A 144179-nucleotide genomic window follows, 5' to 3' on the forward strand; every position below is an offset into this window, starting at 1 on the left:
TTGACTGGTTAAATAGTGTTTTTCTTTTTTCCTTTTCAATTTAACCCCTTTTGTTGCTGCTTACGAGGCTCCTCCCAATCTCTCTGCACTTTTTTTTTTTAACACCCTGTACTTTACCTTCAGAGCCCTCACCACAGTCTGAAATGATACATTTGTGGGAATATTTCAATGATCTCTTTTCTCTTCTAGACACTAAGCTCTATGATGCATAAAACGACATTCGTCTGTCTTGCGCTCCACTCTGCTTCTAACTCCAAATACAGTTCCTAGCATGAGAAATATTTGTTGAGTGTCTATGGCTTCTTCCCTCCAGGCCTCATGTTCTCCTTTGACCCACGATGAGGCAGTACAGAGGAACACTGGGCCTGCCGGTAGGTCTTCAATGATATGATTAGATTACAGTTCATTTGTAGTTATGGTGAATTTACCTTGATATGCTCCTCTCTGGGAAGTATTTGCCCTTTAAGTTTGATCCTGGGGTGTTTGGGGGCCAGATCAAAAACAACATAGAGGTAACATGGGTACATCTCCTTTCTCTGCCTTAGATGGAAGGACGTGATTGTGACGAGCATGTCTGACCCAGGATATCATATGCTCTTTAGGGATGGGGTGTGTGTGTGTGTGTGTAGGAACCAAACTCACAAATTCTTATAAATTCAATTCAAAATAGGAATCTTCATGTTGGGGAATTGGACAATACCCAAGGTATTGGAGTCTCTAAGAGAAGAAAGATAATGGTGATAACACCTTTTATTTGGATTCCAAAGACATTCACAGGGTGGTTGGGTTGCTTGGTCCCTCCTTGCAGCACCACTGTGTTGTAGGTGAGTCAGCAATTATTATCCTTGTGCTATAGCTAAATGGGGGCAAGGAAGAAGAAGGGACTTGCCAAAGTCTCACAACTCGAAGTGCTGGAACTGGACTAGGGGTGGGCAAGACTCATCCCCAGACATGCGCTCTTCCTGTTGCATTGTCATATGGCGCTGAGACCCAAGATTTCCGTGCAGAAATGGTAACCCTGGAGCCATGAAGTGGCTCGAGGCTCTGTGCCTTCCAACAGTTTGCCAAAGCTTCCAGCAAATTCTTCCAACACTGGCTGCTACTCCAGTTCAGAACACCCATCCTACGAGACTTCCTAGTAGGGCCAGGTCATCTCGTTGGCAGCTAGAAGCTTAACAGCCAGCACATATCTGAAACATAGTAGGTGACTTAAAATTTTATTTTTGCTTAAAAATTGTGTTTTATTACAGAGTTTTGTTTGCTAGTGTAGACGGTGCCCATAGTTCAGAACATTGGGACTGGTTTCCAGTACTTGGGTGTAAAATAGGCTACAAGGATGTATTGTACAACACGAGGAATAGAGTCAATATTTTGTAATAACTGTAAGTGGAGTGTAACCTTTAAAAATTGTATAAAAAATTTAAAAAACTTTTAAAAAGACTTAAAATATTTTTGAATATATATGAATACTACTATTCTGTTTCTGTATACTCCTTTTACCTCCTTACTTAGGAGACCTTGTGTATGTAGACTGTCTCCACACAGATGATTAAATACTTAGAGGTACAATAATAACAACAGTAATAATAATAATAAGAAGAAGAAATCATATTTATTAGCACTGGCTATACCCCAAATCTCCGCTAGACATTTTATGCTTTTTAATTGGCTTCTGTACTCCTCCCAGTTTCCTAGTAAGGTAAATAAGTGACAGTGATTTCTCAAGGTCATAGTTTTGTTTTGTTTTTTTAGTAAATTTATTTATTTATTTTTAGCTGAGTTGGGTCTTCATTACTGCAAGCGGGGGGCTACTCTTCGTTGCAGTGCTCGGGCTTCTCATTGCGGTGGCTTCTCTTGTTGCGGAGCTCGGGCTCTAGGCGCACAGGCTTCAGTAGTCGTGGCTCGCGGGCTCTAGAGCGCAGGCTCAGTAGTTGCAGTGCACGAGCTTAGTTGCTCTGTGGCATGTGGGATCTTCCCAGACCAGGGCTCGAACCCATGTCCCCTGCATTGGCAAGTGGATTCTTAACCACTGTGCCACCAGGGAAGCCCAAGGTCATAGTTAATAAGTGGCAGAGCTGGGATTTGAGCCCGCTCAGTTTGACCCCCATGCCTGTTCTACTACTTTTTACTCCATGCTGCTACCTCCATTTGAGCCCCTGAATTATCCAACAGCACCACAAGCCATCACGCATGCCAGGGAGTCAAGTGGAATGGTCAAGAAGGGTTGTCGCCAGCCTTCCTGTGTCTGGCGGGTGCCCTGCTTTCTCACAGGGCTGTGCTAACTTTCCTTCTCTGTATAGATCAGGATGCATGATAGGCCTCCATCCTCCCTCCCCTCCGAATCAGCCTGTTCCTCCTGGGGCCACTCAGCTGACAGCTGCAGAAAGGACAGTGCGCCTGCTGAAAAAGGGTCCATAATTTCCCTCTGGCAAGAGACTACAGTCCAACTTTGGAGAGGACAATTAGCGTGCTCTCAGCTGGAACAATGGGAGCAGCAACAGATGCTTCCCATCCCGGGGATGCTCCGAGCTGCAGCACTTGCTAATGGGAGGCGTTCTTTCTCCCTGCGGAGGAGACCTGGCAGCCATGCCAGCAGCCCGGGTGGGCTTGGCTGCTGAAGCTGTTATGAGAGAAGTATTATCAGAGGAAACCAGGGGATCAAGGGCCCACAGAAGTCCAGTCACCAGCCTCCTCAGATGGCTGGGGTGTCACCCCCTCTTCCTCCTGGACCAGAAGTGGCCAGGACCAGTTCTGCTCTGAATCAAAGGTTTAAAGAACTAGAAAAATGTTACCAAATGGTTAAGAGCAAGACATCCAGAGTGGACAGATGTGGGTTTGAGTCCCAGTACTGACACTTACTAACTATTGTCCTTGGGAAAATTGTTAACTTCTCTAAGCCTCAGTTTCCGTGTCTATAAAAAAAGGAGATAATAGTATGTGCATTACAGGTTTGGGGGGAGGGGACAAAATAAAATAATATATGAAAACACCTTACAGTGAAAGATCTGAAAAATGTTCTGGGTCATAATCACCTCTGTCGCTGGGGACTAGCACATGGTATAGTATGTGCTCAACAAATACATATTCAGACTTAGAGCCTTTTAGAGACAGAGGGACCTGTAGAAATCCTCCAGCCTAATGCTGTTCAGATTGTTCACTTGGAGGTGTTTCAAAGGATCTGAAACCATTCTTTTGGATATCTGTTAACCATCCTGTGGAAATTTTTAAAATTCAGCTGCTTATGAGTTAATAAAACGTATCTTAGCCTGTTGGTAACCCCAAGGATGTTAAATTGTGTTGCCAGGCTAACTCACTTTTCTGAAGACCTTGGAATAAAGCTTAACTTGCCATTTCGATAAAACAAGATTCTGAGATTGAAAAATGAGCATTTACCATTTGCAAGTGGTTGTCTGTGAGAATCTCCTTGTTTTGCCATGAAAACAAAAATTAAAAATAAATCAGATGATTAGAGTAGATATAAAGCTGCCTCTTTCTTTCATTACCCCCAATTTTAATAGTTGGCTTATACCAACGCATCTTATTGTTCATATCTGTATAAGTAAATGTCATACATTTGAATATATAATATGCATATACCAATTAAGTTCTACTGCTCTGTTTTTATATTTTGGGACTCCTTGTAAGATTCCACTGCTTCAAAATAAAGTTTGAGGGCCACTGATTTCCTCCATCCCCTTAATTTTGAAGATGTGACTCCAGGCACGGAGAGAAAGAGGTTTGCCCAAGAATCATTGGTGCAGAACTGGGACCAGTAACCAGGACACCCCACTTCCATATCGGTCTCTGTGCACCCCTCCTCTTGCCTCATCACAATCAGTGTCACCGGGTTATCTCTGACCCCTGTGATGAAAACCCAAAAGACTACAGCATCCAGATTCACTGTAAACTCATCAATCTAGCTTAATGCTTAGTTAGCTTTTGATGATTCTGGTCATGTTGTCGCCCCACAGCAACATTTTGACTCAGTAATAGAGGAAAAAATTCCTGGATGTGGGGACTGAAAGCCAGCCTGACACCTAGCCTCTCTGCCCTCCACAGAGCTCTGATTTCAGGTGCCCCTAAGCCTCTAATGCTGGTTCAGTGAATAGTAATGGATTCCTTCCTTCCTCCCTCCCTCCCGTTTCCCTTCCTTCCCTTCACTCCTTCCCTCCGTGATCACCCTTCTTCAAATGTTGACTGAGTGCCTACCATGGCCAAGCACTGTTCCAGCTATGATCGAATGTTTAAGGAAACAGTGCAATTGCTTCTTCTCAAGGTGTTTACAATCTATTGGGGAAGATGTATAACATCTAAATCAGTAATAATAATAATAGTATAAATGTATTACAGATGTTGAAGATGCTCATACCTGCCTCAGTGGGGCACAGTCCTCTCTTGATTCCCCTCCCGCTGGGGAGAGGGTCCTCAAAATGGCTCAGTGGTACCACTGCCACTGTGAAGGGCAGAGAGCTCTCTCCTCTCAGGGACCTATCATTACTCAGTGGTTTATCAGATGCCCTGGTTTGAAGCAGCTGCTCTTGGCTCCATCTAAGGAGCGCCCTAGTTGCTTTCACTCCCCACATGAACCATGAGATGTTTGGCGACCTGGCCCCAAATTTCAGTTTCTTTCGCGTTAAGGATCAGTGGGCAGCTGCTCAGGAACCCTCCAGCAGATGCCACCTTGTGGCCACCCTGAGATGTCACCTGGGTTTATCTGGACCATCTGGAGGAAAATGGCTGCCTGTCACTCACTCAATCACTTATGCAACAAGGTACTTAGGGATACAAGATAGACAAGACTTCTCTTCTCATGGAACTTACTTTCCCAAGGGGGAAGAACAATAAATAAGCCCCCAGATGTGATGGTGGAGCCCTCAGTTTCATGTGTCAACTTGGCAATTTACGGTACACGGTTATTCAATTAAACACTAATCTAGGCGTTGCTGTAAAGTATTTGGTAGATGTGGTTAATACCTATAATCAGTTAATACCTATAGTCAGTTGACATTAATTAAAGGAAATTATTCTTGACAATCTGGGTGGGCCTCACCCATTCAGTTGAGAGGCCATGATAGCAAAACTGAGGTTTCCCCAAGGAAGAAGAAAATGTGGGCTGCAGTGTTAGTTCCAGCCTAAGAGTTTCCAACCTGCTGGCCCACTCTACAGATTTTGGACTTGCCAGCCCTCACAATCACATAAGCTAATTCTTCATAAACCCCTTTGTATGTATATATATGCCAGTACATATATCCTATGGTTCTGTTTCTCTGGTAGAACCCTAATAACACACCAAACAATAACAGCAACAACAGCAAGAACAACATGTGTTCAGATGATGGTGAGAGCTGTAAAGGAAAAAAAATGTGATATGATGTGATACAGGGTGATGGGAGGAAACTACTTTGGGTAGCGCTATAGGGAAGCTTCTTTGAGAACACAATATTTGAGTTGAGATCTGGAAAGTGAGGGAGTGCCAGCCAGGTAAAAATCAGGAGAGCAAAACATCAAGGCAATAAATCAAGGCAATAAATCTGCTGGTGCTGGTGGATGCAGAGCAGAAGGGCTGCTTCTCCAGGGATAAGAGGTATGGCGAGATAGGGGAGGAATAGATAGGGACCAGATGAGAAAAAGCCAAGGAGGCCATGGACAAGTGTGTAGATGCCATTTAAATATAGATGGTGGTTATGGGAGGGTTTTAATTGGGGACCTTAGGAAAACCACTGGACCTCGGTTTCTTTATTTGTAAAAGGGAGATTCTCATTCCCTACCAGGCTCTTTTACAACCAGCTATAAGGATCACCTTCAATATGGTGTATGAAAATGTTTTCTAAAACCAGAGTCTATTCTACCTAAGGGTAAGAGAGACTTACATTGAGCAGGAGAGATGAATCAAGGTTGTGGAGGTAGGAGCTCAATTCCTCTTGGATTAAATATAAACTGACTATGACAAGTCATATACTTTGGCTCCCTGGTATCTGTCTGGGTTGAATCTCCATGGACCTTAGTTTTGCCAGATTCACTGAGAATGGCATCCCCAGCTGTGTTCAGAAAGCTCCCCTCTGAATAGCCCTGCTGACTCTGACAACTTCCCCGTCCCTAAAGAAGTCTTGTATGCTTCCAGTCCCTGGAGATCAAAAACTTGGTCCAGGCCCACCACCAACTCAAAACAAAGCATGGGAGAGTGGCCCTCACCCTCCACTCTCGCCCTCAGAGATCTATGAGCTGGTCTCAATAGGATGGAGGTTTTAGACAGGACATATCTGGGGGCAAAGGATTAAGTTTAACAGGGAAATTATTGGCTCACATAATTTAACAAGTTCATGGGTGTTTCTACATCAAGGCATGGTTGGATTCCCAAGAGCACATCAGTGCTACTGAGAATGTTTTCTTCTTTACCATGTCTCATTTTTCTGTTGTTTTTGGCTCCATTTTCAAACATCTCTTCCCTTGCAGTAACAACATGGCCACCAACAGTTTCAGCAACTCCAGGGAAAGAGAGCTCCCCTCTTCCCAATAACTCCTGATGGTCTCATATTTTCCTTGGGTCTCTTGCCAGTGCATCTGTGATCCAGAGGGCTGGAAAATTCCGAGTCCACCCCATAGACCTCTGGTCTATCCAACATTCCTTAACACTCTTTGCCAGATTGGCCTGTGTGTCATGCCTGTTCCGTCGCAATACAGTGCTGGATGCTTCAAGAATCCATTGTTGATTTAGGCGATTTGAAGCGAGTGGTGAAGGCTTATGTGATACAACATAGAGGTGGTTCAAAGCTAAGAGGTTCTGAAGAAGCAGAGATCAATGCGGCCACCCTAATTTCTGCAGAATAGTTTGATTGTGCCCCTCTGCAGGCATGAAAAGAGGGGTGGGAAGAAGCTTTCATTGTATCACTCTTGCCTCTTTCTAAGAATCTTCGATGCTCAGAATCATGACATCAACTCAAGAAAGAGAAATCTCAAAGAATTTTGAACAAATCCTACCTATATATTGGATGAGTTTAGACTTGAAGCACACAGAGTTGCATTGTTTTCCATTGGTTTATTTTAATTTTATAAGCCATATGCATAATATATATTAAAATGAAGGATATGTGTAATCACAACCTTACAAATAAAGGTACAGTGTTCCTTTAAAACACTTTCTCTTAAATTCTGGTCTCCTCTTACCTCCACAAAGGTAGTCACTGTTAACCAGTCTGGGATGTCAACTTCCAAACCTGCTTCCATAATTTGCATATAGAGAAATAATGCACTCCTGGAAAAGAAATTGTATTGTTTTATGATGGACTGATTTAACATACAGAGTGTTCAGCTGTGTACTTTACTCTGAAATCAGTTTTTATTTTTCCACTCAGCCTTGAGTCTTAGAGAAGACCCCATGTTGACAGATGCTGATTCACTTCATTATATTTACCGCTTATTTAACCATTCTTGTGTTGGTGGACACAACTCATTACCCAATTTTTTACAGTGAACTTCTTGCACATGGTTTTGTGTAAATGTATTTTTTGAGGATGGATACTGAGAAGTGAATTCTTGTAATATAGGGAGAGCCCGCTTTTAATTTTAGAAGATGTGCTCAAACGAATCACACTTTGAAGTGATGATACCAACTGCCACTCCTGCCAGATTATCAATTCTGTAAAGAATCATTTTCTCTAGATCTTGGCCTGGGTGGGTTTTCAGACTTGATTTTCCTTTTTTGCTCTCCTGTTCAGTTGCTTCCAGTCTTGGCATCCGTGCCAATAGGGCTGAAGGCACACTCCGGGTTTGCTGAACAGACAAAGGTAATTGATGAGCGAAGTAGCTGACAGCTCAGCTTCCGTGGCACAGATCTTCACAAGGATGCGTTGCCTATTGTCTGTTTTCTGATGCAGTGAAAGCTGCTGAAAATCAGGTGGCTGCTGGCTCCAGCTTGCACATCTCTTTGATATAAAGATATTTGACTTAAAATACATTTCTGCCTATATACGAGGTGGACGTTCATCCCTGTGTAGCTGCCTATATATTTAATTTTTTATTCTATTCTAGTTTTAAAATAATAAAAATTTTCTAAACAAAAAAGCATCACACTACTCTGTAAATAGTGTAGAAAAAACCTGAAAATGTAGACATTTATTTTCACAAACAACCCTAGAACGGGTCAGCTCTGCAGGTAATTCTTCTCCATACAGACAGTGGGGGGTTGGACCATATGCAGCTGTAAAGAAACCACTAATAATCCAGCTGGATAAGCAGGCCCACTGAACTGATCGAAGAGAATCTTACATTTGATTTCTGGTGCACATTTTCCCGTTAACCTTTAACATATGTAGCCTGCAGGCATGGTTCACACAAACCTCCAGCCTTGTGAGGAACCAATGATCAGTCAGAAAAATGTGTAAAGATTTGAGAACACACACCATTTTCACTTTATATGTTGTGAGTAACTATTCCAAAGGTACTTTTCTCACCACTTGGCTGTAAAAAGAATCCGTAACGCGGTGCTGCTCTGACAAAATTACACATCTAATGAACACACCACCCTAAGGAATATTTCTTCAAATTGGATAACTGCTTCACTTGCATTCCAAGACATGCTAACTAGAGACTTTGAGTTTAGCTGGAAATAATTCTGCAATTGATCTAATTACATAGAGAAATTTTTCAACAATCTGTTTTACCTTAGTTCAGCATTTACACCTTTCAAGTATGGGTCGGGGCGGGGTTCAATCTTGATCAATAGAGAATTTGGTAACCAAGCAATCAATGTAAACAAACATTCATTGACAATGTGTTCAGGACTGTGCTTGTTCTTTTTTCTGACCCCTTACATAAGTTGTTGTACATCTTCCTCATGTGTTCAGGTCATTCTACTGTATATCGTTATTATAAGTTTTGTTTCCCTAGCTGGACTCCTTAAGGGGAAAGGCCCCATCGTTACTTTCTTCAATAACCCCGTGGCTCCTGTTGTGGAGTTTGGTATTTAACAGATGCTGAATAAATAAAACGTTGGCTAGAATGGAAGATCCTTCAGAAATTCTTATTACCAATTAAAATCCATAGACTAATTAGAACATATTCTTACCAATTCATTAAGCAATTCCCCTAAAGTATTTGTGAATATTTTAAAAGCTAATTTGGAGTTATTTTGTATACTTGGAAGTATTACCATGAATAACCCTAAAAGTTACACAGTCATCATAGTGATTTAAAATTAAGATGATGTCAGGAATTCTCTGGTGGTCCAGTGGTCCAGGCAGAAAGAAAATAGAAAAAGAAGGATATGTGAAGGAAACCATTCAAAATTCTGAAAATAACTCAGATCTGAAAACACAGGAAAATCTTTGACTGGAAATAATCATAAAAAATTGATAGCATAATATTGAGGAATTCAAGCACATGGAAAAATAGCAGTTAAACGTGACACACTGAGGTGTCCCAGAGTTCCAAGAGGAAAATGTGAAGTACAGAGTGAGGAAGCAGTTTCAGAAATGAGGATGACTGAGGATTTTCTAAATTTGAAGAAAGCTCTTAGTTCTCAGAGATTAGTCTATCTAAAGTGCTGAGAGGATTGATAAAAACCAAACTACCGCACTCCTGGGCATTTATCCCAGAGAAATGAAAAATTCTTCACACCAAAACATGTACAGGAATGTTCTTGCCAGTTGCTATTATAGCCTCAAACTGGAAACAACCCAGATGTCTTTCAACAGGTGGATAGTTAAACCAACCGGGATTGCCATACCAGGGAATACTACTCAGCCATGAAAAGGAACGATTGATACACAAAATAACATGCATGAATCTCTAGAGAATTATGCTGAGTGAAAAAAGCCAATCTCAAAAGACTGCCTGCTATATGACTTTATTTCTGTAACACTCTTAAGTGATAAAAGTATAGCAATGGAAAACAGATGAGCGGTTACAAGGAATTATGAAGGGGGTGGAGCAGGAAAGATGTGGGTGTGGATATAAAGGGCAACTTGAGGGATCCTGAAGGTGATAGAAATGTTCTGCATCTTGATGTATAGTTCAGTACCCTGGGTGTGAGACTACTACAGTTTGCAAGAAGTTACCACTGGGGGAGCCTGGATAAAGGTACATGGGATCTCTCTTTCTCATTAATACTAATTGCATGTCAGTCTCACAATGATCTCAAAGTAAAATGGTTAATAAAACTAAACAAACCAAAACAGCCTACTCATAGAGAAATTATGGAATGATATCTTCAAAGTGCTGGAGAAAATCACGGTCAACCCAGATTCTTACAGCTCTCTAAATTATCTTTAAAGGGGAGCCACTAAAAAAAAAATTAAAAGTAATGGATAAATTCCAAAGTATCTGAGGAAACTAAAAATAAAAAAAGAACAAAGATGTCATTAATGCAACAGAAGATTAAAAGTAAATTAGAAGGGAGGAACAAAGAAAATGCATATATGCTTCTTTATCATTGAACATCTTTCCATATCAAATCACCTACATTATAATCATGATTATAATCACTACTGAATTGATATATCATAATTCATTTAACCAATCTCCTATCATATTAGACACTTAGACTTCAAAGTTTTCTCTATTATAAACAATGCAATGAATATCCATGTGCAGACAAATACTTTCACTTCTCCTACTATAAATACCAAAATAGGCACACATATTATAATGCTTTTGAGACGTATTACTATATCATTAATATAAACTTTTCCTAATGGTGTACAGGTGCTAATTTTATTAGCCACTCATTAATACCGGGTGTTATCTTTCTTCTTTAATGAACATTAAAATAATTTTTCCAGACTCTATTAACAAAATAATCTATTAACTCTAAAAAGAATTTACATAATTTCGGGGGATCAAAAAAGAAAGTAAAGGACACCCGTTAACTATCACCAGATATAAGAACGGTTAAAATTCTGTGTATGGATATCAGAATATTTTCTTTTTTACAAAACTGAGATTATGCTAGTTTTTCCATTTTCAAATTAAAGTATAATTTACCTGCAGAAAAATTCACCACTTTTAATGTCAAGTTTTCTAAATTCTGACAGATGTATATAGTTGGGAAATCACCATCCTCATCAGTATATAGAACATTCTCCCATATTCCTGTGTAACCACCTCCCCTTCCCAACTCTATCCCGTTTTGCGTCCCTTTGGTTTTGCTTTTTCCAGATTGTCACATAAATGAAATCATGCCATATGTAACCTTTTCAGCTTCTCATACTTAGTAACATACATTTGAGATTCATCTTCATTACTGCATGTATAAGCAGTTTTTTCCTTTTTATTGCTGTGCAATATATATTTCTCTTAAATCTTAGCGAATTTTATTGATGAAAATGATATATTATTTTAAAATTTTACACTTATTTTATTACTAATGGAATAAAATACATTTTATATGCACTGGTTATTAGAATTCTCTCTAGAGTAAAGCACACTATCTTCCTTTAAAATGTACCTTGAGAGAGACAAATACTGCATGATTTCACTTATGTGTGGAATCTAAACAAGTTGAATTCATAGAACCAGAGGACAGATCAGTGGTTGCCTGGGGTGGAGGGGTGAGGGAAACGGGCAGATGCTGGCCGAGGTACAAACTTTCAGGTAGAAGATGAAAACGTTCTGGAGATCTAATGTACAGCATGGTGATTATAGTTAATAATACTGTATTATATACTTGAAATTTGCTAAGAGAGTAGATCTTAAGTGTTCTCACCACAACAAAAAAGGTAACTACATGAGGTGATGGATGTCTTAGTCAACTTGATTGTAGTAATCATCTCACAATGTATATGTATATTAGATCATCATATTATACACCTTAAAAAGCACATTGTACCACCTAAATATGTACAATTTTTAATTTGTCAATCATATCTCAGTAAAGCTGGAAAAAATATACCAAGTCAGACTTTTCTCACCTTCCTCATTGGTGCCCATCAGTGATGTGGTTTTACTATCTAGCATTTGGAGGCTTAATTGACCAAGAAATCTCATCTCTGCTCTAGTTCGTATTGGCACCTCCATTGTCTGTGTGGTAAAGGGCGTGCCTCTAACAGACGGTCATTACGCCAGAGCATTCAGCATTATGTTGGTGGAGGAGGAAAGAAGATGGTTCTAGTTCTTTCCACGTGAGCAGCATTATGGGGGGGGGGGGGCCACTGGAAAACTGTAGACTCACTTTCTAAGGCATTCTCAGCCTTTCTGCCTTATTCTCACCATGAGAACTGTTTCTCCCTAGCCATCTCAGAACCAATACAATGAAAATTAATGAGCTTGTTTCAATAAACATTTATGAGGCTAGTTTTAGGTTAACGAACTAAGCCCTTCAGGCAAAGTCCATCCAGCTGTCTAGGCTGGAAAAAAGGGTCATTCCTCCAGAAGTTTCAGCCATCTTGCTCTACACCATACAGCTCTGTGGTTAAGGTCAAAATCTTTAAAATCAGCTGGTCCTGGGTTTAAATGCTGGCTCTGACAGTAGCCTGTGAGACCTGGTACAAGTTGCTTAACTTCCTGAAACCTTGATTTCTCAGCTGTCAAAGGAGAATAATAGCAATAGTATGTACTTCCTGAAGAAGCCAATGAGATTAGGTCTGTAAAATATCTAGCGCAGCACCTGCTACACGTTGAGGACCAACTACCCAATTAATGGTGGCCATTATTATCATCACTTTAGTAAGAGTGGCCATCCTGTTAAGTGGATCCAGGGCTCAGGATCTTTATTTATCCTCTTTCTTCTAACCATACCCAAACAGGAAGAGAGCAAGAGAAACTGAACACGCTCTCATCAGAATTAGAAAGTTCAGTGTTGTCTTTGGAATCATTTCTTGTTTCCTTATTTCCTTCCACTAGACTCTGAGCAACGGTCCATGACCACCAAACCTTGATCCCAGTTGTCCATCAACAAGTCCATACTGAAGTGTTAGTCTGAAATGGTTTAACTACTGTTGCCCTTTCCAGTAAGGAGATCTCTCTATAAACCCAGAGTACCTTTTTATCATGGGCTCCTCTGGCCCTCACTGGGAGTGGAGTTTCTACACAGAGCCAGAAAAAGAACTTTCCATAAACTCACCTAGCAGGGAGCTCAAATGCTAGAGGCACCTCTTATCCTTACCAAGATGTTGCCCTTTTTTTAGGGGAAAGCAGGCCTTGGTGGTTCCAGTCTATTTTCCCTGGGCTCTCTTGTTGACACTCCAAGCACCACCTTCAAAAAGTAGTGTGTGCTTTTGTGTGGTAGAGGAGGGGTCCAATTTTGCCATCAATCATATTTAATAGTATATTCTATTAATGTAATTTTGTTATTGAAGATTCTTAAATCTATTCAGTGGCTTGCACAAGACAATTACGGTTTTTAAAAAGTACATGCGTGCAATCGGATATCACCTTTAATTAGAGCTGTAGCAATTAAACACGGTCATTATAAATGGAATATAAAATATTCGCTCCATAACAGTTGACGGGGCATTTCTTTCATTGAAAGGAAAATGACATCAGAATCAAACAATGAGAATTCTTATTAATTAGTTGATGTCTTATTAAAGATTGTCTGCTTGGAGGACGATGTGAAAGAGTATGTGGAAGGAAGCCGTTGACATTTTGAACAGCCTACTTTTGCCTCAGAGCCAAGCTCAGCTCCGCACTCACACAGCTCGTAGTTTTAAAATCTATTCGTTGCCCAAAGACAGGCTGTTTGAGTTCAGGTTTTGGACTTGATTAACAACAAGGTCCCCCCAGGCCCCTTCTAAAGTGGAGGCTGGAGTCTGAGACACGTTTGCAGCAAATTCACATTGTGAAATCCATATCTCTTTCATAGAGTGTTTTGGTTTTGGATCATGACAAAATTAATGTGTGTTCAATGCTAAAAACGCTTCCTTGGAGGAAGTATGTGGGAGGTGAGAACGGGTAGGCGGAGAAACACCCCAGGTTCAACAGCAGCCTAATCACATTTGAGATGTCAGGAGGCAAACTTACTGAGCATTAAATCAGGATGGCTTGATTATATTGTTCTAGTAATAAAAAATTAAGACAGAAGACATAAAATAGACAAATAAAATAGTAATTCTTCTTCTTCAAATCTGCCTTCCTGCTGTTTTGTGTTTTGATATAATTAAAAAGTGGAGAGATTTTTCCTTCCTTGGAAAAACTAATGGTCTCAGTTTATGTTCCTTTATTGTATGTTCTCTGGTCATTTTGTGACTTGTCATTTAAGAGCCGGGGAAAAGAGGCTGCTTTGTATCAGGAGAAGGTTTCAACTGGTTCCCCAGCCTTGTTGCTGCAAACATATTGGCCGGGGTAGGATATAGAAAGGAACTACAGAAGGTGAATAACGACTCCTCCAACAATTTAGAATGTTTGAAGTTAATTATCCTACTCTGATGACTGGTTGTCTAGACATTTTAAGTATTTATTTTGTGGTGTCCCCTACAGTTCATAATTAAAGACCTAAACGAAGGCTCCCGGAGGTTTTTACTGGCCAGACCAGAAATTACCCACACAACATACTGTGCTCGGGCAAAACACAGGAAGAAGTTGCATTCCTTTTTTTCATGCCGTCTGATCGGAGGCAGTGGCTAGAGTATTGACTGTCTTTGAACCACAATGGCATTAATGAACCCAACCGAGATCCATTAAGCTCAGCTAAGGATCTCCACCTGGGACTCAGTGTGTCAATGGCTCCTAAGAGACAGAATGGGAGTAGGACAATCTGCTAGAATCAGGAGTTCCCTAATTTTCAGTCCCCCGACATTACCTATGCATCAGAGTCGGGAACACGACAGGAAACACTGAACTTGTGTGAAATTCACAATGCAGAATTGTTCATTCATTCGACAAGTGTTTGCTCAGTGCCCATGTCAAAAGTATTGAGTTAGGGCTTCCCTGGTGGTGCAGTGGTTGAGGGTCCGCCTGCCGATGCAGGGGACGTCGGTTCGTGCCCTGGTCTGGGAAGATCCCACATGCCGCGGAGAGGCTGGGCCCGTGAGCCATGGCCGCTGAGCCTGCGCGTCCAGAGCAAAGTATTGAGTTAATATTTTTGGAAAGAGCACAGTGATTGGGCCTGAATCTTGCTTTGTTATTAATGAGATAGCTGTTTAACCTCTCTGACACTTTGTCAAATGAGGACAATAATATTTATTCTCACATGGTTGTTAGATGGTTTAAACAAGAGAAGATACACACAATTCACTCAACATGGTGCCTAGCATGTCATCAAATGTTTAATCATGGTGGATTTTCAATGTGTGCAAATATTTGCTAATGATAAAATTGATGCAAAGGTGGTGTGGAAGTTGTGGAGTTCTACACACTTGGGATGGTGTCTTCAGTTCCATGAATTGGAGATTCCAGGGATATGCGAATAAAAAAGGTTCAGTGAGGGTCTTCTGCGTTAGACTGTCCCTTTCATCTGGAAACTAAACAAATCCCCCAAAAGAGTAAAATAACACTAAAGTGAGGGCAAGCCAGGTTCTAAGGCATTCAGGTGGGTATAGATCTCAAGGGGATGGAAGGACTCAGGCTTCAAGGCAGAGGCAGCATTTATAGACTAGGCAACCTGTTGTCACTCAGAGGCTGCACTCTCCTTTGTTTGCCCTCTGCCTGGGCCTCTTGGTTCCTCCTCCCAATCTCCCAACTTTCAGAAGAATATATAAGATAAACACAGACACATATACACTCAAACACAGGCAGAGCTTAAGTGAGCCCACAGTGTACTTAAATTCCAAAGTGCGTGTGTGTGTGTGCATGTTTGTGTGAAGCTATAGTTCTTTTAATTTGGTCTCCAGACATTTCATCCCCAACTCGTCTTCATGAACTTTCTGCCTTCACTTCATCCAGCTTCAGTGCCATATGCAACATTCCAGGGCTGCACTCTCCTCAGCTGCTTCTCTGTGCTCCAGTAAGACCCCAAAGGTCATCACGTCAGCAAACTTCACTCTTCAAACTCTTCATCCTTTCTTAGAGCCAATGCCAGTCTTCCAGGTCTTTCTTCATTTAGCTGGAAAACTAAGCCATTATAAGGAGTTTCTAGGGGAGTAAAAAACAGCTGTGTCACTCTTAACCGCATCTGTTTTGCTGCAAGGATGGGTGCTTGCAACAGCTGAGCTGGTGGTCTGTATTCTCCGAGCACCAGAAAGAAAGAACTTGGTTCAAAAGGAAGGTTGGTTGAAGGCAAAGGCTGTGTCTGGGACTCCGAAACTTAGCACATGATAGAGAGTGGCATAGAGATGGGCAGAAGGACAAGAAGACAATGGAATGGATGAGTGAACAAATGAGAGGTTAAAAGTTCCCTTCCAAGACAAAGGATTCAATTCATGGACCTTTGTTGGAGCTTTTGGAATAGAGGAGCCATATTCCACAGGTATTGCTGCTTAAAAAGAGGATGTAAACCCAGTGTTAATGGGGTACTGCACATGGGGAGAGTCTGCCTGATTTGAAAAATGAAGAGAGGGATTGAGAGTGGGAGGGAGGGAGAGAAACACAGAGACAGAGAGAAAGAAACAGTGTCTTGATGACATTATTCAACCAGCTGCTTCCAGCCCTGCCTGAGCCCATTACACTCCTGGACTTTTCTGCCACATGAACCAAAAAATTCCCTTTTTTTCCCTTAAGTCTTTGTGACCAGATCATTTGCAAACAGTAGCCCTGATTAATGCAATGATTGTGGGGGTTCGCTATTATTCTTATTTTTCTTTTGAAGATCCAGGAGAACATGACTAAGAGAAAAGGCAAGGAACCATGTGCTTTATGGTATGTTTCACAGTGACTTATATTCCAGGGTAACTTTTGAGGGGTTGGGTGGGAATCAGACAGTCAATAATCCTGCCTTACATTAGGATAAGCTTTTTTAAATGAGGTGGTTACCCCCAGCATGACCAAAAGTCATCACCCGGGGGAGGGGGACATTGTTTGGGGAGGGGCAGCGCTGGGGTGCAGGTAAGTTAGATTCTGTTTCTCTTTTATGGGGGGAGGAGGGAGGATGCGTTTTAATCTCTATTTTTGAGCAAATAGGTCACTTGGTAAATTTCTTTTTTCTGAATAGCCTCTCTGAAATTAATATTCATGTGTCCCTCTGATTTAGGTATTGGAAAAATCCTTTTCCGGCAAAAAGTTGACTGAGGTTGACTATTAAAATATCCTCCTGGAATTATGTCCAAAATATTCCTCTAGGTAGGAAAAAAGTGGGTTTTAAATAGCTCTGATATTTTCCCCTTTGTTTTATCAATACTGTCTCATTTCAGCATGGGCAGGCCAAACGGTTCTGGCTTCATCCCATGAATTAATGATTCTTCAAATCAATTTAATCTGGGGCCTAATAAATTTTCCTAATGACAAATCAATGTCAAAAATAATGAAAGAAGGAGTGATTCAATGTGTTTGCCCCCATCTCTACTTCCCTAAGCAGAGACGTATTATCTGAAGGGCAGATTTTGCATTTTCTCTTTCTACAATGCATGACACTTTTTCCTATGCAGGGTGAATTGTCAGAGGCAAGAATACAGATTTCTTTCACCTCCCACAATCAGACACTAGTGTCTACGTGTTATCCTTTCTCATGCTTTTTAAGGCTTGGCCAGAGTCAGCATCAGAGAACTAAGTTCCTTAGTGTTCCTTGCACAAAGAAATAAAAAAACAAAAAGATGGTGAGTGTGTGTGTGTGTGTGTGTGTGTGTGTGTGTGTAATACGTGTGATTCTGGAAAAATTTTAAACAATGTTGATAGGTGAAGGCATGTAATGTATTAATGTAATGGAGTATGTAATGGAGAAGATGGTCAGGAAATGAGCAAGTTTCTTCCTCCTGACTTGAATACTGTTGCTTAAAACAAAAGATGTAATGACATTGTTAAGCTAGCATTACTTCCATCTCCAGACACTTAGTTGACAGCCCCAAAGAATTAACCAATACTTGTCTACTTTGTGTCCATCATTGTCAGGTACTCTAAGTGGTTGAGGAGATTAAGTGTCAGCCCTTATGAAACTTATAACCAAGATTAAGGATGCAAATCTAACACACACAAAACAATTAGAAGAAAAGTTGGCTGCTGATAATGACGACAGGGGCTCCTTAAATTCAGAGTTGGGTGAGAGGCCAGTTATGAAGGAAAGTCGAAGAAGAAAAGTCATGTTTAAGAGGCTAAGATGCAGGGTTTAGGCAAGAGGGCAGGGACTGAGTGTCACCCGTGAGTGAGGATAAGACCCTGATAGACTAGAAGGTAATATTCTTGTTGGTTCTTCCCCATTCTAATGGGGAAGAGATTTCAACCTGTACACTGATTTGTTTTCCTAGGAGCCCTCTTCAGGGCTGACTCCTGAAGAAGTGCTAGGCTGGTGAAGGAATTCTTGACTGTGCAAGGTCACGCTTCATGATACTACATTTGTAAAGGGCAGTGGACGTGTGTTCCCTATACATTTATCTTAATTCTCTAGACTACCTTCAAGTTGGGCTGAAAGATATGGGAGTAGAAGTGACCAGACGAGATGACCCCAAGATTTCCAGAGACAGGTCTCCTAGAAGTCTTCAGGGTTATAAAACTCACACCTCGTATGTCTGCCATAATGGATGTGTTTAATACTACACATTGTCCTCCTGGGAACAAGGTTCAAAACAGCTCAACCTTTCCCCTCTCAGAACTGAACATCATCAAATATTTAAGAGCGGCACTCTCCTTTACCCTTGGCCATTGTTTAAGAGAGGGAGGAAGGAGAAATCCCAGTCTCAACTTTTGTCACCTTGAGATGCTAACTTCTCTCTTAGACATTTAAGTAGAAACCAGGTGGATTAATGGCAAATTAGAACAAGCTCCCAAGACTCGGAAGCTGGACTTGGTAGCAAAACCCTCTTTTATACAGCAAAACCTACTGGAAAAGGAAAACTGGTCTGTGTGATACCATTGATGGTTGACTTGCCCTTGGATCAAGATAGTCTGATAATGTTGTTGACAACTCTTGATTTTTCCTGGTGAGAGTGGTGGGTCTGCATAGGTTGGAGGCAAGGTTAAGATACAAATGGGAAATGAAAATCAGGAAAGATGAACTCAGAAGATTTTCCCTGCACCATCAGGTCTTAGAGTGCCATTGTTATTGCTTATCAAATAAAAACTCAAAACCATGATTTGAAAAAAGTAGTATTATGTGACTTCCTCTTTTGTAAATTAACTAAAATTTATTTTTGTTTGAGATACTTGGATGTCTCTTGAGAAAAATGTTACCAGGGTGAAACGGATTGGAGAGAGGGCGTCCTTTGCTGTTTCTCTGGGCAATGACTCTAACTTAGAAACATCCCGTTGCCCAGGATGGCAAGGGAGTAGGACCCCTTTTCATTTAAAGATTGATCAACTTTGTGAGCTCCATGAGAGAAATGAGAAACACTTTATGTCCTTTCAATACCTCCAGTGTATGTTAGCATATTACATGTTTCAAGAAACATGCAGTGAGGAATTCTGGTTATCCTGCACGTCACACATTATGTGACAATGGGACAGGTGTGTTCAGATAACATCCCTTCACCTGGTTCTCTGTAGAGTATGGCTTGGGCAATGTGTCATCAGCCATGCCTTAACTATTTGACATCACCCCCACTCACCCTGAGCACCTTCCACAGTGCTCAGCATATACTGGGTGCTCATCATATATTTAGAAATCCCTTTTCAAGGTCCTTTAACACTCATGACTTTATTTGACCCTTGAAACAAAAACTCTTCATCTTATAGACAAAGAAAATGAAAGGTAGAGAAGTCCAGTGACCTGCCCAATGAAAGCAGAAGAATCTTCACTGATGTTTGATCCCTCCAAAGCATGTGTGTTTGCTATCCCACCATTCCAGAAAACAGCTGGGTGAGAAACGCTAAGTTATCCCAAAGCCTGAAGGATGTGATGCCTCCCCACCCTGGCCCGGAACACATGAAGAATCTGGACTCGTTTCCACGTCTCCACTTGCTCTGAATGCCCAACATGAATGTCTCTGTACCAGGTTAAGTAGTCTTGTTTTCCCACCTTCAAATTTGTAATCTAAACAGTGGAATGCCAGCATGTCAGCTGAATGAGGTATCTGGATCCTGGTCTGATTTTTCTTGCTTTACATTCTTATTTTCTGCAAGTCTTGGCTAATGAACCAATTGGGGCCCTCAGAGCAGCCTTGGGCTGCGCTGAAGCTAGGTTACAGCTGGCCTAGATGCTACGATGCCAGGTTAGATACACTGCAGGGTACCCCAAACAAGGCCAGTGGGGAGTGCAGGAAATACAGGGAAATGGAACATGGTTCCAGGCTCACCAAGGAGAGAAATCCCTGACTCAAAGATTGGGCTGGAAAAGATGGACTGAGCCTTGGTGAGCCAGGAATCCCAGAAGATCAGATCCCAAGGGCATCCCAGTTTTTAGTTTATCTTCATCCTACCCCTGTGGTCAGTGCATGCGAGTTTCCTCAAGTACCCTTGAGTCATCATCCTCTTTGGCACAGTAGCCCATAGCTAGCAGTCCATTGCCCCGGGAAACACACACCTTTGCCTGACTTTCAAGACCTCCCAGAATATAGCACACTGCCCTCCATGCCCACCTGCCATCTCTCCATCTAGGCTGGTCTGCTCACTACTCCTCCACCATCTCTGGTCCAAGTTCACCCAAGTCCACTGTATTCTGGAATGCTCCACTGGGGGCCACTCTGCCTCTCTAACTCCTACCCATCCTTCAAAACCCAGACCCAGTCCCACTTCCCCTCTGAAGGGTTTCCTAGCAACGCCAGCCCTGACAGATTCTGAGACTGACTTGAGTAGCCATCATTTCGGCTTTAGTGGGTACTCAGCCCTGAATTATCATTGGACAGTTCCATGTGAGCACTTATGGTCTCACCAGACAGATTTTGAGTTGGTTGACTGTTATTAGACATCTTCATGACACTGTGTCACCACCTCTCCCCTCTTCCCCAGTGGCTAGCATAATGTGAGGCTCAAACCAGCCCTCTAATCTCTTTTCAGTCCTTGTTCATTGCACGACATTCTCTAGGTAACCCTGGAGGTGAGTCCACTCCTTTAAATGGTCACAGAATAAAGTGTGGCGTCTGGAGCAATTTGGTTTTTTTTAGACTGGCTGTTACCACCTTTTTAAAAGTGCTTACTAAGCATCAGCTATTTCTCCTAGGTTCTTCCTATAAATTATCTCATTTAATCTCCCCAAGAATCCCATGAAATCAGGGAACTGAGGCTCAGAGAACTTAACTCACCCAAGGTCATACTGGAAGTGGTAAAGACGGGGCTCGAACCCAGTGAAGGACATTCCCCAAGCCCCTTGGTAGCAGCTTCTGCTCAGGTGGTGTTTATTCTTTTTCCATTCCATCCTCCTGATGTTACTATTGAAATCTGTTTCTTCCTTGTCACTCCCGAAGTTGGAAAACGGACTCTGCCTGCCCTTTACCAGTCACTTGGGGTCAGAGGAGCCGGCCTTTGACAAAGGACCCCCCGGAAGAGCAACTTCCGTCCATGCCGCGACCCCATCCCTTGCCTGTGGTCTGGAACCTCTGTGGTTGCTGCCCCTACCTCCTGCATCTTCCATCTCCTCAGTCCCCCTCCTCTGCCCTCAACCCCCAGCCCTGCCATTAATGAGAATCAGAAGGAGGGAGAGTGGGGACTTGAAAGTGTAATTCCTTTCTCATTTATAGGTCTCCACCGGTGGACCAGGGGCAAGGAGTGTGGTCTCTACCCTGAAGCAAGGAGCAAAGCTCGCATAGGGGGCTGGGTCCTGGCTGGGCTCGGCCTGTGACCCCTAGTGCCTTAATCTCTCCAGCTGTACAATTAGGTAAAAGTTGGGCTACAATGAAAACCAGATGTTACATCAGGAGCGAAGTCTCCTGGGCAAACAAATTAAACAATAAATAAATGCTTTCGGTTTTACTAGCGACTGGCCATTCCGTACCTCCTCCCAGGCTCCAATTAGAGCACTCCTGTTGTCTTGTGGAGTTTTAAAACCCAAGTGTAAATGAGAACGAGTCCTGGAACGCCAGAAATGCTTGCTGGCTTTGATTTTTATTTTTGTCGATTGTTTGGCTTTGCTTTGGTTTTCTGCCATGTCGCCGGCCTGTTCTTGCAAATCATCATGAGTTTGATTTTACATTCTGGTTTAAGTTGGGGGGAGGGGCAGAAATTAACCAGGTTGTACCCTTTTTTGGTCATTTAGGGAACATGGATCCTGGGATGTTCGCATGTGTGAAGGACTCTGGGGAATCACAGAGACCTAGCGTGCATTTCTCTCATCTGCCAAAAACCCCAAACAAACCCAAATCAGAGGAACTCCAGCTCTAGGAAAAGCAACACTGAACTTGGCATTTTAACTACGGCCATTCACTTGAGAATCTCTCTACAATGTCTGTATCTGCTTTCCTGCCTGGCGTTTAAAGATAATCATACTTGGCTGAGTCAAGAATTCAAGAGGCCTCAAACCCATCACTTTCATTCATTCTTTTACTTGTGAATTCATTCATTCATTCAGGAAATACTTATTGAGCACCTGTTATGCACTCAACACTTTTCCTGGAGCTGAGCATGCAGCTGCAAAGCAGCGCACAGAGTTCCTGCCGACAGAAGGACTGAAAGAACAAAATTCTGATTGTACAACCAGTTTAGGCATTAGGGTTCTGGTCATTCCTATGGAAGCCTTGGGAGAATTTTAGGAAAATGTGTACTGATGGACAAAAAGGTGATGCAGTTAAGTCCTGGCTATCACACGTGACTCTTCCACAGCCACGTTTGGCCAAAAGTGATCTGAGCTTTCCACTGACACAGTTACAACCAGGGCTATCGTTAGGTGAGTACCTACTATGTGCTGGGCATGGGGGTAAGCATTCCACACACATCATCTCATTTTATCCTCACTGCTTTAGATTCAAGGAAACAGAGCCTCCAAGAACCCCACCCTACGTTAAGCAAGTTTTCCCATTCCTGTTGGCTGCTGGGAAGCCCAGGGAAATGTCCAGAAGAAGTTACAACAATATTTAGATATTTATTCAGCACCTACTCGGTGCCAGACACTGAGCTGTAACTTTCTGCATGTTACCTTATTCCATCCTCACAGTCTTTCTGGAAGGTTTGCGATCCCCATTTTACAGCACAGGAAATGGAGACTCATCAGGATGAAGTTCCTTGCCCACTGTCACACAGCTTACAAGTGTCAGAGCCAGGATTCACATTCAGGTCTTTCTGATGCCTAAGTCTGCATTCAGTCACCTCTCTTTAAGCTTTGTGTTTTATAAGTGAACAAGCAAAAGTTGGAACTAAGAAAACCAGCCTCAACGGCTTTGCTTAGCTCCCCTTAACGCTGTGAGGGTCTGAACTCTCAAGACATGTTCTGGGGAGTCCCACATTTACCCTAGAGGGTGATGGCTTTCTCAATGGTCAAATGAGGATTCTGAAGCCAGGAGTGGTTGTACCCCTTTCCCAAGGCCTCAGGGCAAAGTCAAAGACAGAGGAATTCCTCTGTTCTGCCCTTGCTTGAGTTCAGTCAGAGACACTGAGTAGAAACACCCTCTGGCACAGCATTCTCCTGAGTGAAATATGGGTGGGAAGGACACAGAGGGAAGCTACGTTAGGGACCCACCCTTCCCTCTTTCCCTCTCGTGTCCCTCAATCCAGCTCCAAACTCAGAGACAAGTCTGGGTCCAAGAAGGATTTGCCTGATCAGGATTTGGGTTTTTTGTCCCTTATATCTTGCCTTGTTTATGGTTTTGTATCAGAAGGAACACCTTCTAATGAACAGCAATGATTTGTCAAATGGATACACTCATATAGCCACCATCTCAATCAAGATAGAAGATATTTCCATCTCCCCAGAAAGTTCCCTTGTGCCCCTATGCAGTCAAACTTCACCTCCACCCAGGCCAGGTAAACACCAATATAATTTCCATATTTTCTTCTCTCTCTCTTCCCCTCTCTATTTTTAATTTCCTTTTCTTTTAATAGTAATGTTTTTCCCTTGTGCAAAAGCTGGTAATTGCAATTTGCACATATTCTTGGGTTATTGTCTTGTCAGCTTGTTTTTCTCCAGTGTCCTTATTTGGCAAAATAAAAAGTTTGCAACCCTACGACTGTAAATTTTACTGGTCTATGAAATCTAAAAATCTATTTTTTTTTTTTTTGCGGTATGCGGGCCTCTCACTGTTGTGGCCTCTCCCGTTGCGGAGCACATACTCCGGACGCGCAGGCTCAGCGGCCATGGCTCACGGGCCCAGCCGCTCCGCGGCATGTGGGATCTTCCCGGACCGGGGCACGAACCCATGTGCCCTGCATCGGCAGGCGGACTCTCAACCACTGCGCCACCAGGGAAGCCCTAAAAATCTATTTTTATAAGAGCAGAACTAATTTGCTTGATTGGGGGCGTAAGAGAAAGGATTATGAAAAGCTGTTGGGAATAAGGATGCAACATTCTATTTACAAGATGGCAGACTCTGAACTAACCAAGTTAGTCAGTAAGCTGTGCCCACGGTGGACATTGGCAGCTGGTTCTGGAATTCATTCCCAGGTCCACCTCTGAGTTCCCAGGTGACCTGAGACAGTGGTTGCTCTTTTCTGCACTCATTCTGCTGCTCTGTAAAGTAGATCGGGTTGGTTAGATTATTTCTGTGGTCTGATTTCTTCTCAGGCTATGTTTGGATTCATTGGCACTGATTTCCCCAGAGATGCTCGAGGTCTGAACTCCAGGCTAGCATTTTCAGCCCAAAGGAAACACGGTTCTAAACATCAGGCTTCGAACGAGTTCTATCTAAAGTTTCCTTCCACCTCTTTCTGGGAAGCAATCACGGGGTCCCTTTTCTAGGAGACTAATTTGTTGAAAAGCATTTGACTGTTGTATTGAAAGGTGCACTGTATGTATAAAAAGGTGTTTATGAGGCTTCGTACAGTATAGTTAATAACCAACCAAGACCAGGGCCTTTATAACAGAGGCCCTGGCTGCGAGCATCTACACTGTGCCTTTCTGAGGCCCACTAATATATAATTACAGTGGCTGCTGTTCTGGAATATAAACCCAGGGTGCTTGCTGCAGGCCTGAGGGTCAGCCTTCTCTTCTACCCGTGGTAGCACTATGTACGTGTCTCAGACTCAGCAGAAATATGCCTCCTGACCTTCTCAATCCAACTTATTGGACACCTGCAGGTTCTAAGGTAGGCTGAGCAAGGTGCATTTTGAGATGCATTGAAAGCAAAGAGCTGGGCAGCAACCAGTAATAAAATGAGTTCTGGTGTTTGTTTTCCCGTGAAGGGGAAATTCATTGCTGACAGACCAACTAGCTCAAGCTATGGCCGTTTCTTGCCGTGAACAGGACAACTTCTTAGGAGGCCTCCCATTCCCACTTTGGCCCCATCCCTGAGCCATGCCCCATAGGGCAGGTAGCACACACTCCTAAATATACAAATCTGACCAGGTTTTCTTTCCTTAAAACCTTCTGATGGTCCCCCACTGTTCTCTAGGACCAAGCTCCACCTCTCCATCATGGACTTAGGGCCCTGCACCATCTGCCCTGTTGATTCCCTGGTCTCTGTGTGCGTCAGATCACCTTTGCTCCCTGACTCGCTTTCTCACTGACCTCCTTTTGGGTCCCTTCTGCCTCTGACTCCCCATGTGACTTTGGGCCTATCACCTAGAGTGATCCCTCCCCCCGCCCTTCCTTTCCTCAGTGCCACTGTCCACTGTGCCCAAGGAGGATGTGAGCAGCCAGTTCTGAAATTCTTTCCAATTCCACCTCTGAGTTCCTGGGTCAACAGTTCACAGTATGGATGAACCATACTTTATTTAACCTGTTTCTCATTGACGGTAAATTGCTGCTCAGCCTTCAGATCCCAGAGTCAAATGCCACTTCTTCTGGGAAGCCTTCCCTGATCTCCTGGACCAGGCCAGGTTCCCCTACTTGGTTCATTTATTCTTTCGTCCAGAATTACTCCTTCTACAGTACATGTTCTCTGTCTGAAATTGAGATGCACAGTTTCCAGGAAATAATTCACTTAGGGAGCATGTACTAAGAATATCCTCGTGGGCTTCCCTGGTGGCGCAGTGGTTGAGAGTCCGCCTGCCGATGCGGGGGACGTGGGTTCGTGCCCCGGTCCGGGAAGATCCCACATGCCGCGGGCGGCTGGGCCCGTGAGCCATGGCCGCTGAGCCTGCGCGTCCGGAGCCTGTGCTCCGCAACGGGAGAGGCCACAACAGTGAGAGGCCCGCGTACCGCAAAAAAAAAAAAAAAAAAGAAAGAAAAAAAAATCCTCGTGTTACAAATGCAGAACCTGAAGCTCAGATGGAGTATTTTGCCCAGCATGTGGGAGAGCTGGTAAGTGACTGAACCAGAATTCAGTGACCCTGAAACACAAGCCCTTCACCAAAAACACAGGCTCATCAACATTTTATCGTGACGTGGTGGGGAATGGCACATAGAATACTCAAACACATAAAATATCTGTCCCCAAAATATAAGAAAAAGTGTAGCAAGACTTCAATGAAAGACACAACCTATTCTTAACGATTATCATTTGGTGATGGTTCTGGGAGTGAATTTATCTTCCCCTTTCAGCTTTTCTCAAATACCCTAATTTTCTCCAATGAGTACCTATTTTTTTTTTCTAAATCCATTTAAGTAAGTAAAGTGTGGATTGCCTGAAACATTACAACACTCCTAGAATTAAAAAATATATATTACCCACAATATCACTGCACTAAACAAACCGTTTTCAATTTTGAGTTTGCCTCCCAGGACTGATCTCTAGAATACTTCCTTTCCTCATAGTTGTCATGGTGTACCTTCTATGTTGGCATTCTGTTCTTGTACTTAATATTTCACCCTGACGATCATGTAAATAACAGGGTAACACTCCATCAAGGTGAACCTCATCTATGGTTCTGGAGTCATTTGTGTGATTCTGGCATTGACAATGCCTCCAAGACCAGCGCCATCTTTTGCTTTTATCCAGTTCACTCTGGCTTTCATTCTTCCATTCAGTGACTTAGTCATTCCCTCCACGACTACTTTTTAAACGCTCACTACGCACCAGGCACTTTACTAGGTACGCTTCAATCTGCCTATGCTGTGTGACAGCTACTGCAGAAATCCAAATAATTTATTTCTTAAGCTATCTTTAATAGACTATAAGTGACTTCAGGAATTAGAGAGATATCCCATAGGAAGCCGAGGATTCGTGCCCTAGCGCGATTTCTCCCTCTTTGTGGATGAATTTTAAACAGTGTATTATATAGAACTTTAACTTTACGTCCATTGTCCCTTCTAATTTGCCAGCACTTGAGAAGAGGGAGGAGTTTTCTCCAAATGAGGAGACTGAGTCCCCAAGAGATTATTTGATTTGTTCAAAGTTTTTCAATCCATGAGAAATGGGCCCATAACCACGTGCATGTGCTTTGACTTGATTTTCTCACATTTTAATATATCTTGGGGATATTTCTATGTCAGAACAGCCATTTTTTAAAAAAAACAGTTGCAAGCTCTTTCACAGTGTGGATGAACCATAATTTATTTAACCTGTTTCCCACTGATGGACATTTATATTGCCTCAACTTTTTCATAATTCTGATGTTGCAATTAAATCCTTGTAATACATCTATCTACACACTACTATATATGAAATAGATAAACTACAAGAACCTACTGTGTAGGGAACTAAAAAAAGAAAAAAAAAAGAATCCCTGTAACACATCTTTGAGCAAATGAGTATATTTCTGTAAAATAAGCTCTTTGAAACATGCATAGGTTCACGGGCAGGCACATTATAAATTTTGACAGATAGCCCACAGAAGCCTCTCTAACTATGTTGTGTACTGATGCCTATTTGCCAGCAACTATGCCAGCTGTTGAAACTATAGATCTTTTTAAATTTGCCAATATTATGAGAACAAGACAATATCTCTCTGTGATTTTCAATCTGCATTTTCCTGATTAGCGGTGAGTTTGAATATATTCTCTTATGCATATGAGCCTTTAGCGTCTCATCTAGAAAGAACTTCCTACAGTCACTGGGAAAGAGCTTTACAGGGAGGGCCCCTGGGGCTGGGGCAAGCTGGGGCAGGTTTTCTCCAGGAAGCCCATGGTTTATGCAGTCAAATCGGGAGGGCAAGTGGAAGCCAAAAGGGAGAATAAATTACAAGGTCAGTGGTTAGATGTGGAGAGAGAGACACAGAGACAGAGAGACAGAGAGAAGATGGGGCCAGGGTACGTCAGATATAGCCCATAAAGGCAAAGACGACTGTGGATCCTCCCTTTTCATAGTTCCCAGGACATATCACAGGAGTAGTGACTCACCATGAAGCTTGATTCTTAGGGCCCCTCACTTGCGCAGACCCCTTCCGTGGCCCAGAGAGGGGCTTAACAGTGGGTTCACGTGATCACATGTGCTGTAGGTCGAATGCTTGTGTCCCCTCCAAATTCATATATGGAAATCCTAACCCCCAAGGGATGGTATTAGTAGATGAAGCCTTTGGGAGGTGATTAGGTCATGAACGGGATTAATGCCCTTATAATGGAGGCGTGAGAAAGCTCTATCAAGTTAGGTTACTCTGTAAGATGGCTAGGAAGTAGGCTTTCCAGACATCAAATCTACCAGCACCTTGATCTTGGACTTCCCAGCCTCTAGAACCGTGAGAAATAAATATTTGCTGTTTACAAGCTACCCAGTTTATAGTATTTTGTTATAGTAGCCTGAATAGATTGAGAGAACATGTTTCTGTGAAATTTTCAACATTAGATATTTTAATTGCATTTGGGTAAGACTGCTGTCTCCTTCTGTTCCGACTTTCCTCCCATTACATTAGTCCATGTGTTGGGTGGCAACATTTTCAGGAGCTGGTCAAGAGGACACTGAGTTAGGGATACTTTTAGCCTGTATTTAGTGAGATATATGTGTGTGGTCCACAGGGTCCATGAATAGTAAGCCATTGATGGCTGCCCCAGTGTAAGTGTGGGTTCAGGAGTACAGCTCCTGCCTCTGGGCCAACTCACTGCACTGTGACATGACAGTGCAAAGACAGACACTGTATTGAGATAGGAACGTGTCCTGTGGTCCCTAGTCACAGAATTAGGAGGATTGAAGAGGAGAGAAGAAACACATTTGAAAGGCAGTGAGCCAGAAGCTAGGCTATGAAAAATTCTACACCCGTCAAATGTGCACAATTATAAGCAGAAATTTCTGTTCACATTAATTCCTAGTCAAAATAGAAGCTCTTTCCTGTCAGAATATACTAAATAAAGCAGCATTTTGTTGACAATATAATTATAAACCCACCACAATTTATATGAACAACTCATGAAATATAATTTATCAGAAATATTGTATTTGAAGAGTGCAAACCTGTATCTTTTAGTGAGGACACCTATTGGTGAGGTTGCATGCTTCAGGAAGCCCAAATATCATGTTTTATTTTTTTGATCAACCACAGAGAGGAAAGACTGAATTATTTTTCTATTCTCTCCATAGAAAACATTACAAAGCCATCATCATAAGAAGAGGCAATCAAAGAGTGTGCAGCCAAAACTGCAGGGAAAAAAGTATTACAGAGGTGTTCCAGGCAGCTAATGAATTAAAATATTCTTGTTTTTTCTGGAAGTTTTTATTAAAAGGTTGGTCGGCTTTTTAAAATTAGTATTTTGTCACGAGTTCTTTTCTCATTTTAAATAAACATTACTTGCGTGCCTAAGTTTGCGTTCACGCCTTTGCATTCTTTTACTTGATGAGGGCTCCAAAACTGAATATGCTTCAGGTCCCACCGTTTGTAGGAGATTTCCCACCATTTGTAGGAGGCCGCTTGGGGTTGGCCTCCGTGACCTGTTTAGTCTAGACTGTAAGCACAGGAAAGGTGAGTTTATGTCATCTTTTCTTTAAACTCTTAGATCCCTGTTACACCTGCAGTGACCAGTGTCAAGTAGTCACTCAATAAGTCTTTACTTGACTTACGATTTGGTATGAATGAACAACTTTCCAGCTCTGTCTTTTTGGTACCTATGGGAGATCAGATTATTGTTAAAAAATATTCACTCTCTTCCCACCCTCACTACCAAAGGAGGAATATACTTCCCCATCCACTGCTATTGAGTTTGGCCACATGACTCGCTTTGGCCTCACGGTGGGAGGACTACATTTGCCATCCCTTGGTTTTGGATGCTGGAAGACGTGATGCGGACAGAGGCTAGATATCAGCTGCGTGGTTAACCCTGCCCTCTTGTACTTCTACTCTCACCGTGAGAAGGACAGGCCGTGGCTAATCTGCTGATCCAAAGAGGATGAGAGACACGTGGTGTGAACCCAACACAACCTGCAGTCTTTGGGCTCTCTGGGTGCAACTGGACCCTGACGTCTGGCATGTTTCCTGGTTTTTGCCTTCTTTCTAAAAACTAACCAAGAAGCCATACCTCCATGCAGACAGATACATGGGCAGGGGTAAGATGAAACAGCCAAAGTGAGAGGCAAGAAAATCAGCCTTGCAATGCAACCATTTAGACAAAGTCAAATATAGATTTAACAACTAATTATAGGAGGAAGCTGCAAAGTGCGTTATAAAATCAAGTGTTTGCACAGAAACATTTTTGCTAGAAAGCAAAGTGGTAGCTCATTTGCATGTTTGGTATTGTTAGCATACAAAGGAGCCGAACTGCTAAAATTAAGATAGTGAGTTGTTTGAAAACCTCATTTTAAAATAGAATAAATCATGCCACAGACAGATGTTTAAGAGTGTGCCTGATGTGGGGAGAGCTGGCCTCCAGTGCTAGGCCTGGTGGGGTTGAGCCTTCATTCCAGAAAGGCCAACCAAATTCCTCTCTGAACAGCAGGGACCAGGAATGTTGGAAACTCGCTATCTGTGGCTTCCTGGGAGACTGTCTTGTGGGGTCCCAGTCTAGGGCTGAGCTGACAGAGTGAGTACCAATTCTGGCAGCCATCTCTGTGCCAGGTACATGCCGAGTGCTCACGTGCAGTAGAATGAGACAAAGTAGGTCCTAGGGCGTGAAATGTCAGGGACCGACCCTGTACTTACAACCCTGAGAGCTCACCCTAGGCCCAGATCTCACATGCAGTATCAATTTTAACCCTCACCCAACTTCATGATTTAAAGCATTAATCTCATTATTGTCATCCTATTTCACAGATTGGACATGTGGAGGATGGAAGAGGTTCTAAAACATCTCCTGAATCCAATAGGAGGCAAGTGGGGGTGTCCCTGAATTGACCCAAGTCTAACCCTAGAGATTTGTGATCATCAAACTTTTTTGTTGCACACCTCATCATGGAGAAAATGTGTGAAGGGACACTTCCATCAATAGTTATTTATTAATTTATAAATGACATGCAAGCATGACTATATTATCTACTTTATATAACATGCCCCCGAATAGAAATATGAAAATAACGAGATAGACAAAAAAATGGAAATACTGTTATTCTCTTCATGCACTAAAATGGATTATCTGCGTTTTCCAGGGTGTGAGTTTTCCCCACTCTGGAGATATGTACTTAACAACTATACATTTCATTCTGACCTGTTCTAGGCTAGCAAGGTATATTAGTCTGGGTTCTTGAGAGAAACAGGATATATATATATATATATATATATATATATCTCCAAGAGAGGATATATCTCTATCTATCTATCTATCTATCTATCTATCTATCTATCTATCTAACTATCTAGTGAGAGCGAGAGACTGATTGATTATGAGGAATTGACTTATATGATAATGGAGCCTGAGAAATCCCACAATCCGCTACGTGGAAATTGGAGACTGAGAAAGAGAATGGGAGACCCAGTGAGGCTGGTCCTGTAATTCAGTTCGGGTCTTAAAGCCTGAGAACCAGGGGAGCTGATGATGGTGTATCAATAAATCCCAGTGCAAGGGCAGAAGACTGATGTCCCGGCTCAATCAGGAAGGCAGGCAGGGAATGGATGCTCTCATCCTCACAACATGGGGGAGGGCAATCTACTTTACTGAATCCACCAAATCAAACGCTAATCTCATAAGGAAACACACTCAAAGATGCTGCCAGAAACAATGTTTAATCTGGGCATCCCGTGGCCGGTCAAGTTGACACATAAAATTAACCATCGCAAGGGAGCTGTTATTATGAGTCCATCACCTTGGCCTTTCTTTTCTTGATGTACACCTATATTAGTTTCCTATTTTTGCTGTAACAAGTCACCACAGACTTAATGTCTTAGAACAACACACGTTCATTCTCTTATGGTTCTGAGATGAGAAGTCTGAAATCAGACTCACTGGGCTAAAGCCCAGGTGTCAGCAGGTTGGTTCCTTCTGGAGGCTCCAGGGGAGAATCCGTTTCCTTGCCTTTTTCAGCTTCTAGTGGTGCCTGCATTCCCTGGCTCGTGGCCCCTTCCTTCATTTTCAAAGTGCACCATTCTACTCTCTGCTTCCAATCGTCACATCCTCTCCTCCTCTGACTCTGACTTCCCTGCATCCCTATTATGAGGACCCTTGTGATGACATTGAGGCTACCCGGCTAATCCAAGATAAGACTCTTAAGTAAATCACATCTGCAAAGTTGCTTGTGCCATACAAGGTATCATTTGCAGGTTCCAGGGGTGAGGTGGAGGTACGTGGGGGCCATTGTTCAGCCTTCCACAATACCTTTCACAATTTTTGCCCAGCTGTGGCTTTTTCTAGATTCAAAGCTCCACAAGGAAGAGGTCACCACGTAGGGTGACCAACCATCCGGGTTTGCCAAGGGCTTTCCTGGTGTTTGCATGGAAAATCCCATATCCCAGGGAGCTCTCAGTCCCAGACAAACCAGGACAGTGTGTCCCTTTACTGCTATCTGTAGGTGCACGGTACTTTATTTAGAGTAGGCATATAATGAGTGTTAGATCCTTTCTGCAGGGCTAAAAAGATTTTCCCTTAAAGACTCTCTAGACTTTTCTAATCCCTTTAACTTCTCTTTATGGTCCAGGTCACCCCAAAATCCTGAACTTTTATCCAAGTCCCAGCTTCACTACACAAATCTCTTACTCCTATGTGCATATAAATTGTTTCATGAAAGTAAGTTCTGATGCTCCACTTAAGATATTAAACTCATGAACCTAGACATTAAATCACCTTATATTTTTCTCCTTCGGGTCCTAAAACAGACAAAAATCGCAACAAAATGCTGAGTAGGTACGTCCTGCCTTGCCAGCACAAGGCATCTACACAAAATTGCAGAGTAATGAAGTGATAAATGGAGATGGAGAAGAGAGGGATGTGGGTGTCTTAAATGGTGACAGGTTATCGGTAGTGATAAATACAAAGCCATTGCCTAAAGCAGTCATTCCCAAGCTTCAGTCGTCTTTATAATTTTTGAAATATGTTACCACATCTATATGTTGTCACCTGTAGTAACTCTTTTTTTTTCTTTTTTTACTTAAATACATTTTAAAAGAAGATTAAATGTTTAGTAAACCCAAGTTTTTTTCCCCAATACACATTATAATAAACATGGGATTACTGGAATTACCTATTGCTGTGTAACAAAATACCCAAAACGTAGGGACCTAAAACAACATTTACTACCTCACAGTTTCCATTGAGCAGGAATTCAGATGCAGCTCAGCTAGGTCCTTTGGCTTGAGGTCTCTCAGGAGGCTGCAGTCAAGGTGTGTGTTGGGACTGCTGTGGACTCGAGGCTGGACTGGGGAAGGATCCACTTGCAAGTTCTCTCCTTGGTTCTTGGCAGGATTCAGCTCCTCACAGGGGTGTGGACTGAGGATCTCAGCTCCTTGCTGGCTGGTGGCCAGAGGCCATCCTCAGTTCCTGGCCACATGGGCCTCTCCATGGGGAAGCTCACAACTTGGAAGCTGTCTTCATTGACTCGAACAAGTCAGAAATAAGAGAGGGCATGCTAGTAAGACAAGTCACAGACTTTTGTAACCGATCACATCTTGAAAGGGACAGCCCATCACCCTGGAAGCGAGTCACTAGATCCAGCCCAAACTCCAAGGGGAAGGGATTATCCAAGGGTGTAGGCACCAGGAGTAGAAATCATTAGAGGCCGTCTTCCATGTCTGCCTATCCTAATATACCCTGTGAAATCAACTGGCTTACTCCTTAGGGCCCATGTGTTGCACGTTGGCAATTCGTCACATTAAGGACATGGATAGGCTTACCTTGCCATAAGTGGCAGCTGATGGAGAGAATGTGGAGGTGGAGAGTGTGACCCAGCCACAGAGACCACGGTAAACATTTGGAGGTTGGGGCAGAGAAGGTGAGTGAGAAGCTGTACGTGAATTGATAAACTGGAGTGGAAAGATCACTGGAGCAAAATGAGGCTGGAGAGTTTTCTGAAGTAGGAGAAAATTCTAGAACCATTCAGCAGCCAGTCACCAAGTTCCCATCGTACACGGCAGGCCCAGCACAGTGGGAAATTAAATAATAGCTTCTTCAGTTGCAGGGAAAATTATTCTAGATAGATTTATTATTTTTTTTTTTAGCCCAGGGCTTTTTTTTTTTTTATGTTGGGGGTAGGAGTTTATTAATTAATTAATTAATTTTTGCTGTGTTGGGTCTTTGTTTCTGTGCGAGGGCTTTCTCTAGTTGTGGCAAGCGGGGGCCACTCTTCATCGCGGTGCGCGGGCCTCTCACTATCGCAGCCTCTCCTGCTGCGGAGCACAAGCTCCAGACGTGCAGGCTCAGTAGTTGTGGCACACGGGCTTAGTTGCTCCACGGCATGTGGGATCCTCCCAGACCAGGGCTCGAACCCGTGTCCCCTGCATTAGCAGGCAGATTCTCAACCACTGCACCAAAAGGGAGGCCCCTATTTTAGATAGATTGTGACAGGTAGCAGTTGATAGAGACAGACTTGATGTGAATTCATTCTTATTCGGATGCAGGTTTTCCCAATTGTTCGGTGTTGCTCTCTATATATTGAGAACTCCCCAGTCCCTTGAGAAATGAGATCTTATCCAATTCTCTAGATCAAGGGTCAGCAAACTACGGGAGCCAAATCTGGCCAGCTGCCTGTTGGTTTATGATCCAAGAGCTAAGAATTTTTTTTTTTTACATTTTGAAATAGTTACATTTTAAATGGTTGTACAAGTACCAACATAATAGCCTTGATTTTAACTCCAGACTGGCAAAGCCTAAAATATTTATTATATGGCCATTTAAGAAAAAGTGTACCAGTCCCTGCTCTAGAGTTCCCCCAAACTCCATACACAGCACAAAGAGGAGATCAAAATACGATGAGTTATGCCGTTGTTTTAGAAAGAAAGAGAGAGAGAAGTGAGGGAGCAGGGGAGGGGAGGAGGAAGGGAAGACCCCTACAGCTCACAGCATTCACAGTTCTTCATGCCACCCCAGCCGGACTCCACCTGTGCTGACTCTGTAAGTACCCAAGTTGGCGCGGAAAACACTCTTTCAAGATTAACTGTCTCTCAGCCCTCCAAATCTCTCAGATGAGAAAGAAACTGAAATATTCCCTAGCTTAAAAAATAAAGATAACTTTAGGAACTAACCAAAAAGGAAAACAGAGACATCACTTCAAAAACATTAACTCAGGGCTTCCCTGATGGCGCAGTGGTTGAGAGTCCACCTGCCGATTCAGGGGACACGGGTTCATGCCCCGGTCCGGGAAGATCCCACATGCCGCAGAGCGGCTGGGCCCGTGAGCCATGGCCGCTGAGCCTGCGCGTCCGGAGCCTGTGCTCCGCAATGGGAGAGGCCACAACAGTGAGAGGCCTGCGTACCGAAAACAAACAAACAAACAAACAAAAACACTAACTCAAAAAGATGCATGCATCTCAATGTTCATTGTAGCATTATTTACAATAGCCAAGACATGGAAGCAACCAAAGAGTCCATCAACAGATAAATGGATAAAGAAGATGTGGTGTATATATAATGGAATACTACTCAGTTATAGAAAAGAATGAAATTTTGCCATTTGCAGCAACATGGATGGACTTGGAGGACATTATGCTAAATGAAATAAGTCAGAAAAAGATAAATACTGTATGATGTTGTTTATATATGGAATCTAAAAAAATACAACAAACTAGTGAATATAACATAAAAGAAGCAGACTCACAGATATAGAGAACATCCAGTGGTTACCAGTTGTGGGGGTGACATACGGGTGAGGAGTGGCAGGTACAAACTGTTGGGTGTAAGATAGGCTCAAGGGTGTATTGCACAACATGGGGAATATAGCCAATATTTTGTAATAACTGTAAATGGAAAGTAATTTTAAAAATTGTGTTAATTTTTTTAAAAATGTGGTCCCATTATCTGGAAACTATTGTGGTAGTGGCTTAAAGAGAAAAGAAGAAGTTCTCAATAAAAACCCTTAGTCCAAGAAACAGAGAAGAGAGGGATGGACAAGAAACAGCTTCAAAAAGAAGAACAAAGGGCCCCAGAACTCTATAGAAGGAAATGTAAACAAGAAGACTGCATGTATTGTTTTTTTTTCTTTAAAGAGAACATAACTCACATCTTCAGGAAGAAAGAACAAGATTTGAACGGTTTCCCAAAAGCATTGTCTTGAGAAACACTTTAGGTAGTGTGCCACTGAAAATAGAAAAGAATGCATCTGAAAACCCTTGAGGTTTAGAACCTATGGCAAAATTATGAATCCACTGGCAAGAAGGGAGGGAACAGAACCACATAAACCAAATGTTTCTGTCCATAACACAACAGCCATAACACAATAACAAGTATCTTTAACTAAGAGTAGAGAACTCTGGGATGGAAGAAGTGTCTGACTTGGGCTGAACTTTCTCAACCTCTGAGGCCAGTGTTTCTAACTGGTGTCATACCACTTCCTTCTTCTGTGAGAGAACAGCTCGAAGACATCTATTTTTAACATCTCACATTGCTCCTTGGAATTGGGTTGTAACAAATGAATGTATTGATGAGCACAGGACGGCAGTTTCTTAAATAGGTAAAATTATGCTTATCAGATGATCTGGTCGTTCTACTTCCAGGTATTTACCCAAGACACATGGAAGCATATGTCCATACAAAGACTTGTCCACAATTGTTCATAGCTGCTATTTGGAATAGCTGAAAACTGGAAACAATCCAATGTTCATCAACAGATGAATGAATAAACAAATTGTGGTATATCTACACAACTGGACATTATTTGCCAGTTGAAAGAAATAATCTTTGGACGTGTACTACAACATTTACAAATCTCGTAATAATTATACTGAGTGAAAGAAATCAGACCAAAAAGATTACATGCTGTATTACTCCATGTATATCAAACTATAGGAAATGCAAACTGTTATATAGTCACAGAAATGATATCAGTGGTTATTTGGAGAGGGGGGCAAGAAGGAAGGGATTACAGAGAGACATGAAGAAACTTTGGGGGGTGATGAATTTGTTCGTTATATTGAGTGTGGTGGCATCGTCAGGAGTGCATATATACCTCAAAATTTATCTAGCTGTGCACATTAAATACGAGTAGCTTAATTTATGTCAATTATGCCCTAGTAAAACCGGTAAAAAAGACACCTGTTAGAAAACTCAGTATTGTTAAGATGTCAGTTTTTCCCAACTTGATCTATAGATTTAGCATAATCCAAATCAAAATCTCAGCACACTACTTTGGAGATGTAGACAAACTGATTCTAAAGTTTATATAAAAAAGCAAAAGACTCAGAATAGCCAACATAGTGCTGAAGATGAAAAACAAAGTCGGAGGACTGACACTACCGAACTTCAAGACTTAACATAAACCTACAGTAATCAAGGCAGCATGGTGTTAGAAAGAGAACAGACACATGGATCAATGGAACAGAAGAGAAAGCCCAGAAACAGACCCACACAAATATAGTCAACTGATCTTTGACAAAAGAGCAAAGGCAATACAACGGAGAGAAGATAGAGGACAGTCTTTTCAACAATAGTGCTTGGAAACATTCTGACTTCCATAAGCAAATAATGAATTTAAACACAGACTTTACACCTTTCACAAAAACTAACTCAAAATGGATCACAGACCAAAATGAAAAACTTGAAAGTATAAAACTCCTAGATGATAACACAGGACAAAATCTTAAATTTGGTGATAAGTTTTAAATACAGCACCGAAAGCACAATTCATAAAAGAAATGATTAAGTTGGTCTTTATTAAAGTTAAAACCTTCTGCTTTGCAAAAGCGACTGTTAAGAAAATGAAAAGACAAACCACAGATTAGGAGAAAATCTTTGCAAAACACATATCTGACAAAAGAACTGATACCCAAAATATACAAAGAACTCTTAAAACTCAACAATAAAAGTAACACATAGCCCAGTTAAAAATGGGGAAAAGATCCGAACAGACACTTCACTAAAAATGATATATAGATGGCTAATAAGTGTATGAAAAGATGTTCAACATCATTTGGGAACTGCAAATCACTAGGGAACTGCAAATTAAAACAAGATACCATTATACTATTAGAATGGCTAAAATTCAAAACACTGAAAACACCAGATGCGGGTGAGGTTGTGGACTAACAGGAACTCTTATTCGTTGCTGGTTGGAATGCAAAATGCACAGCTATTTTATCGATGGACATTTAGGCTGCTTCCATGTCCTGGCTATTGTAAACAGTGCTGCAAGGAACATTGGGGAGCATATATCCTTTGGAATTATGGTTTTCTCCAGGTATATGCCCAGGAGTAGAATTGCTGGGTCATATGGTAATTCTATTTTTAGTTTTTTAAGGAATCTCCATACTGTTCTCCATCGTGGCTGTATCAATTTACATTCCCACCAGCAGTGCAGAGGGGTTCCCTTTTCTCCACACCCTCTCCAGCATTTATTATTTGTAGAGTTTTTGATGACGGCCATTCTGACTGGTGTGAGGTGATACCTCATTGTAGTTTTGACTTGCATTTCTCTAATAATTAGTGATGTTGAGCATCTTTTCATGTGCCTCTTGGCCAAGGGGGAAAAAGTGGCGTGGGATGAATTGGGAGATTAGGATTGACATATATACACTACTATGTATAAAAAAGATAACTAATGAGAACCTATTGTATAACACAGGGAACTCTACTCAGTGCTCTGTTGTGATCTAAATGGGATGGAAATCCCAAAAAGAGGGGACATACGTATACATATAGCTGACTCACTTCTCTGTAAAGCAGAGAAACTAACAAAACATTGTAAAGCAACTATACCCCCATAAAAAAAAAAAATTTTTTTTAAATTTTGAAAATGCACAGCTATTTTATTTTTATTTATTTATTTATTTGTGGTACGCAGGCCTCTCACTGTTGTGGCCTCTCCCGTGGCGGAGCACAGGCTCCGGATGTGCAGGCTCAGTGGCCATGGCTCATGGGCCCAGCTGCTCCACGGCATGTGGGATCTTCCCAGACCGGGGCACGAACCCGTGTCTCCTGCGTCGGCAGGCAGACCCTCAACGACTGCGCCACCAGGGAAGCCCAACACTGCTATTTTAGAAGACAGTTTGGCATTTTCTTACAAAGCTAAGCATATCTTACCATGTGACACAGTAGCTGCAGTCCTAGGTATTTACTCAATTGAGTTGAAAACTTTTGTCCATAAAAATATGCACATGAATGTTTATAACTTTATTTTTATTGTTCACCCAAAATTGCTAGAAATTGAGATGTCCTTTCATGGGTGAATAAATAAATTGTGGTATATCCAAACAACGGAATATTTTTCAGTGATAAAAAGAAGTGAGCTAGGGCCTGGGGGCAGAGTCAAGATGGCATACTAAGAGGACCCAGAATTCATGTCTCTGCACAACTAGGGCACCTACCAGGCACCCGTGGGGGACCACAGACACCTAAGGGGACGGGAGGAAACCCCAGTGACCCTGTAAGACATGGGGCATGGGAGTGAAGGGGGAGGAGAAGTGGAGGTGGGACGGGACTGGCGCCCCTGAGGGGCCGCTGGGGGAGGGGAAGGGATCTCACACCCGAAGGGGGAAATTGGGGAACCACTGGGAGGGCAGAGGATCAAAAGGGAGCGTGGCCAGGTTTCCCCTGCCCACTTGGCCCCCCAGGAACCTGCTCAGATCCCGGGCCTGATCCTCTGCCCACTGAGGCCGCCTCCAGCTGCAGGGGTCCTGAGGGAGTGGGAGGGAGGGAAGGGGGAGCAAAAGTAAAGGCCGGACCTCTGGGACGGCACCCCTGAGGGGTAACTGGGGGAGGTGAGGAGTTCCTACACCCAGCAGGACACACCCACGGTTAGAGGTCCATCAGCGATAGGGGAGACCCTGAGGGAGATGGTGGGGGAGGGGCACAAAGGAACGGAAGGGAACGGGACCAGTGCCTTCCCTGTCCACTTAGGAATCAGGCAGCCTGTTGGGTTCCCGGGCCTAATCCTCTCTCCTCAGAGCCTCCCTCCTGCCGCACAGAGCCCAAGCTCCGCCCCTACCCCCACCCAGGGCCCCACCTCTACCCTCGGAGACCCCCTCTGAGACCCCCTCCAACGCGCTGGGCCTAAACCCCACCCCCACACCCTCATCAGGACCCCACCTCCAAACTCCGGAACTCTACACTCCAGATGCCCTGCTTTCCACGTGCTGCCTCTCCCCCTCTGTGCAGGTCCTAAGCAAAGGTCCTGCCCCCATGCTTGAACGTCCCCCAGCCTAGGCCCAGCCCCACGTTCAAACGTCAACCCCCGCACCCGCCCAGGTTCCACCCCACCCTAAACCCCACCCCTGACTAAGTTCCACACCCACCTAAACTCCACCCCTATAGCCAAGGATTTTTTTTTTTCTTTTCTTTTTTCCTCTTTTAGATTGGGGTTCTGTTACCTTGCTGGTTCATTGTTGTTGATTCTTTTATATTTTTATTTTTCCTATTAAATCTTTCATTTTTCTAATTTTATTTTATTCTTTATACTTTGTTAATGATCTCTCCTTTTGGCTTGTTGCCCCCACGCACCCCCTTTTTTTTTTCTTTTTTCTGCTGTGGTTTTATTTTACTTTGTTGCAGTTGTTTCAATTATTGTTTTATTTTTTGTATTATATTTTTTATCTTTCTAATTTTATTCTGTTTTTTATTGTTTGATATTGTACTGCTCCTTTTTTCTTTCTTTCTTCCTTTTTTTTTTTTTTTTTTTTTACCATGCCATAAAGCTTGTAGAATTTTCGTTCCCAGGCCAGAAGTTGGGCCCGAGCTCCTGTGGTGGGAGTTCTGAGTCCAAACCGCTGGACTAACAGAGAACCTCAGACACCAGGGAATATCAATCAGAGTGAGGCCTCCCGGAGGTCCTCATCTTTGAAGACCCAGCTCTACCTAACTGCCTGCAAACATCAGTGCAGGACGTCTCAGACCAAACAACCAGTAAGACAGGAATACAGCACCACCAAACAACAACAATAAAAAAATGAAATGACAAAAAAATATGATACAGACGAAGGGGCAAGGTAAAAACCTACAAGACCAAATAAATGAAGACGAAATAGGCAAACTACCTGAAAAACAATTCAAAGTAATTATAGTAAAGATAATCCAAAATCTCAGAAACAGAATGAAAAAAATACAAAAAACATTTAACAAGGATCTAGAAGAACTAAAGAGCAAGCAAACAGTGATGAACAACACAATTACTGAAATTAAAAATACTCTAGAAGGAATCAATAACAGAATAACTGAGGCAGAAGAACGGATAAGTGAGCTGAAAGATAAAATGGTGGAAGTAACTGCCAGGGAGAAGAATAAAGAAAAAAAGATGAAAAGAATTGAGGACAGTCTCAGAGACCTTGGGGACAACCTTAAATGCACAAACATTCAAATTTTAAGGGTCCCAGAAGACAAAGAGAAAAAGAATGGTTCTGAGAAAATATTTGAAGAGATTATAGTCAAAAACTTCCCTAACATGGGAAAGGAAATAGTCAATCAAGTACAGGAAGCACTGAAGAGTACCATACAAGATAAACCCAAAGAGAAACACACCAAGATGCGTATTGCTCAAACTATCAAAAAATTAAATACAAAGAAAAAATATTAAAAGCAGCAAGGGAAAATCCATAAATAACATACAAGGAAATCCCCATAAGGTTAACAGCTGATTTTTCAGCAGAAACTCTGCAAGTCAGAAGGGAGTGGTAGGACATATTTAAAGTGATGAAAGAGAAAAAAATACAACCAAGATTACTCTACCCAGCAAGGACCTCATTCAGATTCAAAAGAGAAATTAAAACCTTTACAGACAAGCAAAAGCTAAGAGAATTCAGCATCACCAAACCAGCTTTACAACAAATGCTAAAGGAACTTTTCTAGGCAGGAAACACAAGTGAAGGAAAAGACCTAAAATAACAAACCCCAAACAATTATGAAAGTGGTAATAGGAACATACATATCAATAATTACCTTAAATGTAAATGGATTAAATGCTCCAACCAAAAGACATAGACTGGCTGAATGGATACAAAAACAAGACCCATACATATGCTGTCTACAAGAGACCCACTTCAGACCTAGGGACACATACAGATTGAAAATGAGGGGACAGAATAAGATATTCCATGCAAATGGAAATCAAAAGAAAGCTGGAGTAGCAATTCTCATATCAGACAAAACAAACTTTCAAATAACGACTATTACAAGAGAAAAAGAAGGACACTACATAATGATCAAAGGATCAATCCAAGAAGACATAACAATTGTAAATATTTATGCACCCAACATAGGAGCACTTCAATACACAAGGCAAATGCTAACAACCATAAAAGGGAAAATCGACAGTAACACAAACATAGTAGGGGACTTTAACACCCAACTTTCACCAATGGACAGATCATCCATAATGAAAATAAATAAGGAAACACAAACTTTAAATGATACATCAAACAAGATGGACTTAATTGATATTTATAGGACATTCCATCCAAAAACAACAGAATACACTTTCTTCTCAAGTGCTCATGGAACATTCTCCAGGATAGATCACATCTTGGGTCACAAATCAAGCCTTGGTAAATTTAAGAAAATGGAAATCATATCAAGTATCTTTTCCGACCACAACACTTTGAGACTAGATATCAATTACAGGAAAAAATCTGTAAAAAAAATACAAACACATGGAGGCTAAACAATACACTACCTAATAACTAAGATATCACTGAAGAAATCAAAGAGGAAATCAAAAAATACCTAGAAACAAATGACAATGAAAACTCGATGACCCAAAACCTATGGGATGCAGCAAAAGTAGTTCTAAGAGGGAAGTTTATAGCAATACAATCCTACCTCAAGAAACAAGAAAAATCTCAAATAAACAACCTAACCTTACACCTAAAGCAATTAGAGAAAGAAGAACAAAAACAACCCAGAGTTAGCAGAAGGAAAGAAATCATAAAGACCAGATTAGAAATAAATGAAAAAGAAATGAGGAAACAATAGCAAACATCAATAAAACTAAAAGCAGGTTCTTAGGGAAGGTAAACAATATTGAAAAACCATTAGCCAGACTCACCAAGAAAAAAAGGGAGAAGACTGAAATCAACAGAATTAGAAATGAAAAAGGAGAAGTAACAACTGACACTGCAGAAATACAAAGGATCATGAGAGATTACTACAAGCAACTATATGCCAATAAAATGGACAACCTGGACGAAATGGACAAATTCTTAGAAAAGCACAAACTTCCGAGACAGAACGAGGAAGAAGTAGAACATATAAACAGACCAATCACAAGCACTGAAATTGAAACTGTGATTAAAAATCTTCCAACAAGCAAAAGCTCAGGACCAGATGGCTTCACAGGCAAATTCTATCAAACATTTAGAGAAGAGCTAACACCTATCCTTCTCAAGCTCTTCCAAAATATAGCAGGGGGAGGAACACTCCCAAACTCATTCTATGAGGCCACCATCACCCTGATACCCAAACCATACAAAGATGTCACAAAGAAAGAAAACCACAGGCCAATATCTCTGTTTAACATAGATGCAAAAATCCTCAACAAAATACTAGCAAACAGAATCCAACAGCACATTAAACGTATCATATGGCATGATCAAGTGGGTTTATCCCAGGAATGCAAGGAGTCTTCAATATATGCAAATCAATCAATGTGATACACCATATTAACAAACTGAAGGATTAAAAACCATATGATCATCTCAATACATGCAGAAAAAGCTTTTGACAAAATTCAACACCCATTTATGATAAAAATTCTCCAGAAAGTAGGCAGAGACGGAACCTAACTCAACATAATAAAGGCCATATATGACAAACCCACAGCCAACATCATTCTCAATGGTGAAAATGTGAAACCATTTCCTTTAAGATCAGGAACAAGAAAAGTTGCCCACTCTCACCACTATTATTCAACATAGTTTAGGAAGTTTTAGCCATAGCAATCAGAGAAAAAAAAGAAATAAAAGGAATCCAAATCAGAAAGGAAGAGTAAAGCTGTCACTGTTTGCAGATGACATGATACTATACATAGAGAATCCTAAAGATGCTACCAGAAAACTATGAGAGCTAATCAGTGAATATGGATTACGTAGCAGGATACAAAATTAATGCAATTAGAACACTTCCTAACACCATACACAAAAATAAACTCAGAATGGATGAAGGACCTAAATGTAAGGCCAGACACTATAAAATTCTTAGAGGAAAACATAGGAAGAACACTCTATGACATGAATCACAGCAAGATCCTTTTTGACCCACCTCCTAGAGAAATGGAAATAAAAACAAAAATAAACAAATGGGACCTAATGAAACTTAAAAGCTTTTGCACAGCAAAGGAAACCATAAACAAGACCAAAAGGCAACACTCAGAATGGGAGAAAATATTTGCAAACAAAGCAACTGACAAAGGATTAATCTCCAAAATATACAAGCAGCTTATGCAGCTCAATATCAAAAAACAAATAACCCAATCCAAAAATGGGCAGAAGGTCTAAATAGACATTTCTCTCAAAAAGTTATACAGATTGCCAACAAACACATGAAAAGATACTCAACATCACTAATCATCAGAGAAATGCAAATCAAAACTACAGTGAGGTATCATCTCACACCAGTCAGAATGGCCATCATAAAAAATCTACAAACAATAAATGCTGGAGAGGGTGTGGAGAAAAGGGAACCCTCTTGCACTGTTGGTGGGAATGTAAATTGATACAGCCACTATGGAGAACAGTATGGAGGTCCATTCAAAAACTAAAAATAGAACTACCATATGACCCAACAATCCCACTACTGGGCATATACCCTGAGAAAACCATAATTCAAAAAGAGTCATGTACCACATTGTTCATTGCAGCTCTATTTACAATAGCCGGGACATGGAAGCAACCTAAGTGTCCATCAACAGATGAATGGATAAAGAAGACAGGGCACATATATACAGTGGAATATTACTCAGCCATAAAAAGAAACGAAACTGAGTTACTTGTAGTGAGGTGGATGGACCTAGAGTCTGTCATACAAAGTGAAGTAAGTCAGAAAGAGAAAAACCAATACTGTATGTTACCACATATATATGGAATCTAAAACCAAAAAAAATGATTCTGATGAACATAGGGGCAGGACAGGAATAAAGACACAGATGTAGAGAACATCTGTTGAGGACACGGGGAGGGAGAAGGGTAAGCTGGGACGAAGTGAGAGAGTAGCACTGACATATATACACTACCAAATGTAAAATAGATAGTGGGAAGCAGCTGCATAGCACAGGGAGGTCAGCTCAGTGCTCTGCGACCACCTAGATGGGTGGGATAAGGAGGGTAGGAGGGAGACGCAAGAGGGTGGGGATATAGGGATATGCATATGCATATAGCTGATTCACTTTGTTATACAGCAGAAAGTAACGCAACACTGTAAAGCAATTATACACCAATAAAGATGTTAAAAAAAAAAAGAAGTGAGCTATCAAGCCACATAAAGATATGGAGAAAACTTAAAAGTATATTGTTTAGTGAAAGAAGCCATTCTGAAAAGGCTATATTCTGTATGATTCCAGTTATACGTCATTCAGGGAAAGGTGAAATAATAGAGATACTAAAAAGGTCAGTGATTGCCAAGAGTTTGGTGGGCAAGAGAGAGAAGTGAATAGATGAAGCACAGGGGATTTTTACGGTGGTAAAAATATTCTGTATGATACTGTGATGGTGTATACATGACATCACACGTTTGTAAAAACCCATGGAACTTTACAGCACAAAGTGTCAACCTTAATGTATAACAATTTGAAACAATTGTTTAGGATGTCAGAGGATCCCAGGAAAGATTGCAGAGTGTAAAAAGAGAATCTTACTGTATAACAAATGCATGAAACAACCTCATTGAAGGGAATGGGGGAAAAGGTGTTGCCCTAAGTCACTTTGGAAATGGAGTCTGTAAGACTAAAAGCAAAAGGGGCTTCACATAAGCACTGTACTCTCATTGATAAAGTTGTTTCCAATAGGGGTACAGGTTAACAATTCTGATAATGCTATACATGTATATTGGGATTGAACAATTCATTAAATGGGTGGCAGATGGAGGGAGGCAGGTATTTCATCGTCGTGGTGGGAATTTACATAATGATCCATGTGGTAATGGATGAGTTAGAGATACCAGTAAGAACTCATGTTTATCTTAAAATAGATAGACATGGTTACATAGAGAAATACTTACAGCTACATGTATATACATGGGTTAATATACACACATATATTCCTCTGCCCTGTCAGCTTAGAGGGTTCAGATGCAATGACACCCCAGTAGTGTCAAACCCATCTAATGTCCAGATCTTGGTTTCTAAAACCATCTTCCAATTAAAGTAACCAGGGGTTCTTAAAGCAATGGCTGATTCTTAGACCGGGAGAAGAAATAAACAAGATGAGCCTGGAGCATCATGTATTGCCAGAAAGTAAGGAAATGCTAAAAAACAAACAAACAACAACAACAAAAACCCCCAACACATTGATGGACATATGTCAAGGGGGCACAGGAGCCAACTGAAATAGCACCCAATGGTCAAAGCTGAAACAATTTGAGCTAAAAAATAAACTATTATTGGATTATAACCCAAAGTATAAGATAAATATCCATGAGTATAGACTGATATAAATAAATACTGAGTAAATTAATAAATGGAGAAGAGCCAAATCTGCCATGAAGAAAGATTCCAAATAAATTATGTAGACACTTCATCCTCAAGGAGGGGGACATAACTCCCCAGTCTTTAAGCGGGGGCTACACACTACCTTCCAAAGAGGGCAGTATAGAAAGAGGGGGAAATAGTAACTTTATAGTAGAGAAACCTGACAAGCACTGCCTGAGCCAGGTGACCGAGGTCAACATCAACAGCAGTAAGTCATGTTGATTGTACGTATCCTTGATGTGATGTGATTAAAATGATACTTTATCTCTGTGATCTTCTTCCCCCAAAGCCATGACCCCAATCTAATCATGAGAAAAACATCAGACAAATTCCAATCCAGGGACACCCTACAATATATCTGATCAGTCATCCTCAAAACTGTTAACGTCAAGAAAAACAAGGAAAGTCTGAAAAAACTGTCAAAGCCAAAAGGAGTCTAAGGAGACAGGACAACCAAATGTAACACGGAATCCTGAATGGGATTCTGCAACAGAAAAAGGACACCGGGTGAAAACAAGTGAAATCTGAATAAACCATGGACTTTAGTTAATAATAATAATGTATCACTATTGGTTCATTAATTGTCCAAACATACCACACTAATATGAGATGTGGTAATATAAAAGGGGAAACTCTGTGTGTGTGTATGTGTATGTGTGTGTGTGTGTGTGTGTGTGTGTGTGTGTGTTAATATGGGAACAGCCTATACTACCTGCTCATTTTTCCTGTAAATCTAAAACTATACTAAAGAATAAAGCCTGTTGATTAAAAAACAGTGACATGACTTGTGAGATGTAGGATACAGCCCAGCCCCAGGTGTCTTAGATTCCTAAGGCCAGTATCCTTCTGTCACGTGTCAGTTGCCTTACCTTTTGCCGACATGAACTGTTTCAGTCAAGGCCAGTGCTGTTTGGGATGAGCTGGAAAGCCTGTCACCTAAGTCACTTCGTAACTTTTCTTATGAGTTGGGCCAATTCTGTACATCCTGCCCATGTCTCTGAACAGTTAACACTGCTCATGGGCAGAAATGGGAGGTGGGGGGAAGAGATAGTCTTACCCCCTACAGAGTTTATGGGAAGCTCAGGAACATATACCATATACAACTTAAGCCTCATGTTTATGTCTGGGAATATATTAAATGCCATCTGCCTAACCATTTGCCATGTTATAAATTAAGGCGACATCAACAACGCTACAAAGCCAAGGAGCACTCTGCTGTCTTCCAGTTTGATATTAAATGGGTTTTGTTACCAAACTCTCCTTACAAACATGAAAAGAACAGTTGCAAGCCTTCTGGAGGAGCAGATGGTCCCGGAGGCTTCCCAATGCAGGCTCTCTGCAAGTTACAGGGTTTCCATTTTCTTTGCTGTAAAGAGTTGACTGGGTTATGGTTGCTATGGGGGAGAGCAAACATTCTGTGGATGAGTTTAAACCCTGGCCCTGTCACCTTCTTGCTGTGTGAACTTGTGTAGGTTATTTAACATCTTGGAATCTCAGTTTTCTCACCTTTAAAATGGGGGGTAACTACATCAACATCAAGATTTAAATGAGAAAATTCAGTCTTCTTCTAACTGCCCTTGAGTTACAAGAAGAAATATATTTTACCCTGTGACCTAATGTGCATACATGTGCATACACACTCACACACCATTGACACAAAGCTTTCATTGGCAAAGATAATCCTTGCAATGGACGATACACTTTGATATTTTCCACTCCACTGTAAACTATTCTAATCTATTCTGCTTTGTCCTCTTCTCTTTCACAGGTGACCCAGTAAGTCATTTTAGATCCACTACAGGCTTACAATCTGCAGATGAAAAATACAAAAGCCACAAAGATAGTGTATTTATTTATTTACTTACTCACTTTTGAAACATATAAACACATACTGTGTATGTACTGAAAATAAAGTTGGGGGAAAAAGAAGCCAGACTTTTCTGACAAAGTAAGTCTGATTTACGTGGTTGCTTTGACCAAGAGGACTGACTTTACTAATTAGATTACATGATGTACTCATAAATTCAATGTATTCATAAATTAAATGAGTAAAATCAAGATAGTGCATTTAAATACAGAAAAAAGCACTTGAGAGATGAAAGTTATGCAGTAAATGTTAGCAGATAAAATTGCGATTCGTGGTACTATTATTGGTTGTGGCAATATGATGTGAAAAGGTAGAATATAAAACCACATCAATCTGTTACCACAAGCCCAGGCAGTAGGCTAGTTCTTTCCTAACCCCCCCAACCCCAAATCGCATCCACTAACAAAAGCAGTAGCATTTCAGTAATTCAAATGTCTAGCCCAATGCAGTGATCAAAGCCCCAGCGCTCCAGGAGGAGCTTCTCCCCTCCCTCAGCTCCCACAAGGAGCTGTCTCCCACAAGGTCAGCTTCTCTCTCTTCTTCACTTTGCTGCTGTTTCAGAGTCCCCAGCAGGGCTGACCCCCAGTGCCCATGGCAATGACCTGCTCATTAATGCATCCTGTATTAGGTTTCTTCCTCTCCCATCTAACCTCCCTATTCCCCTACCAGTGCTTCTTGGGATCATCTTCAAAATAAACTACTTACTTGCACTCACATTCTTGTCTCAGGGTCTACTTTGGGGAGAATCCATCCTCAAAGAGTCCCCTGCATTCCATCTATCCATAAAGCACCTGCCAAGTCAGCCTCAGAGCAGATAGAGGGGTATGAGGACCTATAGACTTATTGAAGCTACTTTCTCTCATGCTGGCTCTGGTCCTTTCTGGGAACTAGTAAAGATGGTCCACTAATCCTCACCTTAAGCAGGGATCAAACTTGGGGGCCTAGATGCTTTTCCCCTTTGTCACTTCCTCTTTTTGTGGATGAAGCCTCTTACCCTACACAGGTCTGAGTGGTGAATGAAGGACTTCTTCCAGTAATGCATGACATCTATCTGTCCATTATTTTGGTTTCTTTGCCAACTAAATAAACAAAGTGCTCTGATCTCAAATATGGAATAAATTTATTTGCCTATCTTTCTTAAAACATATCTAATATCCTCCCGGTCTAGGAGGGCTACCCCACCCCTAGTATAACTCACTGGAGCACCCACAAAACTATATTTCCTTCAGACAGAACATATCTTTTATCGGGCTTGTGTCTGTGATAATGACGCAGGTGAATTTTATCATTCCTTTCACCCTACTAGTAATGAACAAATTCACTGTGTATTACTTTGGACTTGATCTCTGGCAAAACACTACAGGAGCAAACAATTTGATTTGTCAACACCTTTACAAGGGCTCCTCAATCAATGTCACAAATCCAAATTTAAACAGCAAAGTATATTTGACTGCAAGACCCTAGACTGATTAGAGCTCCGAGTTCAGAGAATTGCTCCAGACAGGGCAGCAATCAGATTATTAACTCTACTTGAAAATACTCTCTGCTGCCTGGGATTAGCATGCATATTTTGATATAGATCGATAAGCAATCTCCTTTCTATAAGAAATGCCTGCAACATTCATTTGGTTGATCAAAGGCAGATATCAGCTGGCTGTGACAGCTAGCTATTGTTTCCCCGCTTTCTTTACAGAAGAGCCTCTATTAAAAAAATTCTCTGGCTCTTTTTCAGCTAATAGTGGAAGCCAACAGAGAGCCACAAAATCCCATCTCCTTCTCGATACTGAAACACAATTAGTGCAGAAGGGATTCGAGTTTTTTTTGAGCTAACTTAACCCATTTCCACTGTGTTCACTGACAAGAAATGGCAAGTTTCTTCTCCCTCATTCCCCCATTCCCTTCCTCTCTGGCATATTTTTCACAGGCATAGTGGTCGCAGTCCGGGACTGTTAGAAGGATAGGTCCCATCCTCGCCACCTAGTTGCTTCCTTGGTGAGGTCAAAGTTCATATGTGAAACCTCTGATACTGTTTTGAACCAGTCAACTCAGCTTTGGATTCTGGTTGTGGGCATGGAATTGACTTATTGCTTCGACGGCTGTTATTGAGTCCCTTAACCTTTATCTCTCTCCCTGCTTCTGTTATAAAATGTCATTGTCTTGTTGAAAACCATTTTTATTCCTATTCTCTGTTTTCTCCATCTCAAACTCTTTTCCCCTCAACTAAACCTTTCCTGTACAACTAACTCAGTAATGAAAACCTAACTTACACATCAATTGTTTTCTTCTGTCCAAAGATCCCAATTAATAAAAGCAAGATACAGTCCCTCTAAAGACAAATTGCTAAGTGACAAGTGCAGGTTACAGAATAGTTTGCACAGTACGATTTAGCTTTTATTTAAAAAACAAAAATATGCTTGTGTTTATATGTGCACACACACATATAAGAGAACATCCTATAGTCACTGATTATAGAGGATAGATTAATGGGGGACTTAGATTCTGCTTACCTGTTTCTGTTCTCTTTGAATTTTGAAAGCTTTGTGTTATAATGCAGGAAAAGAATTGCTTTAAGAATGAGAATCAGAGATGTCCCACATATTCTCACTGTGCATATGTCCTGATCTGTTCTTAAACGTCAGCATGTTTGTCGTAGATCGTAAGGTCCCTGAAATCGTGTTCTGATGGCTCACTCTCTGTGAGCACATCACCAGGCTCTTGTCAACAATATGGCAGCTGCTAAGTGTGTGCTAGGTGGGTGGTGATGTACTCTTAAGGATTATTTGATTTGTTTTAAAACCTCACTAATCTGAATGGATTGTGGGGGAGTACAGCCCCAGTGAGTGAAAATCTGCGTTTTAATATGGTTGAAGATAAATTCCCTTGGAACAGAGTCCCAAGGTATGCCTGAAACCACACAAATAGAGAATATTCAGGTGGTTGCCATTGGACACTGTTGTCATAAAAGGTAAAAGTATGCAATAAGATCTAATTTTATAATACTTCGAATTTTGAAGTCCTTAAAACAGTGAGTATTTTCTTGAAATACTTATTTATTTTTTTCTGTCTGGAAAAGGGATATGATAAGCCTAAGCCTTGTCCAAGTAACTTCAAACGCTTTCTAATGGGATTTGGGGACATACTTTGAGTTCCTTATGACAGATATCATTTACAGGTTTTACACTGTCTTATTGCATCTTCACAGCAACACAGTAGGCTAATTCCCACCTTACAGATGTGTGTATGTTTATTCCCATCTTACAGATAAGGAAACTGAGGTTCAAATGGCTGAATTAATTGCCCGGGAATTTCCAGTCAGATCTGACTATAAAATTGGGGAGAAAAGAGACTTAGACTTCAATGGCATCTCGTATCATCTTATCGTGAAATGATGTAACTGACTTTTAGTGTCAAAAACTGAGTTGTGAAAGTGACATTTGTGAAAATATTTCTTTCTCAGGAAAACAACAGAACTGATACTAATGATTGATGTGGCTGGAATCTTGCTCAGAGGTCTTAATTCTGACACAGGAACTGGAACTGGAGAATTCTGCCATTACTGATAGACCATAATTATGTTGATTTAGAAGATCTAGCTCCAGTAAATAATTATATTTGATAGAAATGTATGTAAACATGACTCTTTTTTTTTAATTGGGGTATAGTTGTTTTACAATGTTGCGTTAGTTTCTACTGTACAGCAAAGTGGAGTTCCCTGTGCTATACAGCAGGAACTGTAGATAACTCATTTGTTATCTATTTTATACATATTAGTGTATATATGTCAATCCCATTCTCCCAATTCATCCTCCCCCACACCCTTCCTCCCTTGGTGTCCATACGTTTGTTCTCTACGTCTGTGTCTCTATTTCTGCCTTGCAAACAGGTTCATCTGTACCATTTTTCTAAATTCCACATATATGCGTTAATATACGATATTTGTAGAGACGTGGATGGACCTAGAGACTGTCATACAGAGTGAAGTAAAAGTCAGAAAGAGAAAAACAAATATCATAACCATGACGCTTACTTGAGACATGCTTCCATCTCTTTCTGATTAAAACATGCATCCCGGCTGGACCTCTTACTAGCTGGGTAACCTTGGTCCAATTTCTTAACCTCTCTGTGATTTCTTTGTTAAACAGAATGGTAATAATAGTGCCCACCTTATGGAGTTGCTGTAAGGTTTAAGTGAGATGAAATGTATGAAGTACTTAGAATAGCCTGGGACACAGAAGGTACTCAATAAATATTAGGTGTTACTAGTAACAGCAACCATACATTTCCTCAAGCCTTGGTTTTCCTATCTATCCAGACAATCAGGAGCTAGAAGACAAGCGGATTATTTTACTTTTTTAATAGATCTTTCTACTTCTAACACTTTCTGGTCTATTAAGGTCTTTGTTTTTCTCTTGTTCACTGTGAAGACGCAGATCTTTAGCTGCAGGCATTGAAAATGACTATATTTGTTTCCAATGTTCTTAAATTTTCCAAGTGATTTCATGTACTTTATGCTCTCATGAAACATCCTGAGACGAGGTAAATGCAGAATTATTTAAGAAATATTTATTAAGCATCTACTGTGTGCCAGGTGTTGTGTTAGGTGCTAGCAGGCCAAAATGCTGATGTTCTTGCCCTCTGGAACCTCACAGTCTTGTGAAAAATTATTAGTCTTATTTGAAATAAAGGCACGTAGAAATGAAGTAAATTTCCCTTTTAGCATCAGAACCTGGGGCTTCTTCATTCCCAGTTTTGTTCCATGAAGACAGTGGGCTTGTGGCCTACAAACCATAAAGGTCTCAGGAGGGGGGGAAAGGAATGAAGGAGGGAGGGACACCACATTTACTCAGGAGAAGTTGACAGTGTTTAACTATAACATGGAGCTGGAGTTCTAGTTGGAATTATAAATGGGAAAACAACCTAATTATCATCTAATAAACACAATTTGATTAGTAGAAAGGACCTGGCCAAATAGTCTGTCTATGGAAGGGAAACCAAGAAGGAAACTAGTAGCTTGACCTTTGTCATCCTTGACCTTGATTTGTACACATTAGGCTTATTTTCATTATGCTCCTCCTACCATGGCTTTTGGTTTGAAAATTCAGTGTTCCATGTGCCTGAACATGTTCCTGGGACCATCAGATCTAGACATCTCAATGGCCATGAATTTACAAAGGAAAGAGTTTTTCATAAGGTCTCACAAGAACCTAACTGAAGTTAGGAAATCCACTCTAAGGAGCAGGTATTAATGTTCCCTGGACTTCTATGATGCCAATTTACATGTCAGTCATTTTGCTGGCTCTCTAAGTGGGAAACCCTCAATGGTGTCATCATCAGAGAAGACATGGTAAATTTCCCTTTTCATGCCAGTTAGGTTTTGCTCTTGGTGTTGCGCGGTAACTGCCTGCCTTGGGCATTTTCCTAAGCACCTGCTCGCTACAATCTGTTCTATATAATGACTTGGCAAATGTTTTTCTTTTTCCTTGACCGAGGAAGAAAAATGGTTTTCATTTCTAGTCCAATAATATAGGATTCTGCAGCAAGAAAAGTGAATCAAACTTCTTGATCCACCCAGTCAAGCCAAAAAGGACATTAGGATAACGCTACTAACCACCCAGGCCTGCATCCTATATCAAATCACTGCTTTTTCCTTGGGAGAATGATGCTGTTGACAAGGATTCAGACAATTGAAGAGCATGCTTGACGAAACATCTGGTTTTTCTCCTTGGCTTGCCACAGATAAATCAAATGCAAAGTTTGTGAGATGCACAATGGGTGTCCCTTTGTGAGGACACTTTCTCCTTCTGAAATGAAAGATTAAGTGCAAGAGGCAATCCAGATTATTGGATAGCTGCAAGAATTGATGAATGAAAAATATTCTTCCCCGTTGAATGGGTTAATTTATTCTCATTGATGGCACAAGAAGTCAGAGAATGGTTCTGGCTTCATTAGCTCCCTCACTAAAAGACAGTTCTGGTTGGGGCCAACCAAGAAACTGTCTATACCAGGACATAGTCAACATCCCTACCCTGTAATGTTATTGGAAGTAAAAGTTGCAGAAAGACAGTAAATTGCTATAAGTTTCTTAATACTCAGATGATTTCCTTAGTGTTTGGGAACAAATGTCATCCTTACACTGCCTGGTTTGATTTGGAAAATTACAGTGATTTGTTAGTCTACAAAATAAAAGTCATTTAGCAGAGTCACATCTTCTTGGCTGTAGGACCTCCTTCCAAATGTATTTTGGAGGGCACTTTCTATATAGTATCTCAGAGTCCAACACATAACAGTTATAAATAAATGTTTCTTAACATTTCCTACATTAAAAAAATACATATTTGTGTTTGGCAAATAATCGGTATTCCACAAACAACAGCTCTTGTAATAAGTAAATTATAGCATATGCTATTAATTACAGTGATGTAATTTTTATCCTAAATCTTGTCTTTAAAATCTAGTGGGAGAAGCATTAAAACTATACACATAATTTCATATACTATGACACAAGCAAAGATAAATATATGCACAAAGTATTACAATCATGCAGAAGAGAAGGGGGTAGTTGAGGAAGCCCTTATAAAGGAGGTAATGGCTGAGCAGTTTTGAAAGATGAACAGGAGCCAGTCAGGGAGGTGAGGAAGGGTAAGCAGGAAGCGTATGTCATGCCAAAGGAACACCATGTGAAAAAACACAAAGGTAAAAATACTCAGAGTTTGTGTGCCAAATTATAAGTAAATCAGTTTTGGGAGATTATGGTTTATCTTGTTAACCATTCCATATGCACTAGAAAACAATGTGAATTCTACTTCTGTTGTATAGTTTTCTATAAAATCAGTTAGATCAAGTTGGTTAATGGTACAAGTACTGTTAATGGTACTGACCTGAAGGTGACCACTTGTGCTTTAAAGTGGAAATCCAAAGTGGAAAGAGCTCGCCAGAGAGATGAAGACTGGAGGTGTGACAAGACCCGGGGGCGTGGGGCACCGAGAGTATTCTGCCTCCTTTGCCCTCACCTTCCCAGGAGAGGCCTCCTGGCTTTTCTGACTCACCCAGTGACAAGGTCAGCAATGCCCGTCCCCATCGGCTGGACCTGCTGGAGTCAAGAGCTGGATTTAAGGAAAACGTCAGGGAGCCCTGTAAGCCCTGGATGGAGACGGCACACAGAAGGCTGCACACGAGGCAGGGTGAAGGGGAATGAGTGGAAACCCTCACTCCTCAGTGTGTGGTCCCAGAAGGGCAGCCTCAGCACTCCTGGGAGCAGGTTAGACATATTTGGGTCCCTGCCCAGAATGGCCAAAGCAGAATCTACATTTGAACGAGATCGCAAGGTGGACCAATACTAAAATTGCTCTCAGAATCTGTATAATGGACACACTTAACCCAGCCTACCCAACTGTGAAGAGGGAATGTAGAGGAGGAAGAATGAGATGTGCTGATCAGAAAATGCCTTCAAAAGGCAGATGTGTTAGACAGATGTTATAAAAAATGACAGAGATATTCCTACTGCACAGATAAAAAGAGTTTATCTTGTTTACCAAAGGAGACCCTGGACACCCGCCCCCACCCCCACCAAGCCTCCAGAAAGTAAACACCCAGGGCAGATAGATGTCCTCGTATGGAGTGACAGCCTGGGTGGAGTTTACAAGTGTAGCTCTGAGTCAGACTCCTCTGGGATTTACCAGCTTGCCACTGGCAGGTCGGTAGTCTAGCAAATTGCATCTCCTTTTTGTGCCCTACTTTCCTCATCTGCAAAATGGGGATGTTATAGGACATTGTATGAGTTAAGACAAAATGTAGAGAACAGTGCTCACTCCAAACCAAGTGCTCTGTAAATGTAACAATAACTATATTGTTATCTTACGTAGTGCCCTGGGGATTCACTGAGATAATGCACGTAAAGGAACAATAACATTACGTACCTTGTTGAGTTGCCAAGTAAGTAAGACAGGGACCTGAAATTTGGACCCACGGAAGAGTGAGGATTTAAGAGCTGTTTATGGAAGTCATTATTATTGCTGCTGCTGTTACTGTCATTGCTTGCGGACCATGTCCACAAATCCCCTGCATTCAGAACATCCTTGAGCATCCACCATGCCCAGCCGAAGCTCTGCAGATGAAATTCTCAGCAGAGCTAATTTATAAAAGCAAAGCCACGTCCTACATGCGCGCGTGCGCGCGCGCGCACACACACACACACACACACACACACACACACACACCATACAAACACAAACACACCATCTTCAGCTCCCTGGCAGCTAAGTGCCAGGTGGGAAATGACCTTCATGGGAAGGGATGAGATGATAAGGTCAAAGATAGAGCATCTGCCCACACAGTCAAGGAAAGGTAACTTGGAGCAGCAATTCTACAGCAGGTCCTACTGCCCAGGACGGCCATCCATTAAGGGGGCAAAGCTCGTGATAAGAAAAAGGAACATCCATTTCTCCCTGGGAAGGGCTCTCTGTACACCCAAGCCTGCTTGCTCTCTGAGGGGACAGCCGGTTGGAAACTCTGCTGGAAAAATATCCTACAAGAAAGGGCGACATTCAGAGGGGTCTTCTGAATCCCTTGGTTTCCCAGAGTCTCTTTCTTTCCAAAGTTCTTCCCACAAATGGAAGCTCTCATGTGATCCTGGCAACCTCCCTCAGAGCAAAGGAGGTTGAGGGTGACCTTATATAAAAGGAAGCACAGGCTCAGAGGGATGAAGCCACCTGGTGAAGGTCGCATGGCAGCATGTTGGACCTCTGGTCACGTGTCCTGATCCCTCATCTAGGACTACACTACCACGGATAACGTTTATACGGCCATCTGTCCAGTGCCTCTCCCCGCTCTGTAAGCTCTGGTGGACAGGGATTCCGTTTCCTTCCATTGCTATCTTCCCCAGCATCTAGTGCAATGCTCGCTGTAAATATGGTTCTTAACAAACATTGACTGAATAAATGTCAGACAAACCCTTAAACTGGACCCCGTCACCCATCGGGCTAGAGAATCTTGACGCTGCCCTTAGAAGAAAGCACAAGAGTAAAGAGGCACTCAGCAGACTGCTCCAGCTGTCCGTGTCTGGCAAAGGGCACTTTGGTCAGACACCTGCTAATGTGTTCCATTGTTCACATCAGCGGGATAATAATATTTACAGTAATAATAATATTAACTGCTCTTGACTGAGTACAAAGCCCTGTGCTATGAAATAGGCATATTTTATCTCATTTAAACCTCACAGCAACCATGTACTATAGATATGATCCCTATTTTACAGGTGAGAAAGCTGGGCTTCTGAGAGGTGAATAATTAGAGGTCATGGAGTACATGGCAGGGTGGCTATTCCAGAATAGGTCTACCTTATTCTAAGCTTGTTTCCTCTCCATGGCATGAGACTGTCTGGTTAAAGGGGCTACTACTGCTGGGTTTCCAGGGAATTTCCATCACATCTCCATTAACCATAGGCCAAGTCTATGTAAAAGAGCAAATTGCAGTTGGAAGAGTTTCCTTTCTGAGGGTGGCCTCTCTCAGACTCTACGTCCTGATGGATATAATTGTCGGGGCACAGGGGACAACCCACCCACCCACCATCCACCCAGCTATCTTTCCATTACACAAATATTTGTTGACACTTCCCAAGTGAGTGGTTGCATGTGGGCGTGCATGTGTGTTTGGGAATGGGAAGTGGACTAGGGTGGGCAAGAAAGGTAATAAAGACAAGATGTTTCCTGCTCCCAAGGATCCTGCAGTCTAAGGGAGAAAGAGATAAACATAACCGTGATAATACTAGGCAGAGGATGGTAAGAGTCAAATAGGTTCTTTCCAGGGGAAGGGAATTTTAATTAACTATGTTAACGCTAGCAGGAAAATTTCTGAAGGAGGAGTTCACATTTGAATTGGATGTTAGGATACCATTTAGATTTTGGTAGGTGGAAAACTGTAGAATGACAAAGAGCGTCCTAGCCAGCAAGGGCAGCACAGGCACAGGTGTAGAGGTAGAAAGTGAATGTCATGGGTGAAGACCTCTTACGGATTATGGTTCCCTCATTGGTCTGCCTCCGTCTGTGAGACTGTCCAGCTTTAGTTACTCTTTTGGGTTAAAAATGGAGAGGTCCATTTACAGTGCTAGTAGAATACTAGGAAAGGATGCCATATTCAGAACTATGAACTTCTGACTACTTGGGAAGGGAGTTGAAGAGAACTGTACACGGGGAATATGCACTATTAGAGTGGATGTTAGAGAATAGAACAGCAGTGACAGTGAAGGTACTCCCTCCTTCTGAACCCACAGCAGACATAACTAATCATTAACAGCATCGCCTCAGAATCCTTTCAACCCAGCACTTAGCCACCCACCAGCAACTGACAAGAGTGTGTATATGAAATACATCCCATTTGCCCTCCGTGTGACAGTGCATAAGGTACCCAGAAAGGAGTCTCCAGGAGTCAGACGACTTGGCTTTGAGGCCTAGTTTTACACTTCCTGGCTTTGTCATCTTGGATTATTGGGCTGATCCTCTGAGCTATGTGCTTAGCCATCTGCAGATGGGAAGAACATTTTTTGGATGCTGTAACAGAGACAGTGCTACAAGTTCGCTTAGTCCTATTTTCTTCTCTTCCTGGATACAGCAAAATAGCATCCTTAGCCTCTTCTGCAGTTAGGGGAGGCCAGGTGTCTGATGTGCCCAGTGGAATGCAGACAGAAGTGACATGTGTAACTTGAGGCTCGATCCTAACCTCCACATCTTCCGTCCTTCATCTGCAGAGGGCTCTGTGGAAGACTCCAAGGCCCTCGGATTCGAGGGAATAACTCGATGGAAGCAGCCTGAGTACCTGAGTCACCACGTGGAAGGCTGCCCGCTCCATTCTCAACTGGAGTTTATGCGAGTGAGAAATCAGCTTCCATTCAATTAAGCCACTGGGACTTCTGAGTTTGTATGGCAGTTATCATTCCCCATCCCAACTAATAAAAGTGCAAACACATGACTCCACTTGAATGCCTTAACAGCTCTCTCTGGAAGGTATAATTCTCCCTATTTCGCTGTTTCATTGGTGACAAAACCGTAGCTCAAAGAGGTCAGACAGCAGCCCTAGAGTCCCACTTTGGAAGGTGATGGAGTTGGAAAGGCTCCTCCACCTCCAAAGCCCTTAATCTTTACACAGCACCTGGAATCTTTCAATTAAGCCCCATCTATAGTATAAGAATTTGAGGAAATTTGATGAGCTCATGGAAGGGAACAGAGTTATAAACATTTAAGAAGGCAACGTGCAGAGGCTGGTTATGACAATAATGGTGAAAAGACAGAGCAGGCCAGCTTTACTCACTGGAGAAGAAGGCTGAGTTCTGATTATCTCCAAAAGCTCAGGTACACAGAGCGGGAGGTGAGGAAGCATCAGAACCAGAAACCCTGCACCCCTGAGGAGACAATGGGATTGAGAGGGGAGTGGGCTGGAAGAGGGTGCGTGGAATAATGATAATGGCACAGCAGTAAATGAGCATACTTTTACATATCAGCCTGATTTACAGGTTCCACCCACTTAATTGCTTCTTTCACAAACTCTGCACATTCCATACATCATGGGAAAACATTAAAGAAAGAATCCTCGTGTAAAATATTAAAGGCGAATGGCCTCTTCAAAAGGGACAGCCACCCACCACTTCCGAGTGTGGCCAGGTGTAGGGTCTGGACGGGGCAGAGACCTTATGTGGGAGAGACACCTCTCCCCCACCCCTCTGAAGCTAGCCGTGCCTGTGCCTTAGTCTGAAGGAATAGGGAGGGGACACCTGGCCCTCAGCTGCAGCCCCGGTTTCTGGCCTTACTCCCATTTGCCAAGATTAATAAAGCCTCGAAACCAGGCAAAGCTTTGCACAGGAACTTTGCTTCAAGCCCAGCCCTGAAATTATGAGAAGGGACCTCACCATAAATCCCCCAAGGTGATCATAGCCTGGCATAGAGGAAACCTTGTTGGGATGTTCAAAGACTTTAAAGATGCTGCTTAAAGAGGATTTTGGTTTACTTTAAAGAGTTGTAAAACTGTCCCTCACGTCTTAGGTTTGAGTATCTGGGTATTGTCGACCATAAAGAGAAAAAGAAAAGTGGATCTTCTGCTTAAAACTGAAGGATGTTATTAAACTTCTTTCTGTAATCAATCGACAATGAGTTTTTACTGACCACCTACTACGTGCACTGCTCTCTTAGGCAGTATGGAGAATGAGACATGATTTCTACTTTTAAGGTGTTTTAAACTTGGGAGGAAAGGTAAAAAAATACAGGTAGCATTCAGCAGTCATACAACTATTGAAGGCCTTCTATGGGTCACTCAGTGCAAGGCACAGGGTAGAGACACAGATGGATAGAGGGACGATGTCTTAGCTCAGGCTGCTATAATAAATTATCATAGACTGGGCGGTTTATGCACAACAGATATTTAGTTTTCACAGTTCTAGAGGCTGGAAGTCAGCATGGTTGGTTTCTGGTGAGAGGCCTCTTCTGGGATGCAGGCTGCTGACTTCTCACTGTGTCCTCACGTGGCAGAAAAGGGACTAGACAACTCTCTGGGGTCTCCTTATAAGGGCGCTAATCCTGTTCATGAAGGCCTCACTCTCATGACCTAATCACCTTTAAAGGCCCGACCTCCTAACACCATCACATTGGGGGTTGGAATTTCAGCATATGAATTTTGGGAGGGGGGACACAAACATTCAGTCCATTACAGATGGCTATGGGTAGATGTAACTACTGCTGTGCTGGTAAACGTTTAACAACCTGTTCACAGGGAAGGAAGAGGATCCCTGGTTTGTAGTATTTGCTGTGGTATAAACACTTGCCACATGGACACGGACAATTTCAAGCTACCAAGGTGATGTCTCCGAAAGAAGAGTTGAGAAGAGATTGCACAGTAGGCTCTCTTTTGAGCCAGTGTGAGCTGGCTCTACCCCACGAGTGAACATAATGGAAAGCTAGATTTATGGCATGTGCAGTAAATGACTTGCAGCTCAGGGGAGGAGGTCAGAGTAACCTCTCATTCAGGAAAGCGTTCTTTGGGAAATAGGAATGGGATCTAGGCATCCAGGATGACCAAGATTTGGAGAGGAGGAAAAAGGCATTCTCAGCCAAAGATGTCAACAAAAGCAAAGGAACAAAGACAAGAATGGATAAAGGGTTATATGTTACTGGAAGCAGATTGAATTGGGGAGCCAGAGCACCATGAGGCCAGAGGGCAGAGGGTTTTGAAATTATGGCCTAAATTCTGCGTGCCTTCTTGGTCTAGAGAAGGAGACTGGGCACCTAGGAGGCCCACGGGGGTCTCCGTTCTGGTTCAGAAAACCAAAGCACGCACTGGTACCACAGATGTGCTCCCCATGGCACAACCAGCTCCAGGGTAATGCGACAGTACATCTAATAATAATTATAATAATAGTAAACACTTATGGACAGCTGTTTCATGTCAGAAATGTACAAACTGCTTCCCAGCTATTAGCTTATTTACTCCTCACAACCTAATGAGGTGCTAGTATTAAGCCCATTTTACAGGTCAGGAATCCGAGGCACCAAAAGCTTAGGTAATTGTCTGGACTCCCTTGCCTGGGATCACATAGCTCGCAATGACGAAAAAGAAGATTTGACCCCAGGCAGTTTGGCTCTGAGCCTTTACTCTTAATCACTCTGTTTTTTCTTTTATTTTCCTTTCTTTTTTCTTTTCTTTCTTTCTAAACTTCTAAAATTTTAAACATATCTTAAACAGTGAACCCTCATACCTATTACTTAGCTTTAGCAATCATTACTTTATAGTCAATCTCATTTCACCCTACTCTTTCCCACTCCCCAATTATTTTGAAACAAATCCCACGCATATGTAATTTGATTCATAAATATTTCAGTATGTATCTATAAAATATAAGGACTCATAAAACACACACACAATTCCACTCTTGCATTCAAAATTAACAATGATTTTTTTTTTTTTTTTTTTTTTGCGGTACGCAGGCCTCTCATTGTTGTGGCCTCTCCTGTTGGAGCGCAGGCTCAGCGGCCATGGCTCACGAGCCCAGCCGCTCCGCGGCATGTGGGATCTTCCCGGACCGGGGCACGAACCTGCGTCCCCTGCATCGGCAAGTGGGCTCTCAACCACTGCGCCACCAGGGAAGCGCAACAATGATTTTTTTAAATAAATTTATCTATTTATTTATTTTTGGCTGTGTTGGGTCTTCATTGCTGCACGCGGACTTTCTCTAGTTGCGGTGAGCGGGGGCTATTCTTCGTTGTGGTGCGCGGGCTTCTCAATGCGGTGGCTTCTCTCGTTGCGGAGCACGGGCTCTAGGCACGCGGGCTTCAGTAGTGTGGCACGCGGGCTCAGTAGCTGTGGTTTGTGGGCTCTAGAGTGCAGGATCGGTAGTTGTGGTGCACGGGCTCCGCAGCATGTGGGATCTTCCCGGACGAGGGCTCAAACCCATGGCCCCTGCATTGGCAGGCGGATTCTTAAGCACTGTGCCACCAGGGAAGTCCCCAACAATGATTTTTAATTACACTCAATATCCAATCAGTAGTCACATTTCTCCAATTATCTCATAAATACTGCATAAAAGTAAATAAGTTTCTATTTAAATTTGGATCCAAGCAACATTCATACATGGTATTTGATTGCTCTTTCTGTCTCTTTTAAACTCCTTTTTTTATGATACAATTTATTTGCAGAAGAAACCATTTGTCCTGTGTGTTTCCCACAATCTGGATTTTGCTATTTATGTTCTCATGCTGTTTTTGAACATTTTCTCTGCTCCCTGCATTTCTAGTAAATTGGTAATTATTTCTAGAGGCTTGATCAGATTAAATTTTTTCAGTAAAGATTTATACACAGTAAAACCTAAATTTAGCATAAAAATTAACTTTGAGCTTCCTGGTTGCCAAGGCAAAGAAATCAAAAGAAGTTACATAGTGCATGTTACACAATTAACAGGATACATAGCAGATCACTAGGAAACAAGGTTTTTCAGAGCTTTAATCTCTAAAAGTAATTTATAATGCAGAAATTTAAAGGGACATTTTAAAATAAATGAACTATATTTTAAGAGCATTTTACTAAAATTTCAGGGACTTTTTCATTATTATTTTTTTAACTTCATCCATTTCCCACACTGCCTACCCCTGCCTCTGGAAACCACCATTTTGTTCTCTGTATCTATGAAGATTCAATTAAAAAACAAAACAAAACATTGTCAAGGTTACTTCTTAGGAAATGTATTCTTCCAACAGGAGGCACCTAAAATCAGGTGACTTTCTTTCTGTGATCTTAGCAGCCAGTGATAATTATTACCTGGGCCCATTACCTCATTAGGGACCACAGAATGGTGATCTTCTAATTCTATCATTCCTCTTTCATTTATTCCAGAAGCTGTAATACTTCTATAAAGAGACATTTCCCTTTACTATTAATTATTAACTATCTGATTACCTTAATGAACAGTTTATAGATGAAATGCAGGACAATTGCTTATTTTCTTTACTATTTTTCAAAATAATGTGTTTCCTGTCAACATCCAAAGATGAACACTGAGACCTTTGTGGTTATTGCTGTCTACGTGTTTGTTGAGTTGTTTTTATATCATTATGATCTCATGGATTTGTAAGTATGTGTAATATATTTCAATCTGTTATACTTGCTATGCATTTAATGTTCCAATTATCCCATTTTTTGGCCAGTGGGAATCTTCTGAGTTCTCTGGCTTCTGAGTCGTTTTGACATAATCTCAGTAGTCGTTTATATCTTTTTTGCTTTCTGGAACGACAAAATATTCCAGGCTTGCCTTGTACATTTCCCCCTAAGACCTGGAATCAGCCATTTCTTCAGTGGAAATGGTATTTAGAGACTATACTCTCGGAGCTAGTGATGTCTTACACTGCTTTTATCAGAAGACAAACAATGGTGTGAAAACACCAAGTTGCAGATGAGTCCAAAAAAATTTCTATTGGGCTTAGTTTCTGCTAGTTGAAGCAAAGAAGGAATGCCCAATAGATAAATTTTCAGGTTGACCAAGTTTTCATAATTTGTCCTTCCCTTATTTTATCCCTAGGCCCTCATGAAAAACAAGACAAAACAAACACACACTAACAAAAATAAAATAAAATTTCCCTGGGAAGCACTATTAATATCAAAAGTCAAATGTGTGAAATTTTGTTTTGCTATCTCTGCCCCTTAAAAAGGAAACAGAAATTAACCAACCCCTTGATTGCATTAGTAGTGACCCTAGAGCTGTCCCTCTTAATTTGGGATGTACCGAAAGGACTGAGAAAAATATTTTCAATTTTCTCTAAATATTCTTTTAAATATTTGATCTTTCAGTGTATACTGTTGTTACTAAAATGTTTTCTAAAGATACCTCTTAGCTCAATTTCTAAAATGCAGTATGCCCACAAACTTTCAAAATCTCTGAGAGAACTGACCGCATCATGTTGGTGTTTCTTAAACACATAGTCTAAGCAAATCTTCCTTACACAAATATCTTCCACTTCAGGAAGGTAAGAGATGGTGCTGAGCTGTCCACCAAGGTCTTTGTTTTCTGTTCTTCCTGGGCAGACAGCAAACCTACATTTCTCAGTCTCCCATTAAAGTTAGGCAAGGCCAAATAATAAAACTCTCCTGAATGGAACATGGCAGGATGTGATATGAGTCACTTCCAGGCTTGGCCCATAAAACCTTCCTCTATGGGCTCCTCTATGCTCTCATCTGCTTCTGGCTGGATGCAAGAGCACCACTATCACAAAATCGTACATAATGGGTTGAAAATGAAGGAGGCTCCATCAGCCTGAATCCCTGCATGTCTGCATGGAAGAGAGCTGCCCTCTTTCACCCAGAATGCCTACCCTGGTCTACACAGGGAACACTATACTTCTACTAAGTTCGAGCCTATATATATATATATATATATATATATATATAGAACTATATCTCTCTCTATGTATGTGTGTGTATATATATATATATATATATATATATATATATAACTGGGTCTATTTGTTACAGCAGCTAGCATTATCTAACTACACCAAGAGCCCCTATATCAAAAGGGAGCAACTCTCTAAAGGCCAGATGATCTGGGCTCATGTGATTCCTGTTCATGCTGTCCAATGGTTCTTTAAAAACCTCTTAAAGTTTCAAGCACATAAGTAGGTTTATATTTTCTACTCCTAAGATCAAACTGCTTGGGAGAATGAAATTAAGCTTATGGAAGTATGCCCTCCCCTACAAATATGCATAGCCAGTATACAATTGTAGTTCAAAAAATAATACCTTAATTAAAACCAAAAACGAACAAACAAAAACGAAAGCGAACTCTTTAGTGAGATTGCCGGGTGCCCGGGTTCATATGCCCAGCTCCAAATTTTACTACCTTCAGACTCAGGAAAAAAATCTTTCTGTCTTGGTTTTCTCATGTGTAAAATGGTACTGAAGTTTTGCATTAATTCATAGAAAGTACTTAGATCAGTGCCTGGCACATCATACATGCTCAATAAAAGTTAGCTACCATTTTTGAAAATCCCTCCACTCATTAATTTATCTAATAAGTATTGTATTGCATGCCTCCTGTGATCAATCCCTTTTGTTGGCACTGGGGTTTTAGAGGAATGAGTGTAGGATGGGGGGAGAGCCAGACAAGATCCAGACGAGTCTCATTCACTTACTCATTCTTTCATTCATCAGATCATAGAATACATGGAATGCATGGAACTATACCCCATGGCTGGGGCTGAGGGAAGAGAAGATGAATAAATTATTTTAAACTTATTTTCCAGGCATGCCTGGAAAAGGGAGTCCTAAGCACCTTCCAAGGAAGCATGAAACAATTGGAATTCAGATATCTATTGCTTTTTCCTATCAATCCAACAACAAACAAACCTTCTGCTACCTCGTCTCTAGAACTGGCTATTTCAGGGTGCCAAATTCAGTGCCTACCAAGGGACCGGGCAGGTACTTCAATGATTAAAATCAACTGTCCTAAACAATGAGCCTGCATTGAAACACCCTCTAATGTGCAGGATGAAGCTGGCTGCCATGTGGGAAGGTGGGCCCAGCTTGCTAGCTCTTCTAATTTTTCAAGAGGAAATCTTCACACAGTTGTTCCCATGGTCAGGGGGAAAAAATCTAGCAACTCTTCTATAAACCCAGGTTTTTTATGTGAAAACATAATGTTTAAATATTTACAAATTCTTTCTAAAATATTTTTTAACTGTGCACATCCACCAAAACCCAACTGTGGGCCGAACCTGGCACGTGGGCCCTCAGCTTCAGAACTCTGGTGTGTTCACTGGAGAGGAGTTAAGGGGGATTCTGGCAGATGGAGAGCGAGAGCCACTAGTGGCAAGTCTTTCATTGAAAAGAAAACAAAACAACAATGGGGAGGGGTCCTGGGCTCTGGGAAGGAAGCCATCCTACTCCCCCTTCGTGCAGGAAGCAGCCAGCATGCCCGGGGAGCCTAGCTACACAAGAGCACCCTTAATCATCGGCATGCCCTGTCAATCGGCAATTTTCTCAGAGGCAAGAACCCTTCCAAGCCATTTTACTGATACGAATATTGTCCAAGCGATGACTGGGGAGAATACACAAACAGACGGCAATAAAATCAAAAAGAACTTTTGAAAGAAACAGTATATTGGAAGGATTCATTACAGAAGTTCAAATAAAGGCCCATATGTTTCCCTCCTTTTTATGGTGGATTATACCGAGTGCCTGTAATAAAATGAGAGCAGTGACAGGGGTGGAGAAGGACTTGCTTGTTGAGGCAAAGGATAAGATCCAAACAGCAGATAAATAACCAAGATACCTTTATGATTATATCGGCACATGCCTCCTGAACCAGCAGAAGTTTCCTTGCTGGTACACATTTGCAATGATGTTTTAATTAACACTGGCTGGCTGTGATAAGAAATGAATAGTTTGCCTGTCTTTATTTTCTGTCCGTTTCCCCACCCCCTTCACTCCTTTTGTCTTTAAGTAAACTTATGAATTTGGACCCTCTGGATATGTCTCTCTCGAACTTTATTGTTTAGAATCAAAAGTCCCTTGTGATTTCCAGGTGGACTGAAGGTTACATGGCAATGATCTAAGAACTTACCCAGAAGTTGTGTTTCCTTATAATTTAGGAGAATTACATTTATTTTCAGAGTCTGTCCTAGGCTGTATACAATGTAAAATTTTATTTTATCTTTAAGATAACAAATTTTCCTATAAATCCCAGAACACATTGGCTGTTCTAGACAAGTTTTGGGGGGTCTGAAGGGATAAAGAGAAAAGGAGGAAATTTTTCATACACACTCATGCATAGACAATGACGCTCGGGTTTAAATTACATCGCAGCATATACACTAATGCCCTTTTAATTCATGCTTTGTCCTACAAGCCTTGGTCAACTGGAGATGATGCCAAAGGCTTAGAATGTACAGTTCAGGCTTTCTGAAGGATAAGGAAAGGCTAAAGTTGGTTGCATCTTGAAAAATTGGAGGATTAATGAATTTACTTTTGTAAAGGAGGAAAGCATCCTTCCTTCTTAATTTTATCTTCCAAGAAGCCCTGGATGAATTCAATATGAAATGCTGTTGAGCATGAAAGTTTTAAGAACTTACACGTAATAGGGTGTACACATTTATAGAGAAAGAAAGAAAGGAAAGGAGGGAGGGAGGGAGGAAGGAAGGAAGGAAGGGAGAAAGAAACAATTCACTGTTAGCTAAGGATGTATGTGATGTTGCCATGGTCTTTTGTGAACCACCTTTAAGGTTTTCGTCTCTTTCTTCCCTTCTCTTTCTGGTTAACCTTAAGTTTAAGCCCTAATAAAATACAAGTTTATGGGGATCAAGCTTGTCACCAGCTTTTCATTACTGTCAGTTTCTCTTCAGTTTCATCTAACTCAGTTTGGGGCATTTAAAAATGTTTTATCACATTCGCTAGAGACGTTTTGTGTAGTCACCACCAAGCCCAATAATGACCGTTTTGAAATAAAGCAAAACCTAAGACTAAGATTGGGGACTAGGATACAGGTAGCACTTTAGAATAAGAGTCTTTGCTGGGCCTCAGACCCTCATGTTTTAATCAGGAAAAGCGGGTGGCAGGTCACAAAGATTAGGTTTAACCTTCCTGATATACATCAGATCTCTTGCCCTTTCAACCTTCCAGCAGTGTGAGGAGGCATTCTTTCTGAAACCCATAAATTAGAGGCCACGGTTTCTTTGCAAAGTGTAATGACAAGATGACAGAATCCCCATGAAGTCTAACTCTTTTCCCTAGACATGAGATTTTTATTTATTTTCTTTGGAACGTTAAGCCATGATCGGTGGGTCAGTGGGAGTCCTGCATGCATTTTTTTTTTTTTTTTTTTGATGAAAATGTGCTCTGGTCATGAGTGCACTCAGCTAAGATTTAAGACCCCCCAAATCCCAAATGACTCTTCCTCGTTTACATGCTTGTTTCAAAACCCACTAAGTAACTTATTTAGGTTCTGAAAGTTATATACAATATAAATCCATCCAGGCTGATGTAAAAAAACCCAGGAGCTGTAAAGCTGGTTTCTATATTGTTTGGACATAATACTGTTCTCAAGTGAAATCATAAGGGAATAGGGCACTTAAAATAGGGTGTCACATTTCAAGGTAATAAATAGCAGATTGATTCTACCTCCCAATTGATCCTGCAGTTTACTTATACACAAGATGGAAAATAAAGAACCAAAGCCACTGTGATTTACTTTGTAGAAATGAGACACTCAGTATTAGCTTAAGTGAATGCAAAGGCTGGCTCTGACAATTTATTACAGGCTCGGTCCAAATGTAGTTTGGATCAAGTTGCACTACTGGCACACACATTTTGCCATGCTTTTAGCATCTCTAGAGTTAAACCCATTTTAGGTCTCTTTATTTCCTAACATACATTTCATCGTGGTCTTCAAACTAGCCTTGCCATCCAACAACAGATAAAAGGGAAATTCACTCCCTTTCTTTGCTGAACATAGACTATGTTAAATAATGGGACACCATCTTGCCCCTCTCTATGCAGGGGTGGGCTCTAGTATTTAGAAATTGGGATGTGGTCTAGCTGTTTATTTTTGCAGTCCCCTTCAAGCTTTTTCTCCTTTTCAAGCACAATGTCTTACAACGTAGTTGTCTTGTATTATGAATTGAAAACATGTTTAATTCAAGGATGTTTGGGGAATTGTCCAACATCTTTTGGGGCACCTGTAATCACTATTTTGGAATTATAAGACTTAACCCTGGCTCCTGTCCAGCTGGTGATTCATTGAAGGTATCGATAGCTTTAGTTCATCCTGGAAAAAAACTCCTGAATCATAATTATAAGGAAACTCAATTTTTTGAACTCTCACAATATGCCATAAACTATGACAAGTGCTTGTCAATTCTTGTCAAATACAGTGTTGTCAATTCTCACAACAGTCACATGACGTAGTTTCTAATATTATCCCTATTTTCAGAACAGGAAACAGAGGCTTAGAGAGGTCAAGCAACAGAGTAAGGAATTCAAACCCAAGACTGTCTGATTTCAGAGCCCATGATCTTGATCAGCATGGTATAATACCTTCAAGCAGGGCACACTGATATTGTCCCTGTTCCTAAATTACTAAAAACTACAAATTCCTTGTGGAGCCACTGTTCTTAATTCTCTACTAATATGTTTCATTGAATCAAATTACTCACTTCAAACATGAAGCTGGTGTGAGGGCTCAAGATATTGGTTTAAAATTCCTGTTCTCCTGTATTACTTCCCCTTTTGTTTACTTAGTGCCATAATAGGATATTTCAATTTTTTTTCTAATCAATACAATTTTTTACAACTTTGGGAGCTCTTTCTGCCCGCTAATGGAGAGCAAAATCTGTTTCAGAACCTAAAAGCTTCCCTATTCACAGCACAGATATGTCTTCCCCTAGGCATTAGAGAGTTAAGTTATAAAAGGCAAGCATAGCGTACTTGAAACCCTAAAGTAAAAACTAGACATATTATCCAGGAAGTCTGAGAGCTGAGTTTTTCTCCTAATTTTTTTGGCAAATGAGAATACATGAGCATGCATCAATGAAATATAAAGAAATAATTTAATCTCACACATTAAAAAGTATTTTACACTGTAGTGCAACAGACACTTTCAGAAGAGAGAAGAATCAGAGTCTGAAAGGCTGCCTGCTTCCAGAAGTATGGTGGAATCAATTATTCACTGTATATATGCACAAATGAACACATACACGCACACACACACACACCTATAAACACACACAAAAGGATGCTCACATTGAAATTTTAAAAAACTGTGCTGAAAAAAATCAGGGGGAAACTCCTCATATTTTTAAATGAATTACTGACATTCCTTCTTTTAAAAAGTAAAGATTCCCAGAGAGAAGAAAACAAAAGGGAAAGAGGGATCTAAAGAGGAAAGGTAGTACTCAATCTGGCTTTCTCCTTTTAAATGGCTACAGAAGACACAAGGCATGAAAGACAAGGGGACATCAAAATGCCATATCCTTACTGGAAGGGTAAAATAGAAGTGCTCTTTGTATACATGTGCTACATCTGGAAACATCAAGGAAACTGAACAGGATTGCTCCACTTTGAGAATGGATAAAGAGGATTTTTAATCATGAAACTTGTCTCATTGCTGTCCAAAAGTCCCTCAGGCTGAGAACTTGTTTTAAATTGATCCCGAGTTTATGGAGCCCCCAGACAACTGGCCGAGACAAATAAAATATTCTCTGGAAGGATGGAATTCCAAGAAATATAGGCTCACAGTTGAACATCACAGCAACAAGTGGAATTTGAGCTAATTAAACTAAAGCCTATAGAATAACAACAACAAAGCTTTTGGTAATAAAATCATAAAATGCAAAATATAAACAAAGCATGTTTAGTATAATTAGAAAAATATAAGAGGGAGTTAAAATCTGAGTTACGAGCAAGAGAGAATACAAAACAGTAGATTTGGAAAAGTACCAAACTGAATTTCTAAAACTGAAAAACATATACAGTATTTGAAGTTAATAGCTTAATGGGTATTTTTAATTGTAAATTCTAATTAGCCAAAGGTATATACTAGATGCTCAACCTGAAGGAATTATCCAGAATGCAGCATGGGGAGACAGGGAAATAAGAGAAAAAGGAAGCACTTAAGAGGAGAGAAAGAGAAGGTCCAACATATGTTTAATCACATTTCCAGAAGGACAAGATGAGAAACTGAGGGAGAGGTAAAACTTGAAGGTAATATTTTCCCAAAATTTATGAAAGACACAAATCTTCAATTCAAAAAGCATGAGTCCATTCAAAAACTAAACATTCAACTTGGTGTAACAATAACAAATCCAAAAATAGAAGGATGAAAATAATAAAAATAACAGCAGGTATTAATGAGATGGAAAATAAATTTACACTATAGTGTCTCAGTTTCTTTAATGATTATAAGATTATTCTAATTTTCTATTTCTTCTGAGTCAAACTGTTAGTTTACTCTTTCTAAGATTTGTCCATATTATCTATTTTCAAATGTCTTAGATGTCTTAAATCATTACTAATTTTATTATCTTTCTAATCTTGACAGCTCTGTGGTTATTCTCATTTTCATTTCTGATGTATTTACGGGCTCCTTTCCTGCCTTTATTCATAATAAGACTTGTCAAAAGTTTGTCAATTTTATTAGTCCTTTAAGAAAACCAGTATTTGGTTTTATTGAAATGCTACAGCGTAAATTTATTTTTCATCTCATTAATACCTGCTGTTATTTTTATTATTTTCATCCTTCTATTTTTGAATTTGTTATTGTCAAGCCAAGTTGAATGTTTAGCTTATTCAATACCACCTTCTGATTTTCTAATATAATCATTTTATCAAAATCTATAATTTTTCATCTAAGAAAGCTTTATCTAATCTCACAAGTTTTTTCAAATAGCATTTTTTATTATTTAGGTCTAAATATATTCTCATTTCTATTGAGGTTTCATCCTTGATTCATGATTATTCTGAGTATGGTTTCTCATGTCTAATCATATGAGATTTGTCTAGTTTCTTTCTATATAAAAGCTTCATTGAGATATAATTCATATATAGTACAACTTACCGGTTAAAGTATAAAATGATTTTTAGTATATCCGCAGAGTTGTAACCACCACCACACCAATTTTATAATATTTCCATTCCTCCAAAAGAAACCTCATACCCATTAGTAGCACTCCCCATCTCCCCACAACCCTCTACCCCTGCACGAAGCAACCAATAATCTACTTTCTGTCCCTACAGATTTGCCTATTCTGGACATTTCATACAATATGAGGTCTTTTTATCTACCAAAAAATTACAAAAATTAAAAAGAGTTTAACAAGGTTGCCTGTTACAAAATATAGAGGTGAATAGCCTTTCTAAACACCATCAACAGCTAGAAAGTATAAAAAAATAGGATTTACAGTAGCAACATAAGACATAAAACATGTAAGAATAAACCAAACAGAAGATCTGCCAGATCCTTAAGGAGGAAATTAGGAAATCATACTGCAAGACATTCTTTAACTACAAGGCAGGATAGAAAACATTAATATAATAAAAAATATAATTTGTCCCCAGATTTCTCTATAGATCAATGTAATTCCATTCAAAATTCCAATGGAGGGCTTCCCTGGTGGCTCAGTGGTTGAGAGTCCGCCTGCCGATGCAGGGGACATGGGTTCATGCCTCGGTCCAGGTGGATCCCACATGCCGCGGAGCGGCTGGGCCCGTGAGCCATGGCCGCTGAGCCTGCGCGTCCGGAGCCTGTGCTCCGCGACGGGAGAGGCCACAGCAGGGAGAGGCCTGCGTATCGCAAAAAAAAAAAAAAAAAAAAATTCCAATGGAAGTTGAGTTTGACATTCAGTTAAAAATGAATACTCAGGACTGTAAATCTTACCCTTTGGAACAGGGTAAGATTTTTTAAACAAAATTTTAAAATAAAGTATAAATCACAAAGGAAAAGATTAATAAATTATGCTTATCAAAGGACTCCAATAAGGACAGTAAAGAGAGTTCTTAAAATGGAAGATACTTGAAACATATATAACCAGTAAAAGGGTGGTACCCAAAATGTTTAAGAAACTCCTACAAACCAGTGAGAAAAAAGACAGGCAACCCAACAGGAAAATAGGCAGAATTCTTGACCAAACTTTTCAAAACAGGAATCGTGAATTGCCAATAAACATAGGAAAATATGCTGATGGTCATTAAAAACCAGAAATTTCCAATTGAAGCCAAGTGATATTTTATACCTAATGGATTGGCAAAACTTTTAAATGTCGACTGTATTAAATGTGTTGATTATATTAAGTATTACATACTTCTGGTGGAAATGTAAATTAGTTCAACCACGTTGGAAAACGATTTTGCATTTATTATTTAGTACAGTAAAAACCAAATACCTAAAAATCAAATTTTACACCTAGAAGCACAACCTAGGAAAGCTCTCACAGTAGACATTAACAAGGTGATTGATAGCAGCAAAGTTTGTTGTAGCAAAAGCAAAATAAAACAAAAACCTGAAGAAACACAAATATCTATAGATAGGAGAATGGATTACTACCACCAAAAAGTGAAAATTATACTTTCAGTAGCTTCACATCAACATTGATAAGGTTCAAGACAATGCTGAGGGAACAGAGTAACGATGAAAATCTAACGTAAGAAACCCTTTGCTGGAAAGCATACAAGACTCAATAGATTAGAGATATGCAAGAAAACAAGAGAATGATGAAACAACATTTACATTATGAGAGTGTTAAAGGCGATGCTAATCTATTTCTTCAGTTAGGTTGATGAGTGCGTGCGTGTATATTTTACTATTTTTCCTTAACCTTAAAAATTCAATGTAACTACTTTGAATTATTTAATATAAACCATTTTTAAATGTTAAAAAGACAGACTGTTAAAAATAAAAGAGAACCTCAAGGATAATCTTGCAGAGCGATTCTCAAATCATGTGATAACAGTCAGTTGAAATGACTATGATGATGATAATGATGATGGTGACAGTAATACTGGCTTACTCTATGACACACTGTGCTAAGAAGTTAATTATTCCTGATATCGATATACCAAAGTTGTGGAATGGCTTACCTTCAAAAACTATCAGAGCAGAATCAAGTTTCTTTATATTATTACATCACTTTCACAGAGCGCCTTTAACATCTGCTTTGTTCTTTGGGGAGGGAGGGAAAGAAGAGGCAGTGGGAATTACCCACGATACAGAGCCAACTTAGGCATGCCTTGCTTGATCTGCTATTGCTGGTAAAGCCTGAATAAGAGAGGTGTTGCCATGCACAATTAGATTTCTTTTCCTGAAATTCTTTTCAGACTTTTTTTTTTTTTCCAGAATCTGGTTGCATTCATGGAACTATGTCACGTATATTATCCATCTTGCCCACCATGACATAACAGTAGTCATTTAGAAAGTGGTTAGCATTTATTGAACACCGTGTGTTAGGCAGTCATATATTGCCTCATTTAATTCTTATGATAAGAATAAGGGTGGGTACTAATGTTCTCTTTATTAAATTAATGAAGAAACACAAGCCTTAAAAGGTTAAGAAACTTACCAAAGGTTTCAGTGCCCACAAGTGATTGATCTGGGTTTCAGCCAGATCTGGTTGATTCTAGAGTCTGATGGCCTGGCCCTCATCCTATTTTTTCTTTCTCAAGAGTTGAAAAGCTCTGATCAAAGACAAGCTCATTATTTTAGAGGCAAGAAAACCGAAGCCTCTAAATAGAGGTAATGATGCAATATGGGTCAAGTTAGGACACCAAAATAGATAATAGATGATAAGCGTGACATTATATTAAAAACTGGGAAAAATAAGTTCAGCTGATTTCTACCTGTTTCCATATCTGTAAAAGGAGGTTGGACCATCGATGGTTCTTAAGTTTTCTTAGGTCATAGAATCTCTCCCCAGAAGAGAGTACATGAATTCACATTCATGCAATATTTTCATATGATGTTGGGGGTCCCCATCCCCTTGAACCTCATCCCGATGTCTTGTCAATATGAGTACGTTTCAGATCAAGAGCCTCTGGACCCCAAAGATGGGAGAAGTCCCTTCCATCTGAATCATTCAGCATTTCTAAAATCTCTCTTTAAATAGCTACTAAAGGGAGCCTTCCTAGCCAGCCACAGGGAAGAGAAGCCACCTTTCCTCCTCAATCCTCCACTATCTGCAAACTGAGAAACTCAGTGGGGCCTCGCCAATATTTCAGTGTCTGCCAAGGAGGGCTTTGTGTCAGGTTTGTTGGCAGTAAACCAGGAAATGAGGGCGGGGGCATTAATAGCCTTTGTAAACAGCACCTTCAAGGTCTTCAATCACCAATTTGAGGGTGTTCACCACCAGGGTGGAAAAAAAAGAGGAAAAAGCCAAACAGGAAACGCAATGAAAGGAGATGAAAGCAGATCAATAAAGAGAGAAACATTTGGTTTGAAGTCTTGCCTTTAAAATAATGGGAACCACCCCCGAGCACCCCCTCCAGAAAGTAATCTGGGGCATTACCACAGCTCTGGCTGTTAGGTGTAATTGCCCCAGATTCCAGACACACAGAGGTTTCGAATTCCAGGGCTTTTGCAAAGAATTCAGTTTGGGGACATACATTTATTACCACCTTTTAAATAGATGTTTCTTAAAAAAAGAATTTACTTAATGTTAGAAGACAATTCTGTGGATTTTATTTTACTTTTCTTCTTCCCAAATTAAGAGGAGGCAAAAGGAGTTATCCTGAGGGCCCACGTTCCAAGGACAGTGCAATGTCACAGTATGGGACTGTGTCTCGAGCTGAATTTCTGGAGCGGACAGGCAATAGGATTTTCACTTAGAGCCTTGAGAGTGAGACACTCGTCCCCATGGTCCCCTAGGTCATTCAGAATCCAACAGCCTCTGCCTAAGGAAACAGGAAGCATTGTCCTTGGAGATGGAAGGACTCTTGAAAAATCGAGCATTGTGGAGGCTTGAAGGAAAACTGGTCCTCCCGGCAGTGCAGGAGTGAGGAAGAAATGGGAACACACTGCATCTCAAGACTTTAATTTCTTTTTTAGGCATTCATTTTGTTTCTAAGACCTTGAACCAAATGCCTATTTCACGATCACACTTTTTCCTTTCTGTTTTGCAGAGATGAGACAGGAGAATTGAAGGGGCTCTAGAAGGAAGGTGAACGGATTGGAGGTTTAGGAGAAGACAAGGAGACAGAAACACGATTCAATTACACGATGGAAGGGGCCATTATTTTGTGGCGTGAAAAGATGGACATTTCCAATCCCATCCCTAAATCGTTTTCCAACTCCCACCATCTAGAGAGCTCACCCTATCTCTGCGACTGGGAGAGTCTCCAGCAAGAGTTTGGATTTGATGAAAATCCCCAATGCCTTTCCAAATCCTATTTTGCAAATTGAATAGGGCAAAAATCACCCTTTCTGCTCATTTTATAATTCCAGCTACGTTTAAAAATAAGCACCTGTTTTTTTCTTACTACTATCATTCAGCAAAAGGAAGACCATCCATTATTTTGAGTGTAAGATTTGTTCACTCATTAAATAATTGTTTTTTAAACATTTGCTTTGATTTGGTCTTTTTATGAAGCACTCAACAAATGGACGGCACAGAATAATTTTCTCCTCCCACCCTCCTTCTTTTCCTTCTTTGTAGGCTTCAGACTTTTAGCACACAGACAGGAGAGGCGGAGGGATGGTGGCGAGTTTTCTTTTTTTTTTTTGGTTCGGGGGCATTTTACAATGGATGTTTTATGATGCCTAAATTACTTACTCATCTCTCCCTTCCAAATCCCAGTGATTTACAGGTCTTAATTTTATAGATATTCCCTGCAAGACCTCCCCTCTCCTGGAACCTCAAACTTTCTTCACATTCTTCTACTTGAGTCCAGTTTCTGTGGTCACTGGGTCACAGGGCGCTAACTGTCACCATAAACTGTCAAGCTTGCTCCTTCTCTCTTGGGTCTGCTTGAGGGAAGCCCACTTCTATCAGGGCTGTATGTTGCCCCTGGGTGCATATGGGACAGTCAGGCTGGGAAGCGCCCATAGCAAACCCACCGAGTACTGGTTCTAATTCTCAGTGACACATTGGGCTTAGCTGGAGAATTCCGAAAAATGAAGTTTCCCCGTCCCCACACCCAGAGGTTCTGAGATCAATGGCCTGCATCCCTAGGCACCAGATTGTTTAAAACCTCCTTAGTAGATTCTAATTTGCAGTCAAGTTTGAGAACTACTGCTTTAGTGTCTTTCCATTCCTTCTCAATTGTGATTTTTTTCCCACCTCCACTGACAATTGGAATCAATGATATACCCAGATATGTGAAAATTTCTGCGCACTTTCTGTCTGCAGGCTTCTGAGATTGGGACTGTTAATAGCCATCAGAGACCCTCACTTTCCCCTGTCCCCCAAGCCTGGGGAAGCTGCTCAGGATTATTTATGAAAATAGTATACACACTGAGATGAAAATGGCAACCTTACCCTGAAGATCCAAAACCAGTTCTTTTAACAAAGTGTACTCTCTTCTCAGATTCCCTGAAGTCTGTATCAAAACCCAACTCCTCAAATATTGTGACGGGATTTTGCATCAATGTAAGAATCCCTTCCCGCTGCGGTTCGATGCCTCAGCTCGGTGATGTCTGGTGGCACCTTTGTAAGAAGGCCCGGTCTTTGTCAGCCTGAAATTAAATCAGAGCCCAGGAGTCTTCACATTCAGAACCCTAGCGACGTGGTGTTTTGAGAAATGACTGTTCAAGCTTGGTGGGAGTGGGAGAATTCTGAGATTTAATCGCAGGAAATTTCACATGAAAGACATTCAACGAACTCATCAAGCCCTGCCTTCCTAAAATTCTCCTCTTTACGCCAGGTGCAAAGTGGCTTTAACACTCAGAGGCAAAGTATCTCTTACACCATAAAACACTGTTCTGGGTAAACATGACGAGGTTTACTAGAGAGAGTGTAAACTTCCCAGAAAAGATTAGATAATGGCTCCTCGGCAGGTGCAGCACAGACGTCTATGGCCATGGATGGAAATATCTGTGCATGTCTTGATTTAAACACCAACCCTGTAGCCCTCTCCTTGAATTAGGAAGATATGGAGAAAGGGGATTGGATCAGAATGTGGGATTTCATTTGATCCTAGGATTCACTGCAGATCCCGAGACCCATTTAAACACTGACAAATCTAAGAGCATGATGCCAGATGAATTTGCAAGTGGAAAGTGCAACTGATACATTTAATAACCGTGAAAGGAAACGTTCTCCATAGCACACTCTTAGGACTTGCAAGTTCTCAGATTCTTGCAAGTTGTGGAAAGTGGGGGAAATGGTTTTTCTCACTTGCGAATGGTTTGGCCCAACACCAATAAATTACTCATTGAAACTCTGGCAGACAAGGCAGGTTAAAACTGTGGCTTTGGCTTTGCCTGAATTTCCATGACCTTTGAGTAGACTTCCAGGACACATGATGTTACTCTTATCAGATTCCCTGCCCCTTCACCACATACAGAATCTCAACCAGAACCCCTGTTTAGATGGAAATGCCATCCTTTATTACAGTGAGGATTTAATCTAATAAAATAGTCCTTCATAATGGTTGAATTTGGCTTTAATTAGCTCTTTCCAATTTCCTTTGAAATTTCAGGTGGGATGAGTAGAAAGAGGGACTTCATCTGTGTGAAAGATGCTGTTAAAGTGAAGAGGAAAGGCAAAGAATACAGAGATACACGAGAGTTTTCCACTCCTAGGTTCACAGAAAAATGCCTTCTCCAACCTAGAAATGGCTGCAGTCACCATGTTTTCTTTTTATGAGCAGTGGAATAAACTGAAGGCCAGTGGGGCTAAAACTAACTAAGGATACAGCAACACTTTGAGGAAACCAAAGGTCTTTTTGGACACTGGGAAATCAAGATTCTACAAGATAATGATTTGTCCATCCAAGAATTCTGATTAGAATACTTAATCCTGTTGTCTTTTTGTTTTTTTCTTTTAAATTAAAAAAGTTCAAGAGCTAATAAATGTGCATGGAACATTCTAAATAGAACAAAAGGGCATGCAATTACAAGTAGGCTCCTTTCCACGAGTATTCCCCAGACGTATCCTTCGGAGTATCCTCTGAAGGTAGGTGCACCTTCATCTTGAAATCCAGCCTTAGGACATGGAGCTAGATGCAAAGAGCATGCCAGCTGCCTTGACGTTCTTCAAACAGCTGATGACACAAGGCAGGCAGTTTATAGGCTCATCCTACAGCCTAAAGAGATGGGGACTGCTATTTACTAAGTGCTGTGGGTCCCACATTTGTTACCACATTTAACTTCATCAGTACCATGTCAGGACCAACTATGCAATTCGTAAGGCTCAGTGCAAAGTAAAAATATAGAAGGCCCTTGTAATCGCAGGAAATTGCACATGAAATTTCCTTGTGCAAAAATTAAGAATTTCAAGACGGCGCTGGCAGAGCACTAAACCAAGTGAGGGGCCCTTCCTGACTGCGCAGGTTGCCCCCCCACGGAACGAGGCCTGTACCGCTCATTAGGGGAGTGTTATTATCCCCAGTGAACAAATGAGAGTAGGAGGCCCACAGAGGCAGTATGGCTTGTTCAAGGTTGTTGGGCCAGTGAGGGTCACAAGCCGTACTCAAGCCCAGTGTATTGGACCAAAGACTGCAGTCTGTCTGCAGACTTGAGTGTCTTAGCCCCTGAACCTTCCAAGGACATCTTCCTGGGCCAATGGGGCAAATCACTATTCAGTAACGTTCCTATGGTTCACTCAGAAAGGAGTCTGCCTGGGAAATGTTTAGGGTATCGTCACATTATGATAATTCAAGCTGAATTACAATTCTTATCTTGGATTATAAAATGCCATTCAGGGTGCAAGTTCATAGATGAATCAAGTTTATTTATAATAAGTATGTCTAGTCAAAATAGGAGAACTACTTAACATTATAATTAAAACTGATACATATCTAGTTGAAAAACTATCCAGTCCCTAAAACACTTCCACAGGAGATGGCTACATACTTTGGCACAAAATCTCCCTGCCCCTTCCAAAACATGTCATTTTTTATTCTGAATGGGAGATTGTAACTTTTCCCACAATATCATATCAAACAAAAGTGCAGCATTATGCATTCAATAAGCCTCAGCATCAGGCAGCCTGGGCATCAACTGCACTTGTGTTGTAAGCCGAGACTCAAGGAAACATTTATTTATTTAAAATATTTTTGCCCATAAGTTAAGACAAACAGCAATATTTCATTTCACTGTGTTTTAAGACAGCCCTGTAGACAGAATCCTGCAGACCAAGGCTATGATCATGCTTACATCTGTAGACAGATTTAATTATTTTTTTCTTTGATGTCAGATATCCACTGAGAATTTTACATATGAACCTAGTTCACTTGCAAGTGGGCTGTATATTGACTATGGAAAACTATACAACCCTTTTTCATTATATTCATTATTTTCTCTATAAATTTGTCCACGAGCATGGCAACTCTCTAATGGCATATGAGGAGTGAGGTTAGGGTTAGGGTTAGGCTGGTGGCAGACAAAGCCGTGTGAGTTGTTTCAAGGAGGCACAAGTAAGGGAGCTGCGGAAGGATGGACGATGATGTCATTGTGATAGGGAGAGCTTAAAGTCATCTCTTAGAGGTGGCCCCACTTGTAAAGTCTCCAAAGGTGACGTCTTTACAATGTCACTGTTGATTATTTATTTTGATACTTTAGTATCAAAAGTTCTTCTTTAGGACCAACCTAAATCTTTCAGTGTTTTTTTCTGACTTCTTTCGTTTTGTAAATAATTGACATCTCCTTTCATTGCTATTATCAGTGAGCATGAACTAGACCAGTGTTTTTCAAGGTATGACCCCTCCAAACCAGCAGCATCGACATTACCTGGGCACCCACTGAAACAGCAGTTCTGGGGCTGAGGCCCGGCCATCTGTGTTTAACAGCCTCTCCAGTTGATTCTGATGTGGGCCAAGTTTTGCAAACCACTGAGCTAGAAGTTGAGTACATGAGATGGGGTGAGTTCTCTGGAGAAGTAATGAAATTCTGGTGATTCCGTCACAAGGAGACATCCTACCTAGCCTCAAAGTGAGAGGCTTTCTCTCAGAAAATGAGGCAGGATGCAGATTCACACACATTCTGTAGGTTTTCCATGTATACTAAAAGCAGGTATATTCTGAAAGTAAGTGTGACTTCTGTTGTTTTTAAGTCAAAAGGCATTTGTTCTAAGACAGGTATGCATCAAAAGTCTTGGGTCTAGACCCTCACTGCATCAGAATCACCAGGGGAATATCTGAAAATAGCTCTACCCCCACAATATACACATTTAATTGGTCTGGGGTGGTACCATGTCTTTTAAAAGTTCTTAAGATGATTCTGATGTGCATTTAGGGTTGAGGACAATTACTACAAATGTATGGTATTCCTGCTACTACTATTAGTAAATATTTTTGGTGCTTTTTAAAGTCGATATTTGAGATTTAAGTCATCCCTTTACTGTAAAGGAAATCTGGGCTCTAATCCTATCTGAATATCCAGGGAAAAGCCTGTTTCCCCACACTGTGTCTCAGTTTCCCTGTCTGTCCACTGAGGGTCCTGGCAACGATGCCCTCTGGTTCTGTGTCCTATACCTGTCTCCCCATTGGCCCAGAGCCTTCACAAATGGGAGTCACTCTGGGAACAGGTGCTGGCCATCCCTGTGGAAGGAGAGCCAAGGAGGAGAGAAGGTTTAGCCCTTATCGGCCACTGGCTCCAGCTGAGTCCACATGATACCAAACGTGGATGAAGAGGGAATGATTTAAACATCACCAGGCACCCGCCTCCACCTAGGTGGATGTTTGGCATCAAGAATGGAGATCAGCTCCGTACTTTGTGACCATCTAGAGGGGTGGGATAGGGAGGGTGGGAGGGAGATGCAAGAGGGAGGAAATATGGGGATATATGTATACATATAGCCGATTCACTTTGTTATACAGCAGAAACTAATACAACATTGTAAAGCAACTATACTCCAATAAAGATGTAAAAAAAAAAGCTCTAATAATGATGAATTGTTTCCTGAGAACCAGGTGGTCCCAAGAACCCAGCAAAGCAGCTTGGGGGCTCTCAATCATTAGCATCTCCACTCAGGCCTCTGATGTTTAAGATGAACCACTGCCTAGACATACCCTACTGAGTCTGCTCGCCCAAGAACTAACTCTGAAGCCCCCGAGGAAGGAACCGTGCCTTACGTTTTGCTGAAGTCTTTGTTAGGCTGGGTTCAGTTCCTTGCTTGTAACAAATGTTCAGCACGTAGTTAATGAGTCAGCAACTAAATACATGGTAAGTTGTAATTTTAAGAAAAGAGTGGATGAAAATAGCTGATAAGGTTGATGATGATGATGGAGAAGACTAATGTTTGCTGAGAACTCTCAGTGACAATCAATGTGACGTAAATCTACACACCTCATTTACTCAACACAACATGCCTATGAGGTCAGCACTATAAATACCCACATTGTACAGGCGGGGAGACTGGTGCTCAGGGGATTATGGAACTTGCCCAAGGTCACCAAATGGCGGTGTCAGTGGGGATTCCAACCCAGCCTTGTCTGACTTGAGACATTTACCACTCTGCAGCAGGATTAAACCCTCTTTAACGGTTCTCAAGAAACTTCCACTTCTCTTGGTACATTCCTATATGACATTTTAATAGAATTATACGCCTATAAATATTTGTGCTCAGACTCTGTGCCAGCTCTATTTTAAGTCCTAAAGTCAAAAACATAGATGACATGCTTCTACCATCAAAGATGTCATCATCTTACGGGGGGGACAGACGTGTAAGTCATCAGTACCCAATATATTTACAGTTAGAAGTATTGCAAAGAGGAAGAAGCCTTTAATTTGCCTACATTGTGGGCTTCACAAAAAGCCAGCGAGGTAGGGTAACCAATCTTAGACAGTTATCCAGTCTTGCAGGGGAACATTAATGTTATGCAAAGAAAGATAAGACTGTATACACATATATGCACGTACAAACGTCAGCACATATATTTACATATATAATATTGTATAGGTAGGCATATTTGCAATGTCTCTTAAAATTTCCTGATTGTAACAACTTGTTAAAAATCCCCAAATGCATTTATATTTTATGAAGTATCCTAGCAGATTCTTTCAGCTCTGACAAGATTGGGTAACACGCACGTATGTATAATGATCTTCACATCTCTTCATTTTAAATGTGCTTGTAATATTCAGGATATAATTCTTAATTACAATAGAATCCTTTTACTGAATTTGGTATTACTTGGAATTCTCCATACCACAGGTCAAAATGTGCTTCTTGAAATATAACTTATGTGTAAAACACTGGTATAATAAGCTTACAACGGGACCTTTTTAACACCCCCATCCCAACACATGCACACACACACGCACATACACAAAACCACACACGTGTGCCTAAGCACAAATGGCCTAAACTTGTTTGTCAAGTGACTCAATGAATACAGTTATCCCTAAGCTGATCAACAATTCCTTAATACCAGCATTGAAAGACAACCAGACACAAACTACTATGCCTTATATAAGCTGTGCATGCAAAATTATGGGAGACACTGTCAAATATTATTTCCTCTATCTCTTTTGGCAAAAGCACCTAAGTGGGACTCATTTTTCAACACTCAACGGTCATATTTACTGGTCATAATGTATTCCTGGTAATCCAGATTTCCAAGTGTATTTTTGTCTTCCCCACGCACTCTGTCTGTTTACAATTTCCAAACATTTTTACGTGCAATTAAGGGAGGCCTGCATTAACATCAAATATTTATAATCCCGCGATTCTGATTTAGAGCTTAGCTTTGTAGTAAAATCCAGGGTAGAACTGCTTCTGTTAATCAGCTCTAAAGGGACTTCATCCATCTCCCCCTGGGGCTGACATGATAACAGGCCAAGTCGGTATGCCTCCTGTATGCCTTTGGCTAGAATGACAGCAGTGGGATCTCACAGTTTGATTCTAGAGCCTTCCTTCCATGGCTGGGACTTTGATGGAGTAAGTACGGTGGAGTGCGGGAGGGACGCTGACCGGGAAATCATTTCTGAGTGAGTTTCCAAGGCTGCAGTCTGCAGCTACACTCCACTCAACCCTCGACTGCAGCTACAAAGGTTGGCTATTTGCTATCAGCAGGCAAGTCAGAGTCAGTAGGACTCAGTTCTGGAAGTTTGGTTTGAAGGAGAAGCTTTCTTTCTGTAGTGTTTACTGAAAGAGTAATAATAATAGAGTAATAGCCTTCTCTCTACAATATCAATTTGCAAACAGGCTCCCTTTGGCTGTAAGTAGGCAAGCCTTAGATCCCATGGATTGCTTCATGAAAATGGATTCATCAGTACTCTTCCTTTTGCAAATGACAGAAACCAGTTCATCAGTTCAAACACAACTGTCAGGACTTCGTTGTTCTCCATCTCTCTCTGCCTCTCTGTCTCTGTCTCTCTTTAATCTCCATTTCTTTCCCTGGATGGCCTTACTGCAGGCAAGGCTTTCCCATGCAGTGACATGAGAGCCACAAACGTTTACAGGCTTAATAGCCTATTCTTTCAGTAAATCCAGAAGAAATAAGTTTCTCTTTTCAGCCAAAATTATAGAATTGAGTCTCACTGTCTCTGGCTCACCTGGTTTGGGTCCAATGATCAACCCTTATCCAATCGTAGTAGGCAGGGTGAATGAATGTGACACTCAGATTGGCCAGGCCTTGGTCTCATGCACACACCTACACGTGGATTTGCTCAGCCCCACGGGAAACACAAGAACTAAAACTTGGGGAGGAGTAGCTTTCCTCTCATCAGAAGATGGGAAAATGGATCCTGGCTAGACAAAGGAGACCAAAAGAGAAGGAATTTGTTCTCGCATCACCTTCATGGTAGAAATACTCATCCCAGTATAGGATTCAAACACTATGATTATAGCTTACTATTTATTGTTAAAAGATCATTTTTTTTCAAAGAAGGGAAAATCAAGATTCTCATACAGATATTCAATGAACACATGTCAAAATTTTTACTTAAGTCATTAACCAAAATGAGGGAACAATGCAGATGTCACAACCAGTTCCAAGGAGAATCCAAAGAACAGCCATGTTTTTAGGTTGGGAATATTTAAATGAACTTGACAACTGGATACAAAATTGTCTTTTCCAAGGCAAAGAAGAATTGTTTCTCCACCCACAGAATGTAGTAATTGTCGACAAAAAGAATCATTTGGGTGGCCACCAGTTCTCTATACCTTACAATTCAAAGACAACTAATGCTAGAATCAAAAAACCTGAAACCGCGGCTTCCCTGGTGGCGCAGTGGTTGGGAGTCCGCCCGCCGATGTAGGAGACATGGGTTCGTGCCCCGGTCCGGGAGGATCCCTCATGCCGCGGAGCGGCTGGGCCCGTGAGCCATGGCCGCTGAGCCTGCGCGTCCGGAGCCTGTGCTCCGCAACAGGAGAGGCCACAGCAGTGAGAGGCCCGCGTACAGCAAAAAAAAAAACCCAAAAAAAACCCTGAAACCTGAGCCCCAAATAATGCATAGTTTTCACTAGAGGTGCTCAGTCATCTTTTTTGCTGATCCCACATTTCCTGACAGTCTCCCCTCAGAGAAAGTGATTGCTGATTACAAAATAAGGCTGGTCTTCTTCACTCTGGCCTCGTTATTTACATAGCTGCGGCAAGAATGTTAACTTACCACATAGGTTTTCTTAAGTTTGCTTTGCTGGAAATTTCCCTATGAAACGTTCGATTGGGAGTTAAAAGCCTCTATCGTTTGCTATCCTGAGGCTAGGAAGCCAAGCCCAAAAACTCTACCAGATTTTACCTGCAGTACCTTTAAATTTTGGTAAATTCCCCTTTCCAAAATATCCCAAAGTTCCTGGCCTACTAGGAAGTGTCCTTCCTTAGAGCTGTGACCCTGGAAGTCCTACCAGGCCACCAGTTTTCCCAAGAGAGTTCTGTAAGCATTGGCCCCAGAAAGTCAATCTATTTCCTTAAGAGTGGTAGGCCACACCCAATTATATGAGCATCATTTCAGATGGCGTTCCAGGCAAAGCCTTGATTATGTAACCAATTTTTCCAATCATATCCTGAGAAAACAATGACAGTCTTATTGACAGTCTACGCAGATAACTGTATTGCCATTAAGTAAGGCTACTTAATAAGAATTGATAAGTTAGGGTTTCTACACAAATTGTAAACGTTTTTGTTCTAGTTCTGTGAAAACGCAATTGATAATTTGATAGGGATTTCATGGAACAGGAATGTTAGTGAGAAAAATATTATTTAAATGTTTCTTTTTCATTTCCCAAAGCAGAGTACACTAAACTCTCATGGGCTACAGACAGCTTGACAAGAAAGAGAAAGTGCTTCCTTTTATATGTAGAAAAATTAAACAGCAAAATATTATCTGTAATATTACAACAAATCACTCCAGTAAAATTTCCTTCATTTGTTCATTTGGCCCATTCTTGTTCCACAGGATATTGGGTTAGCAAATCTCATAAAGCCATGTGCTTTTCAAATAAAAAGAGTTCTGGAAATGCTGACTCAGCCCACTGTAATGGTCTGAATGTTGTCTAAGCAATGACATCAGAAGCCTTCACCCAAAATTCTTTTTCTTTTTTTTTTTTAAGTTTCAATAGTTTGAAGTACCTGGCATAGTCCTTTTACATGAAGCTCTCAGATGGTCCTTCTTTGTTTATGTCCTTTGGTGAATATGAACTCTAGCCTGGGGCTAATGGCAGCAGCTTCTGGTAAATATTTGAGTAAAAACAAACAAACAAACAAACTACTGGTAGATGCTGATGACTTAAAATGGCTGTGGTTAATTTATCACTGATAATTTCCAAAAATGAAAGATCCAGTTAGTGTTCCTGACAAGAATAAGGCAACTGACAAGGAAATTTGGTTGTTTCTGTGTCAAGCAAAACAAGGTAATAAAGTCACTGCAAAATATTGCCTTCAATGAAATTGATTCAGCCTATTCTCAAAGAAGTCAGTGAATGCTACATCTGATTTATATAATAGTTGAGCACAATTTTGTATAAAGGGAAAAATCTTGAGCTATTTCATATAATTATTTGCAAGACATATGTGTGTGTGAGTATAATATGGCAAGAATAAACCAGGCATAAAGTACGAATATACCAAGAATTTTTTTTTCATTTTAACCCTTTTTAATGAAAGTTGTATGTATACAAGATTACTTTATTCTTGCATCTTCTCAATTGCTTCTTCATTATATCTGCCCTTTTCCTCTCCTACTTGGTGAGATTTGGCCTTATGTTCAAGGATCTTTTTGCAATCTTTGCCCAGTTTTAGTCTGGTGATAACCACCTTGCTGGGGTGAATGCCCACATGGACGGTCCTGCCATTAACCTTCTCCTGCTGTTCTCGCTCAGTGTAGATAACATATTTCTTCCCATAAACCTGGACTGCTCCGCCAGTTTGCTGCCTTTTGTTGTGCCCTTGTACAAGCTCGTATACCAAGAATATCAGTAAGTCTGGAATATGGCCAAGACATGTATTTTTATAAAATTTCACAGTGCATCCTCAATCAAAACCCACTTACCTAGAAGATCCTAGATTTGAATTAAAGTGAGGTGATAACCAAGCAAGGATTTAAATAGTAACCCAAATCATGACTGAAATTCTATACTGTTGTTGCCTAATATCTTCAGGACTCTGATAAACAGAAGCATGTTACAGAGGATGAGGGCACTGACAAATCTCTAGGGGACTTCCCACTATACAATTTCTGAAATATGTACATTTGTTACACTTTATTTACACAAATTTAATGTAGAGGAGGCAGAGCATCTCTTTTGATTTGATAATCCTTCCCATACAATTTATCAATAGTAATTTTTAAATAAACCTAATTATTTCTAGCACCTTCCCTTTTATAAGGGGAAAGAACAAATCTTTGTGATTTTCCAAGGAGTTTCTGAGAAATCTCTAGGGAGTTTTAGGTGCAAAAGATAACTTGAAGGTTTTCATTTTAGTTTAGTTTTTATGTTGAGGATATGATTTTGAGCAGGTGATAATCAAAAAAGCTGTCAAAGATTTGGACACTTGATAAAGTTAATATCATGGATGCCTGAGAAACAATCCTTGGTTACCCATTTCATCAGCGATGATAAAACATTGAAAAATATAGAAGATGGCATGATTGTAAATAACCTTTAACTCTTTTATAAGTGAGGACTCTGTTTTCTTAAATAAGTAAGAACTTAATAGTCAGACTAAAGCACAGAAAATTACTTTGGTAGGACACAGAATCTTTGTTATCTAGGCAGATTACACACAGAAAGAATAACCTGTATCACAGGTGAGGACAGTAAACCAAAGAAACTCGCCCATCAGAACTGTGCTAATATTTGCTGTTCAGACTCAGGTATTATCTATAAACCAAAAGCTAAATAAAGTTTTGTCTTACATTATGTTCTTTCAGTTTGGGGAACAAATTGACACTTTAGGACAGATCGTAGAGGGTCAGGGCTAATTTCATAGCAGCATTAAGATGTTATTCATGTGCAATGCATTCATCAAAGCTAGCTTCAAATCAATTAGTAAATAAGTATTTTAAAATGCTATCAGTTTTATTTTCTAATACATTGAGTATCAGTAGCTATAACCTCTAAAAACCAAAGCTCTTTGGGAGCCTAAATAAGTTTTAAAAGTATAAAGAAATCTGGAGGCAAAAACAAACAAAACTGAAAACCACTTCTTTAGGACAAAACTCTTTTCTTTGAAAAACAGAATCACGTCCATGTTGTATTTCTTTTTTACTTTTGCTTTTAATGTAGTCTCAAATATTTACATTAATTAAAACTTTACTCAAAGTAACTAACTTCATTTCACAAAGAAAACTATAGGGTAGATAATTGAAAACTGTCACACTAATATCCAACTGCCACCCATATCCCTTACACAATTACCCTAAGCGCCAAAAAAAACCACATTCATTAACCTAGCCCAAGGATGCAGTATCTTTGCAGCAAATAAAAACAAACAGGAAAATACATAAACTTGAAATTATGCTTAGTAACCAACGCTTTAGTAATGTGTCTTAGTTAGAAACGATCTACATATCAAATGGTTGTCTATTACTTAAGTCAATATCATGCCTAGGTTTCAGGTTACCTAAAGACCTTGGAAAGTATCTTCAAGCTGACATACTACAAAATATAATTACTGTTGAAATAAATAGTTTGTGAGAATGAGTCCCTTTTGTTAAACACAAATTTACATTTACTTTTTTATAACCTTAAATATTATATAGGAATAATGATACTTTATTTGATCATTAAATCTGTATAAGTTTAGGAAAACATACTGCAGTATAATAAAAAATGTTTGTATCATAACTGACAGTAATAAGAGAAGGTATAGTGTTTTTCATTAAACCAATATTATTAAACTAGTCTTATCTGCCAAAGATCTACATCTATTATGTGAATTTCAATTATTATAGTGTTTCTGAGTTAGTTTCTATAAGAATGCTTTTCTTTTAAGTATAGAACATTTAAAGTATTACAAGTTAAATTTTCCCGTATCCTGGGAATTTCAGGAATATTTAATTTGTACAAGTGCATATTTATCTCTATAAACCAATCAGAACAGAACTCCCTTAAAACACTTTACAATCTAACTTATTAATGTCCCCTGGAGATATGAAAACTTTACATACTTGAATACTGAAAGGTAAAGTCCTTTCTGAATTAAAACACGCAGAAATCTTGGAGTTTCAATTCTGCATTTTCAGCCACAGATTAAGGGAAAACACAGAACACAAAAATTCTCCAGTCTGGCTATTGAGCGCTGCTCTTCCCAGTAGGTACACAATTTTTGTTTGATTTGATCTCAAAATATATAAACAAATAATAAAGACTAGCAAGGGAGATTCTGTCACCTTGCTAGTCACCCAACAGAAACTAGATCAATAAAAACCATTAATCCATATACAAAAATCACCAAATGGTCTGACCGCAAACCAAGTTCCCAATCACTGTTGCCACCAATGGGAAATAACTTATTGGCCATAGACAAACCAAAACCAAAAGCAAAAGCACAACACAAAATTAGCAGAGAAGAAGAATAAAATTGGAAAAGCAGAGAATCAGTTAGGTACTTTTGCCGATTTAGATTCAGATTGGGAGCTAAGAAAAGATGTGCATGGGCAGCCCTTGAGGTTCGCTACTTCGGCAATGAAATTTAATCAGTGCTGTCCGGTGAACCCACTGAGCATTTGAAAGGCTCTCTCAAACTGTTAAAATGTTCAAGTGAAAGTAAAACCATGACTCTCTGAATATTGTGATTTATAAGAAATATATATTTGCTCATTCAGATGACCAAAATGTATTTTTCACATACGTTTGGTCTTCATCCAGGGTTCCTGGCTCACAGATCCCCAAACCTTTGGAATTTCTTGAGTGATAAGAGCAATGGGAGATAGCGTTTGGTCTCCTGTCCTCAGTTCCTGAAATTGCTTCAGAGCCATAAAGGTGAAATATGTGTCTTATTATTTATAGCAAGCCCCTTTCCACCACAACTGGGATTATGTAAATGAGGTGACTTTTGGAAAGCACCATGAATAGAGGGTTGGAACTTTCAATCCCTGTCCAGGGAGGGGAGGGGGACTGGAGGTTGAATAAATCACCAATGGCCAATGATTTAATCAATCATGGCTATGTAATGAAGTTTCCATAAAACCCACAATGTTTAGATTCGGAGAGCTTCTTGGTTAGTGAACACGGGGAGATTTAGAGAGAGTGGAACACCTAGAGGTCGGTATGGAAGCCCCATGCCCTTTGCCCATACCTTGCCCTGTTCACCTCTTCCATCTGGCTGTTCCTGAGTTATGTACAGGGTTCAGAGTACATCGAGGTTGGGGAATCAGAACACTTCAATCAGCCACAATGTGTGGCCCCAAACAACATGAGGACAGAAGCTTTTTTGTTTGGAAACTTGTCCTACGTATCTCTTCATCTGGTTGTTGATTTGTATCCTTTAATATCCTTTGTAATAAACCAAAAATCTAATAAGTAAAATGTTTCTCTGAGGGCTAGGAGTCGCTCTAGCAAATTAATCCAATCCAAGGTGGAGGTCATTGGAACCGCCACTCTATAGCCAGAAACACAGGTGATAGCCTGAGTCTGTGATTGGCATAGAAAGTACGGGTAGGGAGGGCAGTTTTGTAGGACTGAGCCCTTAACCTGTGGAATCTGACACTATCTCCAGGTAGACAATATCAGAGTTGAGTTAAATTGTAAGACACCCTGCTGGTGTCCCAGCACTGCTTACTTGTGTGTGGGAAACCCCCTCCCCATATTGAAGATGGGTGTACAGAACCATTATTCTCATTCAAATATAAAATGGACAAGTGTCGAAGATTTCATTTAACTCCTTATTAAAAGGGAATCCAAAGAACAATCATATTTCTAGATCAGGAATATTGAAATGAACTTGCAAGTAGATGCAAAACTATTTTTTCTTTGGTTATGATGGTAATGGTGGGGTGTGGGCTTGTTGTTTCTCCAGTAGATGGAATTCATTTGCATGTTCATAGACAAGAGTCATTTGCATTGCCATTGGTTCTCTACAACTTATGGGCTATAAAATAACTCAAAGGCAATGAAGGGCTGGAATCAGATAATTCAGATTGGTGTCCTCTAGACAATGCATAATTTTCCACACCCAGCAATCTTTTTTGCTTCTTCCAAATTTCCTTACACTATGGATGTGGACAGACTCTGCTTGGCTTTGAGAAGTGGAAGCTCCCACTAAAAGAATCCCTTCAAATATTCAGACTCTCAGTTGCCGTTAAAGGAGGAGACTGAATTCAATTCAACACTTATTTACATGTACTATATACAATGTAACATGCTAGGCTATATTTCAAAGATTCAAAACTGAGTAAGACATGGGAACTATGCACATTTATGCCCAATAATACCACGCTTACTTTGCTGCAGGAAGGCTTGTTATCAGTCATCTTTTGCTGCGTAACAAGTCACCCAAATGTGGTTTAAACAATAAACATTTACTTGGCTTATACATCTATGAGTTGGTTGGGGGTTTCTTCTGGTCTAGGTTGGACTCAGCAGACTGCAGCTGGAATTGCTCATGTGTCTGCAGTCACTTGGTAGATTATGTGAGGACTCATCTTATGGCTTGTCTGGGATGTCCTCCCCTGGGATGATTCTCCTCCATCTGGTCTCCCATCCTTCAACAGGCAAATCTGGGCTTATTCACGTGGTGTCAATGGTAGGGTGCCGAGAGTATGAGCAGAACCACACAAGCCCTCTTAAGACAAGTGGCAAAGTCATTCCAGATTCAAGGGATGGAGGAATGGACCTCACCTCTTCACGTGAAGAGCACATCAGCAGGACACGGATACAGGAGAGAGGAAGATCAGTGAATGAACGCAATTAATCTACTGCAGGTCCTTACCTTATGAGATTTCACTCTCTAGGGCAGGAGGGAGCCGTGACATAAACACCTGCCTCACAGAGCAGACTTTGATAGATGCTGCCCTTGAGGCCCATACCACCAACATATAATGGCAGAAAAGGCAAAGCCTGAGTTGAGAGTATCTGGTAAAGCTTCATAGGTGCGTGATTGGGGCTAAGTTTTGAAGGATAGGCAGAAAACTTCCTTCAAGGTGAGTCGGAAGGGGAGCTGAAGATGGCTGAGGGGAGTCTGACAGAGCCAGTAATTGCAATAGGAAAGCTGTGCTTCATGCCCACTTTCCAGGTGCCTATTTACAGACTAGCATCATGGCAGCACCCACAGAGAAGGACAGCAGTGTGGTTAACAAACAGGGCATCACATCTTGACTTTCCCGCTTAAAGGAAGAATAAATTTGGGCAAGTTCCTTCCCCTCTCTCTGAATTTCCTTTGTTCATTCATATAACCCTTGTTCTGATTTGACTACATAATTTTTTTTAAAAAAAGAAGAAACAGAAAACTTGAGTAGGGCCTCAAATGAGACAAAACGGCACCTCAAATGAGAGGCTGAGATGCAACGTATTTAATCAACAGGAGTTAATATTAACCTAAGTTCTCTATAGATAATTATGAAGATGAGAAACAACAGAAAAGAAACGTTTGCAAATAATGTGAACAAACAATTGTATGAAGAAGAAATACGAGTGACTAATAAACATAACAAGATGCTTCACTCCTCACTACTGATTGGGAAAACACAAACTAAATAATAACGTGATACAATTTTTTTCTTTGAAGTTGGTAAAAATTTAAAGATCGATACTATCTAGAGTTGGAACGAGTGGGAAATGAAACCTGTAGATATTGTTGCATAGGGTCTACAGACTGTATCAGAAATTTAAATGATTTATATTCTGATCCAAAACACTCTATGCTGAAATGCTTATAGGAGCCCCCCCACAAACACATATGCACATAGGCACACATGCACGTATGGATGTGACTACGTATTTATGCACACACGTATACATATCCCTCCACCAGAATATTAATTCAGCAATGTCTAAAATAAGGGAAATCCAAAGGCATCCTAAATGTCTCCAATTAAACCGAAGTTCTACATATTGACATGAAAGATACCCACAATGTATTACCGAAGGGAAAAAGCAAGTTGCAGAAAAATATATTTAGTATCACACGTGTATATCCTATATGTATGCTAGGTAAAAGAATTTCATATCCTGCTTCCTTCAAAGTTGTGATGCTAAAATGAGATAATAGATATTAAAGTGTTTTGTAAACTGTAAAGTGCTGTAAATGTTAAGGCATATCTGAATTCAGCTTTAAAGTCTTTTAAAATCATATTAATTTATTTCAAAGCTCTATGGCTTCCGTTTAGGACACACATTTGATTTTCCCAAGGAAATGAGGAAATTATGTAATGAGAGTCTTGGCAAACTAATTTTGGGTGCATCAGAAATAAAAAAAAAATTGGCCCTGACGGCACCTATCTGATTTTTCCTTAGGGGAGACAGTCAAGCAGCAGAGACAATATTTTGCTCTTCCCTCTCAGCCTTTCTCTTTCCTGAACAAACAGTTAAACTCGATAACAAACTAATAAAAAATAATTTGGAATCCGGGGCATGATTATGGCCAGGAAAGATGCTGATGACCATTCCATGTGATCAGAGAAAAACCTAAAATAGAGCACTCTTCAATTACCATAATTTCTACTCTCATTGCAATTTCTGTACATAAAAGCCTTTGGTCTGAGGCACAACAAATTTATCTGTAAATTACACAATAAAGGATGGGGAATGGACTTTCCTTTAAAAGAACAAGCAGAATCAGTCATTTATGGGGACATCTTCATCATAATTGACATGTAAGTGCAAGCAAATGCAGACTCCATTATTGTATAAAGTTCTGAAGACTGTCACCCAACCCCACTCCCACCCTCTCCCAAGTTTAATTAAACCAGTATCACACTGAGACTAGAAGGAAAACACAATGATACAACAATAAACAAACATTAATCATGATCATTACATACATTTTATTACATGAAAAAAATAATACTGTGGCGCTTCCACCAGCCGATACAGTGCTTCCTCTTGGATAACATCCTAAGGCAACTGGGGGGAAAAATAGTACTAATAATGATAATAATAATTAGTATGAAAAGGAAAAAGGGGGCTTATCACCACATAAAGCAGAAACTGTATCCTTCTCTTATATTCATCTCATATTTGCTCATTTCTGGTTTCTTCTCACTGAGATAAATAAAAACTAATTTCCTATTTGTAGCCTAGCTTTGGTGTACCTAGTTCAACTCTCATTGCCCCAGGGCAAGGAGATTCAGGGAAGATAGAGTCAATATTCCATCCACACTTATGGGATTCCACCAGGAAATAGGGGAGGTGTTTTGACCACTTAGGCTGCATAGGAGCAGAAATAAGAAGAGGAAAAGGCCCTTCGCAGGACTCAGGCAATGGCTTTTGTCCTTGCTTGAGAATAGACCAGGCCCCCAGTGTCACTCTGTTCAAGTCCTTTTCTGAGCTGAACTGAGGATCTCCCTGGTTTGTCTCTGAATCAGGAATGAGCGAGTCCCCTTCGGGGAGCGCTCTTTTGTTTTTGTTTCCAGAGGGCTTCTTCACATTCTTTCGTATAAAGCCCACACTGGGAAGGCCCTCTAAACATATAACATGGCTGTCCAGCCCTATTGTCCCATCTCCATGTGGGAATGACAAGAAAGAGGTCCTCTCCTGCAGAGATGTCCGTGAAGGACCACTTGAACAGCCAAGACGTGAATCCCACTCTGTGGCCTTATTAATTGTCCAATCCTGCAGTGTTTTGCTGGGGGCTGCCCATGACACCATCTCAGAGGGTCTATTTTTGTGAACAAAAACATCTAACCTGCCCCTGCAGGCTCCATGATATGGTAACAGGGTATTAGTCTAGGAGATAGCTTTTGTCCTTTCTCACTTCTGGACATGTAATGGCTCACGAGGGTGACGGAAAATTGCACTTCAGTCTTCTAGAGGGAATTCTGGAGGAACAATCACCCGTCTCCCTTCCTGAAGGAAGGAGCAAGGTATTGCCTTGTGAGGATTTACTTATGACTCCCTTTCCAAAGTTTCCTCTTACTGTTCCACATCCTAACTCCTGTTCCTGCTTGGCAGAGCCAGAGTTTTAATGGCTTTAAGATTCAGGGGCAGGCTCTGCTTCTAGGTGTAAAATGGGAGCTGTTGAGCTATGGGCGTGAGTAGATACACCTTTGGACCCAGGGCTGTGGTCTCTCGCATGGTCCCCTTGGGGCTGGTTCGGTTGGCTTTCAACCCAGCTGGGAAATAGAAGAAGCAGGCTCAGCTAGGGAGTTGCCCTTCCCCCAGCCAAGATATCACTCCCTCCTACCGGGAGCCCTTGGTGAGGAAGCTTGGGAGCCACCGCTGCTGCCCATGGGGCTGGGATTTGACACCCAGCGACAGAAGACACGCAAGCGTGACTGGGGTTCCCCTGTCCTGGCATCTGGCCCTTTCTGCAAGAGATTAGCCCGAGCGTGGCCGGTGATACGGAGGCCACTGGTGTTCCCGTCCCTCCCACACACAGACCCTTCTGGACAAATGACAAGAGAAGGAATAGGTGAGTGGATACACTGCAAAGCCCACTCCCCGCTCCAGTCCCTCAGGAAATGTCGCCTCGTCCTCTGCCAATGAATTTCTAGGGCTGCCTCTATCATAAATACTCTGATTAAAATGTAAATTTAGCCAACCTATCAGCTTCCCATTAAGGGGACTCTTTAAAAACGCCGTTAATCAGCTGAAAGATATGTAGTAAAATACCACTCATCAATTGTAACTGCTTATGACAGTTAACAAAGCTTTATATTTGCCCCAAACATGTGCTGATCTATCCATTATGCCAAGGTTCACTCTCACGCTAATTGTACATTTTCTTCTCTAATGCATTTTTGCTGTTATCTCATAGGCTAATGAAAGCCAGGAAATCAATAAATATAAATTATACATGCAAAGAAGGACTGCTGCGAACATAAAGTTTCTAATTAATTGCACTTGATTAATTTATATCCTTTAATTATCTTGCTAAGCCACAAACAACATAAATATCTCTGCAATCTGGTTATTGCTATGTCAGTCATAAAAAAGCAGACACAGTAAATCTATGAAATCTAGCAAACTGCATTGCCAGAAAACATGGAATGGCATAACCCATAAATATTACTGGACTTACTCAAGACACTGATGAATAATTTCAGCGTGACAAATTAACACTAAATATGTGGTACGGTTATTTGACGAAGGTTATGGTGATGTGATAAGTTTAAATGGTGCATATGGAGTAAGCAAAAATGTGGATCTTACCAACAGGCTTATAAAAGTCTGCCCAAACCTAGGAGGAGGAGTGCTGTGACTACGGACCCACATGCAAATATCCAGTGTCATTGTGCAAATGGAAGTACTTTCTGCTGGTCGAGTTGAAAGGCAAATTGTTAATTATTTTGCTTCTTAGTTTCCCTTTGACAAACCTGATCAACAAAGAAAAATCCCACCTCTTCTGCAAAGGCCAAAGTAAAATGTAGGAATTTAAATCTAGGAACTTGACACCGGGTTGGGAAGAGGGCTGAATGTTACATGCTGCCATTGTCTTAAGAGATGCAACTTTTACATGGAAAGTGGTTTCTTTTTATCCACCCCCCCCACCCCCCCCCCCCCCCGCCTTTTAATTTTATCTGACTCTGCTAAGCCAGCCATCTGTCACTGATCTGAAATCTAATACTCTGTCCACCAAGCTTGCTCTTTCTCCTAGGCCACCACATATTACTAAGCATCTATATCTACAACTTTCATAAATGTGTAAAAAGAAACTGTATCTGTCCTCAGCTGCATTCAGACAAAGACCATCTGTCAGCCACTGCAGCTATTCTTTAAAAAAGAAAGCATCCAAAGGGATTTGCCCTTTACCAAGTAAACCCACTTAACCCTTCCAATAAGATTAACTGTTATTTGTTTCCATTAAATAAAAATGACCATGCTAATATACATTTAATAGTTCTGTAACAGTTGCAGAAAGATCAGCTCTCCTGTGGATATCTTTTGTAGATAAAACATACATGCGTATAAATACTGGAATTATGACGGCAATAAGATAACCTGTAAGGCAGAAGGATGTTTTCACTTCCTTCTTCCAGTCTGGGGCTATGAAGGCAACATAAAATATAGAAGCCAGAAAGTAACATACTCTCCTGGCCTTCAATTTTACAGTAAACGGCACTTCTAGATATAACATATGGCTGAGCACATACAATTATTAAGATTCAGAAGCCATCCTCTGACTTCTGCCCTCTTATCACCGTACATTAGTGTAGACAGTTTTATACCAGTTACACTACACATTTCGAAGGTCTATGTATGTACGCTTTACAAATACACACTCACTAGGCATCACTGTAATTATGGGAAATTTGTTGGCGGAGGGAAATAACTGCTGTTTAGTGATCCTAAAGCAGAACTACAGAAGATTTGGGGATTTCTGTCTCCTATTTTCATCATAAAGATTGCCAAAGTGGTTTGGTTTAGCATTTGAGAAGCGAAATAAATAATGCATTTGCTTCCATGGAAAAGCCCAGGCGAATTTTTTCAAATGTTTATCTATTCTGTAGATGTTTATAGACAGATTCCTCCAGAATAACCGTGTTTTTAATGTTGCAGTCTCAAAGTACTTAGGCCAAGTTCTGCCCACAGGGCAGCTGAGGTATGTGTGTGTGTGTATATATATATATATATATATATATATATATGTATATATATCTTTTAACATAAGCTCAATTTACCACTAGATCCTATAGCCTTCACAGGACCTTCGTGTGCCCAGAATTCCCTATTTTTCCACTCAGGGACTTGATGGGCTGAGAGAACCAGGGATTTTTGCAGATAACTGGGGTTGGGTGGCCAGATGAGCCCTTGGATGGCAGGCAGGCTGCAGAGAAGACTCCATTGGCCTTGGCCTGGCTTTCCTCAACTACCAGTGTTGGCTGTGGAGGTGGTAGGGGGCGGGCAGGGAATGGGAAACTACCAGGCAGAGGAAATGGCTTTGTTTTTCCCTCCTGCTAAGCTTCTAGGTTTTCGCCCTTAAAACGTATTACACAGTCGCGAGTACTCAGTTTCACGGGAAAATCCAATCTAGAGAGTCCCAGATCCAAACAGATACACCTGGCATGTGGCAATCCACGTCTGCCTTCCTTTTCTCTTTGAGCTGTGATCAGAACTCTCGCGGTGGCTGTTCGACTTTCCCCAGCTCAGGTGTGCGCTGCAGACCCCCAGCCTGCTCTCAGCTTGACGGAGACCTCTGCTGCGGGATGTGCCCTTCTACTTCCCTTTCCCTGGAGGCCCCAGCTTCGGCACCCAGACGTCCAGCTTCACAGCCAGCAGGGAGCTAAGCCCCGGTGCCATCTCCGTGGGAAGGGAGGAGTCGTGCGCTCGTCCAATGTGAGTGCCGCTGTCTCTAAGGAGACAGGTAAATCTCCGTCTGCTGCAATCTGACTGGTGAGGGAGATTTCGCTCCCGATGCCTGCCTCCTGGCTTCTCGGAGGTAATGAAAAGGCAGGCCCGTGACAAGTATGGCCCCTGCATGTTCCCCTGGCTGATGGCTGGAAAAATACCAATGCATCCAGCAGGCAGGAAGTATGGATCTCCCAGTAGAGTTCACTAGATTTGTCATTTTCGATTTAACGCACCTAGGTAGCAAGCCGACTCACTAGGTTTGACTGCAATTACCTTATCTTTCCTATTTTTAGTGACAGGACCAGATTATTTTAAGTGCATTTTATAGAAAACCCTTCTTTACTGAAGTATAAAGACTGTAATAAAGACAATACAATGTTTTGAAACTGTTTTAAATCCTTCACTCAGCGTTGCTTCTACAGGTTTAACATGTAGGGGTTCTAATCTTACTGCTACTAATTAGAGCTTTAGTGTAATTGTGCCAACAGGGTGCTTGGTATTGAGAGATTCTGATGGTGCAGGAACATGCCTACATAATGCAGATCTGTCTAGTATTACAGTGCAGTCACCTTTGTATGTTGACTCAAGTTGGATTTTAACCAAGTAAGGGGTTATTTTGCCTTTATAATAAAGCTTAAAAGGCATATACATATGTATGATTTAGGTATCCATTTTTCCTCTTTGAGTCTTTTGAATATTAATTAGTGGGAACCTCAGAAGGCAACAGCAACACATTTCGTTTCAAATATCTCACCATTTGGGGCAATTCACTCTGTGAGTAGAATTGTCCATGCTTGTGTGGCAAAGAGTCTATTTTGATGCAATGGTGCACGGCGCCTAGATTACTGCCAGGGTGAGGGTCTCTCTCCAGGGAAATCCTGCCTTGCTGTGACAAGCAGAGAAAGGAAATGGGGGCTCTGGGGCCAACCAGGAGCTGAATTTGGGTGGAATTTGTGTCTGGTTTATAAGAGGAATCTCTGAAAACCTTTTCCTGGGAATTTTCGAGCACTTGCATCTTTGAAAATGTAAGCCTAAGTCGGAGAAGCCTATTTCTACTCCAGGCTAGGTAGTTTCGATTTTAATTATCCTTGTTCTCTATTGTTTACTGTAAACGGGACATCTGAAAAAACTGTCAGGGTGTCACGTGTGGGAGTGGGTAGTTGGGTGTCTGGAGGGGGATGGACCTGGGTATATGCACAGGTCCTTCTTACTTAGGAGAGACCCTGAAATTAGGCAGGCGGACTCCACAGCTCCACCAGATTTATCAGGCAACAAGCAAGGACCACTTTGGTTGGTTTCACGTTTCGTGATGCCTGAGCAAAGTGAGCTCTAGGTGATGTTGCATGACCACAACTGGGACCTCCTGCCGCTGAAATGCTGGGCGCAGAGACTCACTCAGTGGGCTGGGACTGGCACGTTCTTATGCACAAACACAGGCACACTGGCGTTTCTTTATTTTTTGGTTTTGTTTTGGCACATGTGAAGGACTTTCTACAAAACTGATTTCACAGAGCCATAAGTCACCTAAGGGGGTGTCACCGGCCATTTAACGTGCACTACAGAGGTTTTTTAATGTAATAAATACATGGGGAAGGTAGTGTGTAATGGCCCTGAGTCTGAACTATAGCTCCATTTAGCTCAGACAGCCTTGTTTTTACTGCCCCTTAGTGCCTCACTTTTAAAGTGACAGGAAACCAATTTCTGATTACAAATCAATGGGTTAGGATGTCACCTCTGGACAGTGAAGTTAGCTGTAAATCCAAGGAGTCACCCAGGATGCTAGGAAATTGGGGGTCAGGGTATGAAGGCTTTACACAATGCGAATAGAAAAGACGTTTGTTAATACAGTGCTTTATGACTCCGTCTCTGGGGGAATGCCCGGGTAGCTTCAGCCCCCTGCTCACCTCTCCTTACTGGTGCAGGGGCAAGCAGGGTGGGTTTTCCACATACATGCACCAAATGTGGCAGTAAAATGTTCATTTTACCATGGAGGCTGCAGCCCTTCCCCAGGCTGACGAACTAGCAGAATCCCTTTCTTCCCGGACGGTAAGAGCCTTCACCCCATCATGTTAACCAAAACTATATACACTTCTGTCATGCAAGATACCTTTTGATGAGGCCCCTTTTTTCTTTAAGCTTTTAAGATAATCTTAGAGAAATCATCAAGCTATAAAAAGAAATCAATAAAAACAGAAAAGGTTCCCATCATCCTGAAAAAAAATCCATAACTTTTGCATTTTAATAGAGACGCTACAGGACCAGACCCATCATTTTCTTTCTGATGTGTTCCTTTGATTTCCCTCGTATCTCACAGGGCTCTTGACTTTCTTGAGAAAGGGATTATTGAATTGTGTGTCTCCCTCAGATGTACTTGATCACTCAAGTATCTGTACTTAAGAATGTTAGAGTCTGTTCAGCTGTTGCCTCTTTGGAGCTCATTGGGGCTTGTCATCTTAATATTAATTGGGTTTTGTGCAGGAATCTGAAGTTCTACATTGAGTGGCTTTCAAGAGAGAAGATTATGCCCAAAGCCAGATACAAAGACAAACATATTTAGCACAACAATTATGATAATTGCAGAAACATTCTGTCATGAAATAAGCAAATCTGATTAAGGGCTCTTCTACATTATCAAATATTAATCTGATGTCTTCAGTCTAACCTGGTTTGAACATAAGAGGCTTTTTATGGTTTTATGTATTAACAGATTTGTAAAAGCTGGACATACAGAGCCTAATAGTATGAGACAGCCAAGCCAGGCTAGTAAAAGGATTTTTGCTGAATGTAATCCATTTAAATTTAAAATAGACACAGATAGGATCACAAACCTGAAATCAAAATTAAAACTCAGCCTGCCAATGAGACCTTTTGTATAATTCCAGCCACATGGCAATTCAGAAACATATTGTGGAAAAGAAGTATTAGTGCTCATTTCTATTTAAAAAAATGAGGTCAATATCTTTAAGGTAAATCATCACAATAAATGTACAGTCACTTGAAAGTTTCCATACTTTCTTGAGACCCACACAAACTGGTTGGTAATAGAAGTAGTGACAGTCTTGCTAAACTAGAGAGTTAATTTTATTTGTAATTTTCAGCTGCTGTCAGCTTAATTGCACAATTTCCTCAATTATTAAAGTTCATTCTGCATACTTAAGTTCATTAGCCATTGTCAAATGGGCAAATTACTTTGCAATTTTAATATTTGTTGGACAAAACTGCATTAATAGATTCACTCTGCAAACACAGTTTCTCAGCTTTTGTTACAGTATCCACTGATTACCGTAGCCATCCAAATCAGGATTCAGGAACTGTATTATTTCTTCTCTTTTTATGAATATCTCTTAAATGTTAGTTACACAGGTAGGCTTTTTTGTTTGTTTACTTTGGAGGGAGGGAATTGGGCAGGATGGCAGTCTCGATAAAAGTGTTGCAGTCTCGCATATTATATATGACAAAGTATACAGGATGGTGAAATCTCTCAGCATGACTATGCAATTTGCATAAATATGGTATAGTCATATACACATGATTTAAGCCTATAAAAACACAATACAGCCTTCTGAACCATCAATAAATCAGATTTTCAATCAGGTTCTATTGTATAAAAGTTGTTGAGTCATTATGCTATATACAGTATGGTTCCTTACATTACACTATATATATAATATTCATATATTTAAAATTTTCCATAGGGGGATACATTCCATCATGTAACTGCTGGCATTAGAGAGGCATTCTCAATCTCTCTCTCTCTCTCTCTCATATAAACACACACACACACACACACACACACCCACCACCTCCGCGCTATTTAACACATGTGCACGTAGGCTATTTAACACATGTGCATGTAGGCTTACTTAAACATACATACACGCCCTTGTAACAAAAACGCCACTTTCTATTTGCTTCGCCCCCCCATTATCTCATTTGATTAATGAATATTCACTTGCTTCCCTCCCCTCCCTGCCCAGTGTATATGCACAGTTTCCCACACCAGCCTCTTAGGAAGACAATTTCTGAAATTTATCAGTATTGCTCTCTGAAAACAAACACACCCCACCTGTTTGGTCTCTGTCTGTCCTTAGCACACACACTCTCCTCACGAAATGTCTGGGTACAGATAGCTCCAGACCTTGAGGAAGGTAACCCCTGCCAGCATGGTTTATCTCCCCAGTAATTAGGCTTGTGTTTCTGCTTTATTAACTCAGCTACAACAATGCCCTGCCCTCTGTCACCAGGGGGACTAATAGATGATAGTCACTCTGATTTGGAAACTGATTTTGTACAAATTAAATGACAAAGTGAGAGGAAGTGAAGTTAAGGCAAATTGTATAAAGATAAGGCAGTCAGTCATTTATTTACCAGTTTTTCAAACGTTAAGCAGAAGGTTTTTGATTTTCCATCTGCAGATGCAAAACTGCTAAAATAAATAAGCCCAGTGTTCTTCATGTGTTTGTTAAACCTCAATGATATGTGAATTCTTAAATGATGTTAAGGAATAATCGATTGTGTATGTTTAAAACCAGGGTCACTTTTTCTTCTCCTGAAGTCCCATGTTTCAGAAGAACCTTTAAGAAGGATTTTCTTCTATTAAATGTGCCTGTGAATCCCTGTGTTTATTATTTTCCCAGGAGCATTTCAACAGGTTTCTATCTTCATCTATAGGGCAGATTTGCTTTTACCTTTTTTAAACTCATGTCCTGACTTTCTAGGGAAAACATTCGTATACCTTATGTAAGATTAAAATTACCCAAGGAAAGAAAATAAAATTGAATGATGGAAAGAAAAAAAAAGAGGCCGTCCAGCAAAGCTGCTTTTCATCTGTCTGCTGCGGGAGCTGTAACATTTTGTTTAGCAATATGATTTAACAAGGAGCGTTAGCTCTGGGTACGGAGCTACAGGGTTTTGAGAAGGCTGATGAGATGTGATTATCTCCATGCAGAAATATCAGGGTGGTTAAAAGATAATTTGAAGTGAGGTTAAAAATGAAGCAACACTAAGCTTCTCTCACTTGTGTCAAAACAATCACATCTTTTCTTTTCTTTTCTTTTTTTCCCCTTTCACTTTGCTGACATTTGCTCATATTGGAGGTGGAGACATTCTTCATAGCAAACTGTAATCCTTGACTAATTTTAAATTTAATGTGGCTCTGTTTGAAAGACAGCTCTAAATTTGATCCAAAATCAGCTTCTGGATATTATGGATAGAATTTGCAATGTTTATAATATTGGGTAAGGCTTAAATATTGCTATTAGTGGCAGAACTAAAGTTTCATTTCACTATGTTAACAATATTCATGGTATAAACAGCATACATTGACATAATAAATGACATTTGGTTAGAAAAATGTCTTTGAACTTTAGCTTAAAAAATGGAAACAGGTGAGAGAAGCAGCATCAACTGTGAAAAACCGTATGTTAGTAAATGAATATACCTCATCATATTATTTAATCACCTTAAATATAATTACTGTTTCAAATGATTAAGTTTCAAAGTCTGAGACTATTTCTTACTTTAAAAGGATGTATTTCAGTACTAGAAATATTTATTCATTATCTAAAAAAAAAAAAAAAATCCGTGTAGCCATAGCTGCTGATTTACAAAAAAAATAGTAAAACAGGTCAGGAAAGTTAAACATTATCTATGTATACAAACAGAAATCATATAATTGGGTCACTTGCTGAAAACTTCTGAAAAGTCTAAAACAAGATTTCAAAACCTATTCTTTTGTGTAAAAGATGAATTGGGACGTTCTGCCAGTTTCAAAAGTTTAATCAGCATTTAAGAAAGAGAAGCCCAAAGTTACTCTGCACGGAGCAGACAGCTGTGTGCTCACTCGGCAGGGCGGCAACACACAGTCCAATTTAAGCAATAAAGTGCTTGGAAATTCTAAAAAAGCTCTGTTCACATCCACACGTAAGGGAAAACCTCCTCCATGCTCCGTTCCACCCCTGCTTTATCAATCAGTTACGATCAATTCTGCAGCGCCTCGTCCCGCCCAAACTCCCTGGCTTCCCCATCTTGTCCTAGTCTGCAGTGTTAGCCATGTTTATGCTGATGCAAGATGACAATTAGTCATATTTATCCGTGCCAGGTCCATCTAATCCCCACCGTTTTTAGTCACGTCAAATCCATTATCCCAAACAAAGCTGCATACATCCTGCTGGAGATGCACACAGAGTTGCCTTGCTTACTTTGAGAAGATGGATTTTATGACAACATTAAATACATACTGAGCCCTAACTAATGGGGCCACTTGGCCCCGTGGAGCAATAGCACTGACGATTCCTATCACCGTAATCCATGGCTGCTTAACTTGGTTCTGAAAACCCATGGCCTTCTGGCTGTGCCCTGAAGACCAGCACATCTCCTAAATTTTCTCCACAATTATATACATATGGTGATTGCACCCAAGTGTTTCCAGCAATCATATAAGGCAACTCCAGCTCTCCCAAGCCCGGCAGCCAGCGACCTGACTCTTTTTCCACCCAAGCCTTGAGTTTCACGCTGTCCACTTTCATGCTTTATTTTTGAGTCTGCTAAAAGAATCCCCCTCCCCCTCTAAGAAAAATCTTAGGTGCTCTGTTTACTTACATTTTCCAGCATTTCTTTGTCTTCCAAACCATTCTAGCTCTTAATAAGGAAGTTTTTTGGGTTATTTTTATCAGAAAATGCAGACCTTGACTAGTTGACGTGAGCAGTTAGGATGGGTTTAAATGTGCTTGGAAACCCCCGATTTCCCCCCGAAAAAGCAATATATGGCATATGTTAACATCTAGAGCCTGAAAACACAGCCAGTAAGAGTCGCGCAGACTAAAGGAAATCACTACTTAATTCCACAAACATTTGTTTCGGTCCAGGAATGGCACTAGAAACTTTGAGCAGTCTGCCCGCTCCTGCGCCGGCCGGCACGCAGGGTCCATACTGTGCGGCACAGCGCCATCTGCTGGCCGACCCCGCAGCCAGCGGGTGGCTCGGAAATCCACCCGAGTCGGTTCCCCGACCTCCGTTCCCGGGGGCTTCCTGCGGCTGGGGAGTTCGGACTGTACTGAAAAGGCGAGAGAGAGGGCGATTGTGCTGGAGAGAAAAAGCAGTGCTAGAGAAACAGTTTCGAAAGGCCTATTTAACTTGTAAACGGAGTAAGATTAATACCTCTGGAACTGTCCCCAGACGTCTTGCCAAGGGCACAGGTTTTCAGCTTTAAAGGTGAAGCTGAGTTTATTTGCATCCAAAGCAAAGAGTTGTTTTCCTCTTTTCTCTCTGTCTATAAAGCATTGTAGCCTAACCGCGTTGTCTTCGCACCAGGGCTCTGCGTGCTTCTTTATGGAGGTGAGGTAGAATTCATGGGAGCTGTCTGGGTGTCCCCGTTCATTCAGGTCCTGGCTGCGTGCGTGTGTGTGTGTGTGTGTGCGCGCGCGTGCGTGCGTGAGCGTGTGCGTGTGTGGCGGGGAGGGTGGGTATTCAGAGTGCTTTTGGAGACACTGGGGTCGTTTGCCCATCCATTCCAGAAATCAGTGGAGGGCCCCTCTCAAGGGCAGAATGTGAGGACTGTGGAAATGGAATCAACACACTTCTGCATGTTTCCACACAGCCTTGAGTGGGATCCCAGACTCCAGGAAACTCATCTCTGGTAGACTGTAAAAGACACAAACTAAATGGACCGAAGAGGTGGTCATTACTCTTAAGGGAGGGCCCTCACTGTAACACAGGGTAAAGCGCTACCTGCAAATATTTTTTAAGGCTATGTTGTAAATCTTATTATTCTCACCCCACCTCCAGCCACCAGGCCTTTTGCGATCTGCAATTTCCATCCTGCAACACTGACTTCCAGCGTCTCCCTCCCTTCGGTCTCTCTTGCTGGTCCCCGTCCCGCTGCCTCCTGCAACCCTGCTCCAAACAAAAACAGGCTGAGGTGGGCGCCATCTCCACGTCACCTAGGGAGAAGGAGGAGGCCCACAACTATCCCTGGGTCCCGCTAAAGGATGGTTTGTTTAGGCCCCTGTTGTGGGGATTCTCTGGTCCTCCGTGCATGATGGCATGGGGCCAGGATTAACTGTAATTGCTTCTGTGTACAGTAAGGACTAGAAGTGATTTTTCTTCACCCAGCTCTCTCTAGGGCGTTGGGCACAGCACTGCCTACGAGGGAAACAGCTCGGGGGACAGAGCTACCTGGACCCTTGAGGTCTGGCTCTGCAGCCATAGCTGGGGTCTGGGCCTTGAGGAGCCTGCTGTGTCCTCAGGGGCTACCTCTCAAAATGAAGAGAGTTTTCTAAAACACTGTTCCTCTGGACGCTGTGAACCGTCGTCCCTTTGCACACTGGAAATTGGCTGGTATTTTCAGGGGACTGCTGCTCTCCCCCTCCCCTCACTGAGCAAGCCCATTCTCTCTTAGAAACAAAGTCAGATATGTTCATGACAGAGTTCAATTTTAAGGTCCAAAGGATTTTACAGACTAGGCTTGCCAGATGAAATACAGGATAACCCAGCTAAATTTCAGAAAAATAATGAAGTTGTTTAGTGTAAGAATGTTCCAAACTTTGTGTGGGACCTACTTATACATAAAAAAGCTCACTGTTCGTGTGACACGCAAATTTAACTAGATGCCTGTGTTTTTTATGTTTTGGTTTTTACTAAATCTGGCCATGTATTAAGTTCTCTAGTGCAAAGTCTTTAGACCAGAACCTAAAATCAACAGAGACAGAGGAATATGCCCAGTTACACAGCTGTTGAGAGGCAGCAGCAGGGTCACAAATCCGGTCTAGAAATTCAGTTTGGGTCCTCTTAATCAACCACCCTACCTTGTCTTCCCCCAGGACACCCTGGAGGCAGAGGTACCAAGTGAGCTCACGTAATAAAACCAGTCCCTTATATAATCATTTCGGAGCGACCGAGCGTGATGCAGAGAGCCATAAAGTAAAATGCCACTCATTTGGAAATGCCGCCAGTTTATAACTGGTGAAGTTTCCTGCCCAAGTGAATTTTTGTGCGGCAAACATTTTCTTGCCAGAGAGTCCAGCACTTTCTTTCTCTATGACCATTGTTCACAACGGTTTCAAGGACTCTGTTCTACCAAGTGATTTCAAACACGAAAGCCCCACTTGCATACAAGCAAATCCTATGCTAATTATTCCTCTCTGCCCGCTAACACCATAGCTCTGAAGCCATTATTGTAGACAGGGTACTGTTTATCTGGATTAAAAGACTAAACAGATCATCCTAAAATGGTCTAATATTTAGCACGGACTTAAGTTAGTTATGTATCTTGAGACCGTGCTCCAGATTCATGGCAAAATAGCTCTTCTGGATCGTGGGAAGCCTCAGGGCAGCCCTTATTTGGAGGCTAGGTATCGAAGAACTCAGCTCAACCATGCACCCTGTGACTTCCCTCCCTTTCCTCATTTTTAAAATGAGGGCTTAATGCTTTATAATCCCTCAGATCCATTTTGGTTCTAGAACACTAGATTTCTAAATATCAGTGAGTCGTTTGCTCTGTTAATATTATTTTGTTGAAGTTCTAATGGGAATGGAGAAGCAGGAATTGCATCTGAGTCTTTTGTAAATACCGCCACAGTGCCCACTGTAGCGCCCCAGTTGGCTGTACCGTCCCCTCAAGCAATCTGGCCACCAAAACCAAATGACAAAAGCTCACACCGAGGAAGGAAAGAAAAAGGTGTTAATGAAACTAGTTGTAATGCAAAGAAAGGTCAGCCTTAGCTGCAAGCACTGAAATGAAACAATATCATGGCACGTGGCAAAAAGGGCTCTAGGTGAGACAGGGACTGTGTCCACACAATGTCCTCCCCGCCAGGCCAAGTCCAGTCCCAGCTGAGCAGCTACCCCTGGCAGCAGGGGAGGGGGGTTCTTACTGGATCACAGAAGCCGGAAGTTATAGTTTGACAGGTTTGGACCTTTTACAATGAGATCACCCAAGTGCCCCAGCATAACAATGGGTCTCCATGAGCATCTTGTGTGGTTATGACAGTGGGTGAGGAAAGGCCGAAGTAAGTGACAGCATAAAGAAGGAATGATCCAGCAGAGGATGGCAAAGTCCTGTTCTCACTGGGAACTCCCCCTCATGCGTGGGGTTCACGTTTCACTAACGAAAGTAGAGTAAATGAGGCCGGGTGGAGAGACAAGAGTGAGGTTTTCCCTCCCTCTCTCTCCCCGCTTCCTTCCTCTTTGGACGTTTTTTAACCTTAAAATCGCTCCTGCAGAAAGGCTATTCAGCAAGGGTGAGGATAGATCCAAAGCCCGGAGGGCCTGGAGCTGCCTTTAACGTGTCACCTTGGGCCTTCCCTGCCTGCTGGCTCTGGTCCTGCCCAGAGGGAGGCTCGACTGCTGTGCACAATAGTGACAGGGCTGTGACTCTCAAAGATGGATGGGTGAGTTCTTTTCAAAATATATAACTCTCCGGCATTTTGTCCATTTCTTGAACGGGGCCAATTCAAGGACCTGCTTCTGAAATGTGCATGGATTATTTCCACTGAAATGTTTTCCTCTGGCTTTGCGTCATCCTCGGAACCTCCCCAGGGCTTTCCCTCTCAAGTACACACTACGGTTTTGCAAGCTCTTTTTTTAGGATGGAGACTGTGCTCAGGGACTCCATTAGCCAAGTCTAGACCAAACCAAGAACCCAGGCGTGACCTGCTGGGAAAGACTAGGGACTTAAGTACCACGTTGAGAAGAAAGAAATCACTTCAACAACTTGATCAGGCACTTAGGACCTGTCATTTCCTGAAGATTAGAAAACACTCCAATTTGTTGCTAATAGCTAATATTTATGAGGGTTCACTATATGCGAAGTCTTTTGTACTCAACCCTCATTAAAGGTACTATTATCCCCATTTTATGGATGGGTAAACTGAAGCCAAGAGAAGTTTAGTAACCTGGATAACATCACTACTTTTAACTAGTAGAGACAGGACTACAGACTATGTTTCACTGCCTCTAAAAGTCCATGTTCACAACTTCTGAAAATAATAGCTAACTTTAACTGAGCACCTACTAATGTGCCGGGCACTGTTATGAGCGCTTTATGCATATTATCTCAGTAAACCCCCGAGTGACCTTGTGAGGCGGGTAATACTATGAAGCCCATTTTGTGGATGAGGAATGTGAAGGATGGAGATTAAGTGAGGAGTTGGAGGCGTTAGCCACCCATCTAAATTGCCCCTCTGGATGAGTGGAGGCTGTTGGCCTCCCTTCTAATCAACTTTACCGTAAAGCCTTATGTAAAACTCACAAAACAAAATAAAATAGAAAAAACAACAACAGCAAAACCTAGCCCTCTTCCTCCCAACCCCCAACTGGATGGCGGAGTATACTTTCTTCAGCTCCCACTGGAGGTTCTATCCTCCTCTTCCTCCCTGTACAAAAATAAGACCTGGGGGGATGCCCTTCCGTGACCTGGGTTCCTCTTGTCCCCATGGCCACAGACAATGGAAAACCAGTTCTTTAAACAATTGCACAATCTCTCTCATTCTCTCTCTTTCTCTCTACACACACACACACTTCCCCCTCTGCTCTAATAATCCTGAAGATCCAATTTCTGGAACTTTCCTCTGATTCCTTCGTTTGGCACAGGGCTCCAGCTTAGGATGGAGACATTCTCAGACCATTGGCTACTACGAGGCGGGATCTCAGCTCCGGGCATTAACCCAGAAGCCTGCCAGCCCCCTTGCCGCCTGATAAGAGTGCAACGCTAAGGAAGCGGGCAGTTTTATTTCCCTCAGTAAATCTATTCTGATTAATGTAAACACTGTATAATACTCCACCTGTAGGTACTGTAATTAAGGTGCATCGGAACCACAATCAGCACAGTGACAGGCAGAGGGAAAATTATTGACCTCCCACGGATTTTTTAAGTCAGCACATTTACTACTGTGAAAATCACCAAGTCATTAGCAGAGGGGTTTAAAAATTTTTTTAAGTGAAAGAAGTCCACTCACATTACAGCTATTTGTCTGTTGACCTCTGTGTCCCCTCTCTGACTTAAGATGAAATTCCCCTGTACCCATCGGAGTCTCCGCAGACTGGGGGGCACCAGCGTTGGTAGGAGGTGAAAGTTTTCCATTTCAGACTTGGAGGAGCTACAGGAGACTGCCACCCAGCACAGAGGGTCCTGGGATGAGGCCACCAAACACCCTTCCCTAGTGTTTACAGAGCCATCAGGTGACAGCTGAAGTGCCTCGCTGGCTCCCATGTTGCCTGAGAGCTCACCTTTCCAGCAACAGTGCTTTCAATCACTCCCAGCCATGCCTGTCCCGCCAGGGAACTGGAGGCACTACTTGTGATGCATTTGAGAAGTAGAGGCACGCCCTTACATCCATCTCCAGGTATTCACAGAATGCTTCCCGCTGCCAAAGGCAAGGATAGCTGTTCTCTCACTGAGTGAGAGGCAGGCAGGGCAGTGGTGAGATGCATGGACTTGGAGTTACTCCTAACTGGCTTCTGCTTCTTGCTCTACCACTCTCTTACTGAGCCTCTTTGTGCCTCTATTTCCTCATCTGTAAAATGGGGATAACTGAAGTACATATCACGTACAATTATTGTGAAAACTGAAAGGGATAATCCACGACATGCCTGCACAGTGCAGAGCCCCTTGTGAATCAGGAGTTGGTAAAAGATTTCTGGAAAAGGCCAGGTAGAAAATATTTTAGGCTTTGCAGATCATTTGGTCCCTGTCATAACTAATTAACTGCTATTGTTGCCTAGAAGCAGCCACAGACCATATGCAAACAAATGGATGTGGCTGTGTTCCAATAAAACTTTATTTACAAGAACAGGTAGTGGGACTGGGCATATACCCTGAGAAAACCATAATTCAAAAAGACACATGCACCCCAATGTTCACTGCAGCACCATTTACAATAGCCAGGTCATGGAAGCAACCTAAATGCCCATCAACAGACAAATGGATAAAGAAGATGTGGTACATGTACACAATGGAATATTACTCAGCCATAAAAAGGAACGAAATTGGGTCATCTGTAGAGACGTGGATGCATCTAGAGACTGTCATACAGAGTGAAGGAAGTCAGAAAGAGAAAAACAAATACCGTATATTAACGCATATATGTGGAACCTAGAAAATGGTTCAGATGAACCAGTTTGCAGAGCAGAAATCGAGACACAGATGTAGAGAACAAACGTATAGACACCAAGGGGGGAAAGCGGCGGGGGGTTGGTGGTGGTGGTGGGATGAATTGGGAAATTGGGATTGACATGTATACACTGATGTGTATAAGATGGATGACTAATAAGAAAAATAAATTAATTAATTTTAAAAAAAAGAAAACAAAGGGCCAAGAAGAAGCCAGTGAGATAGGAGTCTGATGAGAGCTGAGGTGGGAGTGGCAACACGTGGTCTGCTCGTGCAAGGAATTATGGTTTATTATGAAGAGTGTTTCTTTCATTATAAAGTAGAGACGTCTTTGGAAATTTTAAGAAGGAGAGTTGTGATGTAACTTGAGTTTTTAAAAATATTGTTCTGTTTAATCTTCCTTTGTGTAGGGAAGCAGGAATTGGGTTATAAAACTATTGCGGTAGTCTAGGCTAAAGATCATAGTAGTGTGTACTGGTGGTAGGTGGAGATAGTGAGAACAGATTCTGCATATGGTTGTAGCTTATTCCTCCATGTGTGTTTCAATTTTATTGAAATTGAACTACTAATAAGAATTTTGAATGATCAAACTCCCTCACTTCCTGTTTCTGAAATCAACCAAGTTAAGCGAAAATAACATAGGATCAAATTTAAAAACTGATCTTTCAGTAAGCTTTCTGATTCCTCTTGCATAAACAGCTTATGGCAATCAAATTAATCAGATTCTGAACTTATGCCAATTAAAAGCTGAATGTATCTGTAAACCAAGATCTAATTTTGTTATCAGTCTGTTTTTTTAATGAGTAATTGTTCGTTAAAGGTGTGTACTTTAGAATAAATCTTTTCTTAAAAAAAAAAAAGAACAGGTAGTGGGGACAGATTTGGCCCTTAAGTCATTGTTTGTTGATCATTGTTAATTTAAAAAATGAATAAACGTCAGCAGCTATTATTACATATGACAATTCCTTGTTGATCAGCTATAGACAAGGAGTTAGTGGTGAGTTAAGAAGACACGGTCCATCCTGAAACTTATGATTGGTAGGAGGGGAGGGGAGGCACTGATTGACAAATATTAGCTGAGAGACTACTGTGTCCAAGAAGGATAATGCATGAACTGAAAGCTATTATGCAAAGCCTAAAGCAATACGTGCCATTGACTTTTTTCATTTTTATTTTGTAAAACTCCACTCCCACCTCCTGAAGACAAACCAGGAATATTTTGCATTTACTTCAAAATTATGTCACCTCTAGAGGTATAATCAGCAGAGAGGAAAGCCATCAAGGTTTTGTTTAAACTCACAGCCTGTTTGCCCAAGTCAACACTCAGTCAAAACAGCCAGCTTGATAATTTTTGATTGAACAGGCCAGTTAGTTTAACAGTGTGAAGAAGTCAGAGATCTCTGCTGCCCAAAGTGTTAGGATAAAAATAGAGTAGAATATCTCTACCTTCAAGGTGCAACTCCAAAGACATTTAAAAGCATCTTGGGTTTAAGAGTGATGTCAAAGAATGCTTGCTGTATATATGGTCTTTAAGATCAATTATACACAGACACATGGGCAGTTGCTTCATACAGCTGCTCCTGACCTGAAAGAAACAGGAGCCCCATTTGGGCATCAGGTCTAATGAACATTTTCTACATCATGGATCATCTCTTTTGTCATTCATTCACTTATTCTACAATATTGTTGTGATTACACTATATGCATTGCTTGGAGCTCGACACTAAGAGGTACAAAGTTGAGTAAATCCTGGAACTTAAGCTCCTACAAGGTACTGAGACAAAATGTGATGGAGAAGGTAATACAGCAGATCAGGAGGAGGTTTGCAAAGGGATCTGCATGCCAGTTCCTTACTCTGCAAGATTCTGGTCAAACTTAGTTTTTACAAGGGTGAGGCTCTTCTTCCAATAAAGGATGACGTTAGGATGGAAAGAAAGAGCCTGTGTCACCTATCTGTGTGCTGATGGCACTCTCTAGAATGGTGACATCAACTGACCAGCTCTTAGATTCTGCAAAGGTGTGAGACTCACCTGTGCCTACACTCTCTCCTACACGGGTCACTGCCATTTCTACACTCAATGGACTGTTCCTTTTACAACTGTTGTTGGGATAGATACTACCTTCCTGCCACACCTACTAGTTTCTTTGTCCTAGTTTTTTGCCTTTAAGTGATTTTCTTTTTTTCATTTTCCCCTACCAGTCCAATCTTAAGGTCTAGCCATCCCCCACTTCTCTTTGCTCCCCAAATCCCCCAGAACAGTAACCTGCTTCACAAACATAACTTAGGTTTTATGCCCTGTTGAACCTCCTTCCTCTTCTGCTATTTGACTCTGTCCCAGATCTGAGGATCACATGGTAACGCAGTAAAAGTCTACAAATATGCTGGCTCCCAGAGTGTGAAGGGCTTCGGGCTCCCGAGTTCTAAGCCCCAGCCCAAAGTTAGCCACAACGCTCATTTTCAAAGGCAATCACAAGATGCATATCAAAGAATTTACAGAATCCACACTGGGAAACCTGTCAGAAAATTGTTGGGAAAATAAAGTGAATCAATAGAATGTCAAGAGACTCAAATGGAAAAAATATTGAATATTCATTTTCTCTGTTTCACAGGGGTAGGGATTTACTAGGACCAAGGCAGCTGGTAGGATTTTCGGCTTTCCTTGGAATGGTTCAAATAATTTTGTGCTGTGCATTGGATTAGTATTCAATTAACTCCTTTAAAATTATAATGTGCAACTTCAACAAACTTATTAACGAGTCTACAGCACAATTAGAGCAGTTAATAGCCACCAGGTACAACAACAAATGAATGCTGTATTTCTATAAACAGAGAACCTCTAAAACAAATTCAGCGATTGTGTTTCCTATTTGCATAGCTGTTTCACTTACTGTGATACCTGTAAACACTAGAGAAAAATTATGGAGGGGTCCTTTTCTCCATATATTTATTAAAAAAATCTGATGTAGAATCCATGTAGAAATTGTTTCTTTCTAATGTGGTCACATTCCAGGAAATCCAGTACGTTAACACAACCAGCTCTTAGTGGGGAAATCTAATTGGCGAAGTTTGTCACTTGGGTTGCAAACGCATCACTATGGCTGCCAAAATGTTTTAAATGTAATACCTCCATTGCTCTTATATAGGCCATTTCAAGGTTTAAGAAAACAAAAGATGGTCATATAAATACTGTATCAGACATCACTATTAAGTGAAAAAAAATCATTTGGAGATTTCATACACTCAGACACCCACCCTCACCCAGAGAGAGAGCATATGAGCAGAAACACCCATAGTAGGGCTGGGAATTTCAGAGAAGAACCATGGGGCCATCTGTCCTCATGTTGCTATGTAAAAAATTGGACTTCAGTTATTGTGGTAGGGTCAAGACCGCAACTTTCTGTACATTTCTTAGTTTTCTTAAACCAGACAAAGAAAATTCGTTTTAAGAAATTTTAACATTTGGTTTAATGCAAAATCAAAGAGATTAACTTCCTTGGCTAAGGGATTTTTGCATCTTAAGTTGATCTATTCTAAAATAACTATAAAAAACGAATGTTAAATCTGAAGATTATAATCTTAACATTTTTATTCCCTATAAAATAAAACCCAATGCTATTTGTAATTTTTTAATAATAGACTTTAACCATAGGATATAGCAAGATCACATGTGTCACATCTTTATCTACGCCTTCGAAGGTTTCCCCCTGCTTTTTTCAACTCAAAGCTACCTTACCCACTCTCCTTTCCATCCACATCCACATAATTATGAAAGTATCGTGTAACAATTTAAATAGATTAACTACGTTTGGTAGTTTGTGGAAGAAATGCTACATCTTTTTTCCACAAGACTGTAAAACTTTCTCACCATTCTTAAGTAACAGCAGAAATAATAAAATCTAAAAGAAAAGTGCAATTTAATTTGGTTTTTTAGAACTATTTCTTCTCTAGCCTCAGAAGATTAGTTTCAAAGCAATGGTAAAATCATTCATGTACGTCTTTTCAAGTCAAAAGAAAAAAAGACTCCTAAATACTAAACATTTGCTCTTTGGAGCATAGCAAGAAGAAAGGAAGAGGGCCAGACGGCCACATCCTAGGAACAAAGTATTGTCCAGGTAGTTGTAGGCTAAAATGGGATCTCTTTCCAGGTCTTTTTATTAGTTAAAGTTTTTCTTTCCCAAATAAAACCTCATTTTCTTTCACTAATCTTTCTAGTGGGTATCTGCCAGTTCTTCTGCATGACTTGCTTCATGAAAACTTGTAAAAAAGAAGGAATCTAAAACCAGTGCAATTTTATATCCACACTCTCTGTGCCATTAAAAAGTACTCAACTTTTATGAAACATTGCTTATTTTCCAGAGACCTAGAAAAATGACTTAATTACACTAATAACTACATTCTCCCCAAATTAGACCGCAAAGACTCTCAATTAAATTTTTCATTTTTTTACTTCACAAAATAATGCTAAGTCTTATGAGAAAGAATAGATACATAAGAGCAACCAAGAATGTTTGGAAAAGAAGAGTAATAAGGGAGAATTTCTCCTACGACCAGTTCAAACATATTGTAAAGTTATAACATCAGCCTGTGCTGGTATAGGATCAATGAAAGAGAATAAAAATCTTAGAAACATTCCCAAGTAAATATAAAAATTTAGTGTATGATAAAAGTGATATTTAAATCAGAAGATGTGATATATTATTCAATAAATTCTGTATTGTGGCAACTGGCTATTCATTTAGAGGAGCAAAGAAAAGGTAGTCCCCCATTCACACCGTTGAAAGAATACATTTTAGATAAAAGACATTTATAAGGGTAAAAAAAGGAAATGATGTTCTCCAAGAGTATGGAAGTGGGTGTTTATATAATACTGGATTGGGAAGACTGAGTCGTAAGGCAATAATCACATAAAAATTAATAATGTTTACTACATAAATGCAAAAAATGTATGCATATCAAAACATCAAAAATTATGACTAAGAGGAAGGACAAAAGAGATGACATGTTTAAATATATCAAATATATATAAAAGCATATAACATATATTAAACAGAGGGTTAATATGCTCAATATGTAAATAGTTTTAACAATTTAATAAGAAAAAGTTGATGACATAGACAATTCACAAAAGAAGAAAATGTAATGACAAATAATTTACCTATCCAAAAGGCATTCAAAAAATTATATTAATCAATGTTAATGAGGATGTGAGAAAATGGAAATTCTCACGCAATACTGATTAGAATATAAATGGATGCAACATTTTACAAATAATAGCTTAGATACGGGCATGCTTATAAGTCCAGCCATGCCATTGCTAGATATTTATCTAAGGAAATAATTATGGATCTACATAAATAAAATTTAACTATAAGCATGTTTGTTGAACTATTGTTTGGAATACTAAAGGCAGTAAAGAACAAAAAACAAACAAAAGAACCCCTTCTATATATATAAGAATAGAGGAACGAGTAATTATTTAAAATGTAGGAAGTAATATTTAATAATAATTTTCATGATATTTTGCCAACTGGAAAAAAGGTTTCAAAAGAGTATATGTGGTACAACATCATTTTGTTAAACATTTAAAATAAAACGTATGAATACTTAAAATATGAATGTGAAATTAAAATGTTACTATTGTTTAAGGATGGTAATTTTATGAATTATTATTCTTATTATTCTTATTCTTTTTTGTGGTACGCGGGCCTCTCACCGCTGTGGCCTCTCGCGGACGCGCAGGCTCAGCGGCCATGGCTCACGGGCCCAGCCGCTCCGCGGCATGTGGGATCTTCCCGGACCAGGGCACGAACCCGTATCCCCTGCATTGGCAGGCGGACTCTCAACCACTGCGCCACCAGGGAAGCCCTATGAATTATTTTTAATTTGTGTTCTCTCTCTTCAACACTTTCTTTAACGTGTGTGTGTGTGTGTGTGTGTGTGTGTGTGTGTGTGTGTGTGTGTCCCTACTCTGGCAAACCCTGGATTCTCTTGATTCCATCCAAGGTCTGCAGAAGATTTCCCTCCTCACTCCTCCTTGTTAGAGTACCTGTGGACCCTTTCCTGAGTTGCAGTTTCATAGAAGTGAAGATTCTTTTTCTGTTTCTGTTTCCTTTTGTTTTTTGTTAATTTCAGAGATGACACAGGGGCCAGATGTTTCTCTTCTGCCCTTTTTAACAGAAAGTCCTTTAAAACTTATTCATAACTTTTAAGAAATTGCTGAAGTTCTTTGAAACAAACTCAGATGATACAGAATTGCATTTGCAGTTTCAAACAGGAACTCCTTCCCACCCTATTCTCTGTATCCCATAACATCTTTTAGGGATGACCTAAGTTAAGACAAAAGTGTGGTGTGTGCGTATTTTCTGGTCTTTTCTCTATGTCTTTATAAATATTTTAACTCTTCAATCCATTGCAATTTATTTTAGTATATATCTTGTAAAGTGAAATGTAATTGCTTACTTTTAACTTTATGAGTGCTCAGAGCAGAATTTATACTGAGGCTCTCTTTACTCTCTTCTGGGCTAAATGAGAGAAAACAATCAGGGATGGAATTGTATGAAATAGCTTTTTTTCCCTACATGTAACTAAACTTTCCAGGATGTTCCTCCTTCCTGATGAAGTAACTTGAAATGCTTATTTTCTTTTTTTAAAGATAAGGCTGAGAGTCAAGCATTATAAATTCAAATTCTTATAATTTCCAGCAGACAAGGTAAGTGAGAGGTGTGGACTGAATCTAAGAGATTGTAAGAAGTAATGTGGACTGCAGAAAACTGTATGTTGGTAACAAAATTTTAAAACTGAACAAATATTGTTTTTATAATAAGGGGAAATCATTTTAAAAATACATGTTAAATAAATTAAGGTACAGTTCTTGAAAAAATGGAAACTCTCTGAACTTCTCCTAAACTGCCACCGATAATGTTACAACAGTTTAGCTGAGAAAAACTTTTGAGTTTAATTTACGTGGCCAGTGGACCTCAGACGCTACCCAGGGCAGAGCTCAGCAAGATGAAGATCAACCTTTGTGACACCTCTTTGACTTCAAGACTACAGTGAATCTTGATGGACCTTCAGGATACAGTGCATCCTGATCTTTGGCAGTGGAAGCTTCTCCGTGGAACAAGGATACTGATAATCGACATTTGAATTCTTTCTATGAGACAGGCATGGTGCTAGGCACATTGTTTTCTATAATACATCATTTTTTATATTCCCTTTGAAAATCTAACACCTAGTTACTATCATGATCTCCATTTTATAGATGGGGAAACTGACGCTTATAGATGGTAAGTAACTTATCTGTTAGTAAGAACCTCCTTTTTTGGACTTCGAAGCCTGTGTTCTGACCACCAAGCACTGTTAGAAGAGGTTCTTAACCCAGTAACTATCTGTCCGTCTGACAGGGGGTCTGTTCAGGGAAGCCTGCCTTCCCCCACGGAAGCACACTTCCACACCAGTGTCTCATCTTGTGAAGAATGTGTTGTAACCACACACAGGAATGGGACCCAGACAGATCTTGATTAAGATCCCACACCTTGCACATATGAGTCAGGTAAACCGGGATGAGTTACTTCAATTTTCAAAAGGGCGGTTTCTTTGAGGACTGAAAAATGAGGACAATGCAATCTACTTCTTAGGTTTTGGTGGGAGTGAAATGCGATGCTACACATGCCTAGTATGAGGCAGGGACTTAGTAAATGCTGGTTCCTTTCATTTTCTCTTGACAAAACATTGTTACGTATTGTTTATGTCACTCTACCAATCAGTGTCCTAAGAGATCTATAAAAATGATGCAACTCGGGCTTCCCTGGTGGCGCAGTGGTTGAGCGTCCGTCTGCCGATGCAGGGGACACAGGTTCGTGCCCTGGTCCAGGAAGATCCCACATCCCGCAGAGCGGCTGGGCCCGTGAGCCATGGCCGCTGAGCCTGCGCGTCCAGAGTCTGTGCTCCGCAACGGGAGAGGCCACAGCAGTGAGAGGCCCGCATACCGCCAAAAAAAAAAAAAATGATGCAACTCAATTAACCACAATTTGTCTCTGCAATTTACCTATAGGAGAAAAAGGTAAACTGTGGCAGGTGGGGGGAGGGGAGAGACAGATACAAAGATTTTTGCTCCCACAGCTCTTATAAGTCCTGTCCACCTGGCTCAGTTCATCTACAGCCCAGTTTTGTATACCTACATCATCTACTGTTCTTTGGAAGGTTGGTAATAATGCTTTGATTAATGCTCCTAGCAATGCCTTAAGAGTCTGAACCCATCATCTAAGTAAAAGCCATTGTGTTAAAAAAAAAGTAGGAATGCAGTCTCAGAACAAGGTGTAAGCAACTCACAAGAAAATAAAATTATTCCCCAATCCCGTGGGATTACATGGTACCTTTCTTTTAAGACAATGTACCTTTCATGGTACATATCTGCATGGTACCTTTCCTTTAAGACAATGATTCTCTACTTGAAATTCTTGAATGGATTTTAGGATGTCCCTAAACCTCATGAAATTGCCAACTTCTACATGATTGTGCCCATGTGCACTTTGCAAGGAGATGATGAATTCTGTGAAATTCTCAAGAGTTCTATGACCTCAAACACCTAGGAACCATTGATCTAGAAGCTTACAATCCAAGTCAGACATGCTGACATCAAGAAAGACACAATGAACAGTGGTGTATTGACATGAAGTGAGGGAGGGATTGGTCACAGATAAGGATATGTGTATGATGTGAGGGCAGGAATGGGATTTAAACATCCAAACGGATATACAAACCTTTTCTGTGGAGGGTTGATTTTGAGGTCTTAGTCTTAAAGAAAATAAGGAATAGAAATCTTTGAAGACTTTCCTTCTCGAATTAGAAGCCTTTCCCCTACTTTCTTTGAAACTCCAAACCACCAAACATTTACATCTAAGTGGAGGGAGTAAACCAGCTAATTGAAACTGTTTCAGTGATGCATCTATTTTTCTATTTAACATTCTTTTCTCTCCCTTTCACTTTTCATTTCTTGCCTGAGTTCACATGGCCTATTCCTTGTCTTTTTTAATAACTGGACAAATTATTACTATTAGTAATTTGAAGAGAGGGAAGAGAAACATAAATAAGAGAAATGAGTTTCCATGGCAACCACAGCCAGGTGAGATCATTTTGAACATCCTTTCTGTGACTATTTCATTAGCACTCTCCTGAGAACCTGAATCCCTGTTAACCCATTCATGGACCAAGTGTTCTGCAGCAGATGGCTCTCAGATTGCTCACTCACTCTTGGAGATGCTGATTTATCATTTTTAGCGTGTACTTGGATTTTGTAGCCAGGAGTGACTGGTATCTATTTGTATATTTGTCTCCTGCTTAGAGCACGTCCTGTGATTCTCCAGCATCCATCCACAGTTCCATGAACAAGGACCAATGATGTCATATTTTTTTTAAAGAACTAAATTAACACTTTCAAAAGTAGAGTCCTCATAACGACAGTGCTTTGTTTATTGAGTCTAAACTCCATTCCCTTTGGAGGGGATGAGGCATAAGAGCAAGTATCAGTCAGGAGGGACTGAGTAATGCTGTGGTAACAAACAGCCCTTGTGATGATTAATTTTATGTGTCAACTCAGCTAGGCTATGGTGCTCAGTTGGTTGGTCAAATACCATTCTAGATGTTTCTCTGAAGTTATTTTTTTAGATGTTAACATTTAAGTCAGTAGACTTTGAGTATAGCAGATTACCCTCAATAATGTGGGTGGGCCTTTCAATGGAAGGCCTTGAGAAAAGACTGAGGTCTCCCAAAAAGGAAGGAATTCTGCCTCCAAACTGCCTTCAGACTCGCTATAACACTGATTCCTACCAGATTTTCCAGACCATGGGTCTGCTCAACAAATTTCAGAGTTGCCAGTCCTTATAATCACATGAGCCAATCTCTTGAAATGAATCTCTCTCTCTCTTATCTATCTATTGAGAGATTTTATATATATATATATATATTCATTCATTGAGAGATTTATATATATATATATATATATATATATATATATATATATATATATATATATATCCATCCCTATTACTTCTGTTTCTCTGGAGAACCTGACACCCTGGAGAAGTCGCCAATTCTCATTGACTTAACCCAATCAAAGCTCATTTCTTCTTCATGTTCCATGTCCAGTTCAAGTTATCAGGGGACTCAAGACATGTAAGTCACTCAGAGGCCCCCGCTACAGGAGTCTCCATCTCAACATGATCACAGTAGCAGAGGAAGGGGCCATGGTAAACCAAACAGTGGCTTTAAAGCTTCCATCTGGAAGTGATAGCTGCTACTTTCACTTGCATTTCATTGGCTAAAGCAAATCTCATGGCCATCCTAACTTCAAAGGAGGCAAGGAGGTGTAATTCTACCAGGCACCTGGAAGGAGGAAAGCCAGAAACATTTGGTGAACAGCACTAAAGACTGCCAGTTATGGGAGGACATTTGTGGAACCTCTTGTTCTACTGTGTTCCATTGATTAGGAAATGCGAATCAAGAGGACCAAGCAATCTCTTTGGTTCTAATGATTGTGTGATTATTGGAAAATGATTTAGCCTACGTAAGCATCAGTTTCTCCATCTGCTCTATGGTGGAAATAGGAGATAACATTCTTTCTCCTCTGCCCTCCCGCTGCAACAGATAAAATGTCCAGCCTCCTCTCAAAGGCCAATCACTTCACATGTTCATGTAGTATTCATACCAGATACCTATTGGCCATGCTTAGTTCTGTGTTATACAACCCAACTTCCAACCCCTCAGAAATCCTTGTTGTTCCACATTTAAATTTTATTTCAGTAATATTCACTTTTGTTGTTCCACATTTAAATTTTATTTCAATAATATTCACTTCTCTCCCTGTCCTCTGCCACCATCCTATTCCAAGCCACCATCTCCTTTTTCCCGGGCTTCTGCAATAATCCTGGAATGAATCTTCCTGCTTCTACATCTACTCACCTCCAATCTATTTTTCTACAAGTCCCCCCAAGAAAATATTAAAATAAGGGAGGAATATAGCTTAGTGGTTAAGAAAAGAAGAGGATCTGAATGCACACCACCTGGGATTGAATTTTTGCTCTGCCACTTTCTAGGTGGATGGCTTTGCAAAGTTACCTAACATTTCTGTACCTCTGTTATCTTCATATGGAAATTAGGGATAATAATAGCACTTGCTTCATAGGGTTATTAAAAGGATTAAGTGTGTTGATACATGCAAAGTACCTATAGTGTTGCCTGCCACATACTAAGTGCTGTCTCTATTTGTTATTTCTATTACTGAAACTTTCTGTAATATTATTTGTTCGCCTGTCTCTTTAGTTCCAAATATGAAAACTGATACAGTAGTAAGTTATCAATTATTATTTGTTGATAAAATAAACATAAACTATATAATGAATAAGTGAATTAGTGGTTGTGGCAGTGGTTGTGACTCCCAGTGATCTCTGCTTCCTGGAATTTATATTCTTGAATGTGGGCTGGGCCCCGTGACTTGCTTCTAACAAATAGGATACAGCCAAAGTGATCTGATAGGATGTCACTTCTGAGATTAGGTTATAAAAGACTGTGATTTTCATTGTTCTCTCTCTCTCTCTTCCCCCCACCGCCACTAGAGAGGCCCATGTGACAAGGAACTGAGGGCACCCAGTCCTACAGCCATGAGGAATTGAATCCTGCCAACAACCCCTAAGTGATCTTGGAAGTGGGTCCTTCTCTACTCCAGCCTTGAGACCGCAGCAGCCCTGGCCAGTACCTTGCCTGCAGCCTCATGGGCGATCATGAGGCAGAGGCCCCAGCTGAGCTGTACCTAGATTCCTGCCCCATGGAAACTGTGCGATAATATATATTTTGATGTCACTAAGTTTGGGGGTAATTTGTTATGCAGAAAATGATAAATAATATAATAATAAAGATAACAATATATGATAGAATGATATGAATATTCAGGAAGAGATTTTTAAGCCCTGAGATTTTAACAGAGGAGCCATTTCCCTGGGCTCATGGACAATCGTTAGCACCTCCAGAATTGTCCTTTTCTCTTAGTATCTGTATCCTCACTTCCTGCTTGAGCACTGGAAGCTGACAGTAAGGAATTAAAAAGCTGAGTCTCCTATTTCATTAACTGTGTGAACTTGGCGAAGTTACTATACTGTTCTGAGCAACTTTCATCATTGATGAGATGGAGTTAACGACATCTCCCTCACAGAATTACTATGGGGGTTACAGTGTTCAGAATCTCAATAACATACCCCATTGAGTATCTAGAACACAGTGGGTATTCAATACATGCCGGGTCTTGTCCCTGATATCTGCTAGTGACTGCTCTGCCTCATTTTTTAAACTTTGGTTATAGCCAAAATCTTCTTCAGAATTAACATTCTTCAGAATTCAATAGAATGCAAGTATCTGCCCTATGGAAAAGAGTTCAAATGTGGTTTCTTACCAGACAGAGCAAGAAAAGAGTAATTCATCTTTGAACTCTTGTAGTTGGGCAAATGATTTGCAGTGTTCAAAGAGCAGCAAAATGTCATGAGTAAGAGAATTAAAAAAGAAAAAGCTTGGGTCTACCTACGAGCTCATCAGGAAGCAGGCTTACTGTAAGGACTAATGCATGGCTGCCCCATCCCCCAAATACACGCATTGGCCATTGTGGACATGCAGAATGAAAACAATGTTCTGGAGACAATTCCAATATGTGTGTGTCCTGTGGGAGCTGGAGAGATGATAGAATATGTGCTACTGCTCAGAGAAGGCAATGTCAGAGAACTCAGTGGTCCTAATACTAGCACTCAGTACTCAATACTAGCACTAGCACTCAATACTAGCACTCATTCGCAAAAGCAAGGAAAGGCAAAAGTTTTCATTTACAACTTGAAAGCCTACCTTCCCTTGACGTCAAATACCACAATTAAGAATTTGCTTTTCAATAAACACAGTCTTGAGTTGGTAAGAGCCGAAGCATCGTTCACATATCATTTCCTGCACCACGCAGCTCATATTAGCAGACTTAGGAAAGCACCAACCACAAACATGTTGCTGATAGAAATTTCCTAATGCAAGCAGTCTTTATAGATTTCTGCTATTTCAGTGTAGGTCTCCAAGGACCATTTGAATCCATATTAATTTCCTTTCTGGCAGTTATGCGGCTGAGTATGAACTGCACTATTTCACTTTTAATCTGTCAGTAATTTAGTAATGTGTAAACTAATTATGCACAGATATTAATGTAATCGGTTTGGGGAGCTATAAAATCAATGTGTTTTTACAGACTGCATTAAAGAGAATTGTGGTATTATAATCACATGTCAGTTACAGATAACGTTATGAAATTAAAAAATGGATGTCACCCACACTTCAGGGAGCACCCACTAACTCCATCAAATCATAAGAGCATGGTCTCTACATTTTCTGGCACTGCCGGAAAAATGTTATTATCACAGCCAAACCATCTTGCTTTGCCCTGAGTCTGATAACATCACTGCCATGACCCTTCTTCTCTACTTCTTCTTCTCCCCTTCCTCTATGTTAAATACAAACTTGCTACTCAGAATCTCAGAAAGTTCTGCTGCAGCTCATCCTTCTGGGGGTCATGTCAGTGTCTCACGGTAATGGCCTCCTCGGGGGAAGTCCACGCCTGTACAATTAACCAGACCATTATGCAGCAGAAGATAGGTTAGCATGAACCCAGTGGTAAGAGGGATTACTACAATCTTTGCAAGATGTTCTCATTTGATTACTTCTACAGTCAGCCCAAGGCATGATCAAATCCTTGCATGGGGCTAGAGGCATCTCACCACCCTGAGTACGGATACAGGTTTTCCACCCGCAAATAGAGGGAAACATCGCTCTAGGATAGGCCTTGAAATATTGGGTTAGCACTCATCCAATCAAGTGTTTGGATAATTTCTAGAAATTTACGGTTTTATACCTCTATTGAATGGACTCCCCTAAATCCCTGAAAGTTTGTCTCTAATCCTTTGCCTCCCTCTAAAAATTAGGTCATTCTCTTGTGGAGCCCTCAACATCAGTGATGTCTGGTAGAACACGCCATTCCCTCCCTCCTTGACATTAGTGAAGAGATTCCAGGCCCAGCCTTGCACCTTAGGAAGGTACTGATATAGAAAGAAAGCTAGAATTGGAGATTGAGTTCCAGCTCTGGAACTGCAGCCTTGGGTTACACCGAAAGATAGGCCTGGGACAATCATGATTCTGACATTCCCTAGATGTGTGGTTCACTTGGAAATTTATTTTCCTCGTTTGCAAAATAAGATGATAATAACATTCCTTATGAAATAAAGATTGCACAGTGCTTGGGTCAAAGTAAATATTCAATAAATAGTAGCCAGTAGTAGTAGTAGTTAGAGTAATTATAGTAGTAGTATTAGTAATGGTCATTTTACTCCCTGGGCCTCATTGCTTTCCTACTATAAAATGAAAGTTAACCTCTAAAACTCTAAAATCCCTTCCAGTGGCAACCTACTTGCTAAGAGAATCCTCAGGAGGAAGAAGGTTGATCAACGCAACCCGGACCAGGGCTCGAACCTGTGTCCCCTACATTGGCAAGCGGATTCGTAACCACTGTGCCACCAGGGAAGCCCCATGACTTTTATACCACTCTTTGCCACGGGTATTCAATATTTTCCATCTAAGTTCACACATTCCAATTTTCCTCATTCAATGGATGTGTGCCTATTTCTAAGACTCACTTTCACAGTGATATTCTTAGAACATGATGCAAAGTTTTGTGCCACCCATCCTTTCTCATCAATCCCCACAATGTCAACACCTACTCAGCTGTCTTACTTGTGCATTTGGCCTCACTATGCATCAATTCCAATGAAGGTCAGCCACGAGCCACAAGGGCCAACAACTGGCCTGACTACACTGGTCATCATTAAATGAGACAATATGTGTCAACTACAAAGAACAGTGCTCGACACATAGTAAGCACTCAACACTGTCATGTCCATACTCTCTGCCTTGAGCTTTTTGTTATTCAGAATAATGTCTATTGTGCCCACAAAGAACCAGTGGTCCACAAACCACTTCCAGGGGATATTTTCAGCGCCAGTATTTGTCTCCTGTCCTAGAAGCTGAGGACAGATATTCAGAAGGATAGCGTCAGTGATCATGGTCCAGAATCATTAAAATCCCATCATGGAAATTAAATACCACGCATAGACTCAAGAAGACAGATTAGAGTTTTATCACTCACACATTTAACTTCTGTGAAATCAAGTAGAGGTACTTGGCCAAAAATGAAATAGAAAAAAAAAAAAAAAGAACAGAAACAGAGTAATTAAAATATATTTTGCATGGGAAATCTTTTGTTTTTTAATGAACTTTAGCATATATATAAATTATTTGCACACATACAATATTATGCAGGGCTACAAACACAAAATCATAAAAAGTGTTCTCTATGGGTAATTTAGGGGATTTTCTAGGGTAACTTTATTATTTTTTTTTTTTTTACTTTTTGGCCATGCCACGCGGCTCGCAGGATCCTAGTTCCCTGACCAGGGATCCAACCCGCAACCCTCAGGAGTGAAAGTGTGAAGTCGTAACCACTGGACCACCAGGGAATTCCCTCTAGGGTAATTTTGATCATACCCAACTACTTCTTTAGAATATAATGCAAAAAAATACTTTCCCATCATAAATCGTTTTAGGTTGATTTGGGAGCACATTGGTGGAAGCCAGGCTTCCAGGCAACCAGAGGTTAACATTATCTGTAATCAACCCCATCTCATTTCCCAAGGATCACATGGTCCTTAATTGACTTCACTGCCTTTTCTCAGACACTGGGTGTAAAGAGTGTAAAGAGACCCCATGCATCACCGGGAATGTGCTGGACGTCCCTACCCTGAGATGATTGGTCTCTTCTTCTCCCTACCCTCGTTTCTTCAGGTGAAACTGAGGGTTTGTTTGTGCTCCCCACACCTGACTGCTTGATCCTCCTCTCCAGCCATCCTCCTGACTGCCGAAAGGCAGCTGCTATCAAGACTCACATGTCATTTCTCTTCTTTACATCCATCACAAGACTGGTCCTGAAGTAATTAACAATAATAAATGTATGCAGGCAGTGGTCTTCATAGCTTGCACTAAAGGAAATTAGGGCAATAGCTTTATCCCTCCTATCAAGAATATCTCCTAGGATAGCCTTTTCTTTGCCAAGATAGTAAGAAAAACAAGCCCTGGAGAATTCTGTGTTATGATTGTCAAGACACGGATTATTGAGAAAAGAATTAGAATCATCAACTCTGGCAGAGGAAATCTGAGAGGCTGAGGGGATTCACAGGCAATGAGGACTTTTATGGTGAATGAGCTGGGTTGTAGCTTTAGCTCTTAGCTCTGCTTTACTGGTGGAGTTATGCACCTCAGATTTTTATCAAGAGTAACTCACACACTGAAAAAATGTACAGCTGAGTTCTCCATATATGGGGAAAATGGGCAGTTCAGACATTTAGAGGGTTATTACTGAGCTTATCTTGGACAAACCAAGGATACCACAAGAACACTGAACTTGGAGTCAGCGGACCTGGGTTCAAATGCTGCAGTGCCACTTTGTAGATTTCGACCTGTGCTGTCTAATAAGGTACCACTAGTCACATGGGCCTTTTAAAATTTAATTTGAAGCTATTTAAAATTAAATACAATTAAAAATCCAGTTCCTCAGTCACACTAACAGTATTTCAAGTGCTCAAAAGTCCTGTGTGGCTAGGCGCTACTGTTTGTACAGTGCAGCTGTAGACTAAAGACAAATAAGCTTTCCAAACCCCAGTTTCCTCTTCTGTTAAATAAAGAAAAAAGTAATATCTGTCCTGTTTACCTCCCAAGTGCATTCTAAGATAATGAATACAAAAGCACCTTAAAATTATTAAACATTTTATAATAGATGAATAAATAAAGTATTTAGTGTCTTGAACTTCACTTACAGGAATCCCTCACATTCTAACTTAAATCACTGTGGATTAAAAAAAAAAAAGTCTATGTGTTGATATAGTTATTTCCAGTTTCTCCCATCAGAAAACTAAGAATGGGTCAAGCTATGTCTAGTTGATCCTCAGTCTTGATGTCTTAGCCCAGAAGACTAGTATCCTAGTATTTTCAGTGGCGTTTTAATTACAAACAATTCATAACTTCACATGTTACATGAAGCCCAGGCAGCACAGGGAATTATGTAGGAGAGGCTAGGGTGGTGGTGGCTTATACGGAACAAACATTGGTGACCAATTTGTCCATGGGGACATCAACAGGGAAGTGGCATCTTTCGGCTTCTCCCTAATTACTAAGAAAACAATGGGACTCTGCTGTACTTAGGATTTATGTTCCTTTCCCTTATGCATTTCCTCAGAAAGCACATGCCTTATTTCCCCCCATGTGAGCTGCATTTGAAAATATCCATCTGAATTCTGTAGACAGATCTCCGTTTTTTGCTCCATGGGTATCAGTGTCTAGAAGCGCATAATCAGTCTCAAGAAGTGGGTGAGGGGGAGGACATAATAAAGGGAAGATTGCCGGGAGAAGGATGGAGAAAATTTCCGAGAGGTGCTGGGCAAGAACAACTGAAGATCGCCTCTAATTTGAAGAGGTAAAGGATAAAGGTTTCTACAGCCAGGGCCAGGCAGACAGAGCAGGTATAATTGTCTTGGTTGTATACAATTGGATCATCACCATCACCATCATTATCAACATCATCAAGCCCTGTATTGATATGGGCGGGCAGGTTTGAAAGTGCTTTCACATATACGTACACATTTGCTCATTGTAATAACTTATGTAGGAAGTACACTGGACCACCATGGTCTTTGCACATCCAGCATCCACCCTTCTTACCCTTCTTACCTCTTTAATTTATCTGAAAACCATCTCTCACTTCAGGTGGGGTACACCCTCCCAGTGTGAGTACAACCTCAGGCCCTGACCCATCAGTTTATCCAGGAATAAGGACATGATCCAAGTGTGTCCAAAGAAACACAATTCTGCGACTTTAGTTGAGCCTTTTAAGAAAGAGAAACCTTTTGGGGCCACTAAGCTTGGAGGATGAAGCCTGGAACTGCTCAGGCCTTTGCTTGGTAATAGCTGCTCTGAGGATAACACTGGCACTGAGGATTGCACAGCCAAAAGCTGGAGAAAAAGCAAGACTGAGTCTTGAGGACCTGGTTCAACCCCTTAGATTCATATCTGCAAGAGACTGTGCTACCTCTGGACATTTTTGTTTGAGCCAGATTGAGCTGTGTTTCTGTCTTTGGCAAAGAGGTCTAGCTGATACAGCTAGAGAGAAGAGATTAGTATCCACTTTTTACAGATTAGAAAACTGAGGCTCCGTACAGTATCCACTAAACTGTAATTTGGACTGTTCTGTTGTTGTCTCTGAATATGAAATTTCTAAAAAATTCTCAAAGCCAGTCAGCAGGGAAGATGGGAAGGAAAGGTTGGCAGGCTGTAGCTACAAAAAATGTTTAAGGGTCTCATTAAAAGAAAAGTGAAACGAGAAAGAAAAGAGCCATGCTTATGGCATTACAAGTCCTTTGGGAGAGTAGAAATGCTGAAGTTTACAAATGCACAAGAGGCAGCGGATAACTGCAGCTGAGTTTACTAAAGAAATAGCATTTGAAAATAGACTGGAATTTAGCAATAGTGGGATACACATTGTCTGGGGGGGAAATCACTGCAAGTATCTACTCTAAATATTTTGTAAGTAGATATATTCAATATATCAAAAATATATAAAAGTATCCCCCAATATCCAAATACAGTAGATATATCACGTTATCTATCTATCTAAAATATCTCCAAACATAGCATTCATATACTGATGATTCTGATGGGTAAAGTTTGTGTATTAAAGTGGTAGTTCTCAGGACTTCCCTGGTGGTCCAGTGGTTAAGACTCCACGTTTCCACTGCAGGGGGCACGGGTTCCATCCCTGGTTGGGGGACTAAGATCCCACATGCCGTGCGGCCCAAAAAACATAAACTAACAAACAAAGTGGTGGTTCTCAAAGTGTCATCCCTGGACGAGCAGCATTACCACCACCTAGGAAGTTCTTAGGCCTTAGCCCAGACCTACTGAATCATAACTCCAGGGTGGGGCTCAGCAATAGATATTCTAACAAATCCTCCAGGCAATTCAGACATGCTAAAGCCTAAGAACCCTGTAATAAGGATACCTGAATATGTATATGTCTGTGTGTGTGTTTTGTGCAACTTTTTTTCAATGTTTATCAACCTCCTCTATAGTCATAGCGCCAATGGCACTCAGAGTGGTTTGGAATGTGACTGGTCAATTTTCAACTTCTATCTTAGTTATAATTTGTGTGGTAGGCAGAATTCTAAAGATACACAACCCTCCCCACCACTGCCACCACCCCCATGGTCAAGACTCCCATATCCTATTTACATAATCAGATGTTAACCTAGGTACTGCTGTGAAGGGATGCTGCAGATGTAATTAAAGTCCCAAATCAGTAAGCCTTAGTGGGAGGAGGTTATCCATGTGAGCTTGATTCCATCAGGTGAGCCCTTTAGAAGCAGAGAGCTTTCTCTAGTTGGTGGCTAAGGAAAAAAATCAGAGAGATTTGAAGTATATGAAGGGTTCAACATGCCATTGCTAACTCTGAAGGTATAAGGTACCACATGAGAAGAAATGTGAGCAGCCTCTAGAAGCTGAGAGTTCTCAGGCTGACAGCCAGCACGGAAACCGAGACCTCAGTCCTACAACCACAAGTAAGTGAATTCTGACAACTCCAATGAGCTTGGAAGCAAACTTCTCTTCAGAGCCTGCCAGTGAGGACTCAGTTTGACCAATACCTTGATTTTAGCCTTGTTACACCTTAAATAGAAAACCAGTCATGCTATGTTAGATTTCTGATCTCTAGAACTGTGAACTAATAAATGGGTGTTGGTTCAAGTCTCTAAGTTTGTGATAATTTATATACAGCAAGTGGAAATGAATACCACATGAAAGAGAACATGGCAGCTGGAATACAGGACTCGAGCATTTGGAGTTGCATAGGATCTAATCATTTGGAAATGCATGAATAAGATCCTTAAAGTGGGAGCGAATAGAAAGAGCATCTGGGGAAAAATTCAGCTTAGTGAAGAAGAAAAAGCACATTGGAAGAAAGAAGAAACCTGGCCGACATACAATTAGGAGAAATGAAGGAAGTCATTGAAAACCGAAGTGAAGACAGATGATTCCATGAAAGGTGATGGAAAGCGGAAGAGACCCATGCTGCTGAGTGGTAGGGAATTGCCTGGCAAGATTATTACTTAGAAGCATGTTTACACAGAATTTCATAACTCAAAGGCATTGTAGAGAACATACAATATAATTCTTCATTTTTTTGATGAAGCTTTAGAGACTAAATCATGAAGGATACATGGACTGAGCAAGGTTACAGAGCTGATTAATTTCTGAGTTAAAATCAGAACTCGCATCTCCTGATGCCTCTTTTTATTCTGCAGAACTCTTTCAGCATTGGAGTCAGCCCTTCCCTAAGGCAGAGGAATAGCTTGTATAACCACTGAGAAGAGAGCAGACACTTACACAAAACAGCTGGACTGTTGGTACCCCAGGCTCGGGGCATTAATCCAAGCCCAGATATGATGACTTTTGCTACCTAGCCATCTACAAAGCCAAATGAAATTAGTACGCAGGGCATGCTCTTCCAGAGAGCCTCAAACCTGATTAACAGGTTAGAAACTAGAGCCTGTGGAGCAAGATAGATGATATTGGGATGCTTATGCCCAGCAACAAAAGGACCGAGGATGCCCAAATGGTGGGGGCAGAGAGATATCTGTGAGGTGCCCGAACTGATGTGCCCTTCCTAGCACAGGCACACATGAGGTACAGTCCCGCTAAGGTGCTTCTCCTCTATGTGTTTCTATTTATTAAATAAATGATGGTTTATTAACCTCATAACCACTGTCATTCCCTCAAGAAACTAAGCAGAATATTCACCCCTGCAAAAGATCCTTTTGCTCACATTGGAAGAGAAGTTACCCACGGGCTGGTATCTGTTTCCATGGAAACCAAAAATAAATATTGATACTGCGTTAATGGTCTGTGTCTCACTTAAGCTCCATTAAACCTCGAGCACTTGCAAGAAAACAGCCCATTGATGGCCCAGCTGAGGGAGAAGGAAGAGGCTTTATAAAAAGCAACCGTGTGGAAGGCACACGGGGTGCGAGCAGGATTTCGGAGCACTTCTCAACCAGGAAGCTCTCCCGCCAAGGAGACCTACTTACGTGCACTCCAAATTGCCGGTCAAGATGCTGGTCCCTGCCTGAATGGATTTGTGTGAACCTGTCCTGTTTATAAAGAATAGTTGTGTGTTTTGGAAAGCTTATCTGTAGACAACAACATTTTCCAGGAACGCCCATGCCCAAAGCACAGCGAACAAATGAACTGAGCATCCCAATTAGAATACTTCTTTCTCTGCTGCTTTTCCCAAAGCAATTCAAGCGCAGACACTGAGGTCAGTATAGTTGCCTTTTATATTTATAATACTCTGCTTTTAGGAGCAAAGTGTTTGATTTATTGCATGAAGGTATTTTACAGCTTTAAGCACTGCTGCTCCTTAGAATAAGGAACATCACAGCCTGCTTAATTTACACGAGGGATGTTAGGACTATTTAATGGCATGTAAACATTTTATAAGGCAAGTTCAAATTGTAGGCCATATTTAATATACTTTAGCAAAATGGACCACAAATGGATTCTAGCTCTTATTTATTGGCCCAGTCTTTCTTATGGCATCAAAAGTGAATCGAGTTTTAAAAGGTGTTAAGAGGTTTCAGTACAGTTTGTGACACTGAGCGCAATCGGTGAGTCTGCATAACACAAGCAGCACGTGAATTAATTCCAGAACTAGGGAAACCATGAGCCCCTGAGTCAGACTTTATCATACGGCTTCTGGGGCTCAGTCAATAGAAGCTCCTGGGCCCTCAGCCCCTAGCAGAGCTCAAAGCCCAAAGAGCTGCTGGGATGAATATTAAGAAAGAACATGGTCCAGAAAGTGTGGTTTCTTGTCATGAACGCCACCCAATGGGAACACCACCCAATGGAGATTTAGGGGGCATCGTGGAGCTAGCTCTAAGGGTTCTAGTTTACCATGAGCGTGCAAATAATGTGTGATAAACTTCTAAAGTCTCTGAGAAACGGGTCTATTATTTTTGCCTTCCTAGAATCTCTCTAGGAAACACCCTTCACCTCCTACCTCTTCCCAGAGCCCACATGCTAACGCGGGCTGCTGCTGCTATCGGCCAGGGCTCTTGGCCTTCTCCAATCAATAGAAATTGACTAGAGGCCAGACAAGAAATGCAGGCAAGGCTTTATTGGGGCTCCTGATGCAGCAGTGGGGAGCGAAAACAAGTAGCAGTTTCCCTTGCTTGCTCCCCGAGGTGGGGACAAGCTGGTTCTTTATATGGGGTGAGGGTAGGGCTCAGGTTGGAGAGGTGCCTTAGGTGTTCTGCCCACCCCTCTGGTGGTGCTGAGTGCAGGGGGCATGCGCAGTACCCTGTTTTTGCTCCCGCCTCTTCAGAACTGGCAGTTGTGTTTTTTGGTCTTTTTGTCTCTTTCTGTCTGTAAGTTGCCCCAACTGCACATGCATGCAGTTATTTTTTTTTATATTTTATTTTTTTTGCGGTACGCGGGCCTATTCACTGCTGTGGCCTCTCCCGTTGTGGAGCACAGGCTCCGGATGCGCAGGCTCAGCGGCCATGGCTCACGGGCCCAGCCGCTCCGTGGCATGTGGGACCTTCCCGGACCGGGGCACGAACCCGTGTCCCCTGCATCGGCAGGCGGACTCTCAACCACTGCACCACCAGGGAAGCCCTGCATGCAGTTATTTTTAGTCCCATATAGTTTCTTTGTAATTTGTAGCTCGAGGTGACATTTGTCCAGGTGCAAGCATTGCAGCACTGCAGCAGAGGGTCCCAGGTCCCAGCCTGCCTCACTGCCATCACGTCCCCTTGACTCCAAGAGCTGGGTGAGGACCAGAGTGAGCAGGCTAACAGTTGAGGGATGGCCTGTGACCAGTGCCGGGTCAGTGAAAGCCTTCTGCAGACAGTGACTCTAGTTCTGGGGGAGGAGGCCTGGAGCTGTCAGCAACCATTTGCCCCCTCCTGGAGGACGCGCCCAAGAATGAAGCCAGCTCCCAGAGGACAGGGCCAAGAGGTCTATCACCCAGGACTCTGTTCAGTATCTGGACCCCACGAGGTTGTTCCTTACCTTTCCTCCTCGTCTCTGAGTTCTGTGAGCTAGTAAATCCCATTTTTGACTTTTAAAAACTGTGTTTAATCGGGTCATGTCAGCTCTCGTGCAGAGTATGAGAACGCTCCCACAGCTTGCAGTGGGGAGAAAGGATGGGCCAGCCAGCTTCCATGTCCTTTGGGTTTGAGTAAGTGAGAAGGGCCTTATTCTAAGAGAGGCTACATAGCCCCCCAGATTCCTGAGATGTTTCTGGCGGGCTCCCTGAGAAAGAAGTCAGTGTCCTTTTCCCTCTCACAGCAGATAGCTTGGGGTCCATTTCCAGCTCCCTTCTCCTTACCTTTTTCTTGATTCTGTTTCTAGCTCAGACACTGATCATGACTGAATCTGTTAGTCTTTCTGGGCTCTATTGTCTTGGCTATGGGAAACATGACACCAACTAATATCTACTTTCATTTTTTTCCAAAACCCTTTTGTACCTAAATTTCATAACCCTGTGAAAGAGGTCATCTTACTGCTATTTTACAGACACAGAGAAAGGCAGCAAGTCTCCAAAAGGCACATCACTGATAGGTGGCGAAACTGATTCTGGAGCCCCACTCTTTGCTTCTCAGCCCTGACTGACCTATTCCACTAACTGGTCGACCTGGCCCCTACTTTCTGGGTATCCCTGCCTCCCCCTTCCTTTACATCCCTTCTGACAACCTCATGTGTTAGACGTCATCCTCTCTGTTTTACAGGTGTGGCCATGGAAGCAGGGAAAGTGAACTGCCCAGGTCCTTGACATCAGGATTTATACCCTGGTTTTTCTAGACAACAAAATTCATTCTGTCTACTTTGTCATCGCTGGGGAGGTAGACGGGTTGACATGACAAAGTCTGCTTACTTTATAATTTTGCCTTAGCTGGCCATGCATTCAACATTCAACAAATAGTTTTGAAGTGTCTTCTGTGGGTCACATAGATAGAAACAAGACAGATGTGGGAAAGACAGACAGTAAGTAAATAATTAAGATGCGTCATGCTAATTTGTGATGGAAAATGATGAGACACTATAGGAGCAAAGAACACTGTCAAAGGTATGTACAGGAAAGGGCACTGTCAAGGAGGTCAGGAGAGGCCAACCAGACGAAGTGCTATTTAAGGTAAGACTTAAAGGATTGTGCTGCTTCCGATCTAATAAAAGGGTTCTACAGGCCCCTCCATATGTATATTTTCTTTCCTGGATTAGTTTTAAAAGTCAAAATAACATTTCACACATAGCCTTTCCAAACCCTTTGATGTGTGGTTGCAAAGGGCTCTGCTTAGGGGGACTGCTCTGGGCTGGACCATATTTCATCCAAAACAGGGATTCAAAATGGGAGACCATTACCAGTCATGTAATTAACGCTGCTGAAGACATACTGCTTATGAAAAGGAAAATGGTAGTGCTGATTATGAAATTTACGAGGTGCTTACATCTAGTGGGTTGGAGTGAATTATCTAGTTCCACTGATGCTCTGACCCATTTAAAATGAGAACAGAAGAGGGCAATCTGTTTGCCTCTCAACACCCTCAGAGAAGGTAAAAGGGGTAATTTATATCTGTGTATCTGGCCGTTTATTCAGTCTAGAATTAGATAATGAGTTAGTATTTACATCTGTAAGCTTCTCCCAGGCAGGAGATGAGATGTACAGGGGAAAGCAGAATGGTTTTCACACACGTCTTCTTTCTGGGCGCCTCTGCCCCAGAAGAAAATTCCTTTTGCTCTAGAGGAGGCTGTTTGATGTGGGATGTGTGTGCACAGGGGTGGGGAGGCCTGTGATTTCTCATTCTGTGCCTTACTCTTTCCCATCCTCAGCACATTCTCTTTTGGTGTGAAAAGATATTGGAGGTGAGGGACAAGGGCTCGTTCTGAGGTTCCCACTATGAAGTCACCCCAAACAGACTTCCTAGGGTCCTGGGGTTTATGAGGCTGGCATGCTTTTTGTCATTTACGGCTGTGTCTACGATTCCCTCCAGGATCCGTAGTCAATAAACTGTCTGGAGCATATTCACTGACTCTGCAATTAAAACAGTCTGTTGCATAACCAAACTCCTCTGCATTCCAAATTTAAAAAGCAGCCTCCAAGTCTTGATGCCCACTTCATTTACTAAAAAATAAAATAAAATTTTAGAAAACACCTAAAAATCAAGTTCCACCTAAAGAAATTGGGAACATTTTTCCTCAAGTGCTGTTAGCTAAGGGAAAGTTTTCATTCTGTCTAAGCAAAGAGTTTCACCAAAGCAATGGTTCTCAACAGGGCCTGACTTTGGTAACCTGGGAAACATTTGGCAGTGTCTGGAGACATTGCTGACGGTTACTACTGGGGAAATGCTAGTGGCATCTAGTGAGTATAGGTTAAGGATGCTGTTAAACATCCTACAATGCACAGAACAGTCACCGCCCTGAAAAAGAATTATCTGGTCCAAACTTTGAAAGTGCTGAGGTTAAGAAACCCTGCACTGAAGGCATTTGGATTCTACTGGAGCCAAAGTTGGCCAAATGAAAAATACTTCCAAAGAATTCATAACATTTTAATATAGTGCTAGGGACCATACCTGTCAGAAGGGAGATGCAACACAACAAGGACTATGGGACATCAGGGCAGAGATACGTCATGGGGAGTTTGGGATGACTTGCTGAGAGATGGTCCCTGCACGTCCTGCTTAGAAAAGCACTGGTGAGCTCTGAAGACCATTTTTCTGGGGCAGAGGGAACAGAGACCAGAATGCAATGACCCGAATGTCATGAAGAATTGAACATGAAGATTAGTATTTTGTCAGGACTTAAAAAAAAAGTATATTTATGTTTTGGTATATGGTTTGTTCACCTAACTGATATATCTTATTTATTATAATATAAATAAAACAGCAGCTAACATGTATTGAGCACTAACATGTACCAAGTCAGAAACCGTGGTGAGCCCTTCACACTGAGTCCTCACCTAAATGTTATTTATTGTTCCATTTTACAGATGAGGAACCTGAGACAGGGAGATTGCAGTGACAGGTCAAAATCACATGGATTCTAAATGCTAGTTCTAAACCAGGTTTGTCAGTAGGAAAGCCCAGGTTCTTAACGACTGTCTTATACTGCCTTCCTAGAAATACAACTTCTTTGTGCAGAACCAGAACAAGCAGGGTGAAGGCTCTATATTTTTGCTTATGCATAGGTACCTGCTACACAGACTCGGCTATTACATTCACAGGCATTAAGTGCCTCGATAAAGAGGAGAGTAAGAAGCTGTTGCAACCACAAGAAGCTTCTCCCAGACCAAAGAGAAACCTACCCAGATGCTGCAGAGAGCTAACTCTCCACCCATCCCTTAAGTCTCATAAACCCTCTCCCATTAAATCACTGGAATTTAGGTGTCCATCTAAGAATGAATTTTTTATAACATTCTTTTTTTAAATTTCTTTAAAGTTTTTCTAATTTTACCTTTTTTTTTTTGCGGTACGCGGGCCTCTCACTGTTGTGGCCTCTCCCGTTGCGGAGCACAGGCTCTGGACGCGCAGGCTCAGTGGCCATGGCTCACGGGCCCAGCCGCTCCGTGGCATGTGGGATCTTCCCGAACCGGGGCACGAACCCGTGTCCCCTGCATCGGCAGGCAGACTCTCAACCACTGTGCCACCAGGAAAACCCAGTTTTTCTAATTTTTTTAAAAAATTTATTTATTTGGTTGCATTGGGTCTTAGTTGGGGCAACTGGGATCCTTAGTTGCGGCTCCAGGCTTCCTTAGTTACAGCACATGGACTTCTTAGTTGAGGCAGGCAGCCTCCTTAGTTATGGCATGCGAACTCTCAGTTGTGGCATGCATGTGGGATCTGGTTCCCTGACCAGGGATTGAACCCAGGCACCCTGCATTGGGAAGGTTATCCCCTGCACCACCAGGGAAGTCCCTATAACATTCTTTGAACTAGTATCAGCTACACAGATATATACACTAGGTCATCCTCAGGGTGATACCAGGACAAATTTAAACAAAAATAAAAAGTATAGCAAGAGGACCAGCAATATCTAAAAGTTGAACAAGATCAAAATTCAAAGTAATCTGAAGTTGGCCATAGCATTGGTTATAGACTGAACATATACTAGTGTTAATCGACCCAACGGCCCTAGAGCATAGGGGGGATGACTCTCATTTTACAGATGAAGAAATGGAGATAAAGGTAGGTTAAGAGAATGGTTCTCAGACACAGGCAGGGACAGAAAGGAGCCAGGATGCAAGATCTCTGACCCGAAATTAATTGGACTTTCCCCTATAGCTCTCCTGTCCCTCAGTTGTGTAGATATTTCTTAATTCAATCCATCAAAAGTAACTGGGCCACTGTTTCCAGTTCTATGGGATCAGATTTAGAGATAAAGAAAATTAGAACTGAAAGAAAATATGACCCATGATCGGGAATATGGATCCTGAATTTCGCTGGACATGGATTTAAACTCTGCCCCCACTGCCTTCTAGCTATGAGGAAGAGTTACCACACTGCAAGTCATGTCAACCCTCTGGGTCTTTGTCTCTTCAGCTGCAAATTAAACGAAAATAATAATATCACTCCACAAGATTGTTGCAAGTATGAAATTAGGTGATGGCGATGTATGCAAAATTGTTTGTACTATGCCTAGTTAAGAGCAAGATTTCATTAAATGACAGTTATGGTATTTTTATTATTATAAATTATTATTATACATTTTTCACCATAAACATTTTGTCTAGAGGTTGAATACTAAAGTAAACCACAGGAACTAGCTATGAAACATAAACGTGAGGCCTGGGGGAAACAGAAAGTGCATCCCTGTCTAAAAGAATTAAAGTAATAATAATAACAACAACAATAATAAAGGTTTCTAGGCACACACAATATATTTGCAGGTTGTGTGGTCCACAAGCCATCAGTTTATAACTGATATTCAAATACAATCCCTGCTGTAATTATGAGAAAAGAAAGGTCCGATGGAAGGAAGAGAATTATGGTGGAATCATCCCTACCACTTCATCACATCCTTCTGGTGCCCTCTCATAAGTTTATGAAATCTTAGATATTTATTTATATTTCTTCTTTAAAACCAAAGCAGGGGAAATCCATATAATTAACCCAGAGAAAAAGGCAGAGTGGATGGGAAGAGGAAGAATCATAAAAAATTAAGTATTGGAGTGTGGTGGAAAACGTTCTCCAGCTCCTACAGCTGCAACTGGGAGAACGCAGTACGGTAGTGGCACTGTTTTCTTGCTACGATGTGTGGCCCTCCAGCAGCCAGGGGGGCCAGCTTCTCCTGCTACTGCGGGGTCTCAAGATGACCACTGTCGCTCTCATGGTTCTTGTCCAAGGGGCTGGGCCTGGCCGCGTCAAGGTAGTCTGCTGCTACTGCTGTTGCCTCTCCGGGCTCAGGTTTGGACTGTGTATCCTTCTCCTCTCCTCCATTTACAACCTCTGAGGTCAAGCCATGTGGCTGACAGGGTCTTGGTGCTCTGGTCTGGTGTCAGGCCTGAGCGTCTGAGGTGGGAGAGCTGATTTCAAGACATTGGACCACCAGAGACCTCCGGGCCCCACGTAATATCAATCGGCGAGAGCTCTCCCAGGGATCTCTGCCTCAACGCTAAGACCCAGCTCCACTCAACGACAAGCAAGCCTCCAGTGCTAGATGCCCCATGCCAAACAACTTGCAAGACAGGAACACAACCCCACCCATTAGCAGAGAGGCTGCCTAAAATTATACTAAGTTCACAGACACCCCAAAACACACCACCGGACGCGGCCCTGCCCACCAGAAAGACAATATCCAGCCTCATCCACCAGAACACAGGCACCAGTCCCCTCCACCAGGCAGCCTACACAAGCCACTGAAACAACCTCACCCACTGGTGCAGACACCAAAAACAATGGGAAATATGAACCTGCAGCCTGCAAAAAGGAGACCCCAAACACAGTAAGTTAAGCAAAATGAGAAGACAGAGAAATATGCAGCAGATGAAGGAGCAAGGTAAAAATCCACCAGACCAAACAAAGGAAGAGGAAACAGGCATTCTACCTGAAAGAGAATTCAGAGTAATGATAGTAAAGATGATCCAAAATCTTGGAAATAGAATGGAGAAAATTCAAGAAACGTTTAACAAGGACCTAGAAGAACTAAAGAGCAAACAAACAATGATGAACAACACAATACATGAAATTAAAAATTCTCTAGAAGGAATCAATAGCAGAATAACTGAGACAGAAGAACAGATACATGACCTGGAAGAGAAAATAGTGGAAATCACTATTACAGAGCAGAATAAAGAAAAATGAATGAAAAGAATTGAGGACAGTCTCAGAGACTTCTAGGACAACATTAAACACACCAACATTCGAATTTTAGGGGTCCCAGAAGAAGAAGAGAAAATGAAAGGATTTGAGAAAATATCTGAAGAGATTATAGTTGAAAACTTCCCTAACATGGGAAAGGAAATAGTCAATCAAGCACAGGAAGTGCAGAGAGTCCCATACAGGATAAATCCAAGCAGAAACATGACAAGACACATATTAATCAAGCTTTCAAAAATTAAATACAAACAAAAAATATTAAAAGCAGCAAGGGAAAAGCAACAAATAACATACAAGGGAATCCCCGTAAGGTTAATAGCTAACCTTTCAGCAGAAATGCTACAAGCCAGAAGGGAGTGGCAAGACATATTTAAAGAGATGAAAGGGAAAAACCTACAACCAAGACTACTCTACCCAGCAAGGATCTCATTCATATTTGATGGAGAAATTAAAATCTTTACAGAGAAGCAAAAGCTAAGAGAATTCAGGATCAACAAACCAGCTTTACAACAAATGCTAAAGGAACTTCTCTAGGCAGGAAACACAAGAGAAGGAAAAGACCTACAAAAACAAACACAAAACAATTAAGAAAATGGTAATAGGAACATACATATCGATAATTACCTTAAATGTACATGGATTAAATGCTCCAACCAAAAAAAAAAGACTGGCTGAATGGATAAAAAAAACAAGACCCGTATATATGCTGTCTACAAGAGACCCACTTCAGACCTAGGGACACATACAGACTGAAAGTGAGGGGATGGAAAAAGATAGTCCATGCAAATGGAAATCAAAAGAAAGCTGGAGTAGCAATACTCATATCAGACAAAATAGACTTTAAAATAAAGACTATTACAAAAGACAAAGAAGGACACTACATAACGATCAAGGGATCAGTCAAAGAAGAAGAAATAACAATTGTAAATATTTATGCACCCAACACAGGAGCACCTCAATACATAAGACAAATGCTACCAGCCATAAAAGGGGAAATTAACAGTAACACAATAATTGTAGGGGACTTTAACACCCTACTTTTACCAATGGACAGATCATCCAAAATGAAAATCATTAAGGAAATACAAGCTTTAAGTAACACATTAAACAAGATGGACTTAATTGATATTTATAGGACAGTCCATCCAAAAACAACAGAATACACTCTTTTCTCAAGTGCTCATGGAACATTCTCCAGGATAGATCATATCTTGGGTCACAGATCAAGCCTTGGTAAATTTAAGAAAATTTAAGTCATATCAAGTATCTTTTCTGACCACAAAGGTGAGACTAGATACCAATTATAGGGAAAAAACTGTAAAAATTACAAACACATGGAGGCTAAACAATACACTACTAAATAACCAAGAGATCACTGAAGAAATCAAAGAGGAAATCAAAAAATACCTAGAAACAACTGACAACGAAAATACGATGACCCAAAACCTATGGGATGCAGCAAAAGCAGTTCTAAGAGGGAAGTTTATAGCAATACAATCCTACCTCAAGAAACAAGAAACATCTCAAATAAACAACCTAAACTTACACCTAAAGCAATTAGAGAAAGAAGAACGAAAAAACCCCAAAAGTTAGCAGAAGGAAAGAAATCATAAAGATCAGATTAGAAATAAGTGAAAAAGAAATGAAGGGAATAG

This window comes from Delphinus delphis, chromosome 20 (genome assembly GCF_949987515.2).
Source record: "Delphinus delphis chromosome 20, mDelDel1.2, whole genome shotgun sequence".
Taxonomy (NCBI): domain Eukaryota; kingdom Metazoa; phylum Chordata; class Mammalia; order Artiodactyla; family Delphinidae; genus Delphinus; species Delphinus delphis.